At 47.6% G+C, this 138,179-nt stretch overlaps 8 protein-coding genes across 22 annotated transcripts in view; 2 read left to right on the top strand and 6 right to left on the bottom strand.

The window, feature by feature from the left end:
• Positions 1 to 6,793: 6,793 nt before the first annotated feature.
• LOC125410883 (tubulin gamma-1 chain) lies at positions 6,794 to 13,678 on the bottom strand. 2 transcript variants are annotated; one of them, XM_087909973.1, is made up of 11 exons: positions 13,309 to 13,678; positions 11,816 to 11,928; positions 11,453 to 11,620; positions 10,064 to 10,132; positions 9,344 to 9,423; positions 8,817 to 8,943; positions 8,551 to 8,637; positions 8,300 to 8,449; positions 7,759 to 7,911; positions 7,519 to 7,680; positions 6,794 to 7,185 (listed from the first exon to the last, which is right to left on the bottom strand). In XM_087909973.1, exons 1-11 carry the CDS (start codon positions 13,385 to 13,387, stop codon positions 6,988 to 6,990), a joined length of 1,386 nt encoding a protein of 461 aa, XP_087766099.1. In that variant the 5' UTR covers positions 13,388 to 13,678; the 3' UTR covers positions 6,794 to 6,987. The 2 variants fall into 2 exon arrangements, with proteins under 2 accessions (XP_087766099.1, XP_087766100.1); XM_087909974.1 differs by lacking the exon at positions 13,309 to 13,678 and adding an exon at positions 12,235 to 12,392.
• Retreg3 (reticulophagy regulator family member 3) lies at positions 12,588 to 39,971 on the top strand. Its single transcript, XM_048450649.3, has 9 exons — positions 12,588 to 12,906; positions 28,657 to 28,763; positions 31,846 to 31,876; positions 32,776 to 32,902; positions 33,651 to 33,735; positions 34,915 to 35,052; positions 36,188 to 36,270; positions 36,792 to 36,924; positions 37,652 to 39,971. Exons 1-9 carry the CDS (start codon positions 12,668 to 12,670, stop codon positions 38,107 to 38,109), a joined length of 1,401 nt encoding a protein of 466 aa, XP_048306606.1. The 5' UTR covers positions 12,588 to 12,667; the 3' UTR covers positions 38,110 to 39,971.
• A 1,208-nt stretch (positions 39,972 to 41,179) lies between these two features.
• On the top strand, positions 41,180 to 45,352 carry Psmc3ip (PSMC3 interacting protein). Of its 4 annotated transcripts, XM_048450658.3 has the most exons (8): positions 41,186 to 41,342; positions 41,426 to 41,526; positions 41,664 to 41,753; positions 43,602 to 43,713; positions 44,168 to 44,313; positions 44,395 to 44,448; positions 44,592 to 44,651; positions 44,726 to 45,352. In XM_048450658.3, exons 1-8 carry the CDS (start codon positions 41,309 to 41,311, stop codon positions 44,780 to 44,782), a joined length of 654 nt encoding a protein of 217 aa, XP_048306615.1. In that variant the 5' UTR covers positions 41,186 to 41,308; the 3' UTR covers positions 44,783 to 45,352. The 4 variants fall into 4 exon arrangements, with proteins under 4 accessions (XP_085551935.2, XP_085551934.1, XP_048306615.1 ...); XM_085695808.2 differs by having other exon boundaries at positions 41,183 to 41,342; positions 44,168 to 44,448; XM_085695807.2 differs by having other exon boundaries at positions 44,168 to 44,448; positions 44,592 to 45,352.
• On the bottom strand, positions 44,967 to 49,862 carry Mlx (MAX dimerization protein MLX). 4 transcript variants are annotated; one of them, XM_048450651.3, is made up of 8 exons: positions 49,727 to 49,860; positions 49,296 to 49,332; positions 48,773 to 48,862; positions 48,401 to 48,507; positions 48,061 to 48,160; positions 47,779 to 47,878; positions 47,048 to 47,249; positions 44,967 to 46,024 (listed from the first exon to the last, which is right to left on the bottom strand). In XM_048450651.3, exons 1-8 carry the CDS (start codon positions 49,766 to 49,768, stop codon positions 45,968 to 45,970), a joined length of 735 nt encoding a protein of 244 aa, XP_048306608.1. In that variant the 5' UTR covers positions 49,769 to 49,860; the 3' UTR covers positions 44,967 to 45,967. The 4 variants fall into 4 exon arrangements, with proteins under 4 accessions (XP_048306608.1, XP_048306607.1, XP_048306609.1 ...); XM_048450650.3 differs by having other exon boundaries at positions 49,565 to 49,783; XM_048450652.3 differs by lacking the exon at positions 48,773 to 48,862 and having other exon boundaries at positions 49,727 to 49,862.
• Positions 49,863 to 50,702: 840 nt separating this feature from the next.
• Positions 50,703 to 54,718, bottom strand: Coasy (Coenzyme A synthase). 3 transcript variants are annotated; one of them, XM_048450661.3, is made up of 10 exons: positions 54,576 to 54,718; positions 53,559 to 54,269; positions 52,705 to 52,919; positions 52,386 to 52,517; positions 52,066 to 52,252; positions 51,917 to 51,981; positions 51,679 to 51,763; positions 51,436 to 51,533; positions 51,180 to 51,326; positions 50,703 to 51,087 (listed from the first exon to the last, which is right to left on the bottom strand). In XM_048450661.3, the coding sequence occupies exons 2-10, from the start codon at positions 54,256 to 54,258 to the stop codon at positions 51,025 to 51,027; spliced, it is 1,692 nt and encodes a 563-aa protein (XP_048306618.1). In that variant the 5' UTR covers positions 54,259 to 54,269; positions 54,576 to 54,718; the 3' UTR covers positions 50,703 to 51,024. The 3 variants fall into 3 exon arrangements, with proteins under 3 accessions (XP_048306618.1, XP_048306616.1, XP_085551931.1); XM_048450659.3 differs by having other exon boundaries at positions 52,066 to 52,255; XM_085695805.2 differs by lacking the exon at positions 53,559 to 54,269 and having other exon boundaries at positions 52,066 to 52,255; positions 54,576 to 54,663.
• A 2,876-nt stretch (positions 54,719 to 57,594) lies between these two features.
• On the bottom strand, positions 57,595 to 60,579 carry Hsd17b1 (hydroxysteroid 17-beta dehydrogenase 1). Its single transcript, XM_048450663.2, has 7 exons — positions 60,436 to 60,579; positions 59,531 to 59,787; positions 59,277 to 59,444; positions 58,946 to 59,125; positions 58,764 to 58,857; positions 58,267 to 58,444; positions 57,595 to 58,157 (listed from the first exon to the last, which is right to left on the bottom strand). Exons 2-7 carry the CDS (start codon positions 59,625 to 59,627, stop codon positions 57,837 to 57,839), a joined length of 1,038 nt encoding a protein of 345 aa, XP_048306620.1. The 5' UTR covers positions 59,628 to 59,787; positions 60,436 to 60,579; the 3' UTR covers positions 57,595 to 57,836.
• Positions 60,390 to 70,226, bottom strand: Naglu (N-acetyl-alpha-glucosaminidase). Of its 3 annotated transcripts, XM_048450662.3 has the most exons (6): positions 69,800 to 70,226; positions 68,853 to 69,000; positions 66,569 to 66,715; positions 66,317 to 66,402; positions 63,917 to 64,173; positions 60,390 to 61,983 (listed from the first exon to the last, which is right to left on the bottom strand). In XM_048450662.3, the coding sequence occupies exons 1-6, from the start codon at positions 70,198 to 70,200 to the stop codon at positions 60,779 to 60,781; spliced, it is 2,244 nt and encodes a 747-aa protein (XP_048306619.2). In that variant the 5' UTR covers positions 70,201 to 70,226; the 3' UTR covers positions 60,390 to 60,778. The 3 variants fall into 3 exon arrangements, with proteins under 3 accessions (XP_048306619.2, XP_085551929.1, XP_085551930.1); XM_085695803.2 differs by lacking the exon at positions 68,853 to 69,000 and having other exon boundaries at positions 69,800 to 69,922; XM_085695804.2 differs by lacking the exons at positions 68,853 to 69,000; positions 69,800 to 70,226 and adding an exon at positions 68,743 to 68,763.
• Positions 70,227 to 81,398: 11,172 nt separating this feature from the next.
• Positions 81,399 to 138,179, bottom strand: part of Atp6v0a1 (ATPase H+ transporting V0 subunit a1) — a 57,198-nt gene continuing 417 nt past the window's right edge. The window contains exons 2-22 of one of the 4 annotated variants that reach the window (XM_048450668.3): positions 135,826 to 135,985; positions 128,597 to 128,675; positions 126,417 to 126,514; positions 125,777 to 125,905; positions 119,261 to 119,343; positions 118,622 to 118,748; positions 116,779 to 116,861; positions 115,497 to 115,590; positions 113,851 to 114,063; positions 109,354 to 109,504; positions 108,003 to 108,142; positions 107,459 to 107,616; positions 106,690 to 106,780; positions 102,881 to 102,999; positions 101,855 to 102,071; positions 101,214 to 101,321; positions 96,883 to 96,990; positions 95,948 to 95,965; positions 90,302 to 90,419; positions 89,667 to 89,838; positions 81,399 to 82,890 (exon numbers count right to left, since the gene is read on the bottom strand). In XM_048450668.3, the coding sequence (XP_048306625.1) occupies positions 82,797 to 82,890; positions 89,667 to 89,838; positions 90,302 to 90,419; positions 95,948 to 95,965; positions 96,883 to 96,990; positions 101,214 to 101,321; positions 101,855 to 102,071; positions 102,881 to 102,999; positions 106,690 to 106,780; positions 107,459 to 107,616; positions 108,003 to 108,142; positions 109,354 to 109,504; positions 113,851 to 114,063; positions 115,497 to 115,590; positions 116,779 to 116,861; positions 118,622 to 118,748; positions 119,261 to 119,343; positions 125,777 to 125,905; positions 126,417 to 126,514; positions 128,597 to 128,675; positions 135,826 to 135,942 (2,517 nt within the window). In that variant the 5' untranslated portion in view covers positions 135,943 to 135,985 and the 3' untranslated portion in view covers positions 81,399 to 82,796. Of the gene's footprint in view, positions 82,891 to 89,666; positions 89,839 to 90,301; positions 90,420 to 95,947; positions 95,966 to 96,882; positions 96,991 to 101,213; positions 101,322 to 101,854; positions 102,072 to 102,880; positions 103,000 to 106,689; positions 106,781 to 107,458; positions 107,617 to 108,002; positions 108,143 to 109,353; positions 109,505 to 113,850; positions 114,064 to 115,496; positions 115,591 to 116,778; positions 116,862 to 118,621; positions 118,749 to 119,260; positions 119,365 to 125,776; positions 125,906 to 126,416; positions 126,515 to 128,596; positions 128,676 to 135,825; positions 135,986 to 138,179 lie in introns of all 4 variants that reach the window. The other 3 variants (XM_048450666.3, XM_048450669.3, XM_087909975.1) reach the window with 3 other exon arrangements.

The raw sequence follows: 138,179 nt of genomic DNA on the forward strand, positions 1-138,179 counted from the left end.
ATCAATGTGACAAGGCTAGAGATGTGCAAAATCTAGCTCTTGCCTGGACTGCTTAATTATGCTGCATGAACTGGACATGCAGGACCCACAGAAAAGTAACTGCTAATCTTAACAAAAGACAGGATGGTCCTTCAGGGTTTCTGCTTCACAAAAGAGCAACAACAAAAACAACAACAAAAAGAAAAAGTTACAAAAAAGCTTTAGATATCTGTCCAGACAGAAAGATGTCTCTGTGAAGTCTAAAACTTTGGAGGTTGATCACAATGCGCTTCCTGTTTACTTAGGTAATATTATATCCTCTGGTGTCTTTAAAGAATTAAAGACAAGGAGCTGGAGAGGTGACTCAGAGGTTAGGCGCACTGGCTGCTCTTCCAGAGGTCCTGAGTTCAATTCCCAGCAATCACATGGTAGCTCACAACCATCTATAATGAGATCTAGTGCCCTCTTCTGGCCTGTAGGTATACATGCAGGCAGAACATTGTATACATAATAAATAAATCTTTAAAAAGAAAAGAATTAAAGACAAGTAGTTATAGTTTTCCTTTGTTATGAAAAGGAAATTAAATATAAAACTTTAGACTCATAAAAATCGGGTAGATAATAGTATATTTTCCTTAATTTTCCAAAGTAAATGGACTAAATATTGTTACAATAATTCTTGCTTAATAACTGTTCTGTATATGTAATTTTACTATGGTAAAGTTAAAACCTTCCTTTCTATTTAGACAGAAAAGGGAAGATGATGTGGGATGTCCTTCTGTATATGTGTTGCTTTTATTTGTTAATGAATAAAGCAGTTTTGGTTAATGGCTTAGTAAAGTAAAGTCAGGCAGGAAATCCAAACAGAGACATAGTAGGCAAAGTCAGGGAGATGCCAAGTAGCTGCTGAAGAAGGACTGAGAAAACTTTTCTGTAAACCACAGCCTTGTGGCGATACACAGATTAATAAAAATGGATTAATTTAAGATGTAACAGATAGTTAAGAATAAGCCTAAGCCATTGGCTAAGCAATGTTGCAATTAATGTAGTTTCTGTGTGATTCTTCAGGGCTGGGTGGCTGGGAAATAAAGCACAGGCTCCACCTACAACTGACCTCATGTACATGCAGAAGCAGGCATTCACATAAAATATAATAAGTCCTAAATATGTTTTTAATACTTACATTTTGACATATTATAAGTATGTGTGCACCCATGTGTGTTTTGTATGTGTATGTGTGAGAGAGAGAGAGAGAAGAAGAACTCATCTCATGGTATATATGGAAGTTAGATGGCAACCTTGGTAGTTGGTTTTCTCCTTCCACTATGGGTTGCATAATTTAATTTAGGTTATCAGACTTCCACAGCAAGAAAAATAGGATGTTTTAAGAAAAGAAAATACAAAAAAAAGAAAGAAAGAAAAAGAAAACGGCTGTGGAGATGGCTCAGCTGTTAAGAGTACTTCGTAGAAGGCCAGAGAACCTGAGTTCAGTTCCAAGCATTGATGTCTGGTTGCTCACAACCACCTGTAACTCTAGTTCCAAGGGATCCCATTCCCTCTTCTGGACTCTATGGGTACCTGCACTCACATGATCAGAGGGAAAGAGACTGGCATGAGGGAAGATCACAGGGAGACACACATGAAGAGCCCAGAAAGCTGGCATGCTGATAAAAGTGTTTATCTGCTGGGCAGGAGAGATGGCTCAGAGGTTAAGAGCATGGACTTTTCTTCCAGAGATCCTGAGTTCAGTTCCCAGCAACCACATGGTGGCTCATAACCATCTGTAATGAGATCTGATGCCCTCTTCTAACCTGCCCGCATACATGCAGACAGAACACTGTATACATAATAAATAAATCTTAAAAAATTAAAATTATTTTTTAAAAAAGTATTTATCTGTTAAGTTCTTTGTCCAGCGCTTTACTTTGTTTTTGTTGTTTGTTTTGTTCTGATGTCCTGGAGACAGGGTTTCTGTGTAGTCCTGCCCATCCTGGAACTCACTCTGTACAGCAGGCTGATCACAAACCCACGGAGACCTGCCTGCCTCTGTCTTCTGAGTGCTGGGATTAAAGGTGTGCGCCACCGCTGCCCGGCCCTTTCTTTTTTAAGGAGTTATTTATGTGTGTGAGTGTTGTGCCTGGGTACATATGTGTGCACCGCGTGCATGCCTGGTGCATGAGGAGCTCAGAAGAAGAGGTCAGAGGGCATCAGATCCTCTGGAATTCGAGTTTCAGATGGTTGTGAACTGTCATGTGGGGGCTGGAAACCGAACCCAGGTTCTCTGTAAGAACAAGTGTTCTTAGCCCCTGAGCCATCTCTCCAGCTCCTGGAACACCAATCTTAAAAGCTTTTGTTACTTATTTGAAAAACTTTCTTGTTTAACCTACTGCAGAGGGAATATGAAGGGGCGGAGGATTGGAGGTGGCCATTACTAGAGGGTTTGTTGTCTTTTGGAATTTGACTGACTCTCCATGGAGGAGAAGTGCCGCTTTCCAGGGAGAATGAGAATGTTTGTGGCTGGTGGAGACCCTGGATGAGGCCCAATGAACTAACTAACCCATGACCTCCTTGTCCAGTGGCTATGCTCACCCTTACCACCATTTCTGCTTGTCACCTCTTGACCTCACCTCAACACATTCTCCAGAGTTACTGTCCCTGTGTTCCAGATTCGTGTCTGCAGGTCTATTTTTGGATATGGGCTTCCTGCCCCACTGCTCTGTCTCACCCACGGTCCAGGGCCCTGGAGTTATATCACCCCAGCCCCCCCAGGGAGTCTTCTGAGAACATCACCTTTCCATGGCTAACGTTCTCCTGTCATTTGGTTAAAGACATCCCTGGTCTAAGCTTGGGCAGTCTGCTCTGTCTCTCTCTGTCTCTGTCTCTGTCTCCCTCCCTCTCCCCCTCCAGCCTTTTCACAGCAACCCTTGTCCTTCAGCCAGGACTCTCAGATCTGTGCCTTGCAGTATCGCTGACCACAAGGGCTTCTCACTACCAGTACCACCTGCTGCCTGATTCCCAGAGGCCTCTCTCTTTCCACCTGGCCTCTGCATTGCCCTCTGGTTGACACAGTTTGGGGTTTGCTGCTGGCCAAGAACTGGGAGGGGCTGCCCTGTCTGGGGTGTTGGGTGATCTGGAAATAGCCTTGGGGGAGGGGCCTGGCTGAGGCTGGTGTTCAAGTGTCTGTCCATGCTCCTAACACCTGGTACTCAGCAGTCAGGGAAGGTGGCATCTTTGCAGAGTCACTTGTCCCTGCTAAGGACACTAGTCACTAGACACTAGACGTGACTAAATCACGTCTGCGGGCTGGGAACACACTGCTGTGCAACCCAACTTTCTTTCCTTTTCTTATTTATTTATTTATTTTTGAGACAGGTTTTCTTTGTGATGTCCTGGCTGTACTGGAACTCCCTTTGTAGACCAGGCTGATCTCAGACTCAGAGATTCACTTGCTGCTGCCTTCTGAGTGCTGGGCTTAAAGACATGTGTCACCATACCTAGCACAAGCCTGGGACTCTATACTTGCTTTAACTGGATCTGGCAAAGGCGGGCTTAGGGACTGTTTGTGGCCTGGATGTGGGCCTGTAGACCACTTACCTTCAGTAGCCTCAGTATACTGGGCAGTTGAATCCAAAGCCAATGAAAGCTGGTATTCTCAAGACAGAGATCAAATGTGCTTTCTTGCCTAAGTATTCAAGGTCCCCACATCTTTGCAAACCATGGACTTATCTCGTAGCTCCAGAAAGCCCCAAGGATGTGAGCAGATTTTATAGTAGCCTGGAAGATACAAAGTAGGCACAGAGCCAATGGGTAGAGATGGACATGGGAATAGGAGCACAGCTCAGCAGCACAGCACTGCTCGCTCACACAGGCCCTGAGCTTGCTCCCCAGCATCACACAAATGTGATGTGTGTGTATGTGCTCCAGCAAGGATGGTAGCACTGCAGAGGCAGAGACAGAGGCAAAGGCAGAGGCAGATCCAGCAGAGCAAGTCTGAGGTCAGCTTGGGGTAGTGTCACATAATCTAAAAAAAAAAAAGGCAAGAGGGTCTGGTGGCTAAAACTTCTTGTTGCTCCTGCAGAGGACCTGGGTTTAGTTCCCAGCACCCACATAGTGGCATGTAGCCATATGGGACTCAGTCCCACAGGATCCAGTGCCTTCTTCTGACTTCTGTGGGTAACCAGGCACACACACAGTATACACATACACATGCAGAAATATAATAAACGCGTCTTAGAAAATGGCTGCTTGCCTGTCTTAGTGTTCTGTTGCTGTGCAGATACAGCATGACCATGAAAACTCCTGTAAAGAAAAATGTTTAATTGGAGTTGACTTACAGTTCAGAAGTTTAATCTGTTCTCATGATGGTGAGAAGCACGGTGGCACACAGGCAGGCACGGTGCTGGGGAGGTAGCTGCGAGTTCTACATCTGGATCAGCATGCAGCATGAAGAGGCAAGGAGCCAGGAGACCTGGCTTGAGCTTCTGAAACCTCAAAACCCACCCCTCTCTGACACTTCTTCCAAGGTCACACCTATTACAAGTCTCCACTGCTGTAAATCCACTCCCTATGAGTCTAGGGGGCCATTTTCGGTCAAAGCACTGCATTTCCTATTACTTAAAATCATGATTAAAGGAAACACTCCTCCATTGTTGGTGGGAGTGCAAACTTCTACAGCTGCTGTGGAAATCAGTCGGGGGATTTCTCAGAAAATGAGGAAACAACTTACCCCAAGACCCAATAATACCACCTTTGAGCATATACCCAAAGGAGGCACACTCATACCAAGGACATGTGCTCAACTATGTTCATAGCAGCATTATTTGCAATAGGCAGAACCTGGAAGCACCCTAGATGCCCCTCAACCAAAGGATGGTTAAAGAAAATGTGGTACATTTACACAATGGAGTGTTATTCAGCACTAAAAAACGACATCTTGAAAATTGCAGGCAAACTGACAGAAGAAAAAACCATTCTGAGTGAGGTAACTCACACCCAGAAAGACAGATAAAGTATGTAGTCACTCATAAGCAAAGGGGTCATGACCATGATGGGGAAACCCATAGAATCTGCTGACCCAAGCTAGTGGGAGCTCACTGACTCTAGACTGACAACTGGGGAACCTACATAGGACCAAACCAGGCCTCCTGAATGTAGGTGACAATGGTGTGGCTTGGGCAGTATGTAGAGCCACTGGCAGTGGGACCAGGATCTAACCTAATGCACGAACTGACTTTGTGGAGCCCATTCTCTATGGAGAGATGCCTTGCTCAGCCTAGGCATGGGGGTGGAAGGTAAGGGGATGGATGGGGGCTGGGCTTGGTCCTGTCTCAAGGAGGTGATGTGACAGACTTAGTTGACTTCTCAGGGGAGTCCTTGCCCTCTCAGAGGAGCAGATAGGGGAGCAGATAGCAGGATGGGAGGAAGATGGAGTGAGTGGAAGAGGGAGGGGAAACAGGGATTGATATGTAAAAAATAAATGAAGATTCCTAACAGTAGCAAAATTAAAAACAAAACCAAACACATGTCAATCACATCAGAGCTTGTTATCAGTTGGCCACCTATGGGTGCTTAGCTGGGTGACTTGGGAATCTACTTTGCTGTTTCTTCGTTTATAAAATGAGACTGGCAATGAGATCCACCACTGAATGGGTTTGTAATGAGGATGAAACAAAGCCATGTGCTTGACGCATAATGGTCACGGTCACGGCAGCTCTTACCTGTGGCTATAGGGATGGGCGGTCCCAACAGTCCCGCACAATCTAGAGAACCACTTTGCCCTTTGGACCCCAAGGATTTAGAGCCATAAATCCACTATAGTGAATCTTCCCTCACTGGCCTTTTAAAAACCGAAGGGTTCTAGAGAGACAGCTTAGCAGTTAAAGCACGCTGGGCACTCTTCCAGGGGACCTGGGTTCAATGCCCAGCACTAACACAACCCATAGCTGTCTGTAATGCTAGTTCCAAGAGACCTGACACCTTCTTCTGGCTTCTACAGCCCATTAAGCAAGTGGTGCACACACATACATGCAGGTAAAACACCCTAACATCTAAAGTAAAAATAAATACATTAAAAAGAAAAGAGTGGGGTGGTGAGATGGCTTGGCAGGCGAAGTCGCTTGTCCCCGGAGCCTGACAACCTGAGTTCTATTCCCTGGCAACCACACGGCAGGAGAGAATCTATTCTCCCAAGCTGTCTGACTTCCACACTTACCCCGAGGCTCACACATACCCATAATCACATACAGAGGATTAAAATGTAATAAAAACTTTACATAAAGGAAGACAAATTGGGAACAGGATTACAGATCTTAGCTCTGGAACCACATTATGGTCTGCTAAGTCCAGGCCTTGGCCATGGTCTCCTGCTGTTCCCTACACTCTAGTCTGGGCTCTCTGGGACCAGCTCTCCAGCGCTGCCCTGCTGGCCAGAAGGGGAAAGGCACTTAGGCTGTCTGTCTGGTTAGGACCTAGGGGTAGGCAGTGGTGGCCTCAGGCATGCTGTTGTCACAAGCAGGACACTGAGTGTGAAAATGTGGAAGTACAGGAATGGTCACCTGCTACAGGGAGCGGGAACTGGGGCCAGAGGGCGACAGAAAAGATCCTATCTGTGCTTCCTTTCACTGTGGGAAGGAATCAAGCAGGGTCAAGGGCCACCAGTGTCCTCCACAATTAGGCTAAAGGCAAAGCTAGAGGCGGCTTCTGCCCAGAGTTGAAGATGTCGGAAGTGTGCAGTGTGGGAGAAAACAGTCAGAGATGAAGGAAAAATAGGCACGTCTGTCCCCAGCTCTGAAGCCTGAATTCAGAGATCGGTGACTTGATTTCCATCCAGTGCTTTATTAAAGATAAATACTCTCAGAGAAGAAGTAACCCATCCCCAGGCCAACAGACAGTGCACGCATGTGTGTGTATGAGTATTTGTGAGGTCCCTGATCTGTGCTCTGAGGCGTGGTCAGCTAGGCAGGGCCTGGGCCAACCGGTAAGGCAGATGAGGGTCCCTGTCCTGGGGACTCATTGCTCCTGGGTGCCCCAGGAGATGTAGTCTGGCCGTGTGGCCGCATGGTACTCATCAATCAGCTGCTGCACAATCTCCCTAGATGTGTCCATCTCGTCGAAATTGTCCTTGAAGATGTCCTCCTTACGGAACTGCTCCATGAAAGCCTCCCTTTTCCGCAGCTTGTCAAACTGGCGGCAGGTCCGTTCAAAGAGCTGAGGGTGTGATTTCAGCACAGGAAATCAAGGGACAGAACAGCCATAGAGCCAGGGAACCAGGACTGGGTTCTCCCCTCAAACAGATGCCAGGGCCGGGGAGGCAGGGACGCAAATAGGCAAAGTATAGGCAGTTTATACAGCTGGAGAGGGGAGAGCTTCAGAATGGCACCCAGTTCAGGACACAAACTAGGGACAGACTGGGAGAGCTGATGACAGTGGAACAGAGCCACCAGGAGCCAGGGGTGTGGCTCCCAGGTGGCAGCCTTGCCTACCATCCCTGAAGCCCTGGGATGAAGCCTTGCCAACACAAAGACAAAGGAGACTGCTCACCGAGGAGATACTGGTATGGTTGGCCATCATGAGCCCGCTGACCCGGTGAGCTGATGGCAGGTAGGGGGACTTCCTTGACAGGGCCACCTGGATGCTGGCTGGGCCCCAGGGGATGAAGTTGGCCAACTTCCTTTCCCTGATCCTCTGCAGACTCTTGTGAACCTAGGGTGGGCAGAGAGGCAGTAGCTGCTTTTCCTCCAGTCTGTGGACCAGAGGGTAGGGTAATAGGGCCTCCCTTACCTGGGTGGGGTCCACCTCTCCCTGGATGATGTTGAGGATGGCGATGTAGCAGTGGTTGGTCTGGCGATCCCGGCCTGTGGACACCATCACGTTCTTGGGCTGTAGCAGCCGCCTCATGACATCCAGGACTGTTGTCTTCCTCACACTGGCCACCTGAGGGAAGGGGGGGTCATTCACAGGGACAATGTGAGCAGTCAGGGAGCAACCCAGAGACGCATGGATGGATAGAGAAGAGTCTACTATGTTCCATCAGTTTAGAGGTGGCTTGGTCTCTGGGGAATGTCTTTAGATCAGGGGTTAGGGTCTCGGCTCTCGGCTCAGCAAACCCATGCCCTTGTGCATGAGCAGAAGCAGATCCCACCAGCACTGCTCCTGCAGGAGCCAGGGGATGCACAAAGCGGAGACCGCAGCAAGCAAGCGGCACAGTGTCAGTCCCTGAGAACAGAACCTGGGGAAGTGGGGTGCAGAAGAGCTCAAAGGGCAGCTCATGGCACAGCAGGAGGAAAAGGCCACAGTCCTGGGACACTGCGGGGGCTCTTACTGACTGGTCCGTGGTGAGAGGTGTATAGCCAGTCATGAGGAAGTGGAGCCGAGGGGTGGGAATGAGTGAGGCGATGAGGCCGATGAGGTCATTGTTCATGTAGCCAGGGTAGCGCAGGGTGGTGGTGCTGGCTGACATGATGGTGGACACCTGGGAACAGGAGATACGATATTATGGGATGGGATGGGGTGGAACATCCCTTCTCTGAGGATCCTCTGGTAGAGGGCTTCCATTTCAGGAGTGGGACTCACCAGCTGGTTGATCTGGGAGAAGGATGGATTCTGGATGTGCAGGCGGTCTGTGGCGATCAGGTTCAAGGCTGTGTTGTCCAGCACCACCTGGGAGGGATAGCAAACGGTTGGAAATTTATGGAGACAGGGCCCGAGTACAGTCTTGAGCCTAGGAGCCAGAAACACTCATTTACAGGGGACTCTCATATGCTTGGGCCATAAGAGGGCTCAAATGAAAACAGATACAGACAGGAAGATGGCAGTAGGAAGGAGAATCCAGAACTCACCACACAGTCTGCATTCTGGGTCAGCCGCTTTAGGGTGAGGAGGGAGTTGTAGGGCTGCACCACCACATCGCTCATCTCGTCCTGGTTGGGAAACACCGAGTATGTCTGCACTAGTTTCTTGGGGTACCTGGTGGTGTTGGGAGAAGTTTAAAGATTAGGTGAACATCAACCTTCACAACATGTCTAAAAGTGAAATTAGGATGGGACCACAAGCCATAGAAATGCTGGGTTTAAGCTTTGAAAAGATAAAACTCCAAAATGGAAAGGGAAAAGACACTATAAAATCCTAGGTTCCCAACCTGGAAAGATTCCTCACACATTCAAAGTAGGGCCTACATCCCGGGCTCTGACCTCTGGGAGTATCATTGGGTTTCTCCAGGGTAACTTCGCTTTCCTCACAGTAAGAGGGAATGGAAGGGCTCTTTACTGCTCCAGCCAATAGGGAGCTATGCCTGCTGAACCCCAAGCTCCTTAGGAAACAAAATAAAAGCCCTATCTTCACCTAATTCCCCCAAACACAGGCTTACCTGTCATTCAGTCTCTCTAAGAGGTAGGAGCCCAGACCAGAGCCTGTACCCCCAGCAATGGAATGGCACAGCACGAAGCCCTGCAAAGGAAAGAGTCTGTCAGTGCCCAGGTGTTTAGTGACAGAATTTAATGTGCCTGCCTGCACATATGTACATACATGTGCTCACATGTGTGAGCCCGAAGAGGGCATCAGGTCGCCTAGAACTGGAAGATGAGTGTGAGCCACACGTGGGTGCTAGGAACCAAATCCAGGTCTCTTACAAGAGCAGCAAGTACTCTTAACCACGGAACCATCTTCCTAGCTAGCCTTCTGTGGCAGGGTTTCAACCCAGACATATCCCACAAAGTCCAAGACTCTCGTCTTCCCAAGGCCCCTCACTGCCTAGGAGATTCTGCCCGTCTTCAATAAGGCCCATTGGCTTCTGTTTATTGCAGAGTATAAATGAATGGGTCTCATACCTAACTGGCAGCTTTAATAAAAATTAATGTAATTATCGTGCATGAGTGTGCCACCATGTTTGTGTAGAGACCAGAGGACAACTTTTTAGAGTCCATCACCTCCTTCTGTTATGTATTTTAGGGATCAAATTCAGTTTGTCTAGCTTGAACACAAGCACTGCTACCTGCTCAACCATCTCAATGGCCCCTAACAGGTTGATTTCTAACGGTGTGGCCAAGCCTCCGCATAGCCAGCTCCACCGACATCCCGGGATACTCACCTCTAGGCTGTCACTGCCATCCGCCTCCCGATCTATGATGTCAAAAATGTCTTCGTGGATTTTTTCTCCCTGGACAGACATGGAGAAGGGTGAGATGGGACAGAGCACGGGACAAGGACTGACCCCATGATAGCCACCCTTGATTCTTATTTGGACAACTGCTACCATGCTTTATAACCAAGTACTTTGCCTCCCAATCCACGTGATCTGTTCACATACAGCTCTTCATTCCTGGAGAGTGAGTCCAGGACCTTGCTTGAGCTAGGAAAGGCTCGACAATTTGGACAGGATTTCATGTAGCCCAGGCTGGCAGCAGACTCTGTATTTAGCTGAGGATAACCTTGACATCCTGATCCCCTTGCCTCCACCTCTACTATACACGTGGCTGCCCAGTTTTATGCAGCTGCTAAGGACTGAACCCCGGGCTTCATAAATACAGTCAGTGATCTACTAAATGAGCGCTATGCCCCATCCACGTCTGCTACTGGATCGCATTTCTACCTAGTTATGTGACTTTGGGAAGATTTACCTCAGTTTCCTCATTTGTAGAAAGAAGGTAAAAGACACTCCATAGTCCACTATTTAAAATTTGAAAGGCCAGGTATTTTTAGAAATCAAAATATTTTAGGTTTTTGAAAGGTAGTTTTATGTATACATATACAAAACACTTATTACCCAGGTAGTGGCACATGCCTTTAATCCCAGTACTTGGGAGACAGAGGCAGGTGAATTTGAGTTCAAGGGCTGCCTAATGTACAAATAGAGTTCCAGGGCAGCAATGGCTACACAGAGAAACCCTGTCTCAAAAAAACAAAACAAACGGTAAATAAGTTAACACTAAGCAAAAAGACCACGTCAAAGCTAGGGATTTATAGCTCAGTGGTGTAAGTCTGTCTAGTATATGTAAGGCCTTAGGTTCTGACCTGGAACCACCAAGAGAAACAATGCAAATACAACCATGGAGGTCTGAGGTGTATTATCAAATAGGCTAATGAGTGCAGGGAAAGGTACAAGTAATGACAATAAGCTGATTGGAAACATCAACATAGCCTATCTCCTTTGAGCATTGATTGTGCTAAGCAAAGTTTGAGATATCTTTTGGTCTCAGAGCTATTTGAGTATGAAAAAGGAGATAAAAGACCATAGACCCATAGTACTCAATTCTAGGATTATTCAGAGATTTATGAAGCTAACAAATAAAGTACTTAGAACGGCTGGCGACACAGCATTAGCTAGAATAGGTTCTTAGTGCTCCAGTTAGCTCCTAAAGCCGTGTCTGTTTTGCTCCAGGACTCTTAGTCTCTGATCTGACCCAATTTCATCTGGAGAAAATCACTGGGCCTGTGCCCACCTAGTGAGTTGAGAGCCCTTGGGGGAACAGCAAATGACCTGGGAGAATCCACTAGCCCAGTTGTTGCCAGCTCCTCCTCCGTGCTCAGACAGGTAGATGTTCTCTGGGTTGTAGAGCTTGGCATAGGAGGAGTTGAGGATGGAATGGATCACCCGGGGCTCCAGGTCCAGCAGCACAGCCCGGGGGATGTAATGTTCATCGTCTGCCTGCCAAAGGGAAGCCAGGATGGGCCAGTGAGCCTGGCTGGATCAGGTCCTGCATCCTCCCAACTCTGGCTCCTGCAGGCCCTCCCTTCTTAAGACAGCCATTCTGGTCCCATCCTGCCCAGTGAGTTTCCAGCACCAGGTCACTGCCCTTCCCTTCATGTCCCTAGGGTCCTGATCAAGTCATGTGGTGGGCACCTGGTAGAAAAAGACGTCCTTGCGATCAGTGCCTTCGGTGGCGAACTCCTCTACGATGCCCTCGGGGCTGATGCCATGCTCAGCACACAGCTGTTTCCAGAACTCGAACCCAACTAAGAGACGGAGGCCGGCGGGAAAGAAAAAGAATACGGGGGTCTGGTAGGTTCCAAGTAGCCCGTGGCAGACAGAACACATGGGTCTAAGGATCAGAAATTTAGCCTTACGACTCCCTAGTGTCTAGCCCAGCGACTGGACAGGTGAAGGCCCTTTGGCTTTGGGTACAGGATCGGGATCGCCTTTCTGGGGGAGGAGGGAGTACGATTCTGGGAAGGACAGATGAGAACAGACAGAATCTAGGATCTCGTTGCGAGGGCCCATTGGACCTAAGGGACCCACGGGGGGTCTGGAGGTTCGCTCACTCTGATTGCCGCACTGGCCCAACTGTAGGGTGATGATTTCCCTCGGCATCGCTCCTCAGACATAGGCGTTGCAGCCTCTCCCGCCAGCAGCGCCGCCGACCGCTAGCGCGCTCGCCGCAAGACGCAGGCGCCAAACAACCCGCTCCACCCCTGAACTTTCTCCGCTCCAATGAGAACTACGCTCTGCTTAGGGAATTTCCTCATTCATTGGGCTTCAGTCATGCAGGTTGCGCATGCGCGACCGTCTATCCCGCTCAACGCCGGGAACTTATTTCGACGCAGCCCTGCGCGCTGGCGTTTGTACGCATGCGCGCTCACGGGTCGATTCGGCCTTAGGCCCCCGCCCCTCCGCAGCCAAATCGCGCTTCTGCGCAGTCGGTGTTATTGTGACTGCCGGGCCGTGGCCCCGGATGTTGTGGCTGCTGGAGGGGAGATGGAGGAGGCCGAAGGGGTGGCTGCCGCCCCGGGTGCAGCTTCGGGGGTGGCTTTCAGGAGCCGCCGAGCTATGTCCGGCTCCTGGGAGCGCGACCAGCAGGTTGAGGCGGCGCAGCGGGCCCTGGTGGAGGTGCTGGGGCCCTACGAGCCCCTGCTGAGCCGGGTGCAGGCAGCCCTGGTGTGGGAGCGGCCCGCCAGGAGCGCCCTGTGCTGCCTGGGGCTGAACGCGGCGTTCTGGTGAGAGACCCGGACGGGACCCAGGCTAACCCCTACAAGGCGCGGATTCGTCAGTTTGCTCTCGGGGTCTAACTCTCGCCTGCCCTGCCCTGTTTCCTTTCGCCGCCCTGACTGCTTCTCGTTCTCGCCTAATGATGCTTCACTTGCCCCTCTCCCGCTCGTCCGCCCGCCTCCAGGCTTTGGCACCCCGGATCCTCACAGGGCTTGCTTTCCCGTCTTCCCTACTTTCCCCGCGCCGGCACCCTCGCCCCGCACACTCTCCAGGAGCTTCTGGTCACATCTTGAGTCTCTCTCAGTGAGCCAGGGTCCTTCTTGTCGGCTAGGGAAAGCTAGTTCACTTTGAGACTATCTCCTACTTTTTTTTTGCCTGCCCCAGTGTGGTTTCCAGAGATTTTAACTTACCGTGGGAGGAGAGGCAGAAGGTCTTGTAGAAAGGTATCCATAGGTGTGAGGAGAAAAACGAGCTTGAACCGGTTAGCATGAATTAGCATGTTAGATACGGTCTCACCCAGTCAGGTTGGTGAAGTCGATATGGAGCTTCAGCCTGAAGAGAATTAGAAGTCTTAAGAAAAGAAGGAGTAGGAAACAATGCTGAGATGTCAGCCTTCTCGGAGCCACTTAGGATTTCTCTTCCAAAGAGTTAGGAAGGCATCCTTCGCCGTGGATTACAACCAAGGGGGTTGAAGATGTATGTCTGTGAGCTGGGAGTTCTCTCTAGTCGCACAAGAGGCACTGCGTTTAAGTATCTGTTTGTTTCATTCTCTGGGACAGTGAAACCTTCTAGGTGGATTTCGGGCTTCATAGAGTCTACCAAGCAAGGTTTGGGTTTATTAATAACCAAAGTACTGATCAAATTCCAAGGGAATTAACTGACGCATTACTGAGGCCTCTAGAGCTACATGAGATGAGACTATCCTGAGTGAGTAAGTCTGAGAAAACAAAGTGGGGTGTGTGAGTGTGTTAGGGGCTGGGGCTCGAACCCAGGACCTTGTGCATGCTGAGCAAGTGCTCTAGCAGTGGAGCTACACTTCAGGCCCATGTCATCTGTTTCTGTTATTGTTTCTTTCTTGGCTTCAGATATCAGCCCCCTCTCCCATTGTTAGTGTTTATCAGGCAGAACTCCTAGAAAAAAGAAATCGGGGTACATTAAACCGGTTTGTAAGAATGTGAGGCTGGGGTATACATCAGGGACAGCACAAAAAAGCCCTTTTTAAAAAAGGAGTCAGGGCCTCCCTATATTGCCCTAGTTAGCTAGCCTGGACCACTCTCTGTAGACCAGGCTGACCTCAAACTCGAGATCTGCCTTCCTTTGCCTCTCAACTGCCGGAATTAAAGAATGCACCGCTGTGCCTGACTCATGGAACGTGTTTTTAAGGATTTATATTTGTTATTTTAATTATCTGTGTGTGTGTGTGTGTGTGAGATGAGGGAGTATAGACAGCATGTACAGGTGCCTGTGAAAGTCAAAGGCATTGGATCCCCCTGGAGCTGGAGTTACAGGTGGTTGTGGGTGCTGGGACACCGAACTTCTGGCAGAGCAGTGTGTGCTGTAAGCCACCGCGCCATCTCTCCAGCACTGCAACATTTTTTAAACTGCTTCCGTATTTGCTGGTCTCCAACAGTGTATTCTGTATTCTTTTTTGGTCCTGCATACACTAGGCCGACCTTGAACTCCTGATCTTCCTGCTTTCACCTCCTGAAGGTTGAGCTATAGACATTGGCCACCATGCTGTGCCCGGACCCTGGCAGTGTTTACTTAAGCTAAGTCTGTGTTTAGAAACTTTCTTAGAACTCCTCTTGTGTGCTGTATCTCTTAAAACCTTGTGGCTGGTGTTTATCTCTGGCGTTTCCTGGTATTTTGCCTGCTGTGTAGCCACAATCCAGATACTCTCGCTACATTCCCATCTCGCACTAGAATTCTGCTGGGGGAGAGACTGGTGGTTTAGGACTTAGTAAATTGAGCATGGCTTGTATGGAAGGGAGTCACACCTTGTGAAGGGGATAAATAGTTGAGAGTAGCTGGGCAATGGTGGTCGTAGAATGGTTTGGGGAAGAAATGAGCTTCCTTTGAGGTTTGAGGTTTAAACAGATTGCACTCGTGTTTGTGGGCTGCCATTTCACTTAGGAAAGTAAAAAAAAATGATTGTTTAGATTTTAGACTTTTTGAGGAAGGGTCATTACTTTAGGTCAGAAAAACCAAATTGAAAAACTTTCACTATTTGTCGGAACTAATGACAAAAAAGCTGAGGTGTTTTATGCATTCTGGGGTGTCAGAAGATTGGGCACTAGCACAAAAGAGTTACCTGAGGGCCAGAAAGATGGCTCAGTGGGAACTAGAACCTACCTTCAAGCCTGGTGACCTACCTCCTGCAAGTTGTCCGCATGTGCACGCGCGCACACACAAGTCATCCAAACTCAGAGAACAAAGTTCTTTCAGTGTTCCGTAGGTTCAGGTTGTTTTTGAGTATGACCTCTTAACTCCTAAACGTAATGGGTTCATAAAAGAAATCATGTACATAGTGTGCCATCATAGTATTTACAGCCCCCTCCCCAGGTTCCAGAGAAATTATGGTGGCCCTATCAGAAGTCTTACTGCACACCTCACCCCTGGTCCTGGCCTGTTCCTGTCTTTGGGATAGAAGCTGCTATCCCTCTATTTTCTTTAGTCTCATCTTTGTTGGCAGGTGAGTGATTTCACGGAGACCATAAAAGTCAGCAAGAGTGCATCCTGACAGGGTCTGAAAGGAACAGGCTAAGGAGTCCGGGAAATTTGTGGGTGCTGCAGGCTCCTTCCCACTTCACTAGCAGCTCTGGGCTCACAGAGTTATGGACCTCGGGGCTCCTTTCCGACTTTGTCTGATTCTGGGTGGTTGTTGGAGACAAGGGCATAACCCACAGTTGATTCCCTGTCGATCTCTCATGAGAATTGCTTTTACGGTCACCGTTCTTACCAGGGTTGTCCATTCTTTACCTGCGTGTGAGGGTGTGTGTGATTGTGAACTATGGCAGTGTTAACCATTCTTTACGAGGAGGTGTGAGGGGGATGTGTGATTATAGGCTGTGTTGTTTGCATGATTTAAAAAGTTATCCTTCCCTAAAACACAAGATTGAAAGTGATCTGCAAAGTGACTAAGGGCGTACAAGAGTTCTGATTTACAGAGTTAGATGCAGCTAGAAAATGGTAGGGCTAGGAAATGAGGGGACCCCCCCCATCCCTTTGGGAACCCCACCCTCTTCTTGAATGAGTTCTGGAATTGTTTTATTTAGAAAAATGAACATTACTGGTTTTAAAACTTTAATATTTCCTTAAATGGAAAGAAAAACCCCTTTTGATAGAGACATCTTTCTTTGGGGCACAAATGGATGGACCAGAGTGGTGCAGGCTGTTAGCCCGAGCACTCAGCAGGGAGATCTGTGAGACAGAGACTAGCTTGTTCTGTGTAGTGAGTTCCTGGCTGGGACGTGGACTCTCTGGGGGGAAGCAAATTTTAGACGAAACCCATTGTCGAATGTTTCTGCTGATCAGTTCTTTTTCTTTCTTTTTTCCTACTGTTTTTGCTTAAAGACAGGGTCCAGGTAGTCAAAACTGGTCCTCTCTGCTCTTGGGAGTCTGTTGCCTTGGTCGGGCTCCTTTGTCTCATTGGTGGCCTAGAATGCTCCCGATAATGTCCTCCTCAGCTATGTCCCTTTGCAGGCGAGGTAGATTAGTCACTTGTTTGTTTTCGAGCTGTGGTTAACTAGGGCTTCATGAAGGCTAGGCTCTACCTATGAGCCGCCAGCCTTGCCTTCAGTTTTTGTCTGTAAGGTTGGTACTTTCTCTGTTTCAGGGTCGGGTGGTTTCACTTCTGGTTTTTTGTGCAAGCAACAGCTATCATTATGTGATATAGGTTGGGTTAATTTTTCTTTTCATTTACCGGTGGCAGGGCTCATTAACTCGTTAGGCAGTCACAAGTGCTGCACAATAATGGGCTCCCTGTCCCTCCAGAATGGGATGCTTTGTTCTGAAGTGCCGCAGAGACAGGCATGCTCTATAACAACAAAGGAACCTAGAAATAACAAATTTGAAAATATGTGACATCATCGTTTATGGTTGTATATGTTACTGTGGACTGAATGTACTGAACCTAGACCCTTCAATATGCCAGGCAACATTATTTATAACAAATTCTAACTTCTGTTAGTACTGGAGATCTATGCTTTAGTTAACTCCCGGAAAACTGGTGGTGGTTGTTGTTGTTTTTAATTGCAGATTTTTAAAAGTTTATTTATTTTTATTTTATGAATATCAGTGTTAGCTATGGTGTCAGGTTCCCTGGAACTGGAATTAGTTATGAATTGCTGGGTGCTGGGAATTGAACCCAGGTCCTCTGGAAGAGCAACCAGTGCTCTTAACCACAAGTCATCTCTCCAACCCCCCAGAAAACTGTTTATTTCTAGAATTTCTCATGGTCTTTTTTGGACACTAGATTGCTATTCCAAGGAGCACATTTTATTTGAACTAGCAGTTTTAATCAAATTTTAGCCACCAGCAAATAAGGGACAATTTACCAAAGGAAAACAATCCATGTGTGGTAGTATAGGCCTGTAATCCAAACATCTGGATGTATGTGTTGAGGTAAGAGAATCAGGAGTTACAGGTCATCCTCAGCTATCTAGTGAGTTCTAGGTCAGCCTGGGCTATACAACACCTTCATTCCAAAAGAAGAAACTAGTGGCTATATAAAACTTTACTCTCAGCTGGGTGGTGGTGGCACACGCCTTTAATCCCAGCACTCAAGAGGCAGAGGCAGGCGGATAGCTATGAGTTCTTGGCCTGGTCTACAGAGTGAGTTCCAGGACAGCCAAGGCTACAAAGAGAAACCCTGTTTTAAAAAGAAACACACACACACACATGAAACCTTTGCTCTCACTGATATTTTAAAAATGAAAGTGTAGGGACTGGAGAGATGGCTCAGTAGTTAAGAACACTTTTAGCTTTGTGAAGGAACTGGATTTGATTCCCAGGATTCACGTGGTGACTCACAGCATCTCTAGTTCTAGGGATCCAACAAACAGTCATGTGGTGCATGTTTATGCATGCAGGTGAACATTCATATGCATAGAATAAATTAATTTAAAAGTACATAGAAATGAAATTGTGTTACCATTTTCTGCATAACTTTATTTTGTTTTATTTTATTTAATTTTGAGACAGTGTCTCAGTATGTACCCTTGGCTATCCTGGAACTCACTATGTACAACAAGCTGGCCTTGAAGACCCAGAGTTCTGCCTTCTCCTGCTTCCTGAGTGCTTAGATTAAAGTTGTGCACCACTATGCCTGACTGCTTACTAAGTTTTAAGAACTGATAATGTTTAATTCTTGGGACTGTGTGGGAAAACAGACATGTGACTGATAGAAGCCTAAGTAGTTTGGCAACATTTGCTAAGCTAATTGGTTAACACCTTTGCTGGGAATAGAAGAGATATGAAGTGGCTAATAATGGTATGTGTTTTTTGAGGATGATGAAAATCCTCTAAAATTAGATGATGGTGATAGATGCACAACTCTGAATATATGCCAAACCATTGAGTTAGATAATTTAGAAGGGTGATTTTATGGTAATGTTATAAAAAATTGATCTAATGTTCTACTTAATTATAGATAAGATCATAGGTTTGTGTTTAATGTTGTATAGTGCAACTTTATTTTCCTTTTTAATTTATTATTCATGTGTGTGTGTGTGTGTATGTGTGTACTTATGATGTATGCACGTGAATATAGGAAGGCGACTGCCATGTTGTCTATGTGCAGGGCAGAGGACAACTTTTGGGAGTAGATTCTCTCCTCACTGTGGGTTTCAAGGGTCTGGGGTCCTCAGGTTTGCTTGGCAATTGCTTTTACCCAAAGCTATTTCACTGGCTCTGGTTTGGTTTATTTTGTGTGTGTTTGTTTTGTTTTGAGACAGGGTCTCAAGTAGCCCAACTTGGTTTAGGTAGCTGAGGAGTACCTTGAATTCCTGATCCTTCTACCTCTACCTCCCCAGTGCTGGAATTACTTTGTGTGCATTAGTACATCTGGTTTATAGTGCTCAGACTCAAACCCAGGACCTTGTGTATGGTAGGTTGTAAGCTACATCCCCAGCCCCAGGTGTTTTTTTAACATCAAAAATTGGTAATATCTTAGTTATAAAACTTTTTTAAAGACCGATGTGTGTGTGTGTGTGTGTGTGTGTGTATAAATGCAATCATTTCTAAAGGTATTGGTGCTTTCCTGGTGACATGGAAAAGCATGTTTATGTATTAAGTAAAAAAAGTTTAAAAATTAAGTATATTGTGTGTCTTAGTTATTGTTCTATTGCTGTGAAGAAACACTGTGACCAAGACAACTCTATAAAAGAAATGTTTAATTGGGAACCTGCTTACAGTTTTAGAGTGTTGGTCCATGATCATCATGCTGGGAAGCAGGCAGGCATGTTGTTGGAGCAGTATCTGAGAGTTTTATATCCCGATCCACGGCCAGCAGGTAGAGAAAGAGATACTGGGACTGGCATGGACTTTTGAAACAAACACACCTCCATTGACACACGTCCTCCAACAGGCCACACCCTCCTAATCCTTCCCAAACAGTTCCAATAATTTAACTAGGAACTAAGCATTCAGGCATTCTCATTCAAATCACTAAATTTTACTTCCCAGTGATTTGTGTGTTTGTTTGTTTATATTTGTTTATTTTAGACTTGCTAATCTTATGTTCATGATTGTTTTGCCTACATGTATAATGTATGTTACGTGCATGGGCCCTTCGGAGGCCCAAAGAGGGTGTTGGATTTCCTGGGACTGAAGTTACAGATAGTTGTGAACCTCCATGTAGGTTCTGGAAGTTGAACCCAGATCCTATGCATGAACAAGTGCTCTTAACTGCCCAGCCGTCTTTCCAGCTTCTGTTGTGTGTGTGTGTGTGTGTGTGTGTGTGTGTGTGTGTGTGTGTGTATGTACAGATGCAGGGACACAAGTGTGGAGGTCAGAAAAGAATGTGTGGGAGTTGTCTGTCTCCTCCTACCATGTGTGCTCCAGGGATTGAACTCAAGTTGCTAGGCTTGGTAGCCAGTACCTTTATCCTGGGCCATCTTTCTGGCCTCCCAATGTTTTTATATGTTAATGTTTTTTTGTCTTTTTTTTATATTTATTTATTATGTATACAATATTCAGTCTGCATGTATGCCTGAATGCCAGAAGAGGGCACCAGACCTCACTACAGATGGTTGTGAGCCACCATGTGGTTGCTGGGAATTGAACTCAGGACCTTTGGAAGAGCAGGCAATGCTCTTAACCTCTGAACCATCTCTCCAGCCCTATGTTAATGTTTTTAAAATAAGGTAGTAATCTTGCAGAACATATATGTGGGTGGCGGACCATTTTCAAAACTTTAATTTCACATATGCCTCTGTAAAAATGGATGTTTAAGATGCTGTTATTTTTATCATATGGAAAAAATGATTTTCTGCGGTGTTGAGATGTCTGCTTTTCCCCTCAAAAAGGATGCTTTGGCATTAAAAACAAGTGAACAAAAATCTCCTTTTTCTTGGGTTTATAGTTAAAGTGAAGTGTGTGTGTTATGTCTGCTTGCTCCCAGCAGATCCCTTGTCCAGAGGTTGCTCTTGAGACTTTGCCACTGGGTCCCTGTGGCTTAGCACACTTCTGTCTCATGTTTTCTGTAAATTAGGTTGACTTCAGAAGCATGATCAGATTCAAGTTTATAGTTCTCTTTGATATAGATATGAATAATTTACCTTGGTATAAGTTTTACTCTACTGATATAAATTTAAGGTCAATTTTGTTATGTGTATATGTATTTCTGATCTTGATTAAGGTAATTGTGTAGTTCATTTAAAAATGTAATGTATAATTAGGAAATATAGGTTGTTAATGGATAGTCATTGATAATAGTCTAGCTTGTAGTCATGTTAGTTGGATTTTCTGGATATATAGAGATATATTTCAGTTAGATAGGTATTCTTCATATCTTTCAAAGACTACAGAATATGGCATTTAATGTTTTAGTAACTTAGGGCTTTTCGTGCCAATGAGACACGTCTGCTTCTGGCAGCACCAATCTACTTCAAGAGGAAGATGGGCATTGAAGAGACTCCTTTTGGAGTTTGATAGCCATTTGGGCAACAAACTGCTCTTTGCCTGGACTGTTGCATAAACTGGACATAAAGAACCAGCAGAGAGAGGACTGCTGAACTTGCCTAAAGGTGAGATGATCCTTCGGGGTTCTTGATTCATGAAAGAGTCTGCAAGACATTCTGCAGAACACAGCAGATAGTGACTGAACTGCCTTTGAAATTTCCTGCTTCATGGAAATGTCTGTTGGAAACTATGGGCCTGAAGGCTGAAGATGGATGCCCCAACGGTACAAAAGAATTTTGGGTGACTGTCCAGGCAGCGAGATGTCTCTGTCATTTCTAGAGTTTGGAAGTTGTTTATTTCTTGTTTACTTAGGTAGTATTATATCCTTCTTGAGTCTTTGATGGAGTTGAAGAATGGATAGATAGTTATAGTTTTCCTTATTTATGATAAAAGATAAAATAGATATAGATATTGTAACTGTAATTCTTGCTTGATAACTGTTTTGTTATATGTAATTTTATTATGTTAAAGTTAAAGCCTTCCTTTTTGTTTAAACAGAAAAAGGGGAAATGATATAGGAGGATCATCTGTCTATGTGTTACTTTCATTGGTAAATAAAGAGACTGCCTTGGCTTTTGATAGGACAGCAGCTTAGATAGGCGTAGTAGACAGAACAGAATGCTGGGAGAAAGAAGCAGAGTCAGTCAGACACCATGGAGCCAGCCGCCAGGTCAGACATGCTGAATCTTTCCCAGTAAGCCACGACCTCGTGGTGGCATACAGCTTATTAGATATGGGTTAGTCAAGATGTGAGAGTTAGCCAATAAGAGGCTAGAACTAATGGACCAGGCAGTGTTTAAATGAATACAGTTTCCAAGTAATTATTTCGGGCAAAGCTAGCCAGGTGGCCAGGAGCCAGGTGGGACGAAAATCTGCCCATTGCTCCTTCTACATCTCTTTCTCTCTTCCTTTCCTTTCCTCACCTTTCTGCCCCTTCTCTTTCTTTTCTTTCTCTCCCTTCCCTCCCTCCCACTTTCCCCTCACCATTTCTCTCTTCCTTTTTCCTTTCTCACTAGGTAGCTAGCTAGCCCAGGCTGGAAACTTAGGATTTTTTTCCTAAGGTAAAAAACTCTTACCTCAGTTTTCCCTTATGCTTGGCTGTGTGTGTGTGTGTGTGTGTGTGTGTGTGTGTGTGTGTGTGTGGCAGGGGAGGTAGGGGGAGTGGTATGTGTGTTGGTGTGTTGGTACTGGGAGTGAACAATAAAGTGGGGTGCAAACCAGGTTGTTTCATAGTGATGTGCTCATTTTTATTATTTCCTTTTGTTGTTTGTTTTTCACGACAGGGTTTCTCTGTGTAGCCTTGGCTGTCCTGAAACTCACTTTGTAGAGACCAGGCTGGCCTCGAACTCAAATAGATCTGCCTGCCTCTGCCTCTGCCTCTGTCTCCCCAGTGCCATCACACTCGGCATTTTATTATTTCTTACATTTTCTAAACCTTCAACAAATATGCTTGCCCTTAGAAATAAGGAAAGTCAATAAGGAAAAATATGGATGAGCCTGTAGTAAGCAGAAAGACTAAAAGACAAAGCCCCCAGTGAAATAATTCATAATTCGAGTTGGCTGGATTTGCAGTTGTTTTTTGCTTAGTTGGAAAGTTTTTATGCTGATTGTAATTGGTGGAAAATGTTTTGTATGCTATTTTAACAAACTTTATAGATTTGGGGTTTGAGTTGTGTGTGTTTTCTGGAAAGGTCTCATTATATAGTTCAGGCTAGCCTCAAACTGTTTATCCCCTGCTTCAGTTTTCTGAGTACTAGGATTATAGGTGTGCAGCCCTGCTCCTAGTTTGGATGTCTTTTTCCTTATTCTTTCTTGTTCAGATTCCTTACCACTTGTCTGTCTCTCTTTCTTTGTTTTCTCACCATTTGTCTTTCAAACCCTTTTTACATGTCCTCCTCCCTTATTACTACTTTGGCATGTCATATTGTAAACTTGGGTAGGGCACATGCCACTCTACTCTATTATTTCTGTTTATTTTGTGACAGGGTCTGACGAAGTGTGCCTGGCTCCTCACAGAGATCTGTGACGCTCCTCTTCCTTTTGCCTCCTAAGTCCTGGGACTAGGACTACCACACCTTGCCTTTATTACTCTGTACTTGGGTTGCTGGCCCATGGCTAAGTAGGTCCTCAGGTTTGTTCAGGTGACGTATAGGCAGTGAGAATGGGAAGGTAGGATTGTGACAGTCTAGGTTTGGAGGAAATAGTTTTTGTTTTGGTACAAGGTCTCATGTAAGCCAGATCTTGATCCTGTTGCCTTTACCTCTGAAGTACGGGGTTCTCAGGCATGTCCTGCCGTGCCTGGCTGGAAAACAGTATTTGTATTGCTGTTGTCTTGGGAAAACCACCCTCTAAAGGAGAGCTAAACATCCTCTCCCTGCCTGAGTTTCTGCTCAGCAGCCAGTGCTCTGGGAAGGGGTGATTGTAGCCTGGCTTTCCCCTTAGAGAGGCTGTCGTGTGCTGGGAAGGGAGCAGTTGCAGCACTGGGGAGTGGCGACCAAGCCCTTGGAGTGGCCTGGTTGAGTTTGCTTAGTTGTTGGGAAGATGTGCTGGCTTTGAGATTAGTGACCTGGGGCATCTCTCGAGTTTATTCCTGCTAAGCTGTCTTCATTCTTTAATTCCGTGAATAATTATGCCCTTTAATTGTGCCTTTAAGTGGTGGACTAGGAAAATTGGAATAGAGTTGTCACTGGTGGCTGGGTTTCTGAGTCTTATTTCCTTTCATCCTTCGGTTTATTGTATTGTATTTTAAAGTGTACAGGTAGCACGCATTGCTGTTTGTTGTACAGAAATGTCTGCAGACAGAATCTGAAGTTCCTTTGCCAATTCTGTGTGTGTGTTTGCCTTCATGTGTATGCCCAGGTAAGGCTTCTTGATTTTCAATGCTAGGAATTAAACTGTCTTGTACAAACTTTTACTTTTTTAAAAATTTTATTTTTATTTTATTTTATTGGTGTTTTGAGACATGGTCTCTCTGGCTGTCCTGGAACACACTGTGTAGACCAGTCTGGCTGCTACCTCTGTCGTCCAAGGGATGAAAGGCATGTGCCACCATGTCCAGCTTTGGAGACTGTCTGATGTGGCCTAGCGTGGTATTAACTCCCTGTGAAGTCCTTTGACTCTTCCTGCTTCTACTTCCTAAATACTAAGGATCAAAGCTGGGCCTAGTGCATGCAGAGAACCCTGCCAGTTGAGCTCTGTCCCTAGCCTTTTAGTTTTTTATAATATAGGAATACTATCCTTAAGGCTCGTTCTGTGATTATATAATGTCATTAGGCAAGTTTTGATCTGAAGGTGTTCCAAGGTGATGACTCTTGGTGACCTTCACCTGTTTGATCAGGTGAATGAATACCTCATGCCACTGTGACAGGAAGCAGCAGAGCAGAACTGTGTTGGGCGAGTGTTGGCACCTTGCATTTTCTTCTTGTTTTTTTTTGGGGGGGGGCAGGATCAAATGTGATATTTCATAAGTTATTAAGTCTGTTGTTTCTCTTTAAAAAGAAGGAACAAAAGAAAGAAAAAAAAGAAGAGGTCTTATAAGACAACCCAGGTTGTCCTCTAACTTACTAGTAGCTTGAACTTCTGATCCTCTTACCTCTCCCTCACAAGTGTAGGGATTGTAGGTGGGTTGTTTTTTTGTTTTTGTTTTTCCTGGTTTTGGTTTTTTGAGACAGGGTTTCTCTGTAGCTTTGAAGCCTGTCCTAGAACTCACTCTTATAGACCAGGCTGGTCTTGAACTCACAAAGATCCGCCTGTGGCTGCCTCCCGAGTGCAGGGATTAAAGGCATGTGTCACCACCGCCCAGCTTGTAGGTGGTTTTATTTGGTGCTGAGGATCAGACTAAGGCTTCAGGCATGCTAGGCAAGCAGTTTTCCAACTCCGCTAACCCTCCAGCTCAAGATGGGTTGACATCGCGTTGTCCATGAGGAAATGAATGAAGTTCACATAATGCTTCTGTTTAGGGAATCAAACTCAAGGTCATCTAACTTTATTTTTTATTTAAATTTTATTTTTGTAGTTATTATTATTATTGAGACAGGTTTCTCACTCTGTAGACCCAGCTGGCCTGGGATTTGCTATAGAGACCAGGCTGGCAGCCTCAAACTCAAAGATTCGCCTTATGCCTTCAAAGTGCATGAATTAAAGGTATGTGCCACTGTGTCTGGCCTAATTTTTGTTTTGTTTATTATTAGTATATAAGTGTATGCTTTTTTTGTTTGTTTTTTGATTTCCAAAAACAGGTTTTCTCTGTGTGGCTCCTGGTTGTCCTGGAAACTTGCTCTGTAGACCAGGGTGGCCTTGAACTCAGAGATCATTTGCCTCTTCCTTCCAAGTGCTGGAATTAAAGGCATCCACCACAGTCGCCTGGCTAAGTGTATGCTTTTTGTTTGTGTGTCTGTCAGTGCGGGTGTGCACATGTGGAAGTCAGAATCATTCTCTCCTTCCACTGTGGATTCTAGGGATCCAACACAGGTTGTTGGGCTTGTGCTACAAGTCATCTTCCCCGCCAAGCCATCTCTCTGTTCCTCTTCTAACCTTAAAAGCTGTGTCTTGCTGGGCAGTGGTGGCGCACGCCTTTAATCCCAGCACTTGGGAGGCAGAGGCAGGCGGATCTCTGCGAGTTTGAGGCCAGCGTGGTCTACAGAGTGAGTTCCAGGCCTGTCTTGCAAACAACAAATGAACAAACAAAAAGCCGTGTTTTGCTGGATGCAGTGGTACTTGCTTGTAGTCTCAGAATTTGAAGGCTGAAACAAGATTACTTCAGCTCTTGACTATGGAGACATGGGGCTAGAGAAATGGCTCAGTGGTTAAGAGCACTCAACTGCACTTTCAGAGTTCCTGAGTTCAATTCCCAGCAACCACATGGTGACTCACAATCATCTGTGACGGGATCAGATTTCAGATTCCCTCTTGTGGTGTGCATGAACAGAGCACTCATACATAAAATACATAAATAAGTAAATCTTAAAAAATAAAAAGTAGGCCAACCAAGGCAACCTAACAAGATCGTAACTCTTACGAACAGTTCCTTCTGTCCTTAATTCCAGAACCATGTGACTGAAGCTGCCAAGTTCTGCTGCTTAATAGAACTGGAACATGAACCCCCTAATCAATTACATCTTCACCAACTGTATTATTTGCCTGTACTATGCCTGTAGTGTGGCGCTTGCACTACAGGATGGTTCACAAGCCGGGAAAGGGGCCTGGAGATTTAAACACACAGAGACAGAGACACAGGTCTTCCTTGAATTTCCCAAGAGTGCCCCTTTTATTGTGTTTCAGGGCAGCTTATATAGGAATCCTTAACTGATAGCTATGCTCCAGCCAAACTCACCAGAAACCACTCCCCTGCCATCAGGAACTCCTGAGGGTCTCATGCTCAGAGTAGCTGCAAACACAAGTTGTTTACAAGAAAGTGAGGATCTGGAGGTGCACAGCTCCCCTCTTTTCTATATAATTAGACCAAGTTTCTAGACTGGCATGGGCGTAGCTCTGTTTCTCTTCCTGTTGCTCCTTTTTCTCTTCACATATTTTTCTTGCTCATTTTGCTCATTTTTATTATGTATCTTCATTGGCGTTAACACTAGTAACCCCACAACAAAGTCTATACTAGGCTGCTTTGAGATTTTCTCTGCCAAGGGAATTAATCCAAAACTCTTTACTTTAGCCTCGGGCAAACTTTTCTGACGGGCGAAAAGCAGCAACATTCTTCACCAAAATATCACAAGAACAATGTGTAGGTAACATACAAAATTCTCTGAAACCTCGTGAGCCAGCTCCTACAGCTCGAATCACTCTTAGCATCACTGCCTTCGGTGCTCCTACTGGTATGACCCATTAAACATCGCTTAAAGCATTTCCACTGCTTTCCTAACCCAAACTCCCAAATCCATATTCCTTCAAACAAAAGCATGATCAGGCCTTTTACAGCAATTTCCCAGTCTCTGGTACCAAGTTCTGTCTTAGGGTTTCTATTGCTGTGAAGAGACACCATGACCATGACAACTCCTTTTTTTTTTTTTAAGATTTATTATGTATACGGTGTTCTGCCTGCATGTATATATGCACACCAGAATAGGGCACCAGATCTTATTCTAGGTGGTTGTGAGTCACCATGCTGGGAATTGAACTCAGGACCTTTGGAAAAATAGCCAGTGCTCTTAACCTCTGAGCCATTTCTCCAACCCCAAAGGCAACTCTTATAAAGGAGTTATATTTAATTGGAGTAGTGGCTTACATTTTCAGAGGTTTAGTCCATTATCACCATGGTGTAATATGGTGTCATACAGGCATCAGGAAGTGATCTGAGACACTATGTTTGATTTGAGCATGTATGAGACCTCAAAGCCTGCCTCCACAGTGACACACTTCTTCTAACAAGGCCACACCTCCTAACAGTGCCACTCTCTTTGGAGGCCATTTGCTCTCAGACCACCTCAAAAATAAACAAGTAAATAAATAAAGGGCACACTTGAAAGATGGATATAGGCATGCCCTACCATGCCTGGTTTAGGCAGTACTGGGGATTAAGCCCAAGGTCTCATACATACTAGACAAGCACTCTACCAACTGAACTATTTTCCCAGGGCCCCTCATTTTATTGATGTGATGTGCTACACGTATCTCTGTATGTTGAACTACCATCCTTGCTGTCATAAGATAAACCCCACTTGGGGATGGGGAGCTGCATATGTAAACTTCCTGACATGCAAGCAGGAGGACCTGAACATAGATTTCCAGCACCCATGTAAAAGCTTGGTTTGATTGTACATCTATAACCATAGTGCTAAGAAGTCAGGGACAGACAAATCCCTGAAAGTCACTGCTAGAAATCTATCCAGTTGATGTGGTGAGGTCGGATTCATTGAGAAACCTGATAAAGTGGAATGCCATGTATTGTTGAAGCACATCTTTCATTCCAGGACTCGGGGCAGGTAGTCTCAGTGAGTTCAAGCCCAGCCTGGACTACATAGTGAGATCCAGGATAACCAGGGCTCTATTGGAAGACATCTGGAATGATGGAGACTTACACACACCCACTCGATACAGCTGGGGATAACCATATTAAACAAGCCAGTCTCAGAAAGAGAAGTAACATACACTTTCTCTCTTCTGTGCTTCCTAGATTGTATGTTGCTATATCAAGTCATGTATGTATGACTTGACAGTGGAAGTGGAGGAACAGAGAACTGATGGTGGGGAGACAGTGAGAGATGCAGGGGCCAGTGGGCATAGGGGACGGGATAGGCTGCATTGACTTGTATCAGCACTTCCCTTTAGTAAGTACATACTTGCTGTTGCCCTAGCTTGTCTCTGAACTGGATAGACTGGGCGGTTGAAAGGATCTCCAGGAGGTTATTTGATTTAGTTCTTTTCCTTTACAGAAGCAAATTACTGTCTCCATAGGAAAATAGATGAGGTCTGGAAAGTCAGTGTGATTTAACCAAGGTGTCTGACTGGTTAACATCTGAGCAGCCACCAAAAGCTAGGGTCTCTTTACTGCAGCCCGTAGTGCACATGTGATCTCCTTTAACTGGCTTCAGTGCTTAGTGACCCTCTTCTGTTTTCTTTCTCTGTAGGTTTTTTGCACTGACATCCCTTCGTTTTGTGTTTTTACTTGCATTCAGCTTGATGATCATTGTCTGTATTGATCAATGGAAGAACAAAATTTGGCCTGAGATAACAGGTAAGATTTGTAGTATTTAGAACAATTTGAACTGGCAACAACTTTTTATGTGATTTTTGCCTTTAGTTTTTTTATTTGTTTGTTTTTGAGGGATATGTGTTGTTGGGGACTTACTTGAAGTCTGAATTACTTGTTTTAGGAGACATTTGAAAAGCACAATTCTTAGGCCTTACACCTTTAGTCCAGCACTCAGAAGGCAGAGAGAAGCACTCTCTGAGTTCAAGGACAGCCTGGTCTATATTGTGATTTCCAGGACAGCCAGGGCTATGTAGAGTATGTAGAGAGACCCTGTCTCAAAAAAAAAAAAAAAGAAAAGAAAAGAAAAGCTTATGCCTCATGTGTGGGTCCATGGAGCTGGGTTATGCCTCCCTGTTGTTACATTAATGTCAGCAGATCTGTGTCCACCACCTGAGGTGGTGATATCAGTATAACTGGCCTGAGGAATATAGTCTTTACAGTTTTTTTGTTTTGTTTTGTCTTTTAGACATTAATGATCTTACTGGATACTGTTATCTACTGAGATAGCATCAATTCATTCTTATTTTATGTGAGTGGATGTTTTGCCTGAATATATGTCTGTGTATCACTTGTGTGCCTAATACACACAGAGGCCAAAACAGAGCATTGGATCCACTGGAATTGGAGTTACAGAGAGTTGCTAGCTGCCACATGAGTGTTAATAATCAAACCCCAGTCCTAGAAGAGTTGTCAGTGCTCCTAATTGCCAAACCATCTTCTCTCCATCCCTTTTTTTGAGACAGGGTCTAACTGTGTTGCTTTGGCTGGCCTCAAACTCACAAGGTTCATCTACCTCTCCTTTTTGAGCACCACCATGCTTGGTCATCAATTAAAACAAAAGCAATACCCAGTGTCTCATGTAGCCTAAGCTAGCTCCCAGTTTACTGTGTAGCTGAGGATGGCCTTGACCTCCTCATCCTCCTGCCTTTCCTCCCAGATGTAGGGATTACAGGTACGTACTACCATGTGTAGCTCCAGGCAGCATTAATTTACCTCTCAAGAATTTCTTTTAAATTATATAATAACCTCAAATAAATATGGTTTCTTGCCGTGTGTAGTGGTGCATGCCTTTAATCCCAGCACTCAGGAAGCAGAGGCAGGTGGATCTCTGAATTCGAGGCCAGCCTGGTCTATGAGAAGAGTTCCAATACAGCTGGGGCTGTTACACAGAGAAAACCCTGTCTCGAACCCCCCACTCCCCAAAATAAAAGAAATATGAGCTGGGTGGTGGTGGCACATGCCTTTAATCCCAGCACTCAGGAGGCAGATGCAGACGGATCTCTGTGAGCTCAAGGCCAGCCTGCCTACAAGAGCTAGTTCCAGGACAGGCTCCAAAGCACAGAGAAAGCCTGTCTCAAAAAACAAAAACAAAAAAATGATATGGTTATTCTTTTCAAAAACTTATATGCAAGAAAAATTAACATACTTACTGAAAGAAAAATTAATGGCAACTCAAGGGACAGTATCAGAGATATAGTGTGGTGCGTGACTGATATATTCATTTATTTTATCCCCATTCCAATTGTTGCCCATTTCAATCATTGAATGAAGCGAAATATATGGAAGATAAAGAAAGAATACATTTCTAGGCAGACCAGTAGCTTGATTAAAGCACTGCAGAGTAATGCAGCGTGGTGTCATACCCTTGTTATGCCAGCCCGTGCAGCAGGACTTCAGAGTCAGCTTCGGCTGTGCAGTGAATTGGAGGCTAGCTTGAGTAAACAAAAGAAACACAATTTGCAAAGGGTCTCCTGAGAACAGAATTGAACACTCTGGTAGGAATGAGAAGTCTGTTTTTAAGAGAGAACTTAGGTTTTTAAGTTCTTGAAAGTTAGGCTTACATGTTTGGGTAGTGAATGATCATTTAAAAACTTTTAAGATTATGTCGGCAGTGGTGGCGCACGCCTTTAATCCCAGCACTTGGGAGGCAGAGGCAGGCGGATCTCTGAGTTCTGAGTCCAGCCTGGTCTACAGAGCAAGTTCCAGGACAGGCTCCAAAACTACAGAGAAACCTTGTCTCGAAAAACAAACAAAAAGAGCTACATACATACTGAGTTGAGAGTAAAGATTGATTTGATGGCATTTTATAACGTGGGTGGAGTAAACCAAAGGGGAAGGCAGAAGCTGTTGGGAAACTGCAGCTGTATCTCTGTGGGATCCATGAAACTCAGTGATGGGTGTTTGGAGAGCATGAAGAAGAGAGATAGATAGCTCAGTATTGATCCTTAGTGGATAGGGTCAGAATAGGAAGAGTGGAGGCATGGCATGCACAGGTGGGCAGAGGCAATGGAGATTGGGTCAGGTAGGACCCTGACAGGGAAACTGACGTGGATTCTGGACATCAGGGTTGAAGTGTTGGCAGGACGTTCAGACCACAGCATAGAGCTTTATGTACATCGCTGCTTTATAGAGTCTTCAAGTAGTCAGCCTGTCTCGTGTCTCTATGTCAAAAGACTACATTATTCAGATCACAGGCAAATCTCTAGAGGTGGAGTAGTTACAACATGCATGCCTTAGAAGTTTGGCAGGTGATGTGTTTGAGCAGTCCACCATACTCAGGGATGGAGGGACTGTGTTCTCATACCCCTTTGTTGTAAGCTGAAGTAGTTAGTACAGCTCTAATGGTACATATGTGCCCTTTCTCTCTTTCCCCATGGAAAATCCTTTATTTTCTCATTTTAAGGCACATAAACCATTATTCCATTGTCTGTAGCTTCCTAACTCTGGTAGTATAACATGGGGTTTCTTTTTTATTGACTATTAATATAATTTACCCTTTTTTTTTTTTTTTTTGGTTTTTCGAGACAGGGTTGCTCTGGAGCTCTGGAACCTGTCCTGGAACTCATTCTGTAGACCAGGCTGGACTCGGAACTCACAGAAATCTGCCTGCCTCTGCCTCCCGAGTGCTGGGATTAAAAGCGCGTGCCACCACCGCCCGGCAATTTACTTTTTCTTAAATGTTAAAACTTGAACAGTCAGATCAGACCAAGAGACAACCTAATATTTTCATGTTTAGTTTTGTCTACCAACTAATACTGGTGTTTGTTTTGTTTTATTGTTGCAGTGCCAAGACCTGACGCATTAGACAACGAGAGGTATGGAATACCAATTACTTCTTTTTGTTGTTTTGATGGATTCTGTTGTATTGTTCTGGTTACATGTCCCTAGCCCCACGTTCTGGACACAGCATTAGGCGCCTAGTTCATTCTGAAATAATCACAAGTCCCAAAGTTCAGGTTGAGAATATTCAGTGTCTTCTCACCCTTATTGTATGAGAACTCTCTGGAGAAGGAGCAGTAGTGACTTACAACCTGACATGCCAGGGAAGTAGCTGTGCTAGTAAGCTGCAGCGTGAAAACACAGAGGGAACTAATTTAATTTGTTTCCTGGCTTTTATACTGCATCATTTGGTGTTTTCTGTGACCTGTGGCTATTTTTAAGTTCTGGGTCAGAAAACATTGGTTCCTGGCACCAGCAAAGCAGTGCTAAAGATTCCTCCCTGTGTGTCTTAGAGCTCTGCTTTCATTCCTTAATCCATCCACCCCACGTTTGACAGAAGGAATTTCCTCTGCTGTGATTGTTTCTGGTTTTGCTTTACCCCCTCGCATTGCCTCCCTCTCGGCTGCAGTGGAGTCCGTTAGACCGTGCTTTTTCTGTGTCCCTGGATTGCAGTCACATGGAGTTGCAATGGTCCAAGTGTGATGAAGAAGGTGTTCTAAGCACAAAGGGCTTTGGAGCTAGTGACAGGTTTATACATGTGGATTGAACCACTTGCTCATAGGGTGGAGTTGTCAGAACAAGTTTGTCTTCCTAGTCCCCAAATTCAAGTTTCAGCCTGGTAAGCCAAGAAGAAAGACACCTTTCACATCCAAAGCACCTGGGACGGGACTAGCCGTTCCCAGCCCGTTTAAACCGGGAAGCGTTGGCTTCCTGCACAGCAGGTAGGGAACCCTAAACAGCCTCCTTTCACAGCTCCCCCTTCTCTCTCCCGTAGTTGGGGCTTTGTGCACCCTCGTTTGCTCAGCGTCCCCGAGCTCTGCCACCATGTAGCTGAAGTCTGGGTTAGTGGGACCATTTTCATAAGGAATCTTTTGCTTTTCAAAAAGCAAAACCCAGGCAAGGTAAGACCTCCCTTTTAACTTTCAGCTCTGACCATCGGTTCAGCTCATGTTAAGTTGAAACCTATTTCATGATGTGTCCTCATTCAAGAAGAGACTTCAGGTTCCGTAGAAACAAAGGGAAGTTATAGGAAGGGGTTCCTTCTGGCCATTACAATAAAGGCAAGAGCAGGACTCCATGTTTGGTGTGCTTGTCATTTGGAGTAGCCATTTTCTTTTCTTTCTTCTTTTTTTTTTTTCTTTTTAAATTTCTTTCTGTGCTGGGGATTGAATCTATGGCATTCTGCATGCTAGACAAGCTCTATGACTGAGCTACATCTCCAGCCCCACAGAGCAGGCCATTTTCTTGTCTCAAGAAGGGAAGGAAAGCTTGCTTGTGGGCATTCTCTGTCATATTAAATATGATAAATTGTAGGGTTTTATATTTTTGCTTTCTTACTTTAAAAAAACCCACCACCAATATGCGGTTTCTGAGAGAATTTTTGGCTCAAACTTACTCAAAGCAATTTCCTGGCATGAAAGGTCAGCTGTATGGAGTTAGCCATGTAAAAGAAGCTTGAGTAGAAGGGAATGTTCTCTTGACTGCCCAAGGAGAGTCCCCACTGGACTTGAGTAACCATAGCTGTCGTTTAGACATGTCCATGCTTGATTCAGAGCATAAAGAACCTTTAGTCACATCTCTATTAATCCCCACCCCACCCCAGTCCTTTGCTGGGTGGCAGAAACTTACTACTGCTTCTTGCTTCTCCAGTTCTGCTTGCTGAGCTGTGGGATACTGACCTTTTTGGCCATGTTGGGCCGCTACATCCCTGGGCTCCTGCTGTCCTACTTGATGCGTAAGTGTAAATGTACTTCCCCCTACAAGTTGTACGCTGCTCAGCTTTCCAGTCACAGTCAACCTTGGGCCTAGGGTGTTGGTTCTTATCTTCCTAATGCTGCAACCCTTTAATACAATTCTTCATGTTGTAGTGACCCCCAACCATAAAGTTATTTTCATAACTGTTGTGACTCCTAATGTAAATATCTGATATGCAGGATATCTAATATGTAACTCCTGAGAGAGGATCATTTGACCCCAAGGGATTGCAACGCAGAGATTGAGGACCACTGGTCTTGGAAGAGTGCTATTAATAGTTTAGTTCTTCAACAATGACTTTTTCATATCCTCAGGACACGATTAGTGTCTTTAAATGTCTTTTCACATGGAACTGGTACTCCACATAAAGAAAACTCCATTTTCCTTTTGGGGAGCTTGCAGTACTGGGGATCCAGCCCAACATGTCAGACAAGTGTTGTGCCACTCACGTATATCTCCAGCCCGTCTTACCTAGGTGTAGACATTGATGAGGGTTCACTAATGCACATGGCGTACCACCCTGAAGGACTGGCTCTGTATGGAGTTTTCCAGACAGTTCTGAGTTCCTTCTCTGTGTTCTCGCTCTGGAGGACTTTTCCAACTCCTCTGAAGTACATTTCTATAATGTAGTTACTTTTTGTTGACATGTACTGTTTGAGGCTGGAAGAAATTTTGGGTATTTTATTTTGTTTATATTTTTGTGGGTTTGTTTGTTTGTTTAGAGACAGGGACTCTCTGCATAGCCCTGGGTGTCTTGGAACTCACCATGTAGAGCAGGTTAGCCTTGAACTCACAGAGATCCACCTGCCTCTGCCTCCCAAGTGCTAGAATTAAAGGCCGTATGCCATCACGATGGGCATCTAGATGTACTATTTATCTCAGAATCACTGGTTGTCACCATTTTGTTTTATATGTCCACACTTCCTGGTTCTGTCCCTGTGCTGTCTGTGGCATATTATATTGTTTATAGCCATGACCTGTACCCTGTGGAGGCTACAGACTTCCCGTTCTCAAAAACTGTATATAACAGGCATTGTTAGTGGAGGGGATGAGCAGAAAGAAGCAGAATTGCTCTGCCCCTCTGAGTTAGAACACAGTAGCAGAGGGTAGGCAGGATTGCTTTGTGCGGTCTCCATTCTCCTACTGTTTCCACCCTTAGTTGTCACTGTCATGATGTGGCCTCTGGCTGTCTATCACCGGCTGTGGGATCGCGCCTATGTGCGGCTGAAGCCAGCTCTGCAGCGGCTGGACTTCAGTGTCCGTGGCTACATGATGTCCAAGCAGAGAGAAAGACAATGTAAGTGTCATGGGGTGGCTTTCTTCTACGTGACAGTTTGAGAAAGAGGGGAAGCCAGGCCTCACATACTGGATAAGTGTTTAGAAGCGAAAGAAATAGGGTTCATGAGATGGCTCAGCAGCTTGCCACCAAGCCTGATGACTTCAGTCTAATCCCTAAGACCTTCATGATGGAAGGAGGACACACACACACACATAATGTGTTGTGCTCTGACTTCTACAGGTATACTATTTCACATGTGTACAGAAACAATAACTAGATAAAAGTAATTTTAAAAATTTCAAGTACAAGTAGGGGGTGGTTGGTAGGAATACAAGGTGGTAAGGAAGTGTAATATTTTCTTTATGAGAAACCTAGACAGGCTTGCCAATTCTGACTTAGAATCCTTAGGCCTCCATTTTAAACCAGTTTGAGAAAAGCTCCAAGTTGAATGAAAGACATTGAAAATGTCCATAGTCCATCTGCTATTATGAAACACCTTCCAAGAGTCTGAGCGCCATATTGATTGCTTGCGTACACAGTTTTAAATAATCTTTGCATCAAACTTGAGATTCAAGTGGTTTTGAACTGAGTAAATGTTAATGTAGGATTTTTGCACTTTAAAGCTAGCCTCTTTCCATTACTGAAAGCTGTCTTCCAAAGTGGACTGAAACCAGCCACCATAGATGCCTGACACAAAAGGTAGCACCAGTGTGCCCTTTCTCTGCTGTTATCAGTTTGGGTGTTTCATTAAACCTTGGCCTCAAAGAATCCCATATGTGGTCACCAGCTTCATCTGGGCCAACTAGTTGAAAAATCTCAGTCCTTAGCCTCATTTGACCAAGGTGAGCACCTCCCTTCTCTTCCCTATGACTGTGCCCACTTATCCCTGGCAAATCCTCAGAGTTGCTGGGTGGTTTGGTAGTTTATCATCTAGCTAGAATCTCTAGAGATGTGTAGGGCTTGAACGAAGGAGGGATGTTGGAGGAGAGATGTAATGTCATGTTACTACTTAGCCTCAGCATTCTTACCTTCAGACATTGCTGTGTAGACTTAGAGCCTTATTTAGAGGATCTCTTCTTGTGTAGTCGTGTTTTTGGAGTTCAAAGGGAGTTTTTCCTTTGAAGGCATCAGGTCTTCTGCTCTTTCCACATAGTCCGCCGCAGAGCTCTACACCCAGAACGTGCCCTGGACAACCACAGTGACAGCGAAGAGGAACTTGCTGCTTTCTGTCCTCAGGTATCTTGTGTGGAAGCTGCTCCACTGGGCCCATTTTCTTAATTCCTCTTTATCTGTCTGGCAGCTCACATTAAGATGGTAACCAGGTTTTAAGTCTATCAAGGACCCTTAAAGACCCTAGATTCCCCTTATTCTCAATAGCAGTGCTGAGGAGAGAACCTGGCATTGTATGGGGCCTTAGAACTCAGTTTGAGCCTGGTGAATAGCATGTTCACTTGGGTTTATACTTTTCCATCAGGGGAAAACCTGGAGCTGACAGAAACGTTTCAGCAGCCAGTCCTCCTAGAGGTTTGGTTAATAAGTATATTTTTCTGGTTACCCAGGATTGCCTGAGCTCAAAAGGTTGATGAGAAAAAATGTTTCCTTTAGGGAAGCACCGTAACAGGCATCAAGATGGTGGGTGCAGTTCCCATCTCTCTTTGATTTCACTGGTGGACTTGGGTCTCTTCTAGGGCTTGCATTAGTAAAGCAGATTGCTGGCGGCATCATCTCTGACTTGTTGCTGCTTTTCTTTTTGTAAGCTGGATGATTCTGCTGTGGCCAGAGAATTGGCTATCACAGATTCGGAGCACTCTGATGCTGAGGTCTCCTGTACAGACAACGGCACATTTAACCTGTCAAGGGGCCAGACACCTCTCACAGAAGGCTCGGAAGGTGAGAACCTTTGACTTGAGTTGATAGTAACTCTTACTTTTGTGTTATAACTTCCTTGGACGGGGGCTTACTGTTGCCCCTCCTCTCCTGGGTTGTGGCTCAAGTAGCAGAGTCACCCAAGGGTGTGGCATAGCACCGCTGATACTGCTGCTTTTCTTGAAGCCCCCAGTCCATTATTAGTCTTTGCCTCTGGCCTCATGGGCACAGTAGAGGAAGACACGCAGGTCTGTGGCAGTTAGTCATCTAATTGGCAAATGGTCATCTGAGTGATGATGAAAAGCTAACCAGTCCCACAGGTTTTGCTGTATCTTAAGAACAGGGAAGCCGGATGGATGGTGGTGACGCGCACCTTTAATCCCAGCACTTGGGAGGCAGAGGCAGGCAGATCTCTGTGAGTTCGAGGCCAGCGTGGTCTACAAAATGACTGGCTCCATAGTTACTGAGAAACCCTGTCTTGAAAAACCAAAAAAAAAAAAAAAAAAGAAGAAGAAGAGGAAAGCTGGGTGGTGCTGGCAAGTCTTTAATCCCAGCACCTGGAAGGCAGAGCTCTGAGTTCAGGGCTAGCCTGGTCTATAGAGTGAGTTTCAGGACAGCTAGGGCTACACAGAGAAACCCTGTCTCGAAAAACAAAACAAAAAGGTACAGGGTAGGGGAAAACCTGGTTTTTTGGGGTCTGGAGCACAAGGGGCCAAGTAACCACCATTTTCATATACCTGTGTTCTCTCAGACCTAGATGGTCACAGTGATCCTGAGGAATCATTTGCCAGAGATCTTCCAGACTTCCCTTCCATTAATGTGGATCCTGCTGGTCTGGATGATGAAGACGACACCAGCATTGGGATGCCCAGCGTGATGTACCGCCCCCCACCAGGGGCTGGGGATACCCAGGTCCTGCCTGCTAGTCGGGATGAGGCTGCACTGCCAGAGCTCCTGCTTGGGTCCCTTCCTGGAGGATCTAACCTTACCAGCAACCTTGCCAGCCTGGTCTCCCAGGGCATGATCCAGCTGGCCTTGTCAGGGGCCTCCCAGACAGACCCTTCTGGCCCACCTCCCCGAAGAGCAACAAGAGGCCTCCTCCAGGCTCCTAGTTCAGACCTAGACACTGATGCTGAGGGAGATGATTTTGAACTTCTGGACCAATCAGAGCTGAATCAGCTAGACCCTGCCAGTTCCAGGAGCCACTGAGGAGAGACTCCTTTGAGGGGGTCACTGTGATGTAGGGTTTTTTTCTCCCCACCCCACTTACTGTGACGGGGCAAGGGAAGAACCCAGTCTTGTCCCCTGAATTTTATCTGTGTGCTGGGTGGCCTGGCTGGTGCAGAGGCCTGCTGAGAGAACATACTCATTACCTTGCTGCCAGCTAGACACCATTTCTGTGCTTAGTCACTGAAGTGAGCACATGCTGCCCCAAGGGAGACTTCTCTCCATTAGGGCAGTACTGCAGACAAGAAAGGAGGGGTAGTGATTCCCCTTGGGAATCAATATTGAGGTGGTAGTGCTGTTTGCTTTTAGGTCTGGGTGCTCAGGGGCCTTCACTGATGTAAGAGCCCATGTCTTCTTCTCACCTCACAGAAGCCACACAAGTCAGGCAGCAGCTACAAGAGTTTCCATTTTTGTCTTTTATCATGATTTGATTTGTGTTTTCAAAGCAAGTTTGTCCTTTGGCTCTGCAGAGCAGGCCCACTTCCTGTCCCTGAGCCCATCTTCATTTCTTGATGACTTTGACCCTCAACACTGCAGAGTGCTTGCAGAATTTAAGAAATGTGAATGTGACGTGGCGCTGAGCCTTTCTGTGTCACCTTGAACTATAGGATCAGCTGGTGATAGGGTTGGTGAGTGCCTCTCTGTCATGAGGTCTCATGGAATCTTTTGGAGCTGTGTGGTTGTCTTTGGTGCTGTTAACCCCTGGCTCCATTTGACCATCCATCTGAGCAGCGAGCAAAGCAATATCATACCCATTTTTATGTCCCAGTTCCTTCCCCTGCTCCTCCTCTGGAGAAGCAATAATTCCGCAAGGGGTAGGTGGCAAAGTAGCACTTTACAATGGCTGTGGCATTCATCCGAGGAGCCACCAGCTCTTCTTCCCATACTGCTTCCTAACTCCTTTGAGGGTGAGCCCAGATAGTAAGGATGTGTTGGTAACCAGCAGAGACTGCTCTGAAGGGTGTGTGTTAGCAGTCCCTGGTCAAATCATGTGAAACAAAGCCCTGTAAATGATCATTGGTTCTAAACCTTTGCCAGCCTACTGCCTCTCTCTGTCTCCCAAATCAGAGCTCAAGCCAAATTCTCTATCCTCTTTCCCTCTTGCATTAACCCTTTGCTGATCCTCAGGGACCACTCCCCCAGCACCCCCATATTTGGGTGAGGGACGTTGGACAGAGCCCATTTTCATGTGCTGCAGGTTGGGGGTTGTGCTAACACGTTTGCTCTTGGTTGATGGACAAGGTAGAGAGGCCAGGGAGTGAAAATACTTAACAGTGAGAAGGGCAATGGCTAGGTGCCTGTTTCATAGTCATTGAGTGTGAAAGTTAGGGAGGGGTAATGGCATTCCCCACTTTGAAGGTTCTCAGATGCTCTGGACATCTCTTTCCTTAGAGCCAGCTGTCTTACAGGTGAGCTCTCTGGAGAAAATGGGAGGTGACGGAAAGGAGTGGAATATTGCGTGTTTGCATGAATGTGTGTAACTTCATGCTTTGGGAGTTGGCAAGAGGAAGAGAGAGGGAAGGAGAGCAAAATCCAGAAGGTCTTTATTGTACCAGTGGGATCCTGCTCTGAATCTCCCGAATCTTCCACTGTGAATTGGGGTGGGGGGTGGGTTCTGGGGAATAAATCTTGTATGAGAACAATCTTTAAGAGACTGCCATTGCGTGGTGTACTCCTTTGATAGGTCTTCTCTTACTAATCTGGTAATAGCTCATTTGGGCCGTGACCACCTCAGAAGGGGACGCCCAGGTAGGCCTCGGGCTCACCTGCCCCTTCCTGTTTCTCCCTCATGAAAGCATTTCCCCTCCTACAACCAAGACATCAATACAACACCCTTGCTGGCACTTGTCCCGTTGGTTTTTGTTTTGTTTTCTAGATTTATTTATTTATGTACATGAGCATTTGCCTGCCTGCATGTACTCACACCACTACTTGCCTGGTGCCTGGGGGGTTTGAGTAGGGTCAGATCTCTTGGAAATGGAGTTACAATTAGCAGTTACTTGAGTGCTAGGAACCAAACCAGGTTGTCTCCAAGAAAACCAAATGTGCCAGATGGTGGCACACACCTTTAATCCCAGCACTTGGGAGGCAGAGGCCAGCCTGGACTACAGAGTGGGTTCCAGGACAAGCTCCAGAGCTACAGAGAAACCTTGTCTCGAAAAAACAAAAAAAGTGTTCTTAACTGCTGAGCCATCTCTCCAGCCTCATTATTTCCATCATTTTTAATACTTTTTTTTCTTTCCTTTCGCAAGACAGGGTTTTTCTGTTTAACAGCCCTGGCTATCCTGTCCACTTTGTAGACCAGGCTGGGCTCAAACTTCCAGAGATAAACCTGCCTCTGCCTCTCTTGTGCTGGAATTAAAGGCGTGCATCACCATTGCCCGGTTTCATTCTTAACACTGCCCCTTATATAAGAGGAGACAAAAAAAAAATGTTCTGAACAAAGGCTAATTGAGTTTTACATAGCAGAAGGCTTGAAAAGTTAATACTGTGCCTTTTCACGGGACTCTGAGCTGCAAGGACAGCTGCTCTTTGACCTTCAGCAGACCTCAGAAACTAGAAATACTTATTTCAGGCTCCACCGGACTGACCACCGTTGTCAGGAATGGAAAGCACCTGTCAGGTGTTGCTGCAGGGGCTAACTGGCGACTTGTGGCTTGAGTTGTAGCCTCTACTCCCTACCGTCTTTTTGGGCGTTCAAACCACCGCTGGTGTCGAGCGCCCCCTACACGCGACACACGGAAACGGGCGCTGTTAGTGCTCCTTTTCCTAGCCACCCTCTGGCAGGCGCCCACGCTCCCGGGGGGTATACCTTGTAACTCTGAGCGGCGCGGGAGCTGGGACCCTGAAGTTTCTTCCCCTTCCCACCACCTGGGCCAAGTTCAGGCTCACGAGTGAGCTGCTCACGTACGGCAGCTTAAATGGAAAGGGCCACTCAGTCCAGCCAGCGCGGAGGCCCAGGACGACCACTGACCTGTCGCAAAGGCCTAGGTTCAGTTTCTAGACCGCGCCTGGGGCCTGGTGGGGGGGCCGGCTACGGGTACCGGAAGATTGGGGCGCGTTTCCGGAAGACTTCTCCTGCAGCCAATCAGCGTTAAGACCTTCCTCCTTCACCGGAAGGCGCTGTCTCCCGGAGCAACCAACCAGATTGCTGTCTTCAGTTTGGTGGCGGGAAAAGGCCATGAGTAAAAACCGGGCCGAGGCTGCGGCCGGAGGTAACGGCGGCGCCCGCGGGACCCGGGAGGGGAGCGGGCGAGGGGGTCAGAGGTGACTCGGTCTCCCACCTCGTCTCCCGCAGCCCCCGGGATCATCCTGAGGTACCTGCAGGAACAAAATCGGCCCTACAGCGCGCAGGACGTGTTCGGAAACCTGCAGAAGGAACATGGACTGGGCAAGGCGGTGAGACCCCCACCCCCTTTGAGGGGTTCCCTCCCCGCTGAACTCGCTTTTCAGGCGTGGGTCCCCTTTTCCCTGTCACCAGCAGGAATCTCCCGAGCCCATGCTCCCTCTCATTGCTCCACCCTTCCCTCGGCCAGGCGGTGGTGAAGGCTCTGGATCAGCTGGCCCAGCAAAGCAAGATCAAAGAGAAGACGTACGGCAAGCAGAAAATTTATTTTGCCGATCAGGTGAGAACTCCCGCAGATTAGCCCCCACCCGAAAACCTGGCTGAGCGAATCAACTCCCAGCGTTAACTAGTTAGTGTTGAGGCGCCTCATAAAATTAGCCTAACCTGTGCCATAAAAGGCTTCAGGCGTTCGTTTTTTTAAAAACTTATTTATTTTGGTTTTTCGAGACAGGGTTTCTCTGTAACAGTCCTGGCTGTCCTGGAACTCACTTTGCAGACCAGGCTGGCCTCGAACTCACAGAGATTCGACTTCCTCTGCCTCCCAAGTGCAGGGATTAAAGACGTGCGCCACCACCTCCCGGCTGGCCTCAGGCATTCTTAAATCATGGGTACACTGCCTGTGATCGCCAGTGTTCATTTGAGGTATCGACAAAACACAGAAGACGCTGGCTTGTTACTACTCCCAGCCTTCTTTCCGCTTGGAAACTCTTATTGTTTAGTCTAGCCCACCCTCTACCAAGTGCTTTTTATTCTTCTCTGCCCACTACCACAAACATCAAATTTGTATTCTCCCACCTATACTTCTCTCTGGATGCCTCTCAAATATTAAGCATCAGTATCAATATGACGGAAGTAGAATGCTTAATCTCTGCCCCTCACCAAACTGGCTTTTTAGCATTCTTTTGTAAGAGAAACACTTTTCCCCAATTCTTTGTTTCTTTTATTTACCTCGCATATTTGACATGTGTGGTCATTTATGAATTATATCTGATTCTCCCAACCTATCCATTTTTTTGGAGGGCAAAGGGTTGAGACTGAGTCTCACTATGTAGCCCAGGCTGGCCTCAGACTTGCTTTCTTGCCTCGGCCTCCTGAGTGCTGAGTTTGTAAGTGTTTGTTTATTTACCAGGGTGGCTCAAGGTTTTCTTTTTTTTTTTTTTAAGATTTATTTATTTATTATGTATACAACATTCCTTCCATGTATGCTTGCATGCCAGAAGAGGGCGCCAGATCTCATTATAGATGACTGAGCCACCATGTGGTTGCTGGGAATTGAACCCGGGTCCTCTGAAAGAGCAGTCAGTGCTCTTAACCTCTGAGCCATCTCTCCAGCCCTCAAGGTTTTCTTTATTGAATCTAACCACGGCTCTCTATCAGATCCTCTGGATATTGTAGCCAGAATGATCTATCTAAACACAAATTTGGCTGGTAAAATGGCTGAGGGGCGTGGATGTAGTTTTAGACTTTCTGAGGCATTTGTTCTCACTACTCAACCCTGCCACTGTAAAACAGAAGTAGCCATAGATGATGCAAACAGACATGGCTGCACAATTTTATTTTACATGTGAGGTTTGAGCAATGGCTCCTGTTCTTCAGACTCACCTTGCCAGAGTATACCATCCACACTACTTGGTCTGGCACGCCCAGCCTTTTCTGGCTACTCCCCGCATCAGCTGAGGAGGCTCTTGCTGATCCCCAGCGGCCCTCTTCTCGCAATACCTCCTAGGGAAGGAGCCCGTCCTTACACAGGACCCACTTAGCCTCTTCCACTGGAAATCTGTTCCTCCACTTCAGAAGGCATGCTGCTTCATTCTTTTAGATGATGAGAGGTTTTATTGCTAAATGAAAATATATTTCTCATGTTGTTTTTCTTTTGAGACATGGTCTCTCTACGACGTAGCCTTGGCTGTCCTGGAACTCCAGGCTGGCCTCAAACTCAGATTCACCTTCGGTGACTCCCTAGTACTGGGATTAAAGGTGTGGGCCAACACACCCGCCAGTACATTTCTGTCTTCATTACTCTTTAAGATCCAACCTCAAGGCTCCTGAGGACAGGCATTGCATTTCACCTTTTGTTTATCTTTGTGCCTCACATGAACTCACTTGTATTTCTCCTCTTGGCTGGCAGGACCAGTTTGACACAGTGAGTGATGCTGACCTCCACAGCCTGGATGCCAAAATTGCGGCCCTCACTGCCAAGGTGCAGAGCTTACTGCAAAGCTGCCGCCACATGGAGGCTGGTAAGACCGGAACCCCTTCCAGGATACCACGGTTTGGGTGTCACAAATTGCTAACAATGGTTTCTTATCTGCAGCATCTTATTGCAGCTAGGACCCCTTTACCAGGTGCCTACGCTATTACTTAAGGCTTTTGTGTACAAAAGGGCAAGACAAGCCACTTGGTTTCCCTGCCGCAGTATGAGCATGCCGCATTTTATTCCCACTTCTTTAATTACCTGTGCATCAGTCTGCTCAACTTTATATGCCACTGTTACTTTTAGATGGAGAAGGAAAGAGAAATAGAAAACTATGCTGTAAGCTTTTTTCTTGAGCTTTTCCAGAATGTGGGGTCCTATTCTGGAGAGGTCCCAGAGCAAGATGGAAGCTGACCTCCCACCTCTGGGAAGCACCTGCTGAGCAAGACAGAATCCATTCCTCGCACGTCCCTGGTAACACTGGGGGTATGTGGTTTCAGAGCTGAAGGAATTAACAAATGCGCTGACCACTCCTGAGATGCAGAAAGAGATCCAGGAGTTAAAGAATGAATGTGCTCATTATACAGAGAGGCTGAAGAACATCAAAGCAGCCACCAACCATATCACTCCAGAAGAGAAAGAGCAGGTGAGCGGGGAGGCTGGAGGCTGCCTGTGCCGGTCTGGAGTGAACATGAGGTGCACAGACGCCCTTGGTTCTTCCTTGCAGGTGTACAAAGACAGACAGAAGTATTGTAAAGAGTGGAGGAAGCGGAAGAGAATGGTGAGTGAGAACACCAAGGGTGGCTTCGGAGGTGCTGGGAAGTGACGATCACCAGGGACGTTTCTGTGCAAAATGATCCAGCAGCAGCAGGCAGCGCCTTGTACTGCTTCTGCCCACCTGAAAGGGGCTTTCTTCCTTGTCAGACCACCGAGCTGTGTGATGCAATCCTTGAAGGATACCCCAAGAGCAAGAAACAGTTTTTTGTAAGTGACGCTTGCTTTTGCTCCCCTGGGATCTTTACCCAGAGGACTCCTTCACTCCTTTCCTTACCCCACAGGAGGAAGTCGGGATAGAGACAGATGAAGATCATAATGTCACGCTCCCAGACCCCTGAGGGGCCCTTGGTGGAGTCTGGGAGTGGATGTCCCAGGCTGGCTGCCTTGTTTGGGGTGGCCTTATTTTTGCTGCGCTCCACCTTCGAGTGGTAGGGAGGGAAGTACACAGCTGATAATCAGGAAGAGATGCTTGTGTCCATTTTGTTGTCGTATTACAGAGGCCTCAGCAAGGAAGAACAATCCTAAGGGAAATTATCTAGAATATTTATTGTAATATAATTTGATATAAAAATACTTAATTTCCTCTGGATTATCAAACCTCCCAGATATCAAACCTGGGGAAGGCAACAGGGAACACTGGGGAGAAAGGTACAGAAAGGGTTCTCAAATGTTGGATGTATGAAAACCTAAGGCATTAGCCAGGCCTACCCCCCGACGACCCGAGTGTCTTCTGTAGCTATCCCCCAAGTCCTAGGAGGAATGGAGGCAACACACTGGTGCTGGTGGCTACGCAGACACAGTACACAGAGATGGCTGGGGTGCTCTGGAGGGCCACTGGAAATTTGGGGAAACTATAACAAACGCACACTGTTGGTATTTAGAAAATAAATTCAAATGTTATGCTGTGAGATGTCTGCCTTTGGGAAGACAGGGCGAGAGCTGTTAGGACATTGCTTTCTCTAGCACCCACAGGTGGCTGAACATGAGGGGACAGCAGGGCCCTAGGAGCCCTACCCTGAGCTGGCTAGAAAGCCCTGGCTTTGCTCAGTGCTAACCACACAGCACTAGCCTAGGCACAAGGTGGCCTTTCACCCTTCGTGGCCACGAGACTCTTCTTTTTTCCAAGTCAAAAACTGCCAAAATACTCCAACTTGAGCCAAGTGTTGCCCAAGAGACCAAGCAGAGGCAAACAATTTCCAAATTCTATATAGAGATTGTGAGCATAAACCCAACGGCTAGAAAAAGGGCTAAGGGGCCAGGGCTTCTGTAAGGGTCCCTGAACAGACTCTTGTCCTAGACACTTTTCCTGGGAAGGGGAAAGTTGGGTGGGTCCAACACTGGGCAATATAATAAATTAATGAGAGGCCTTCACAGAACAGCCTCACTGAAGTGGGGCTGGGCAAACCAAACACCAAGTAGAAACCAGCTGACCGGTGTGAGGTGTTGCAGTCCAGTCTCATAGGCCCAGCAGTTCCACAGCCAAACAGACCAAAGACCTCTGCCCTGCAGGTTTCCAGGAGCCATCAGTAGAGTTGGTTCTTCAACTGATGTAGGACACCAATCACAATTTCTCGTAGAGTCTAGGAAAGAACGGTCAGGTGACAGTGCAGACCTGTAAGATGCCTGCCTAGACCAAGTGTGCTCTTGAACGGGGCATTTCAACTAGTCACCTAAGGGCCGGACATACAGCTTGGTGGAGTATGGAAGCAAAGGAGGGCTGGGGAGATGGCTCAAGTCAGTAAAGCCTCTAGCCATGCAAGCCTGGTGAACCGAGTTCCATCTCCCTGGGACCCACATAAAAGTGAAAGGAAAGATCTGACTAAAAAGTTGTCCTCCACCCTCTCCATATGTGCTATGGGGAGGGGAAGATGTCTCACTGGTTAAGAGTGCTTGCTGCTCTTGTAGAAGACCCAGGCCTTGTTCCCAGCACCCAAATGGTGACTCACAACCACCTGCAACTCCAATTGCAGGGGATCCAGTGCCCTCTTTTGGCCTCTGGCACACACATATGATGCACACATACATGCAAACAAAACACACATGTACATAAAATGTGTTTTGTCTTTTCCCTGAAATGGAATGTTGTCTACTTTTAATTTTCAAATACTCCTGAAACAAACATGGAGACAGATGAGTATGCCATCAGTATAACTGATGTGGCATATGTGGGTATTCACTGGTACAGTCTTTAAAGTACTTCACAATCAAAGTGTTGAGAAACGTAAAAGGGAGAAATCTGAGAAGAAAAACAGGCCTTGACAGAAGATGGCACAATAAAAGTCCTGAGACTATAGGGGGGTGAGGGCGTCCCATAATCTGTGTTTCATGGTTCTAGAAACCTCCAGTAACTGCTGCTGGCTTCCATACAGGACAGCCAAGGAGTAGAGTGGCTAATAAGTCACCAATGACGTGGGCCAAAGCTGGACCTGGCACTGAGTGCTCACATTATGGTTGCCAGATGAGACCTTCACTGGGTTAGGTAGCAAGGAGAAACAGAATACTAAACTTTGTAGACAACCACACTGCTTTTCTAGTGGTTTGGATCCCTTTGCCTTGGAGGTAATAAGAGAGCCTCAGACCCCATGACCCCTGCTGCCACATACCTGTGGCTCACAGTGTTCCTCAATCCAGCTGAAGACACAAGCTGACAGCTCCTGGAAGCTGGCCACAGAGATAGAGGCATTGAAAGACTGGAATAGGGAGTCCATGATGCCTTGGAACACGTTGAACTTGACCTGGTCAGAGACCTGGTCCTCCCCCTCGTGAGGGTTGTCTTGATGTGCCTTCACAATCTGCTCATAGTTCCTGGAAGCAGGCAAGCAAGCAGAGCTGAGGTGCTACAGCAGCTCCACCAACCTGAGAAGCACGGTGAGATAGCCCAGTGGTCGCCCCAGAAGAGGATTCATGGAGCCCTTCGGGGATGCATTCAACAGCTAAACACTACTAAGTCAGAAATGTGACTCCCTGCAACCTACAAGTGTTTTTCTTTTTTGTTTTTTTGAGACAGGGTTTCTCTGTATAGCTCTGGTTGTCCTAAAGCTTACTGTGTAGACCAGGTTGGCCTTGAACTCAGATCCATCCACGCGTGCCCCACTGCTACCGGGCCCCTGACCGGTGTTTATTTCCTGTACGTCTGCTCTATGTAAAAGGCTGATGGGGACAGACAGCCCTGCCTTACAGCGACTACCTTGAATCAGCATTGCCTACATGCATTCTCCGATACAGCCTTTAAACGAGAGAAAGTGCACTGGGGTTGACTTGCACGCCCCTCACTTCCACACCCTTCTTACACTGGGGTTGACTTGCACGCCCCTCACTTCCACACCCTTCTTACACTTTCATTATCTTCAGGGCTGTGACATCCTTGCGCAGTGTGGATACTTCCTCCTCCTGCTTTTTCTTCTCCTTGTGTAAAAACTGGATGTAGTCGATGGCTGGAGTGGGGGTCAAGAGAGGGTTGGGAACAGAGAGGAAGTCTGATCAGGAAGATGGTTCATTTTGTTTCCCCTTCCCCTAGAAGTCAGCTTGCCCAGTGCAGCCACCACACCTGGGTCAGACCAGGTACCAGCCACTCCCGGTCACTACTACTACCCCTGCCCTGTCACCCTGGTCATACTCTTCTGTAGAACGATGGCTTTGCTGAGTTTCTGGGAGCCAATGGAGAAGTCCTGCTGCTGGCAAGTAGGGACGATGGTCTGAAGATCATCGTAGCCTCTCTGTGGAAACGGCAGTGAGATGGGTTTCTTAACTCAGGAACAAGACAGACTAGCACACACTTGATACCAGTTCCATGTTCAGAAACTCAAAGCATAGAGGGCCAGAAGGAGGGGGTAGGGGCACCGGACTAGCCCTGCAGACTGCTGGGACTAAGCTTAGGGCAGGGTGAATTAAGAACCATGCAGAGCCCTCCCTTGCTTCCTGGAATACAGGAAGGGGCTTCCCTTGCCCCTAGTCACCTTGATAGCATCCCTCCTCTTCTGCTCTGCTTGAGTGTGTGCACGCCGCCTCCGGTCTTTGTAGGACTCCTTGTAGGACTCTTGCTGATAGTCACTGTCCTCATCATCTACGCTCAGATGGAGGCAGGGAAAGGTCACTCACGGTTCACTGAGTCCAGTAAGCCCACCTACCCCTAGTTTAAGAACCTGGTGCCCAGCGATGGAAAATGGAAAGAACCTAGTATCTTAGATGAGGTGAACGACAGTGAAGCTCGGCTCGGCACAGATCCAGCCGCCCCACGTGGACCATGGCGCTCCCTATTAGGAAGAATACTAAGACGGTGGCATAGCTGCGGTTCCCCGGGTGTGTGTGCGGAGTGTGTTGCTGCCTACCTGTGTTGGGGACGGAAGAGGCACTGGTGGAACCGATGCTATTAGCTCTGGACACTACACTCCCCTTGTGGGCGTTTTCTACAAAAAGCCCTGGAAAAAAGAGGCCTCAATCACTAAGAAGTGGGAAACATGACTAGGCCCTCAGTCACCTATGGGCACAATGGCTTCAAATGCTGACTTCTCCCCACCAACTCCAAAGTCGGCCACCCATTTCATGCTGCAATGCTCCTGTCTCTAGTGTCAACACTGCCCATAGAACTAATTTCTGGCTCACAAAGGGCATCTGGATGCAGTGAACATGCCCAGCTGTCACTGTTTCCATCATTTCCCGATCTAGAGCAGAGAAACCAGGTGTGACCCATGGTTGCTTCCTGCTTATCCTCCAGCTCCTCCCTCACTTCTCAATCCAGGGCCTTGGCGCAGTGACAGTGGACTGTGCTCAGGTGTGGCTGGCAAGACCACAAAGATCTACAGAGTTGAAACAGGTCATTCCTGCCGCGAAGACGGTGGAGAAGACACTCACCAGGGTCCAGGCTGTTGTCACTGTAGGCATACTCGACCTGCAGCATCAAGCAACGGAGAAGCCCGTCAGACCTTTGCCTCTAGGAAAAGGCACGCGCAATCCGCGGATGCACGTACCACGGATGCGGGGACCGCTGAATGGTTCTCCCAAAGGCAAGCCTGGCTAGGCCGCAGGGGCGCCGCCCCCTCTGTATGACCCCTGCCGTCCCCGCCCCACCTCCCAGGCATGTTCCCCTTGTTCCCGCACACACGCCTCATTTGTCTCCCCACCTTGGCATACGCCGGGTGAGAGCTGTCTTCTCTGCAGCCCCGGGGCCCGGACAGCAGGGGAGACTCTGGGGATAGCTGGGGAGCCCCGCGTCTTCCGGACCCCCTACGTGCACGAGCCCGACCCGCCCTCCCCTCGCCGGCGTGCGCGTCCGCGGAGCTTGCCTTGACCCAGGGGTCCTCCGGAGAGGCGCCCGGCTCCGTCATCGTGGACCTACCGAACCGGAAACGAGCCTGCGGACTGGCCCCCAGCCTCCAGGAAGAGGCGAGGCTCGATCACGTGATTCAGCCCACCAATCTGCTACTGTGGGCATGGGCAGGACGAAAGCGCAGCGCTTGCGCGGCTCTAGTAATTAAACGCCTGCTGACGGTGGCTACACCTGACCAAATTCGCGTTATTAATGCAGGCAGTGTCAGCCCTCGTGGGTCCTGCTTGCTCCAAAGGAGAATCTAGAATGGAGGCAATTCTCTGTTCAATGAAGCTCTTCTCAAAAAGATTGTTAAAAGAGCTAGAAGTGGGGGGCTGGAGAGATGACTCAGTGGTTAAGAGCATTGCCTGCTCTTCCAAAGGTCCTGAGTTCAATTCCCAGCAACCATATGGTGGCTCACAACCATCTGCAATGAGATCTGGTGCCCTCTCTGGCCTGCAGGCACACATGTAGGCAGATATTGTATGCATAATAAATGAATAAATATTTTAAAAAAAAAGAGCTAGAAGTGTACTAGTTTGGGGGTGGAACCCGTGAGAGCCCCAGCACTGCTCACAAAAAAAGCGTCTAAACAGTGAGACATCACGTACGCACGCGCACAGCTGATCAGGCTGGCAACCACAGCTGGGGTCAAGAACTTCCCCTATGTCACATGATCTGATCCAATGGGAGCACAAAGCCACCCAACACCCGGCTGGTGTCTGATGCAGCGCTTGTGCAATTAAACCTTGTAAAGAGCCTTTGAAGTTAGGCTTATTGGCAGAGCAGTAGAAAAGTCTAACATACTCAAAAGCACATCGCTAGTCACTGATAGGCTGCACTTAACCACAGCAATCCCTGGCTTCCAGCTCAGGCCTTGCCCCTGAATTTGGAGCTTAAAGATCCAAAGATACCTAGAGGCACTGCAGCAGGAAGGAGAAATCACACAGGCAGCACTGGAAACATCTTTAATTCGGTGACTGGGTCCAGTGTTTCAGCGTGACCCATCAACAGTGGGCAGACATCACACATCCGCCACTGGAAAGGGAGCAGAACCCTAGAGGGGTCTATTCCTCCATTTAGCTGTCCTGCCGGCCAAATTCCAGCATCTAGGCAGATTTCCGGGCTTCTCTCTGTGTCCTGCACAGCTCAGCTAGAAGCCTCTTAGGCCTGCCATAGGGGGAACATGGAGGCCCCCACTCCTCCTCACCACTGGATTTGTTAGCTGGGGGAGGGGGGGGAGCGGGGCAGTTTGACGCCACAGAACATTCGCTGTCAGTTCTTGGTCTGATGGGTCTTAAGGAGGCGCTTCTGTAGAAGAGTCCAGGCTTTTTCCACCTTTGGTACCAGAATGGTAGAAGAAAAGACGGGGTCAGGGGGGGACGACCACTGGACCTTCCCTCCTCCCCACTACTTCCCTTTGTACCAACCTGTTGCTGTGTAACACGTGGGTCCCACAAGGTGCTCAGAACCACATGGCTTTGCTCCACCAGCTGCTGCCCACTCATCTGGCTCTGTAGCCGGCTTTGAGCAGCTGCTTCGCTCAGTCCATCCCTCTCTACAATGCGTCGTACAGCCTGGGCACGGAGGACACACCGATCAGGAAGTACCCCAGCTCAGTCTACTGGATCACAGCAGGAGACTACCTGCAGAGAGCTCAGACGGGGTAGAGTGGGGTCCAAATACCTCAGTCTCGGGGATGACAATGGTCCACACCTCGTGTACCATATTCTGCCAGCCGGCTTCCAGCAGCATAGCAGCATCAATCACACACACTGTCTTTCCTGTGGGGAAGCCCTAGTCACTGCGAGCAGCACCTTGTCACGTGCTACCTGTCAGCAATCCTCAGTAGCTTTGGTCCACCTGGGGCCAAGAAAGATGCCACCTAACTTCCCCACTCTGGCCGCTACCGTCATCCCACCCACTCACCCTTAGCCACAGCCAAATCCATCTCCTCTCGAGCCAGCTTCGCGATAACTGGCCACACAATATCTGTGAGGATCTTCATCTGCTTCTGGGGAGGGGGACAGAGAGCGGGCAGAGGTTAGCATCCCTGAGGAGGTGGGGGCTGGGAGCAGAAACAGATTTCCTGTACCCGACTTGGGGGTCCAGGGGTTCCGCCCGTTGGCAGAAGCTGAAGAGCTCTTGAAGAGGGGTGCGCGTTTACCTTGTTGCCAAACACCCGGCTGCCCAGGACCTTCCTATTGATGGTGCCATCTTTATGGAGAATATCTGGGTGACAGAGAAAGAAGGCTAAGTACAGAGGCCAGCCCGTCTTCTCACCTTCGTCTACCTCCACCCCTCCACAGCTAGTACCTGTTCCAAAGGCCTCCACCACAGGTTGGTAGGCAGGGCCCCCAGGAGCATAGGCCCGATGGCCCAGATGGTCACTGTCAATGATATATGCACCCAGGTTCTTCAACCGCTGGGCTACTGAGCTTTTCCCAGCACCGCTGATGCCCGTCAGCCCGAGCACATAGAGCCCTGACGGGATCTCGGGCCTCTGCTGCAGACAGGTAAGCGGAAACCTCAGTTATCAGGGAGTTCAGGCTCCCACTTCCCGTGGACGGCCTGTTTCTACGCTCCAGCCTTTCCAACATGCATATTCGGTGAGGAGGAAGGGAAGGCAGACTTACATTTGGAGCCCGAAGCAGGTTTCCTAGAATCCGCTGCCGGAAGCTGGAAGAGCTGACCTTATCCTCTTCATTTTCACTATGACTTTGGTCCTTCAGCAGCTGGATCTGGTATAAGGCAAGTTCCTCCTTGCCCTGAGGGGGGGAGTAAGAGAAAAGAGGGTGACTCTGGAAGCCCCGGCTGCCCTCTCCTCCTCCACCTCCACAGGCAAGATCCTTCAGCTTCCTCCACCCCGAACCCTCCCTTCCCGGCCCTGGGGCCACAGTACTTCCAACAGGCCTTCCCGTCCCATTCCCTCTGCCAGTCTCCTTCAGGGGTTACATTCTCAAGGCGGAAGCGGTTGACGGCCATCCCCCCACGGTAGGTCTCCTCGCTGACCACCAGGAACTCCAAGGTGGGGTCAGACCCAGCAGGCCCATAGGGGTCCAGCAGGGGGACGATATCAAAAGTCAGGGAGGGCTTGACGTCCACCAGGAACTCACTCAGATGGTCCACACGCTCTGCATAAGGCTGCAGCAGCTCAGGGAGCAACTTGCCTGGAGAAGGAGCCAAGAGCAACAGTGAGATCGTCCCACTGAGGCAGACAGATACACAGGCACACTTGGGGAAGAATGCCCCTAGGCACTGAACTCTCCCCAAGCGGTGGCAGCAAGAAAGGGTGAAACTGGAAGTTTTGGGGGGAGGGGGACAAAGGGGAGGAAACAAACAAGCAGCACAGACACTGCAAGGGCTGGCGTGTACCCAGAAAACGGGCCACCAAGAAATGACTACTGAGAAGCAGTACCAGTAGGCATCAGCTAAGTGGGGAATTCCAAGAGCTACCCATTCCTGGCGTCCCCCTCGCTGTCCGTGGCACTGCTAGATCGCCTAAACTCATCTCCCAAACATGTATTTTCAGTGTTTCAGAGCTGATCACTAGGAGTACCATAAGGGGCAAATTCCTTGGTTCTCATTTGGGAAGTTCTGACTTCAGTAAAGATGACTGAACCACACACTAAGGATGCCACATGTATTCATCAAAAGTCCCATAGCAATAACAGTGTCAGGCATTGTGGCATTTTGGAAAGGTGAGAGGTGGCCCTTCCCCTCCCTGATCTTGGCATGGGGGGAGCCAAGAAAATTTAACGGGTGTCCTCCATTGCCCTATTCCGGGGTCCCTCGTCCCTCTCACTCACTCTTCAGCAGATCTTTGTCTGCTACTCCCACCACAAGCCGCTCCTGGGCCAGTACACATGCAACACTGAGCAACACTTTGTGGGCATTGTGCAAGCGGTCAAAAGTGCCACCCACGGCCCCACGGCGGTAGCCACGCACAGGCTGCTTTGGCGATCTGGCAACCGGGGAAGCTGGCCTTATGGTGGAGGAGGGTAAGGGGGCATTCAGGGACTCCACAGGCAGCTCTCCAGTTCCATAATCCGGGTACAGCAAGACAGAAGACAACTGCGAACAACAGCTGTAACAGCTGGTGGCATAGCGCTCTAGCTGTTGTTTAACAGGGTTGTACTGGCTCCCATCCAAGGTCTGGAAGTCTGTAAGTACTACTTCTGGAGGGTGGGCCAGATTCTGGACTGAGGGCAGAACAGGGAGGAAAGTGCTCTTGGTCTGGATATTGGTCAGTAGAATTCTGACGTCCAGGTGCCTGAGCAGGTCGGCGCCGCTGTAGAGATGCGTGATGAAATCCAGAACTTCAAAAGTGGCCTGCACAGGGCTGGCCTGGGGCTGGGCGGGGCCCCCCAGGTCCATGCCCGGTTGCAGGTGCACATAGAGAGTGTGATTGACCAGGCGGGCCGCCGAGGTTAGAATGGGAGGCAGGCGTGGGGCCAGGGTGGCCAGCGGCGTTGTCAGCACCAGGAGGCCAGAGCGGAATACGGCCATGCTGCCCCGGCCTGCAGACAGTCAGGGAGACAAGCGAGAGTGACTAGCTAGGCTGAGGACGAGGGCTGCAGGAGAACTCAGATGCAGGAGGGACCGGGAGCAGGGCAGGGGACCGTTCGCTGATAGAAACTGGAATCCTGGCAGGGGGAACCGGCCGGGAACCCCTGAGTCATGGGGGCTGGGGCTTTAGGAATCCTAGCCCCTCTGGTTAAATTGAACCGGCATCTGCAAAGACTCGAAGACGGGAACCAGAGGGGACGCTGTGGCTCGGGCCGCTTCCCTACTCACTGAGTTCTTGGTATTCTGCATCTACTTACACCGCCGCGGAGGCGTCCTAGGCTGCGGCCCGGAAGCACTACCCTCAGACCTCAGAGAGCGTAGCTACGGGAACTCGAAGCAGTCAAATGGTGCAACTCCGAGGTTGTGGCAGAATTCTCGAGAAGACCTCTGGGGAGGGGCGCGTCGGGGCGGGGCTGGGCGCAGAGGCTTGGGGTTGCGCGAAACGCTGGCACCGGATTCTCTTGGACTGGCAGAAAGCGGGCAGGCGAGCTGCAAAGCCTGTTTTGCGGATTCCTATTGACCTTTGCTTCCCTTAGCTTGCTAGGAGACCGTGACAAAGCCAGGACCCCTCCCGGCGTCCCTTCTCAATGCTAGAGTCGGGGAAGAGTGGGATCGCGTTGCTGTGCTTGCTCCGGGCCAGGGTTCCCAGAGAAGCTGCTAGTCAGTTCTACCACATCCCATTCCACACAAGGGAAATTGGGCTTCAGAGTGTTTTGGAACACTTGGGGGCGGGTCTCGTGGCTTCCTAGGACTCTCGGGTTTGCAGGGAGAGGCAAGAGAGCGATCTCAGCGTGTTAGATCAGTAACGCTGCGGTAGGCAATCTCTGACCAGGGAAAAGGGAGACCTAGGGGTGAGGATACCCGGCGAAGTTAATGAGGGCTGGAAAATCATGAGGGCTAGAAAGTCGAGCTGGTAGTCGAGAGTGTGGAAGTGAAGCCAGATAGTCAACAGAAAACATCTCAGGTAAATCATCCACGGAGATCGCAAAACGGAGAGCAACCCAGCCTCAAGATTCTTAAAGAGTCGAGCGTTGATCTGCGATCCCAGCTTTGATCCAGATGGATCGCTGCAAGTTCGAAATCAGCCTGAGTTACAAAGCAAGGCCCTGAACGAGGCAGGAGCTGACAGACAGGAGAAGAGGAGACCGGAAGACCTGTATTGTGCTGTGGTCCAGAAATCTGGCCTTATAAAGTAACGAATCTGTTAAGGAATCGAGCTTCTTGTAGGAGGAGTTCACACTGGATTTCAGAGATGGGAGTCTAAAGGAGTCTAAGGTTGGGGAAGTGTCACTCTTACATTTGGCACTGTTACATTTTTTGTTTGTTTTGAGACAGCATCTCGCTGTGTCGGTTACACAGCATTGCTTTCATTAGGTAAGTATCTATTTGGTGCCCTGTCCTAGGCATAAAGACAGAACAGAAAACAAAAGCCGCTGAAGTGGATTCGTGTGTGTCCTGGGATGGGATGGCTAAACAATAAATCCAGAACACACCAGTGTTGCTGAGACAATAAAGGGAACTAAAACAGAGGGAAGGAACTATTCTGGAGGGGAAGGAATACTTTTTTGGCAGGGTGTCTCCGGGAAATAGCAAAGATCTGACAAAGGAAATACAATCAGAGATCAGGGAAAAGTAGACCAGCTAAAAGATGTCAAGTTGTCGCTGGGTGGTGGTGGCGCACGCCTTTAATCCCAGCACTCTGGAGGCAGAGGCACACAGATAGATCTCTGAGTTTGAAGCCAAACTGGTCTACAGAGTAATTTCCAGGATAGCCAGGGCTACACAGAGAGACCCTATCTCAGGGTAGGGTATTAGGTATTGGGGGGCCAGGAGAGCAGAAGTGTCCACAGATGAAGGTGGCATATGAGATCACAAAGGATACAGGGGCTGGGAAGATGATTCATGGATAAAGCCCAAAGAACCTGAGTTCAGATCCCCAGATGCACATAAAAGTGTTGCCTTGATGTCCTCCTGTAATGCCAGCACTAGGGACTCAGAGATCTAGGTCCCTTGGGGACAAACTGCTAGTCTAGACAAGCTGGAACCAGTGAGACCCTGCACCAATAAATAGACTCCTGACTTCGGCTGTGGACATACACACATATATCTGTATACACATCTGCCCACATACATGGGAACACACGTAGACACACGCACAAGCCAAAAGATAAAGGAACGTCATAGAAAGTTTTCTTGAGGACTTAGGGTAAAACATTAGATTTTACTCAGATGGAGGTGGCACAAAGTATCTTCTACCCTCAAACTCTGAGGGATCAAACCCTGCCTTCTGAAGCAAGCTCCTTCCACTGAGCTAGACTCCCAGCCCTGCCAAGGGTGTTTTTAGCAGATACAATTCCACCCCCACCCCCACACCCTTTTTGTTGTTACTGTTGCTGAGACAGGGTTTTACTTTGTAGCACTGGCTTGTCTGGAAATTACTATATAAATCAGGCTGACCTCCCTCTGCCTCCCAGAATGCCTTGGCTTGCTCTTTTTGAGACAGGGTCCCTTGTATCCCAGGTTGATCTTCCACTTACTATGTAGTGGACAGATGATCTTGAGTTTTGGACACTCTTGCCTTTACCTCTCGGATTCTGAAACTACAGGAGTGCCACTTACTAGGTATTTTTCAGTAGTTGTAGTATTTTATGTATATGAGTGTTTTGCCTGTATATATGTCTGTGTACCACATGCATGGCTGGTGCCAGCTGGAGCCAGAAGAGGGACTAGGATTCCCTAGAATTGGAGTTACAGACAGTTGTGAGCCTCCATGTGGGTTCCAAGAACTGAACCCAGGCTATGCCAACTTGAACAGCAGTCAGTGCTCTTAATCCCTGAGCTACCTCTGCACCTCCCTCCCCTTGGGGTCTCTAGCAGCCTAGATTGGTTGAATCCTCTTGATATACACAGCTCTCAGGATGCATTTAAAGAAATCACACTAGGAAGTCAAGCCTGGCCGCTCAGGCCTGTACACCCAACACTTGTGAGGATCAGAAATGTCAAAGTCATCTTCAGCTACATTGCTGGTTCAAGGCCAGCCTGGGCGACATGAGACAATAGTTCAATAAGACAATGATTCAACAATAATTGGGCTGATCCCAATCATCGCTGACAAGTAAAACCTCCCCCAACTTGCTGACTTGTGAGTTAAATGCATCTATGGTTCAAACCTGAAGACCTGCGTTCAATCCCTGAAATTCATGGTAGGAGAGAGAACAAAGTCCCCTGACCTCTGCACTCTGTGTCATGGTGGAATGTGTCCCCCTTCACATCATACACAATAATAATAAATAAATTTATTGGAAGAAAAAACCTATACTTATTATCCCTCAATCTTGACCCATGAGGAAGTTGGCACTGTTTAAAATGATTTTGAGAAGGGCATGATTGCGCAGACCTTTGATTCCAACCCTCGGGAGACAAAGGCAGGCGGATCTCTATGAGAGTCCAGTCAGGGCTGCGTAGTGAGACCCTGTCAAAAACAAACACATTCTAAAATAAGAAAAGGAGACTCTGGCTTAGCTCTTTTGCTGGTAGCATGGTTTGTTCTGACCCTGCTTGTCCGATGCAGGCCAGCACAATTCAGATGCTACCGAAGGGGTCGCGCACCCGGAGAGGCAAATGAGGGCGCTGGAGGCTGCGTCCAGGTCCCCCGGGACTCTGGCCCCTGCCTCGGAGCCTTCCTGCGCCTGCAGGTCAGCGAAGGTCTCGCGGTGCATGGCAGCGACGTAGCTGCTGCCACTGGGATCCTCTGTGCGCAGCCGGATCAGCGGCAGGAAGCGGTGGGTGGAGAAGTAGCGCAGGGCTGGCCGCGGGGCTCGCAGCGCGGTCAGAAAGAGCTGCGGCGGGAAGAGCAGCACCGGTCTGTGGGGGAACCGGGAACCACTGGGGGGTGCACCGCCACGCCCCACCCGGAGACTGTGCCAGGAGTCCCCCGTTTGCACCCACCTCTGTCACCTCCTCTGGGTCCTGTGCCTCGTTCAGAGCTTGCTCATAGCTACTACGCTGGTAGTGCGTGAAGAGGTGGCGGGTCTGGGCATCTGCACGCTCCAGAGCCCCGCCCGGACCACCCTCTAGCTTCTCAAAGAAGGCTGTGTGCACTGGCCCGCACTCGATGAGGCTCACGCTGCGGGGGCAACAGCAGTGACTGGTTAGTGGCTGTGACCACAAGCCTAACCTTAGCTCCACATAGGGAGGGCACTGAGAGGGACTGGGCCCATTGCCAGAGCGCTCTGGAGTCTAGTCACCAACTCGCTCTGTTTATCCATCCCAATGTGCCTTAAAGCTAGGGAGGCTTGTGAAGTGAGATAACCTGTGCCAAGCTCCCTGCATAGCACCTAGCACACAATGTAAACTGGAAAAGGAGGGCAAGAGGCATTGCTCAAGAGTGTCTTCAAGTTTGGAGTTCCCAAACTTCAGAGGATTGTGGAAGACTGGTGACTCACTGGACTCCAAAGAGCGGCAGCAGGATCGCTAGACTCTCGCACAAACCCTCGAGCGCAAACTTGCTGGCGCAGTAAACTTCGTGGAACGGCAGCCCTAGGAGGGGAGTCAAGGTTGCAGAGGCCCTGGCGCTCCTCGCCCTGCTCAGCACCCCTTACTTACTCACTCGGTCCCTTTTGCTCACCCATCAAGCCTCCTACACTCGCAGTCACTAGCACACGCCCGGAGTGGCGCCTCTTCATGTCTGGCAGAAAGGCCTGCAGCATCCGAATTGTTCCAACCACATTCACGTCCAGCACAGCACCCACCGCGTCCAGCTCATGCGCCTCCAGCGGTCCGAACAGGCCCCGGCCGGCATTACACACTGCAGGGAGAGAGGACAGACACCACCGTTGCTCATGCATGGCTCTGTCCTATCTCCAGCTTGCCCTCCCATGTTCCCTGAACTCGGGACTTCCCGGTCTGGTTGGACACTGGGTAGTAAAGCCTATTACATGTATTTCAGGTAGGCTCACCCAGCACGTCCACACGACCCTCAGTCACACGAGCCTGGGCAGCGGCCACAGATTCTGCATCCCTGACATCCAATTCCAGCGTCTCCAGGGAGCCAGGAGGGCATCCTCGAGCCCGGGCTGCCTCCAACAGTGGTCCCTGAGTCTTCAGGTCTCTCAGTGTGGCATATACTAAAATTTGGGAGGTGATAAATGACTCATCACCCTGTTACCTGTGGGGGCTCTTCCCTGGCCTCCATGCCTGTCCCCTCCTATACCTTTGAAGCTCTGGGACGGGTCAGAAGCCAAACGAACAGCCAAGTGCAGGCCGATTCCAGAGGAGCAGCCAGTAATCAGCACTACTGTGCGGTCCATGGCCAAGGGCACTGATGTTCGGAGCAGGAAGGGTCCTAGTGGCAGGCTGGGCTGGGTATCTGCTTGGCTCCTTTCCTGCCCCCAGTGCCCCCGCCCCTTGTTGTGTCTGCCAGCAATCTCAAGGCCGGAGCCAGGTCCCTGGCAGGCTCTCCCCGCCCTGCTATAGGTCAAAGCAGAGGAAAGGTGGTTATGACACCAAGCTGGCTTAGTTGGTCAGGGTAAGGAGGGGCTAAGTACCAACTGGGTGCTCGGGTGTAAACTGAGCAGTGCCAGGGAGATCTGCCAACAGGGACAAAACTTCTGCCCAAGGAACTTCTTGCTTTTGAGACAAGGGTCTTGCCAGGTAGACCAGGCTGGCCTCAAACTTAGATCCACCTGCCTCTTGCCTCAAGAGTGGCAGGATTAAAAGCAAGCACCACACACAATGCTCAACTTTTTTTTTTTTTTTTTTTGAGACAGGCTATCTTGTATCCAAGGCCACCTTCAAATTCATAACATAGCTAAGGTTGCCCTTGAACTTCCGACCCCTCCTGCCTCTACCTTTTCAGGATTGTGATTCCAGGTGTGTACCATCATCCTCTCAAGAAGATTACCAGCTTGCTGCTGTACAGCTTCTAAGGGGACCAGTGTTAAAACGGGGATGCTGAAGTGAGGCTTGGGAAGAAATGCCCCCACACCAGGCTCCACATGGACACCCACGCCCTTCCAGACGTACCAGCATGAAGGCGTATCCGACCGGTACGCTAAAATAACTAGACCAGCTCAAAACAACAGATATAATTTAATAATTGAAAACAGGGAAACTCACGCGACCAGAGTAAAAGTTCCAATGTCCAAACGGGTCAGACGAACACACGTGCAGAGACCGAGCGCATGTGGGTCTCCAGGTTTATCTACCTGGCTCCAGGCGGCCACACCCTAGCCAGGTGTGACCGGCTGAGCTTCCCCATCACCAGCAGTAGACGGCACCTCGGTTAATAGAGACAGGCTGATTCAGCGGTTTATTGTTAACAGAAAACAGTACTTTAATCCCCAGAGTAGCTCATTTCCCTCCAAGCCATGGCTGACCCTGCTCCTTCTCCCAGGCTCAGGGTCACGCTGTGCTTTTTCGGGTTTGAAGGCCTGTTCCAGCAGGTCCCTGGATCTGTCTGTCACAAAGAGCCTGCCTGGGGGTGAAATTTGAGGAAGATCTTCTTGGCTAGGTCCACGGTGTCCCCTTGGGGCTGACTGGGATATCTCTTCTTGTTGGTAACGAAGGCCTGCTCCAGCGGGAAGACATTCTTCTCAAACTCGTGCTGTTGGAAGGGGACTCCTTTGGCTAGGCTCTGAGCCAGCGTTTCCACGAAGAGACCCCAGCGTGGCTGGTAGTAGTCAGCCACCAGTCCCGCCAGCTGCTTATTAGCGTAGTCTAGAATGTTACCCTCAGGCCCCCACAGGGTCAGCTGGTAGCGGCTGTTCTGGTCATAAAACTGGGCCTCGGCTTCACTCACAGCCACTGCCCGGGCCTGATCCAACCAGCTGCCCAGCAGGAAGCGGCTGTCACTGGCCAGCAGCTCATCTAAGGCAGGCAGAAGCTTATAGGCCAGAAGGCCTCCAGCCCTGAGCAGGAGATCGAGCTCCTGCTTCTGGTAGGCGGTCCTGGCCTCCTCATAGCACAGACTGACCAGCTCTTGCACTGCTTGCCGGGTGACATCCAGCAGGTCATAGCGGAAGGCTGGGCTGGCAGTCAGGTTGGGTGCCGCGGCTAACAGCAGTCGCCAAGCCTCAAATACATCTGATCGGTTGTACCAGACAGTGGTACTCATCCGTAGGGATGGCCGCTTGACCAGCGGGCTCCGATTGTGCCCACTGCAGGTTTCCCCAGAGCAGTTGTAGACACTCCTGAGAAGGAGTCTCCAGGCTGCCCCCGCATCCGGTTGGGAGATCCCATATCGCCGACTGGCAAAGTCGCTCACCCAGACCACCAAATCTGGCACAGGGTCCTTGCGCCAGCCCAGTTCGGCCATGAGGGCATAGACCACTTCATTCTGGCCAATGCCCTCAGGGACTATGCCAGTGCCAACCATGGTGGAGTTGGGGAAGAGGCGGGCTGCCCTGGGGCCTTGGTTCACAGCCTCTAGGGTTCCAAACAGGCCATGGTTGCCCCCAAAGTTGTGGAGCATGCACCAGATGAAGGGCTGGCCGTGGAAGGAGGCGGTGTGGATATAAACTGGCTGGCTCTCGGCAAACAGGTCCAGAACCAGGAGACGACCACGGGGCACAGCCTCCAGCACAGCCTTGACCTGAGCAGGGCCCCAGAACTGGGGCTGATGCTGGAAAAGCCAACCTTGGAGCAGCCACACAGCATCAGGGTCCACTGCGGGGGGAGGGGGAAGGCAAAGAGAGAGATGATGAGGCTGATGTGGACCCTATTCTGCCTAGGAGGAAAGAAGGCGATTATTACAGGGCACTCATCACCTATATCTGATCTACCTGCTGTTCTGCCATCCCCGGACCCCTCCCCCAACCCGCCTCCTCTAGGATAGTACTTAGCCAGCTCCTTGGATATCAGAGCTACCCAGAAAGTTTAAGACATGGATGCTTGGGCCCTAAATTCTGGACCTGCTCAATCAGGAAACCCAGGGGTTGGGTCTGAGAATCCTCATATCTGAAAGTATTTGGGTTGAGATAGTGTTGGAGTATGTTTCTCAAGGGTTCATAATTAAAAGATTAAAATTTCATGCCTAATCTCCACTGTGAGATGAAAAGGTGGAGACTCAAGTCTGCAAGACGGCCCTGCTAGGGAAGGTTCTTAGTGCTAAACCTGACACCCAGAGTTCCATCCACAAGCCCATACGACAGAAGGAAAGAACAGGCTCCTGCAAGCTGTCCTGTGACTTCCACATGCCCCTTATTTTTTCCTTAGTTGAAAAGCTACAGCCAGTGCCGTGGTGGTGCACACTTTTAATCCTAGTACTTTGGAGGCAGAGGCAGGTCGATCTCTGTGAGTTCAAGGCCAGCCTGGTCTACACAAGGCTAGCCTGATCTACAAAGCAAGTTCCAGGACAGTCAGGGCTGTTGTACAGAGAAACCCTGTCTCGAAACCATTCCCCTCCCCCCACAAAAAAAAAAGAAAGAAAAAAGAAAAAAAAATGAGACTTGGGCCTCTGGCTCCAGACCATGCCTGGAGAAGCATAAGCCAACATGTGCCTTTCAGGATGACCCATCAGGAGAGGGCTGTCTATCACTTGGGCCCCTCCTCTTCTTTAAGTGGTAGAGAGAAGTCTTGGCCTCATATCTGTCGGACAGGATGGATGTAGAACCTCTAGGCTTTACAACTGATTCCAACAATGAGGTGGAGACCAAATAAATTATTGTTGCTGTTGCTTGGTTTTGAGACAGGGTCTTTCCACATCAGCCTGGTTGTCCCGGAACTCACTGTGTAGTTCTGGTTGGCCTCAACTCAGAGATCCACCTGCCTTTGCTTCCCGAATACTAAAATAAAAGTGTGTGCCACCATGACCAGCTCCAAATAAAAGCTCTGTTATTGCTGCTGTTCATGTATATGGTGTGTATGTGTGTGCATACATGGGGAAGTTGCAGAACAACTTTGTGGAGCTGGCTCTCTTCTTCCATCTTGGTGTGGGTTTCATGGATCAACTTCAGGTTGTCAGGTTTGCATGCCTTTACTCACCAAAGCACCTCGCTGCTACTACCACCCCCTTCTGAAGTAGCCCAGGCTGGCCTTGAACTCCCGATCTTCCTGCCTCTGCCTCCCAAGCACTAGGGTTACAGGCCTGTACCACCATGCCTGGCTTAAAATATTTTTATTTTTATTTTTATTCACTTGTTTGTTTGCTCGTTCATGACAGGGTTTCTCTGTGTAGCCCTGGCTGTCCTAGAACTTTGCTCTATAGACCAGGCTGGCCTCAAACTCAGAGATCCACCAGCTTCTGCCTTCCAAGTGCTGGGATTAAAGGTATGCACCACCACTACACAGCTTAAAAATCTTGTTCATAAATTGTGCTCAATGGCTTTTTTCTTTTTTAAAAAAAAAACAAAAAACAAAAAAACTAGGCACCCTGCTCTTTGAGATGAAGCAGCAAATACTGGGAGGGAAAGAATATACCCTTGGGGTCATAGGTCACTTGCCAATATCAGCCAGACCTCAGCACCCAGAGTGGGTAAGTAGAATGGCACATGTGCACAAAAGCCTGTTGAGCGGGAAAGTGTGGTATCCCCAGGGTACAGGTCCTCCTCCCACCCACCCCCTCTCCCTGATGTCCCAGGGGGGTTCCAATCCACCATACCCGCAATCATGGCCTCATAGACAGCTGCAGTGGCTGCGGTGAGGTAGGAAGGCTCCGAAGAGGGGGGTTGCATCTCGTTGAAGGTGTCAGCCCCATAGATATGATCTGTGCCAAACTCTTTGGTCAGCTCCCGCAGGAAGAGGCTCCCAATGAGGGGGAATACGGGGTCTCCTGGAGCCAGAAGGAAGGAGCAGGAGTAGGAGCAATTGAAGTGTCCCCAGCTGCCTAGCTGGGTGACATTGACCTGTGGGAACACCCTATGGGGAAAAAAGAGGCTCGGGGTTGGCAGAGGCTGACGCAGTGTTTGACTTGGTCTTATACCCCTCATCGGCCTCACATCTGTGGCTTTCGGGAATGTGTCTGAGTTTCTCACACCGCTATGTCTTTGCATACGCTACATCCCTTGCCTGGTACATTTCCTCTACCTCTCAGGCTTATTCGCCTGGTTCTTCCTCACTGTCCCCAAGAGTCACCTGTCTAAATAGGCTCTGCTATCTTCCTCTGCCAATCATTTCTCTGTAGGGACAGAGCCATGGGTGCCTTTGTCACTGCAACCCCAGGACCCAGCACGGGACTGGGTCTGACATCTGTAGACACCTGGGAAGATGTTCACTGAATGAGAAGAAGGAGGTCCCCACTGCTTGGTGAGTAAGAGGGAGGGGTAGCCCATACACAGTGTCTGTGAGGGGAGCCAGGTGCTCCCAGGCATGATGGGGGTACCAGGAGGTGTTGGCAAGACGAAGGAGGAGACTCATCTGGACCTTGAAGGTCTGTCCAGCCCAGAAGAGAAGACAGGGTACAAAACACGGGCAGAGACCAACACACTCCCTGGGCCACTGTCAAGACCAGCTGCTTACTGACATTCTGTGCTTGCATATACAGACCCAAGGTTTGCAGGAACTACCTTTTACTTAGTAATTTTTCATTCCTTTTCTTTAAATAGTCTTCTATTAAATAATAAATTTTTACACACACACACACACACACACACACACACACACTAAATTAAACTTAGGGACTGAAGTGATATCTCAGTAGTTAAGAACACTGGCTGTGCCAGGTGGTGGTGGCAGATACCTTTAATCCCAGTGCTGTGGGACAATGGTTTTACCCTGTAAAGATTTGTTTCTTGTACTTGTTTAATAAAATGCTGATTGGCCAGTAGCCAGGCAGAAAGTATAGGTGGGGCAACCAGGCAGGAAGTAGAGGCAGGACAAGGAGAACAGGGTAATTCTGAGAAGAGGAAAAGTCAGTCTACAGTCATGACCCAGAGACAGAGGAAGCCAGACACAGAGCAAGCAAGATGTAACTGTTTTGCCAAAAAAGGTCCCAAGCTATAAGGTTAATACAGACAAGTATTATGGGTTAATATAAATTATAAGAGTTAATAAAAAGTCTGAGCTACTAGGCCAATCAGTTTATAATTAATGTAGACCTCTGTGTGTTTTCTATGGGACTGAACGACCGAAGGACCGGGTGGGACAGAAATCCCTGTCAACATCCCAGCACTTGGGAGGCAGAGACAGGCAGATCTCTGTGAGTTCGAGACCACCCTGATCTACAGAGTAAGTTCCAGGACAAGCTCCAAAGCTACACAGAGAAACCCTATCTCAAAAGACAAAAAAACAAACACAAAACCCCCAAAAAAAACCCAAAAAGCAAAAAACCAAAAACCAAAATAAAACACTGGCTGCTCTTCCAGAGGAACAGGTTTGATTCCCAGCACTTACATGGAAGGTCACAGCCCTCTGTCACTCCAGCCTTAGGGGATCTGATACCCTCTGCTGTTCTCCACCAGCAGCAGGCATGAATGTGGTACACAGACACACACACAGGCAAAGCACCCATACACATAAAATAAACTAAACCTTTTTAAACTTGGTGAGCTTTCTAAGCTTGATGCTAATACTTTGGGAATACTTTACGATGCACTTTTATGTGCAGGAGTATGTGTCTGCACTTATGCAGGTGTATGCAGCGCCTGACGTCATCGGATCCTCTGGAACAGGAGAGACAGACGGCCGTGAACTACCACGTGGGTGCTGGCAACTGAACCATGGTCCTCGGCAAGAGCAGTGGGCCCTGACCCCGTGGGTATAAATTTACATATAGAAAGACTGGGTTTCTCTATGTAGTTCGGGCTGGCCTGGAACTGGCGGTGTCCCCACCTCAATCCCCTGAACACAAAGATCAGAAGAGTGAGTGTGTCCCATCCTACCCAGCAATGAACCCATTTTGCAAGCAAGAAAACTGAGTCACGGAGACGTCAAATCATCTGTCCAGGCAGTGGCCAATGGCAGAACCAGGAGTCAAGAGACACCAACGTCCAGAGCTTCCGTGTTTACATAATGCTTTTCAGGGCAAACCTTTTCCCTTGGAGTTGAATAAGGAGGGCCTCACCTGGTAATGGCCTTAGGGACGTGTCCTGCGAAGGCAGGCAGCACTGGGATCATGCCAAAGGAGCGCATCCGGTCCAGGATCCGATGCTGAGAGGGACAGAGGTCAATGTGCCAGGACCTCGCTGGGGGAGGCCCTTACTTATTCAGGGAGGAAAGTTCCCTGTGGACCACTTAAGACCCTGAGGGCTAAGCACCGCCATCCCTGGGTCTGAGACCACCCAACACCCATTCTGCCTTCTTCTCCACTCCTTACCTGCAGGTAGACTTGCTTGAGATGCCAGGAGCGGGGCAGGGGGCCGCCCCAGGTGTGCAGGTTACCCATGCGTTCCCAGGCCAGGAAGGCCGGACCGGTGAAGTAGTCGTCGATCTCTGACTGGGTCAGGCCCAAGGCCAGGTATACCTGCAGAAGGAAGAGCCCCCACACCTGTAAACACGTGACTCGCCTCCGCTCATCACGCCTACGCTGGGTACTGCTGCTATAATACAGAGCTGGAGTCCAGGAGAAATGGACTGGGTAGGAGAATCCATAAAAAATAATGCCTTTGTTTGTGAACTTTACTTAAGCTAGGGTTGTCTGGGAAGAAGAAACCTCTACTGAGAAAATATCCCCATCAGATTGGCCTGTAGGCCATCCTGTGCGGGATTTCCTTTTTTGTTGTTTGTTTTTTTTTTCTTAAATATTTATTTATTATGTATACAATATTCTGTCTGTATGTATGTCTGCAGGCCAGAAGAGGGCACCAGACCTCGTTACAGATGGTTGTGAGCCACCATATGGTTGCTGGGAATTGAACTCAGGACCTTTGGAAGAGCAGGCAATGCTCTTAACCACTGAGCCATCTCTCCAGCCCTGTTGTTTGTTTTTGAGACAGGGTTTCTCTGTAGCTTTGGAGCCTGTCCTAGAACTCACTGTGTAGACCAGGCTGGCCTTGAACTCACAGGGATCCATCTGCCTCTCTCTCTGTCTCTCTTCTGTCTCTCCCTCCCTCCCTCCCTCCCTCCCTCCCTCCCTCCCTCCCTCCCTCCCTCCATCCCTCCCTCCCTCGTGCTGGAATTAAAGGTGTGCACCACCACTGTCCAGCAGGGCATTTTCTTGACTGATGGTTGATAAGGAAAGACCCAGTCTCTTGTGCGCAGTGCCATCCACAGGCAGTGATTCTGGGTGTAGAAGAAAGCAAACTGGGCCGGGCGGTGGTGGAGTACACCTTTAATCCCAGCACTCGGGAGGCAGAAGCAGGCGGATCTCTGTGAGTTCGAGGCCAGCCTGGTCTACAAGAGCTAGCTCCAGGACAGTCAGAACTGTTACACAGAGAAACCCTGTCTCCAAAAACAAACAAACAAACAAACAAAAAGACAAAAAAAGAGAGACAGAGAGAGCAAATTGGGGGCTGCAGAAATGGCTTGGCAGTTAAGAGCACTGGCTGTTCTTCCAGAAGTCCAGAGTTCAATTCCCAGCAACCACATGGTGGCTCGCAAACATCTGTAATGAGAATTGGTGCCCTCTTCTGGTGTACCTGAAGACAGGTCACTCATATACATAAAATAAATAGATAAATATTAAAAAAGAAATGTTGTGATGTGGTCTGGCAGTATGGAGACACACCCAGGCAACTTGCCTCACAATCTTTTTGTTTGTTTGCTCATTTTTTGAGACAGGGTTTCTCTGTAGCTTTAGAGCCTGTCCTGGAACTAGCTCTTGTAGACCAGGCTGGCCTCAAACTCACAGAGATCCACCTGCCTCTGCCTCCCGCGTGCTGGGATTAAAGGCGTGTGCTACCATCGCCCGGTGTCTCACAGTCTTGAACATAGGGAAGATCTTCCTTTAAAAAATAAAAAAGAAGAAAGCAAACTGAGAAAATCAGGAGGAACAAGTCAATATAAGCAGTATTCCTCCATGGCTTCTGCCTTCATGGTTCTTGCCTTCTACCTGCCTTGAGTTCTACCTTGGTTTCCTTCAATGATGAACTATGGTTGGGATGTATAAACCAAATGAGCTCCTTCCTTCCCTAGTTGATTTTGGCCATGGTGTTTTAGTGTAGCAACAGAAAGCAAATTAAGAAGGTTGGCTAAAGGGAAGGGAATTAGCCAAGACTAATGAAGTAGAGGAGCCTTGCCCCTCCCTCACCAGAGTCTTCGAGAACTCACTACCTAGCTGAAGATGACCTTGAACTCCCCCCACCTTTTTTTTTTTTTCTCTTGTTTTTTGGAGACAGTTTCTCTGTGTAGCCCTGGCTGTCCTGGAACTTGCTCTGTAGACCAGGCTGGTATTGAGCTCACAGAAATCCATCTGCCTCTGCCTCCCATTAAAGGACTGCGCCACCACCACCCCGATCTTGAATTTCTCATCCTCCCACTTCTACCTGAGTGCTGGGATTACAGGCATGTACCGCCATTTCCAATTGTTTCAATGGATTGCTGGAGTCTCACCTACAGTAAGCACCCAGATGGTTTGTCCCACCCAGGGAAGCCTTGGTCCCCCAGGGCCAGTGGGTGTGTAAGTTGGACAGGAGAGTGTGAGGGGCCAGGTTGGCACAAACCCGCTGCCAGATGGCCTCCTGGCCACTCCAAGCCAGTGCCAGGTTGATGCCATTCAGCGCCATCCAGTCAATCTCTTGCTCCCAACGGGCCCAGTCCCACCACACGAAGGAGTAGCTGTGTGTGCACACATTCTGGTAATAGCGGTACCTGCAGGTAGGGGGCACATTATTGGCAACGTATGGGATGCCCCACTCACCCATCACCCTGGAACACCTCAGAGGCAGCCTGGCTCTGGAATACTACCCCAACACAATACACACACAGGACAATGGGCACAGGTTTCCAAGTGGCCCCTCTACTGCTCATTCCAGATCCACCCAGGTAAAAGCCAACACCTAGTGCTAGACCTTCTCTTGGGGCTCTGTAACCTTTAGCGATTGTGGATACATTAACTTCATTTTCATTGAAAATGTCCAGACCCTCTACTGTGCATCATGGGAGGAGGGTGTCCTAGGATGTAAGGGCCGTAAGGCAAAATTGGTCTCTGTCCTGAAGTGGATTCCCAGTCCTACAGTTTTATGGTTGAGACGGATGCGCGAACACATCATGCCCATACAGTGTGCCAAGTGCTAGAATAAGGACCTGGGGCTTCGGGAACGGTCACTCCACAGCATCGTCAGAGAGGCCAAAGGAGGGGCATGGAATGCATGGACCACGAGAACGTTTTTGAAATTCTACCATCGCACGCAGACTCTCAATCAACAGCGTGGCGGGCGTCATTACCTGCAGCAGGGGCTCTAAGAAGCTAAGGGACTTTGCTTAAGAACACGCATCTATTTAGAGAGGAGCTAAGATTTGAAGCCACCGTGGTGGGACCCGAGTCAGCACTCTCTTCTCCGTCTTCCAGGTGTCTGTAGCTGCGGCTATCCCCACCCTAGCGTGGTGGGCCTCAACAACGGTGGGTGCCCCGAGGCTACAGGCCAGTAGGGACCTACAGCGTTGATACCTGTTGGGCGTGGCCTCGGTCAGCTCGTCGTGCACAGCGGGCAGCGGCCGGGGCAGGTGCAGCTGAGAGCCGGACCAGGCCACCTGGCAGCCGCAGAAGTCGCGCAGGTAGCGGTGCAGCCCCGCGGCGGCCGCCACTCCCGTGGAGCCGCGCACATGCACCGGCGACCCGCCGCCGCCGCTCAGGCTGTAGGTGTCCAGACCCGACTCGGCCGCCAGTGCGCGCTCTACCGACACTAAGAAATCGGCTGCCGGCCCGGGTCCCAGCAACCGGGCCACCAGCTTCCGTACAGCCTCTGTCTCCCGAACCTCGTCTCCCACTGAGCCCCCGCCCAGGAGTAGGAACCCCAGAGCCACCGCCAGCACCGCAGCTTCCATGATGCCAACCTTGCGGCGGACCATTCACAACCAATACTTATTTCACAACCAAGCTCAGGGCCAGGGGCGGGGCTGCCCGCATCCAATCGTCTGCGGACCTCGGGCCACGTGGCCTGAAGGTTGGGCTCCAGCTACCCGCCTGGAAACTTGGTTTCCGGACCTAGACCCTTAGGGTCTGCTGACCGTGCATGTGGCTGGAGGGCGCGTGACCCCATTAAATATCCGCGGCCACGTAGGACGCTGCACGTGTCCCAGCCCTTTCTGGTGCAGCCTGCTTCCTTCTGCAAGTCGCTTCCCTTTCATCCAGCCAGACACCCTTTTAAGTGATGAGAACTGAAACCAGCCAAGGGCTCCACCACTAAGCCATATCTCCAACCCCCTCCTCTAGTAACTATGCATTTTATTTCGTATCAGACACTACCACTGCTACTGTTGGACGGGTGGAGGATGGTCCCAGCTGCTATTGTGGCCAGAGACCTGAAAACAAATAAGGATTTCCCTTGATGAGGAGAGAGATAGTTGAGTAGGTAAGGCCTTTGCACCCGAGAACCCGCGTTCGAGTCCTCAGGACCCAGTAGTGGCCCAGTAGCGGGAGTCTGCAGTCCCAGTGTTGGGTGAGGTGAGAGATGGAGACAGCTGGCCCGGTGTACAAAGTTACAAAAAGGAAGAGACCCTGTCTCAAGGTAGAAGGTAGCACTGGAGACTGTTGTCCATTGACAGGAAAACACAGCTCTCACTTCAAAAGGACCGAGATAGTTTGTTCTGGAGCCAAATATGAGTGACCATGGTCTGGGAACAGTTTTAGGTCAGCCCAGTTCCATGTTCCAATGTGGAAATGATTTGGTGAAATTTTTACAGTAACAGAGCAAAGAAAGTCATAAATCAAGGCACTTTTCTTAAGATTTATTATATGTACATTGATGTGACGATGTCAGATCCCCTGGCACTGGAGTTACAGACCGTTGTGAGCTGCCGTGTGGATGCTGGGAATTGAACCTGGGTCCTCTGGAAGAGCAGCCAGTGCTCTTAACTGCTGTGAGGTGGGGTAGAGTGAATCTGGGAAGCCTGTTGCAGGCTTCTGATGACATCCTGGGTTCTGGGATGATGGGAACCAGGGGTCTGATGCATTCCAAAGCAACACTAGTGTTCTCTACATCCCAAAGTTCATTCCAGTGTTTTGTACATTCCAGCGCTATGACATCTATTTGTCATAAAGCCATTCGGTCAAGTACAGAGGTAGGTAGGTAACAATGGCTATTGAGAGAGGCTGAAGATGGCCCAAGATAATTTGGTTCTGAATCCGCAACATTTCAGATTCTGCAGCTGCTCAGCACGGCAGAAGTTTCAGGAGAAACCGCTTTTCTGGAGTTCTGATTCAAACCTCTGACCACCGTGTGTGTGTGTGTGTGTGTGTGTGTGTGTGTGTGTGTGTGTGTGAGACACCTACACTCCCTCGCATACATGTGCGAGCACACACACTCGATCCACACAGAAATAACAGAATTTCACCCAGGCTGTGAGGCTGTGAAGGATTCCAAGGTCTTCAAACAGGCAGAGACATTTTATCTGACACCCAAGGATAACTAGGAATTTCCAAGAAGGAGGGGAAAAAAGAGCCTTCTAGGCAGAGGGCGCATAGATAGAAGAGAGTGGGGAGAGGGATTTGAGGAACTTGGGGGACTTGAGGAACTAAAATGTGGCCACGTGTGCCCAGCTTGGCTAGCAGCTGCAGGAGCAGAGCGGGGACAGTCACTTGTCCCAACGGCCTGGGAGGTGAGGAGGTGACCCCCCAGCAGCAGGGAGCAGCCGGAGGAGAAAGAATGGAAACTCTTCGGAGAATGGAAACTCTCGGTATGGGCCCACGAAGATGTTCCAAGCCTTGCAAAGGCTCAGGCTGCCTGTCTCAGAGGGTAAGGTGAGGGTGCCTGGAGCTGGGTGGGGGCAGGGAGCAGTGGGCTCCTGAGAAAGATTTCATTTTCCAAGAAGATTCTGGAGCCAGGTGTTCTGGCACATGCCTGAGATCCCATTTAGGAGACTGAAGAAGCAGGACCTAAGGTTCAAGACCTGGTTGAGTTTCTGACCAGCCCTGCTGGAATGGCGGTGGGGGTTAGAGAAACAAGGCTGTTCCTGGCTCTCCAAGTCGTTCCTGTGGAAAGAGAGGTCCCTGCTTCCTCTCAGTTCCCTTTATCTGGAGATTCTCATTTTTTCCAAGAAAGCACCCCAGTCCAAGACTGGAATAGGAAGATTTGCCTGGGACCTCGGCCCACCCCCTCCTCAGGTAATGTGCTGTATGCAGATGTGTGGAGGCCAGAGGCTGTGTCTTCATCTCACCCTCCACGTTTTTTGCTTTTTGTCCCCCTCCACCAGACAGGGTTCCTCTGTATAACAGTCCTGGAACTCACTTTGTAGACCAGACTGGCCTTGAACTCAATGAGATCCGCCTGCCTCTGCCTCCCGAGTGCTGGGATTAAAGACTTGCGCCACCACTGCCCGTTTTGGTCAATGTTTTATTACAGGAACAGAGAAGCAAATTAAGACAGACATCAGTGTATAATATAACAGTATTCATGGTGGTCTGCAGTTGCTTTCCTTGAGACATCGGTGTCAAGCACTCTCTGCTTGCTTTCCTTAAGACCTTTCACTGAACCTGGAGCTAAGCACTGTCCTTGCTGTGCTCCGAGACACGGCTTCTCTAGCCTCTATGTTGATCCCCATTGGTAAGAGGACTTGGGACGCCAGTGACCATTAAACTTGAGGCACTGTTGCTAGGCCCACACACAGTCCCACCTAACAGTACTAGCCATTGGCCTACACTCACAGGGACCTCCTGAGCCTCCATCAATGCCAACCTCCAACTTGCTACAGCGGAAGGACTTGGCGGAGGTGGGTAGAACCTGCAAGCTTCCGAAGGAAGCACCCTTGCGGGAGATTCCCCAGTGTTTCTACCCAAATAAGTGGTCCTCATTTGGTGAGACGTCTGCTTATCTTTTATAGTAGCATGATAATGTAAGGGATGTTTGTGTGAATAAACTGAGCACGTTCAAAGGACAAATCTTGTGCGGACCTCCTAATTGCAGAGTGAACACCCTGTAGCCCAGAGGCTGTGGAGACACAGCTGGGCGTGGCAACACCTGCCTTTAATCCCGGCACTTGGGAGGCAGAGACAGAGCAGACCTTTGTGAGTTCAAGAACAGCATGGTCTTAAACTAGCCAGGGTTATATATCAGACCTTATCTCCAAACAAACAAACAAAAAAACAAAACAAAGAAACAAAAAGCAAAAACAAACAAACAGAAAAACCCAATGAAACAAGTCTTACCACATAGCCTCTACGCCTCTTGTCTTGAAAGAGGATGAGACAGGTTCATTACTCAAAGAGCGATTAACAGGGAGCAAAAGCAGCTGACCCAAAGTATAGGGGTCAACACGAATAAAGTTGGGGGGACAACGCCAGGCTTTCAACCTGCTTTGAGTTACCTTCTGGACCAAAGTGCCTTTTAGAGAAAGCAGTTTCAAAGGACTATTTCAGCAGCTTGGGGACACCATCCGGGGTTCATTAACCAGTTAACTTCCTGCTAGTCACAATAGTGCCTTTTTCATCACCTCCCCTCCTCCCCCACCCAGGGCAGCACTGCTGAAGGGCAGAGACATGAGGATCACTGGGGATGACTGGCTGTCTGCTCAGCTCTAGGTTCTGTGAGAGGTCTCAAGGAAAGCAAGCAGAGAGTGCTGGACACTGATGTCTTCTGGCTTGTATACATACAGTGAAAGACTCCAAATGCATTTGTAAGCCCCCTCAACCCTAAGACATTTTTCTAAAACCTTACACTCACTCTCTCTTGGAAACGGGACAGTCGCCCCCACCCCCCATGCTGGACTGCTCATCCTCCTGTGTCCTTGTGACTAATCTTCAAACATAACTCTGTTCTGGGAATTAAGGTAAAGACAACCCACAGATGTTGACTCAGTTCCTGGTGTTTGATTTAGTCACTAGAACAAGGTCAGGAAGGCCACAGATGCTCCCCTTATCTCACCTGACCACGCAGCTATTCTGCCCTGAAATAGACCAATTACTGCTAGTGATCTTTTAAATAAGCCAATCCAATAAGTTGGAAAACAATTTTACAGGTTCCCCCCTTGTGTCTGTGGCTTTTTGCTTTAAAAGATGGACTGTAACAGCTATCGGATGTCCTTGATATCCCGAACCTGAAGGGCCCTGTTATGACAGAATAAAAATCCTCTTGCTTTTGCATCAATTGTGGTTATGAGAGTGGTGTCTGGAGCAACTCCTTCCTGATGTTTGGACTTCTAGTCCAACAACAGATGGGTGGCCACAGATGCAAACACATACAGCACAAACATTCACACATATGCATCAAAATAAATAAATTTGGGCTGGAGAGATGGCTCAGGGGTTAAGAGCACTGGTTGCTCTTCCAGAGGTCCTGAATTCAATTCCTGGCTACCACATGGTGGCTCACAACCATCTATAATGAGACCTGGTGCCCTCTTCTGGAGTGCAGACAGACATACAGGCAGATTGCTGTATACATAATAAATTAAAAAAAAAAAACTTTAAAAAAAGGAAAAGAAATAAATTTAAACTGCTATTGTAAACATTCTGGACATTCTTAATCAGTGAGTGGTTCTCAACCTTCCTAATGCTGTGACCCTTTAAGACAGTTCCTCCTCGGGGACCTTGGGAGAGGGTTGAAGAGAAGGGGAGATGTTACATTAGGAGGGTTTCTTTGTTTGTCCCGGCCACCTGGCTAGCTTACACCTGAAATAATCACACAGAAACTGTATTAATTAAAACACTGCTTGGCCATTAGCTCTAGCTTCTTATTGGCTAACTCTTACATATTAGTTTAACCCATTTTTATCAATCTGTGTATCACCACGAGGTCATGACTACCAGAAAAGTTTCAGCACATCTACCTCTGGCTGTGGATCCATGACATTTCCCTGACTCTGCTTTCTTCCTCCCAGCATTCAGTTCTGTCTTCTCCGCCTACCTAAGTTCTGCCTTATCAACTAGGCCAAGGCAGTTTCTTGATTCATTAACCAATGAAAGCAACACATAGACAGAAGGACTTCCTACACCAGGGAGAGGCAGGGAGGGGAGCAGAGAAAAATGTAGAACTCAATAAAATCAATTTTTAAAAAAAGTTAGCTAGAAATATGCATAAGCTAATAGGCTAAACAGTATTGCCAAAAAAAAAAGACAGTTCCTCATGCTGTGGTGACCCCCAGCCATAAAATTATTTCATTGCTTCTTCCTAACTGTTGCTGGGCGGTGGTGCACGCCTTTAATCCCAGCACTCAGGAGACAGAGGCAGGCAGATCTCTGTGAGTTTGAGTTCAGCCTGGTCTATAGAGCAAGTTTCAGGACAGGCTCCAAAGCTTCACAGAGAAACCCTGTCTTGAAAAACCAATAAAATAAAATAGCAAAAAACTTCATAGCTGTAATTTTGCTACTGTTATGAATTGTAATGTAAATATCTGATATGTAGGATATCTGATATGTAACCCCATGTGAAAGGGGTCACGACCCAGAGGTTGAGAACCACTATTCTGTCCCTCTGTTTGTCTATTAGACGTCTGAGACAATGAACCTGAAGAAATTTGAATTTTCCCAAGGATCTCATGCCAGGAGCTGCAGAGGCTAAGGCCACCTGGGCAGACAGGAGGAAGAGTTAAAACTTGCTAGGAGTTACTGCAGGACAGACTGACTGACACCGAGGACAGGGTTTGTTATGGAGACGCTGGCTAAGGCTTGGTTGGCCTCCCGCCCAGTCTGACCAAACTACAGCGAATTCACTTCCCTTCATCAATTTCTTCTCTTTCTTCATTTCCCCTCCCCCAGACAGGATTTCTCTGGGTAGCAGCCCTATCCTGGAACTCACTCTGTAGACTCAGAGATCTGCCTGCCTCTGCCTCCCGAATGCTGGGATTAAAGTTGTGTGCCACCACACTTGGCTCAACGTGCTTTCCAATTTCTTCTCGTTTTGAGACAAAGTCTCATTCTATCGGCCAAGTCGGCCTTGAAGTCAAGGCAATACTTCTGTCTCTCACATTCCTGTGATTATAGGCATGCCTGATTTCTTTTTAAATACATGGAGATTGTGGTGCGTTTATGGACCACACACTGATAGCAGTCTGATCTCCAGAGCTCAAGACCAGTCTGAACAACACCACCTCAAGAAAAAAGGGGGACGGCAGGGAGGGGACGGTAATGCGACTCCCCGGGCAAAGGCACCTGTCACAAAGCCTGACAACTGGAGTTCAATCCCTGGGACCCACACGGTGGAAGAGGAAGAAGAAAAGTGATTCTGGCAAGTTGTCCTCTGACCTCCACACACACACCCATCACGGCATGTGCACAGCTGTACCACAGTGGGGCGCTGGGGATGGGAGGCTCACTTGTAATTAATTTATTAATTAGGCAAGTAATCAAGCATGTGTGGGTGTTTTGCCTGCACATATGTCTATGCGTCGCACGCCTGCCTGGTACCTGCAGGGCCAGAGAAGGGCATCAGATCCCTTGGGACTTGAGTTACAGAGGCTTGTGAGCCTCCATGAGGAGGGTGCTGGGAACAGAACCCAGGTCCCTTGAAGAGCAACCGGAGTGCTTTTATACACTGAGCACGGAACTAACTCTTCTTCAGTTCTCTCTCTCTCTCTCTCTCTCTCTCTCTCTCTTCTTTCTTTTTTGAGGTGAAGTCTCACCATGAAGCTCTGGATGGCCTGGAACTCACTGTGCACAGGTTGCCTTGATCTCACAGCAATCTGCTTCTCAAGGTTTAAAAGTGTGGGCCACCATACTTGGCCTCTGTTTTTCTTCTTTTTGGACAGGGCTTCTCTGTGTAGCCCTGGCCGTGCTGGAACTCACTCTGTGGACCAGGCTGGCTTTGAACTCAGAGATCTGCTTGCCTCTGCCTCTTGAGTATTGGGATTAAAGGCGTGCGCTGCCACCACCCAGCTTTCTTTTATATTCTCTCCCCTCCTCTCCTCTCCTCTCCTCTCCTCTCCTCTCCTCTCCTCTCCTCTCCCCTCCCCTCCCCTCCCCTCCCCTCCCCTCCCCTCCCCTCCCCTCCTCTACTCTCCTCCTCCCTCCTTTCCTCTCTCTCTCTCTTTCTTTCTTGAGACAATCTCATCAAATAGCCCGGGCTGGCTGGCCTGGAACTTTCTATGTAGATGAGGTTGGTCTCAAATTTGCTGTCTTTCTCCCGCTGCCGTCTCCTCTGTCAAATGTCTAGGCTGCACCACCAGGGCTGCCATAGAACTCACTTTTATAGTAGAACCATGAGTACGTTTTGTTCCTGTCAGTGTGCGACAGGCTTTATTACTCTTTCCACTAATGTGTGAAGCAAGCTGCCTGGGGCTCTCGGCTTGCTCTCCATCTCTGTTTTCTTTTGTCTCTAACCATCCCTCTGCTAATGCATTCTGGAATAACCCAGGATTCTTCCTACCCTGCCAATCCACTTGCTTGCTTGAAAGGCCAGCTACTATCCTAACCCCTTGCTGTGCGCAATGAGACTTTCCCTGTGTAGCCACCAGGGAGCAGCCTACACCCAGCACATGGGTTGAAGGGTAGGTTGGGAGCAGCCCCTTCAGGTGGGTCATTGTTTAGATTCCCTGGGCAGCGGCTGCCAGCGAGCTCTGCCCCACAGTAACTTCCACCACATCTCTCCGCGGATCAGGTAAAGCTGCCGGATTCCAATGATGAAGGCAGTGATGCGATTGTCCCCACTCCTGTGAAGCTTGGTCCTGCCAGCTGCCCCGCGGTCGTCCTCTCTGATGAGGTTGATTCTAGCACCTCAGGATGAGGGTATTCCTTGGACAGGGGCACAGGCTCTCAGCAGATGAATCGGAAAGAAGAAAGGGCATGCATGTCCCTTAGAAGCAGGAACAATGGAGCCTGTTCCTCACCCATAACTCCCCACATATTCCAGCCCAGGGCCGGGTCAGTCCATCTTCTGCTGGCTGGAGGAAACTGGAAGCTTCTAAACTCAGCCAAGCTAAGGATTCCTGGGTCCTGCTTTCCCCCAGCTCCCACCAGCCAGACCTGGAGAGTCTTATCCTGCCCTCCTCCTACTTTATTGAGATTAAAATAATCTCAATCTCAGTGGTTTGAGGGAGAAATGTTAGCCATAGACTTACATATTTCAACATTTGGTCCCTGGTTAATGGTTAGTGTCAGCGTTTGGGGATGGTATAGTCTTCAGGGCAATGTTTCTCAACCTGGAGGTCAAAGGGCCCTTTCACAGGAGCCGCCTAAGGCCATCAAAAAACCGTATGTATTTACATAACATATATATTTACATAACAGTAGCAAAATTACAGTTACGGAGTAGCAATGAAAACAATTTTATGATGGGGGGGGTCAACATAACATGAGGAACTGCATTAAAGGGTCGCGGCATGGCATTACAAAGGTTGAGGACCACTGCCTTAGGAGGTGGGTGAGACTTCAGCCCACCTCTCCTCCAGTTTGCCCTCTTCACTTCCTGGTTGTGGTTAAAGATGTGATCTCTCAGCTTCCTGCTCCGGCTGCCTGCTGCCATGCCTAATACCATTGTGTAGCCAAGACAAACTTCTGAGAGTCGATTTTAGCCACGGTGTTTGATCTCAGCAACAGAAATGTAACTACTACACACACCAATAAATTTACCAGGTGGACAGATTAGTCCGGCGTGGTGGGGCACACCTATAAATCTTGGCCCTTGAGAGGCAGAGGGCGGGGCAAGTTCCGAGCCAGGATGATCTACATAGTGAGTTCAGGGCCGCCAGGGATCAGAGCAAAACACGGTCTCAAAAGTGCCAAAAAGGGAGGCTGAAATAAGGTGGAGACCACAGAGAAAGAGTATTGACCTCTGGCCTTGGTGTATACCCGTGCTCATATGTAAACATGAACCCCTGTCCCCAGAGAAGAGGGGCAGGTGGGATTGAATTAAGGTGCTCCACCTGTCATCAGTGCCTAAAACTGTTGCCTTCTTAAAAGAGTGTATTCCCCACCCCCACCCCCGGTGCCCAGAGAGAGCTCTAACATTTAAGGGTTTGTTTGGTTTTTTGAGACAGGGTTTCTCTGTGTGTAGTCTTGGCTATCCTGGAACTCTGTAGAAGGCTGGCCTTCAACTCACAGAAATCCCCGTGCCGCTGCCTTCAGAGTGCTGGGATTAAAGGTGTGAGCCGGCTTAAGTTTCATTCTAAATTTTAAACTATTTTTACTATCATTGTGTGTATGACGGGGTGTAGGGGGTGGATGGTGGAGGTCAGAACTTTATGTGGAGTCTGGGGATCTAACTCGGGCCATCAGGCTATTGCGGCAAGCGTTTTTTGCTGGCTGAGTCATCTCGGCAGATTTTTACATATTTTTGACGCTGTCTCATACTCACCGTGTAGCCAAGGGTGAGGATGGCCTTCAACCTCTGCTCCAATCCAAGTACGAAGACTACAGGCATGTGGGGCACCCACCCCCCCTTTTTTTTTTTTAAAGAAAGGCAAGGAAAGCAAGCCTCCATCTGTACAGTCGGGCAGCGGTGTGCAGCACTGGGGAGCGGTGTGCAGGCTGGACAGTGAACAGCATCCCCTCAGCCCCGCACAGTCCTTAGAAACAGTTATCTCTAAGCCTTTGCCTTCTCTCGACAGTGTCGGGGCATTTGCCCCTTTCCTTGGACGGCACAGCTCAGACCGGGTATTTGGCTGTGACCTTTCTTCTATCTTTCTCCGTCTCCGGGCGCTTTGATTTTGACACACAAAAGCATACCAAGAGTTTGAAAGCTAATATCTGTATTTTTATCTTGTTACTCGTGTGGGAGAATCATTGGCTCAACTGAAGGTCCCTGGAGTTTTATAGTGTTAACTCTCTTATCTAGGTCTACGATCCAGTTTTAATTCATTTTTTTTATGTGGTTGTTAAGATATCATTTAGCTACACGGCATGTGCTGGCTTCAAAGTCAAGAGCCTTTTATCCCAGGCTCTCAAGTGCTGGGCTCACAGGCCCCGGCCCCATGTCTGAGTTCATTTTTGTTACGGTGATGGAGCAATCCAAACGTGTTACTTTGCAGGGGGACACTCAGCTGTCTTAACACTAGTTAATGAAAACAAGGGCTTGTGTTGTGTTGTTTTGGAAACTGGGCCTCATGTAGTTCAGGCTGGTCTTGAACTTCCAAACCTGCATCCACCCCAAGAGTGCTGGAACTACAGGCATAGTGTCATGCCCAGTTCTCTCCTCACAGAACCATCTCGGCCTCTTTGTCTGAAATCCACTGGCTTAGGATTAAATTAGGATTTAATCCTGAGTTCTCAACTCTGTTATTCTAGTTAGGCCTCGGTTTTGAGCGGGTAACAGCAAGAGGTTGAGAGTTCCCTCGGGGCCTTTTATTTGAAAAGTCTTCTGGAGTAGGGGAGTACTGCTAGGGTGGGTGCCCTGTTGGTTGGGAGAGGGGTTTAGGCTAAAATGGGATAAGAAAATGGAATGAAGCCGGGCGGATCTCAGTGAGTCCGAGGCCAGCCTGGTCTACAGAGTGAGTTCCAGGACAGCCAGAACCACTTGTTACACAAAGAGAAACCCTGTCTCGAACCCTCCACCCCCCAAAAGAGACGGAATGAACAGGATGTCCCAACCTCTCCCCACCCCTCAGGAGAAGCAGGTGTCACATTCCTGTGCCACAAACCCTGTGTGTGTGTGGGGGGGGGCAGAGGAAGAATGTGTATGTCTCAGAAAAGGGAGGTCCCCTCCCCACCCAGCCATCTCTCTGCAGCCTGCTGCTTCTTTGGCTCATGGCTTGCCTACGTCAGCACCTCACATTCTCCAGATACCCTAAGAGTCTGCCAAGCCTCTACTTACACCAAGGCCAAAGGCACCAGGGCTTAAAATAGCCCGTCCAAGGAGCCCTGGAGCGCACACATGGAGAAGGTGGGGGCAGACACCCGGCCCCCTTCTCCCGTTGGGCCGCACAGCGAAGGGAAGGGAGATAAAGTAAGCCAGAGTCCTGCAAGGCTAGCTTGGCTCCCAGGAGTGGGAAGGCGCCTGGGAAACTCGAGATAAGGCGCTAATTTCACAAACTAACTGCCCAGCCAGGGCCATGGCAACTGTGGCCTCAGATCAGGAAGAGAAGCAGAAAGGCTGGCAGGAGGAAGAGGGTGTGGGTACCAGATGGGCTCAAGAGGGGGGGGGGCTGGAGAGGCAAGGGCTGTGTACTCAGAGGCAGGCGGCTTTGGTGAGAGTCAAACACACTTTATTCAGTACAGGAATGTCTGACAGAAGGCCTTGAGGGTCCCTGACAAAGAACTCTGCCTCAGGCCTCACTGTGAACAGAACAAAGGTCTTCGTGTAAACTGGACACAAAAGGAGAGGGGGTTCCGGACAAGGTTCCAGTTGGGCCAGCCCCCGCCTGGGCGAGTGTCTGAGCAGCTCTTGTGGGTGCCAGAGTGGGGGAGGAGAGGGGCCTTGCAGATTTAGTGTCACCTCCCAAAGGCAGTGAGTGAATGGGTGAGAGCAGCCGGGGCTGCTGGGTCAGCACATGATTAGAAGGGTCTGAGATCCACAGCCAGGAGGACAGGAGGTGGGGATGAGGGCTTGGTAGGTCTGTACAGCGCTTGTGCACCACACCTGCACCGCCAGCCTACCAGTCACCCCCAGTTAACTAACTGAAAAGGAGACTGACCTTCCCTGCCCAGGACATCACTCCTGAAAGCGGGGTCAGTGTGGGAGCGGGGAAGGGACTACCAGTGGGCAGATAAGGCAGGTCTGCCGGCAGAACCAACCTTACTGACCACAGCCTCGGGACATCATGATCAGGATGGAGGAAGGGCTCAGGGATGCACCAGAAGAGCGCCAATTTTAACCTCTGCCCTGGGATGGAGCGTTGGGCGAGGCCCCTTCGTGCAGACTGGGTAGAAGGTAATCTCAGGTCGGGGAAGCCCTATGCAAGTCGGTGAGACCATCCCCTTCCCAGGGATGCTATGCTGGGCCAACAGGGCTGGGAGAGGAAGCTCTTTAGGAGGCTGGTGCTGGTCATCCTGGGATCTTTGGGGTGATAAGGAGAAGCTACTCATCACGGCCCATATGGGGCTAGCTGAATTCCCTATCGATACTAACCGGAGAGCGGTGGGCAAAGGCTGACAAGAGCATCTTCCTGACTGTCCCTGCTACCTGGGACATATGCTCCATAAACCATGTCCCCTACTAGGAGCAAACCTGTTTTGATCCTCCTCCATGGTGTGACCAAGCACTCCGGCCTGAAGAGGGACCCCTTCCATCCTGAGGGCCCTGTGCCCCCATGTGGCTATCAGGTCGGCTCACCAGTAGGGAGTAGACTAGGGCTGTCTGTCTGGAGGCCAGGAGGCCAAGATTGGTGCCGAGGGTGGATGGGCATCAGGCAAAGCCATCCGACTCTCACTAGGAAATCTGTATGTCACATACAAGGCTTGGGGTAGAGAGACCCGGGGAAGGCCAGCACCTATCTAAAGGACTCACAGCTGGGGCAGGGGTCGCAGGGGTAACACAAATGCCCTGGTTTCCAGGGATCACAACCAACAGGCAAAAGGAACACAGACAATCCCTGTGGAGGCAAGGGGGAGAACTGTTCTGGGCATGCGCCCTGCCGGGGACTCACTCATCAAACTTCCCCTCTCGGATATGCTCAAAGGAGAAGGGGAGGAACTTGAAACCAGCCCCGGAGTAGAATTTATTCTGGAATTCCACCCTGGAAAGAAGAAGAGTAAAGTTACCATTTCGCCGAGAAAATAAGATAGGGCTAAGTGTAGTGGTGCATGCTTCATCCCAGCACCGTGAGACAAGACAGGCCGATCACAGTGAGACCCCGTCCAAAGAGTAAATCAAATAAGGTGGTTAAATGGCTCAGTGGTTAAGAGCACTTGGTGTTCTTGCAGAGGACCTGAATTCGGTCCCCAGCATACGCATGGCTGCTCACAACTGCCTGGAACTCCAGCTCCTGGAGACACCTCTTCTAGCCTCCACGCCCTCATTCAGACACATAGATAAAAATATTTAAAAAAATAATAAAGATGAGCGCTTCACCATACTGCCCGGGCTGGCCCTGAACTCCTGGGCTCAAGCCATGCTCTCGTTCCGGTTTCCACAATAGCTGGGACTACCGGGACCGCCATGGCGCCTGGGCCAGGGCGACCCTTTTCAGATGTCTATGCTACTTTCCCTCCAGAGGACAACTCTGGAGATGATTCTCTCACTCCACCTCCTCTTGTGCTGGACAGCTTTGTGTCAGCTCGACACAGGCTAGATTCTCACTTGACTGATGAGAATCTCAAATGAGAAAATGCGCCCATAAGATTGGGCTACAGCAAGCCTATAGGGCATTTTCTTAATGATCGATGCCCAGTTCGTTGTGGGTAGTGCCATCCCTGGGCCGGTGGTCTTGTGTTCTATGCGAGAGCAGGCTGAGCAGCCATGGGGAGCAAGCCAGCAAGCAGTACCCCTCCATGGCCTCCTCATCAGCTCCTGCCTTCAGGTTTCTGCTTTGCTTGAGTTCCTGTCCTGACTTCCTTCAGTGATGAATGGTGATGCACAGGGTGAGCCACATAAACCCTTTCCTCCGCAAGCTGCTTTGGTCATGGTGTTTTATCACAGCGACAGAAACCCTAACTAAGACACCCCTTGTGTGGGTTCTGGGAATTGAACTCAGGTGGGTCACGGACTTTTGAGGTAAGCCCTGTTACCCACTGAGCCACCTCACTGACCTCTGCTATTTTTTAAATTAAAAATAACATTGAAAATGTATTATGGGGGAGATCAGAGGTCTACTTTGTGGAATCGGTCTTCCTCTTCCACTTTTCCGTGGGTTCCCAGGCTTGCGTGGCAGCACCTTCACCACCGGGCCACCTTGCCAGCTCCTCAGGAGAGGCTTTCAGAGCCCAGGGCCGTCCTCAGCAGAGCACTGCACAGGATGCCCGGAGAAGTCTCTGTCTTCACATCATTCTCACTTGGTCCTACTGGGTGCGTCTGTGCTAAACGTGTAACAGCACAGACAGCACAGTGTGGCAGCAGCAAGTTAAGGAAGAAGAAAGCCCTGAACCCCTTCAGCCACCCCTAAGGGAAGCCCCCTGGAGTACTTCTCCTTCTGGGTAAACATGACTGCCCCGCCCCAAGAAGGGAGACTTGGGAGTGAATGCTGAAAACGGTCAGCTCAGAAGAGGAAACTCTCAGGAAAGAGGGGGAGGCTTGGGATGGGGGGCGTTCTTCTGGAAGCAAAAACATCTGAGAAAGAATTCTTCTCTGGAGGCTAAAAGGAAAAACAGGGCCTTAACTCCCTTCCCAGGCAGATCGGCGGCTATCCCTGCTGGTCTCTTTGGGGCCCTTTTCCAGCTCAGAGGGGGCAGGAAGAAGTCGGGAGCAGGGCTGCCTGACTGTTTCCTCCCGCACACTCCCCTGGCCGGCAGCCCAGCAACCAAACCACCACCAAATATGGGCAGGAACACGCAGGCTTGATTCAGAGGAAGCCAAGCTGCCCTGCAGCATAGTTTCCAGGAGGTACCCTGTGACCCTTGTAAGAACGGGCGGGATGGGACTGTGGTGGGCTCCAGGGGACAGGTGACAGAATCTTCGAGGCCTGGAGAGGAATCTGGCTCCACAGTTCACCCTTCAGCTACACGCAGGGCTTCTATCACTCAATTAGAGAACCATGGGTGGGGGCGGCTAGTGGTACCGAGTCCCAGAGGCTCCTTCAGTTCTGGGTGTCGGCTTGAGGACACAGTGGCAGAGCTATGGGCTGTACCTGTTAGAAGTGGGAAGAACTTGCCGCACATAAGAAGTGATCATATGGCACTTTCTCTGCCACCCTCACAGTCTGCAGGGGCAGGGCCCAGACCCCTAGGCCTCCCAGGGAAAATGGAACTCACATTAGCTGCAGGATTCCAGGGCCCAGATTCACCCTCCACCCAGTGCCAGCTTCTAAGAAGTCTCTCTGCAAGTTCCAGGCACAGAGCTGGGGGGTGGGGGGGAGCAGGGAGGGTGGTTAGGCTCCTGCTCTAGCTCCCTTCCCTTGGGTTTGGGAGGGTTCATGTTGGTTAGGATTTATTCACGTATATCAAGGGTATTCCTGAACAACCAAACAAAAGACGTACAGCTCTGCCCTTTATTCTATACCATGTAGCCCAAGACTGCCATCACAGGGTTCCAGCTCACATCTCCAGTTCTAAGGATGCAATCCAAAGGACTCCCTGGCTGGCCAATCACACAGACAGACTAATTTCCAACAGGACGGATGGAGCCTAAGTTTTGCTTAGATGGTTATAGTCACCAATCTGCTTGTCTCACATCTGCAGTTCCGGTGCGCAGGCTGATAGACAAGGTCCTTCTGATGCCACCTGATGCTACCTAATGCAACCCTTCTCACCAGCTAGAGTGCAGGGCAGTTCTAACCAGGAACATCTTGGATCTTCTAAAATTTCTGTTGTTTTCACAGTGCTTAGAATGGAAGCCAGGGTCTTATACATGAAGACACCATCTTGGGTTTATCCTGAGGTCAGTCCTACTTGACCTCTCACCCCTAGAGTTCTCACCTCAAGCTCCCAGTACAGAGATGGAAAACAATCCCCCCTGGCCGCCCCACCCAGGGAAATGTGTGCTTCCTGAGAGAGTACAGACCAAAGCCGCCTTGTGGGGTGAGAGGTGCTGACTCCTGTGGGCTCTTCAGCTGTTTGCTCAGCCTCTGAAGGGCACCGAGCACCCAGAGTCTCAGGAGTGCAGACGGGCTTGGACTTGTCACCCCTTCCAGCTCCAGTTCCTGCCAAAGGCCACCCAGTAAGCCAGGGAGGCTGCCAGAGCGAATGTGAGTGCTCCCGCCATGTTCCAGGGCTGGCTGAAGGAGGAAGGGGTTGTGGGGCCTTTTCTACTCTTTGGGGATGAAGACATCTCTCTGAGGGCTCGGGTATCAGGCAATGCTGTCAGCCTGGGACTATCGTCCCCGGACTTTTATTCCAGTATCAATGCATTCCTCCCGCCTGCTCCCAGATCTGTCTCCTCAGCCATCGACCCACGTGGGGGCACACAGGTGTGAGCACGGACACACACAGGACTCTAGATAAGGGATCCCCATCCCAGGCTGCAGCCTTTACGCCTCATTCTGATGGCCAGTTACAGCAAGATCCCTGCTTTGTGTCTAATTATGGTGGGCATTAACACCAAGCCCACTTTGCAGGGTAGGTGGGAAGACACACAACCCAGGAGACAGAAATTATGTTCTCAAATGTCACTGGCCTTATGACCTGCACAACTCCCAGACTAGTGGTTTAGTTATCAAATAAAATCAAAATCAAATTAAATGCTTTTCTTTTCAATCCCAAAGAAACTCAGAACTGACATATCAGGGAAACACCAGGGATGAAGCGAGAGGCATGAAGATGCTTGTGTCTGGTGCCAGAAACAGCAGCACTATCCCTGGGCCACTGTAGCAAGGACAGTCCCCACCCCTCACCAGAGTCACAACACCGAGCTACCTGCAGCCCTTGGCGCATTTCTGCATTTGGCCAGTAGAGGGCGCACAAGCACCAATTAAACTTTCAAGGGGTAGTGCCAGCCTCAACCTTGTCAAGGACCACTCAGCCCTCCAAAGCCAGGATTCCGAAAGTTGCATGAGGCTTCCTCTGTTTTCCTCTTGTACTCAGTATGTACACTACCACACAGACAAATAAGAGCGAGATCTCTGTCTTAAGCCTGTTCCTTGCAGACTATACCTAGGGGGCATTCAGGTGGCAGCACACACCTCCTTTATGTCTCCCATTCTCCATCCAGCCTGAAAAGTCTGTTCACAGGGCCTGCCACACAGGGCCTCTCTACAGGGGCCCTACCTTCAGCCATTGCCTATTACGGTGTGTCAGGGCTGCGTAACAGACACCTGGTGTGTACGCTATTTCCCATGTTCTCACAGGAACTCTGCCTTCTGTCTCCACAGGAGAGAGCTCAGGATTGCCTGCCAGTGAGTCAGTCTGTCTCAGAAGCCTGCCTCACATCCTCTCCACTTCCCCATGTTGCTTTAGGAGAACAGAGGGAGACACTGTCACCTGAAGGCCGCAGGGGAGCCTGAGGATGAAGGCATCCACCTGGCAATAAAACATGGCCTCCCAAACTGCTTCAGCTCCTGATGGGAGTGAGACCCAAGGAGGGCCCCATACCATGCACTCCTGCCTTGCTGACCTGCCTGATGGTTCTGGCCCAACCTCCACTGCTCCTCATCGGCCCAGAACGGGAGGCAAGCCGCCTCAACACGGGCTGGAATCAAGGAGGGGCACTCACTCTTCCCTCCAGTCCTGAGCTCGGGAGACACAGAGGAGAACAGGAAAGCATGGAGGCCAAGAGGGCAAGAAAAAGTGAGTCACCAGCGGGGCCTGGTTACGCAGATATTCCCTCACTGGAGTGGCTGCGGAAGTGTGCTGGCGAGAGCTGGCTGATAACCTGAGGGAGGATGCCAAGCCGAGCTGAAAGCACGCAGCACTCCCAACCTCCCAGCTCAAGTAAACAAACCACTGGGCACAGAGGAGCCAGAGGAGAGCCAGCTCAGAGAAAGCAGTGGCTATTGACTCTGAGGAAACACAGGCCTCCTAGGCAGCTCTGGAGGGAGGGTCACAGACACAGCCTACCCCTACCACCTCGAGCCTCCCCCATAACTTGGCACAACCAACAGGAGACTCTTAAACTTGTGATTGGGCCAGGAGAGAAAGATGAGGGACACAGACAAGAGGCTCCTCAGGGTCAGGGCTGTACAAAGCCCCTGAGGAGCCCAGAGACCGACCACCTATCACCTCATCCAGGGGTTTCTGAGGCAGGGCCAGTGAGTGTGTGCGGTGGGAGTGTTCGTGTAGGGCCAACTAGAGCTTCCCGAGATGGCAGGAGTGACCTACATTGAAGAGAATGGCAACAGAAAGGAGTAAATGGAGCCCTAAGGGGAGGAGTCTGAGGCAAGGCTGCCAGTGAAAGACAGGCTTCTGCTTGCACTGTGGTTGTGTTTCAGGCACGTTTGAGAAATATCCATACAAAATTATTCACAGTTTATCTGAAACTCTACCTAACTGAGCATCTTGTGCTTTAAAGAACTTGTAAACTATAGTTGCTTATCTTTTTCCCCCTAGACAGGGTTTCTCCGTAGCTTTGGAGTCTGTCCTGGAACTAGCTCTGTAGACCAGGCTGGCCTCGAACTCACAGAGATCCACCTGCCTCTGCCTCCCGAGTGCTGGGATTAAAGGCATGCGCCACCAGCCGCCTGGCCACAGTTGCTTATCTTGAGTGTGTGTACCTGTGCGTACAAGTGTGGACATCAGAGGACAACTTGCAAAAGTGGGTTCCCCCTCCACCACGTGGTTTCAAGGAACTGAACTCAGGTCATCAGGCTTGGTGGCAAACACCTTAGCCCCCTGAGCATGTCTCTAGACTTCTCTTATAATCTTATTTGCTAAATCTGGCAGCCCTCATTTGTGGTCACAGTCACAGCCCAGCCTCTAGCTCTCCTATCTCTGAGCCATTTTTTCATATAGAGCCATGAAGGGTCACATAGCACATTAAGGAGAGCAAACATGGCACACCTCCACACCCCAGACCACCTTTGGAAAAGCTGCTTTGATGTCCTTAGCATCCTACCAAAGCAGCATTGGCACAGGGACACAGTAAAGGGACAAAGTAGGGATAGAGTGTGCTCTAGCAATTCCTGGTCGGGGCCAGCCCAGGGCTCTAGCCACGCACAAAACACAAGCTCCTAGCTGTACATGGGTGTCCTAACACTTGAGAAGGTGAAGCACGGGAATTGTGAGCTTGAGCCCAGCTTAGGATATAGAGTGAGACCCTATTTAAAAAAAGAAAACAAGCCAGGTAGTGGTGCTCACCCCTTTAATCCCAACATTTGGGAAGCAGAGGCAGGCAGATCTCTGTGAGTTCAAGGCCAGCCTGGTCTATAGAGCGAGTTCCAGGACTGCCAGAGCTACACAGAGAAACTCTGTCTCGAAAAATAAAAACAAATGAAAAAAGAAAGAAAACAAGCTACAACAAAACAAGACCGATCCCAGAACCCCCTTCAGCTTTACCAGCACAGTCAGAAGCACCTGGGGACACAAAGCAAGGAGCGGGAGCCTTTCCTGGAGCCCACAAGAAGATGAGCAGGGCTGCCTGGGCCTTTTCCAGGGCTCCGCGCCAGGAAAGGAGGGGAGTGTGCAGGAGCTGACTCCCCAGAGCCCACGCCAGGGCAGGCGACTACACTTCTCATAGCTGGCATCTCACCTGTAGAGGGGCTGGGTAGCGGTGTCGGCTTTGAAAAGTGATTTCAGCACCGACTTCCTCAAAAATCCTTGCTGTCCTGGCTCCTAACTGGGGCAACCCATTACCCCTCAACTGAGCTGGAGAAGGGCCAGCTTCCATTCCCTAGAGGACAGACTTCTGGTGCTAAAGCGAGAAGACTGCCCACTCCCTGAGACCACTCCCTGCTCCACCCAGCTCCACCCATGACCCATTGCCACTCACCAGTGTAACCGCAGGGCGTGGAGGAAGGCCGAGAGGCCCTCCATGATCAGCAGAATGGCCACAGTCAGGGTGGCAAAGGCGGTGAAGATGAAGAACAGCAGAAACCCCCCAGCCAGACTCCGGACATGCAGGCCTATGTGGATCACCATGGTCCACAGTACTTCGGAGAGCTCTGCAGAAGGGGAGACACGAGGCGCAGTTGAACTGAGCAAAGGGGAGGGATGAGACCTTTGCTCTTCGCTCTGCCACCGCTAACCTGGAGAGTTCCTTGAAAACTGTATTCCTTTTTCTTTCTTTTTTTTTTTTTTCTGATTTTTAAAGACAGGGTTTCTCTGTATAGCCCTGGTTGTCCTAGAGACAGGCTGGGTTCAAACTCACAGATCTGCCTGCCCCTGCCTCCCAAGTGCTGGGATTAAAGGCGTGCGCCACCACCGCCCATTGAAAACCGCGTCCCTGCATTGGGGCAGCATCATTGCAAACAGCTAGCAGGCACAAGAGCGGATACACCTTATCTGTGCTCATTCTTGGACTGGGGAGCTGGACTGATCCCAGAAGTTTCATGAGTTCCCATGCTGGGGAAGCCCCCACTGATCTAAGGAGTTCCTGGGGTGGGGGACTGGAGAGGACACACTCACGTGCATGTGCAAGGCTGAGGGCCCAGAGCCGCAGGTAGGAGGCCGTATTGGAGATGCAGCCCAGGCAGTACTCGATGGTGTGGATGGCCTGGTGGACCATGGTGTCCGCAAAGTCAAACTGGCACGGGAGGAAACCAGAGGGGAGATCAGGCTAGGAGGGGAGTGTGCAGGAGCTGACTCCCCTGGAGCCCATGTCGGGGCAGGCGACTACACTTCTCATAGCTGACATCTCACCTGTAGCTGGGTAGTAGTGTCGACTCCCCCAAATCGTTCCTGGTCTGGTTTCTAACTAGGGCACCCTAATAACCCCTCAATATGCTACACTGTATCTTCCTTTTTATACAGAGCATCACTATATAGTTTCAGGCTGATCTTGAACTTGGAACCCCACCTCCTTAGCCTCCTTGTGCAGGCTTTGCAGTGCGTGCTACTGCATCAGGAAAGCTTTTTCTTTTCTTTTTTTAATTTTATGTGTTCTCTTTAAAAGACTTATTTATTTATTTATAGACAGGGGATTCCTCTGTGTATTCATAGCTGTCCTGGAACTCACTCTTGTAGACCATGCTGGCCTTGAACTTAGAAGGTCCTCTTGCCTCTGCCTTCCTAGTGCTGGGATAAAAGGTGTGCACCACCACTGATCGGCCAGACTTATTTATTTTTATTTTATGTGTATTAAGTGTCTTCCCTGCATGCAGATGTGTGTACCAGGTGTGTGCAATGCCCACAAAGGTCAGCAGAGGGCATTAGATCCTCTGGAACAGGAGTTAAGAGTCTTTGAGCCTCCATGTGGGTGCTGGGAATCGAACTCAGGTCCTCTGGGAGAGCAGCCAGTCTCTTAACCACTGAACTATCTCTCCATCCCCTACAGCGTGTATCTTAATGAGACTCTTTTCAATAAACTTTTCTCTCCCTGGCGGGATCTGATCTCCACAGTGGCATGCTGCGTCAAGAACCATGCCTTATTACTATTTTTGAGTCCTGCTGCTGTGATTAAATACCCCGACAAAAGCAACTGAGGGAAGAAAGGTTTATCTGGCTCCCAGTTCTGGGTGCAGTCACTGTGTCGGGGAAGCCAAGGCCGCAGAGAGCAATGGATGCATGAGCTGTCTGCCTTTCACTCGGTCCAGGGCCCCATGCAGGGAATGGGGCACCTTCTTTTGAGCTGTGTCTTCCCACTTCAGTCAGCCCAGCAGTGACATGGCCAGAGGCTTGTCTCACAGGTGACTCAGATTTTGCCAAGTTGACATGCCTTACAGTGGAGCGCCTCTGCTTAGAACATGGCACAGGCAGGCACGAAGTTACTTGCACACTGGGTCCCACAGCCTCCTTATTTACTCTTTTCAGCATTTTGAGACCGAGATATCTTCCTTCTTCCGTGACTTCTGAAAACATCACCTAGGGAAACTTTGTCAAAAGTCCACTGATTCCTACATGAAGAGCTAATCGGAAATTAATGTAGGCGTGGCTGGCATGGTAGCTCACTGGCATGGTGGCTCACACTGAGAAGGCTGAGGTGGGGGGGATCATAAGCTCGAGGGCAGCCTGAACATCACAGTGAGACCCTGCCTCTAAAAACCTGAAACCAAACAGGTGTGCCTGGGAGCCAGGGATGCAGCTCAGAGAGCACTTGCTGAGCGTGCCCGGGGTTCAGTCTTCAGTACTGCATGGAAGGGGACTGGGTAGAACTCGGGGTCTGGAAGAAGTTTTCAGAGTCCCCTTTAGGAGCAGTTTTCTGAACTTGGTATATTCTAGAAGGCTCAGGAGGAGAAACAGAATGTCCACCACAGACCAGGTCACAGTTTTCTTTCTGATATTACTCCTCCGAGCCCCACATAGGATCAATCGCCAGCTCCAGCTCCTGAGGCTCTGCCAGCTCCCCCATCCTCATGTCTGGGCCTGTCTTATGCTATAGTCTCTACACTGTGTGAAGGGGCTGGGCTGGAAAGTCATGAGAGTACGGTCAGTAGGAAGAGGGGACACTTCCAGCAAGTCACCCTGGGGAAACGCCTCACTTCCAGTCACCTCTGCCTAATCCTGTGAATTTCTGGACTTTTCTATAAGCTTCTTACTCTGAAAACGAGGAGCCCTTGTTATATTATCCAGAGCTCCCTGGTCCAGCAGCGCTGAAGAAGCCTTCCCGCCCCGGCTGCAGGAACTGCCGGGAAGACAGCCCAGGGCTCAAGGAGACCCGGTCTTTATCCCCGAGCTCAGGGAAAGCAAAGCACTTTCAGTGTTTTCACATTCAACCCAATTTTCTCTCATTAAAAAAAGGAGAACCACGGAGCTGGAGAGGTGGCTCAGCGGTTAAGAGCACTGACTGCTCTTCCAGAGGACCCAGGTTCAGTTCCCAGCACCCACATGGCAGCTCACAACTGTCTGTAACTCCAGGATCCAACACCCTCGCACAGACATACATGCAGAAAAAACATCAATGTGTACAAAATAAAAATAAATTATAATTTTAAAAAAGGAGAGGGGCTGGAGAGATGGCTCAGTGATTAAGAGCATTGCCTGCTCTTCCAGAGGTCCTGAGTTCAATTCCCAGCAACCACATGGTGGCTCACAACCATCTGTAATGAAGTCTGGTGCCCTCTTCTGGCCTGCAGACATCACACAGACAGAATATTGTATACATAATAAAGAAATAAATATTAAAAAAATAAAAATAAAAAAGGAGAACCATCATCAGGACAGACTACATGAGAAAAAGGGTATTTTCAATAAAAGAAAAAAAAAAAGAAATAAAAAAGGGGAACCAGGTGTAGTTGTGGAGACCTGTGGTCCCAGCACTGAGAGGCAGAGGCAGGATGGCGAAGAGCTCAAGGCCATTCTTAACTACATAGTGAGTTCTAGGCTAGCCTGGGCAATAGGGACACCGTATGCCCATCACAGTAGAAAGGAGAGGAGGGGGAACCTTCACTTCCAGGCAATACCCCTGGCTTTCTCTTTTCCTTCCTTCGCATCTCCCTAGGAATGTTTCCTCAGGGGAGATGAGAATTAAGGGAGAAATCCACGCAAGCACTTGGAAGGGGCCCGTCCATCACCACAGGCTGAACACAGGTATCTCTGATGTGATGGCAGGGTCACTCTCCAGCCCTCACCTGTGTTCTCCCCCAGCTTCTGTCTGGCTCTCACCCTTCCTCCTCCAGAATGGCTTCTCTATAATGGTCACATCATCTCCCGGTGGCTGTACTTTGTGGTGTCTGTCACTGCGGCTGCTCCCTTCCTGCCTGAGATTCTGTCTCTTGGTCTTCCTCCTCCTGACATTCCAAAATGTCCCAGTGTCACAGCCTCACCCCTAAGTCTGTTCTGTATGGCTGGCACAGGCTCGCTGGGCACCTTGGGGGTGACTCTCATACAAACACTTCGCCTCTCTGCTGCCCATCCTTGGTTAGCTATGCTGTGTCTCTCCTGGTGTACCACAGGCCTCCAGACTCACTGTATGAAATGCACTCTGTCCCCTGGTCACTGTCCCACATCCATCCAGGCCTTCCCTTCCAATCCCTGTAACTGAGTTCTCTTTAAGCTACGCAGTCCCTTCCTGAATCATATCACACTACAGGATGTCCCCAGGCCACGCCCTGTAATCTACAGCTCCACTCAGGGCCCCCAGCAGTGCCTATGCACCTCAGCCTCACTACTCTGATGATTCCTTGCTACCCAAATGGGGCAACAACTACTGTCATCCTCTGCCAACACCTCTTCTCATGAGCTCCCCAACTCCCACATCAGCTCCAGCAAAGTTGAACCACAGCTGAGGACGGGCTTGGCTTACAGGTAGGCCTTCATCTTTTAATGCTGCAGATGGTGGTGGGTCTGCCCCTCCTCCTCTCTCCCTGCCTCCAGACACCCCTGCTTGGCCAGCCTCAGCCCAGGAGGAGGAACCTAAGGGAACCCTTTCCCACACTTCTTCCTGTTTCACCCCAGCACCTGTCAGGTGCCCTTCTGTGCCCCCACAGCACCCTGGGCACACATCCACCATGTTGTCTATCTCCAGACTGTCTCCCTACCTTGTCTGCAACATCCTTAAAGACAAGAGCTAGCTTTCTTCTCTCCATTTTTATAGCACTAAACACAGTGACTGCGCAGATGAAGGGTGGGTGGGAATGAGGTGATGAGAGCAGCTGGCGAGAGGACGCAGCAGGGAGAGGGGCCGCTGACCCTTGCTGAACCATTACAGCCTTCAAAGATTTCCTAGATAGCAATCGCCTGGGTCTGGTTTGGATCTGGACTAAGTGTCTCCTAGGGCGAGGGCACAATTGCCCTGCCTGGAATCAACATGCGTTTACACTCAAGCAACGTGGGGAGTTACAGAAGCAGGCCACGCTGCTTTCTAAGAAACTGCTTTGTGTGAAATCATTACATGAATGTCAGTTACCTAAATTTGGCTGTGGAGAAACAATGCTGGGCAAAGACAAAAGTTATGACTGGCAGAGGCCAGGGAGAGGTAATTTCCCGAGTGTGATCAGCGAGCGGCAGGGAGGGGAAGAATACACCACAGCCTATATTCGTGAATGTCCACCTCCCAGGGACATGGCTATAAACGAGGACTAAACAGCCATACGAATGGCCCTAGACTGCGGGCTAGAACATTCTGCTGGAAAGCAGTATTGTTGGAGGTGGTGATACTGGGAGAGGGCCAGGCCCCTCAGCAACATGGAATCCCACTCATCCCCTCAACCATGCCAGGCAGCTCAGCCAGCAACTATGCACAGACACCTGGTTCAGGAGTGATGGTTGTCGATGCAGGCAAGGGAGCCTCTCCAGCCATCAGGGAGAACAAACACTGCCTGCTTTGACACAGAACAGCAAGGTTTTCCCACGGCCATGCACTGCCCCTTGGAGAGACCAGGAGAGGGAAGAGAACGGTTTTAGGTACAGGCATGTTAGAGAGAAGTCTGGGGGAAAGATGTAAACAGTGAGGGAAGGCCTTTAAAAGCCTATCTGAAAATCTGTGTGCTGGTACATGAATTATTCTAGATGTGGCCTGAACACTTAGCTTTCTTTCCATTCTACTTTTCATATTAACTTATGACGGCCTTTCATGGAGATGGATTAGTTTTTCCTGAATGTACCTTAGAAACAATGCTCATTTTGAAGGTGGTTCATTTTTCAACAAGGTCATGTGAAGCTAAAACTGACTCCAAGCAAGGGTCTTGTGGCCCTAAGTTGAAGCATCACCAAGCTGATGGGGGAGCAGCAAGAAGAGGCTGGTTGCACCTCAGACAGGGAGGAATGGTAAGCTTTGCTTGCGAGCACTCAGAGGAGCAGGGTGGGGACCACTACCCCTGGTGGCAGAGCAACCAACACATCACAGGAGAGGAAGTGGAGACCCGTGAGACTTAATCCCACGGGCTGTGACTTCAAGAATGCCAATACAGACATTACTTGCAGCTTCTTCAAAGCCAGTTCCAGAGGTATTAGATCAGCAGCCAACAACACAAGGACAGAGGTGACCGACATGAGATGCAGTTAATGGAGATGAACTGTTTCAGAATGCGGGCTCACAAACTGGTTAGACATGGCCAATGAGATACAGGATGCATGGCGTCATGTGTGTGGCCCCAGGGTGTAATAGGGTTGGCAGAGTGAGCACAAGGATGGGAAAAGAGAAGCCCCAGATAGACACAAAGGCTTTGGTCTTACCACTTCGTCCTCGGTAGGCTTGAAAACACAAATTCACACTTAGTGGGAAGCTGTAGCGCACACAAGGTCACAAGCTACGAGCACGCACTACTGCCTGTTTTGGGGGAGGGCGGCTAAGGGCTAAGGTGCTGCAGGCACTCCTCCTTAGCATGCACGCCAAGGGAATCACAGAATTAAGATACATGTTTTTAAAGGCACCCTGACATTTGCAATGAAAAATAAAAACTCATAGTCAAAGTGGCTAGACTGAAAAATGCAGCCTGGGTCCCTCATTGCTACTTTATTTGCTTTAAAAATAATAGAATGACTAGGTGAGAGCTACTAGTTCAGCTTGGAGGCGCTGCGCCACAAGTGCTCCGGCAAGGAGAGTGGATTTGAAACAGCTAAAATCGGAAGCAGAGTCAAAGAAAGGCTAGGCTGGCCTGACTCCTTTCCACTCTCACTCTAAAAAGAATTCAGATAACAAATTTTAAAAGCTCTTTTAAAAACAAACAAAAACCCCTGGATCAAGAACACATCGATGGGGTAGGCCTCAAAAAGAAACCCTGAGTACAGCTGGGAAGCAGTGTGACCAAGGATTCTTGGGAGGATCGGAGGATGAAGAAGCTACTCTGAAGGCTCCCCTATCTCTGCTAGTAAGAGGTGGGATGCTGGGTGCTGTCTGGGCAGAGGAGAGCAGTTAGTAGTTGAGGTCACATGCAACGCCCCACAGACTGGCGGAATTCAAGAAGAGCAGAGCAAAGCTGCATGGGTCTGTGGCTGCACCTGGAGATTAGAGCAGGCCCCACCGGGCAGGCTGCGATAGCCTAAGCAGGCCAGACAGCGGCCAATCATTAGTAGTTTTATTTCTCAAGGAGATGATTGAGTAAGTCTCTTAGAAAACAAGACTAGCGCTGTCCAGGTTAGGAGAGGAAGCCCGCACCACTGGATCTTACCTCGTCTGCGTCCTCTGAATGGGTGGAGAGCTGGTCATGCTGAATAATCTCAGCATCCTCCTCTGTCGGTCCGTTGCCCACCCTGATCCCACCAAAGTTGAGAGTTCCCTACACAGATGAACAGAAAGAGTAGTATTCGCCTGGGCTTTAGTGTGGCACTCTGTGAGGTGGGGAAGGGTGATGGTTAGTACATACAATCCTCAGAAAGGCATACATCCTAACAACAAAAGCCACACCCGCCGATTGAACAAGCTAAGTGAAAATGAGCAACTGCCCCACCCCAACCACCTGCTCTGGCCCCCACGAATGACAGCCTGAGTTTACCACCTCATCCGGCAACACGGAGATGAAGCACCCTTGCCCTGGTCAACGCTAGCAGAGCTCTGCGTGAATGGGAAGCTGAACATGAACACACTCTCATCACAAGAGTGGCTGGACCTGGAAGGTCTGCGAGGGCCCAACGGCTGGTGGGACTGAAGATTAAACTGTGCAAGTGGGGTGTGGGGGGACAGATGACAGCAAATGACAGGATGAGTACACGCTGATCTGACATGCTTTCAACAGGAGCCCAAGGGTTCCGGTGACATCGACCAGAAATGCACCAGGTCTGTCTAGGAAATAAAGGACTCCCTACGTCAGGGAAGAAAAAAACAAAACAAAACAACATCCTAACAGACACTCATTTGTGGCTAAAGAATACCAAGTTTTAAAAACATAAAATAAACAAGAGGGTTCTGGGTGGAGCAAAGGGGAATTAGGAAGCAGCCCCTGAACTACTTCCTATGGGTTCTGTCAACCCAAAGCTCAGCACTGCTTGCCTGCAATGTGAATTGTCCCCAGTAAGCTCAAACAATATGTACTCGGGTTGTTCTCTGCGGTCTCCCTCCTTAGTTTCACCTTTGGGAACACCTCTTCCACTACGCTCACTGACTAGTTCAGCCCCCAGTGTTTATGTAGGCAGGCGCCTCTTTTCTTATAGCAGCTGTCCTACAAGGTTGGTTGTAGGAAGAGCACTTGGAAACTACATTTTCTTTCCTTTTCTTTTTTGGTTTTTTGAGAAAAGTGCTTCTTTGTGTATCTCTGGCTGTCCTGAAACTCACTCTGTAGAACAGGTTATCCTCAAACTCAGAGATCCACCTGCCTCTGCATCTTGAGTGCTGGGACTAAAGGCAGGTTGCTGTCATTTCCAGCTGGAAGTAACATTTTTAATAGATCCTCATATGCTATCCCCAGAAAGTATATACTTAGTAGGCCTGGGGTGGGGTACAGGATTGCATTGCTGAAAAAAACGGTATAATTATTATGAAGGGTACACCAAAATAGGAAATACATTGCACCCATGGAGATCAACAGTTCCACTGCTAAGCCTATATTTACATAAGATACATATGAATCAGGATATTCTCTACATTATTATTTATAATAGCAAAAATTGGAATAAGTACCATATCCATCATTGGCAGTGAGGACATAATTTCAGCATATCCAGCGGATTCTAGGACATGCTGGGTACCATAAAAAGACCGGGGACTACTATGAGAACAACCTCTGAGATACAGCAAGTACCACATCCATCACCAGCAATGATGACATAGTGTTAGCATATCCAGTGGATTCTAGGGCATCCTGGGAACCATAAAAAGATTAGGGACCACTATGATAACAGCCTCTAAGATACACCAAGAGGTAGAAAAGTGATTCGGTTTAAAGCATCTCTCTCTTTCTAGGCATATATACACTCTACACATGTACCGACAGACATGTGCTGAAGGCAAAGCCCCTACCTGATGGCAATGCCCTGGAGGAGGACCGTAGTGGGGACTGAGGTCTCTTCTTAGTGGTACAGGTGTTCTCCAGCCAAAGTGTACCCCATTGCTTGCCTTCCTCCCTTTCTTAGTTCATGGAATTATGGGCCACTTAATTTTTTTTTCTTCAATTCATCTGTTTTACCCAGATTCAAAGTTCACCAGGTAGTTCTGATATACAGTCAGGTTTGGGAACCACTGAAGCCTAAGCACCCCTAGGCCGGGTACAGAAGACACCTTGCTACCTCCAAAGGGAGGACTCTAAGCATCAGAGAGGGTGCAGGGGAGACTCCATTGTATCTTGGCCCAGATTCTACAGGGTGGAGGAGGAAGGGCTTCAGAATTTGGGATTCCCCAAACAGAGGCCATTTCTAAAGGTTTTTCTAGCCAACAGAAGTAAGAACAGGCAGGTTGGACCTCCCAGACAGACGCTAATGAGTACCCTGTAGAGCACAGGGAACAAGAGCTCCAGGAAAGAGATGAGACACACACCGGCAAGGATTAGAAAGGAAAGGCTGAACTGTGATAATGCCACTCACAGAGACAACCAAGGAGACAAGAAGCAGAACAGAAGTAGATCTATGCTCTTAGCCCCGGAGGACAATGGTCCAGAGTCCTTCTTGGAGGGTGGTCATCCTGATGCTGTCGGGATGCTCTCGAGAGAGATTCAGTTACAAAATCAGTGGCTAAGATGACCCCACAGTATGAAAGCTCCCAGATGAACAGGGCTCTACTGTGGAGTTTATCATGGAAGATGGCACCAGACTTAAAGGCGTCAAGAACTTCCCAGATGCACCTTGTGATGCTGAGATAGAAGACTATGTGGAAAGAAAAATCAATGATGGGTAGTACTTGAAAATCATTTCAAAAAGCAGGATTAAAGTTTCATTTGGCACAGACATGCATTTTCCTTAAAGAAGTATATTGCTAAATAGGGCAATTCCAACCAGGGAAATCGAAAATCTGGAATGCTGGACTACACAGATCCTAGTGCATTCTAAGATGCTGGTGAAGAGATGGTTTTTGAGGACAAATGCTCAAATGCCTAACGGTCAAAGTGTGGTCACTGGAATGAAAGTTAGTATCAGAGGAGGGGAACGCCAGACAGATGGATTTGGTTGCTCTGACAGGTGTGCAGCATGCAGGAGACACACGCGAGAGGGGAGGGCTCAGTACACAAGGGCTTTGGCATCCCAGCCAGGGAAAGAGATACAGACCTTCTCTAAGGAAGGCAAGTTATGGTCATGAGCCCTTTTTGCCTCCACACTGAAAACTTACCCCACACGGTCACAAAATATAGACTTAAAAGTGGGTGAGTCCAAAAGCTGCTGTCTTCGAGTAAGATGATGGGACGTGAGGAGAGACAGAAGCCATTTTGCTCCCGAGGGCAGGACTGTACTTACACATCTGAACGGAAACTTAGTAGGCCAATGGTAAAGATGATACCTGAATCTATTCCTAAGTGGTGGAAGGCTCCTCTGTCATCGTCTCAGTGAGCAACAAGGACACACTTCTTGAGAGCGCAGGTCCCACGCTCTCAACAGCATTAAAAAAGAACTTGGGTGCACTGTTTGCCACCTCTTTAGACAAACATTGGCTTTGTTGGAGTTAATTGACTCACTGTTGCAGCCGGTGCTGCCTCTAGTCCCTGTTGGCTCGGGGTTGGGCTGACTGGGGCCTCCACGGGCTGCCCTTCCTGATAGTGAACGGGAGAAAAGAAGGGAGAAGAGAACGAAGAGGGAGGGGGGAGGGGAAGGAGAGACGGATGGAGGCACATGAAGGGATGAAGATGGTTGGAGAAGGGAGAAGGAGGGTCTTGTGACTCAGCTGCTCTCCAACGGGAGGGACCACCTCACAGCCACAGGAGTCATGCAACAAAGTCCCTTAGGTTTTCCCAGGCAGTGCAGTACAGAAGCATTATTGGATAGCCAGAAATTACACGCAGTATTGAACATTTGGCAAGCTCAACTTTTTGTGTATGTGTGTAGAGCTGGTATACACACATACATCAAGTAAACACCTGTCTGGGCAAAGGCTGCATTTTGAAAGAAGAAAAAGACCAGTGTGCTTTAAATCAGACCCTTTCCCAGATGTTCTGGTCCATGAAAGCATCATGGTCTCATTTTTAAAAAAGTGTCTTGGTGTCAGCCCTGTGGCTGGCCAGGCAAACCACATGAGTGGGTTTGCTATCTGCAGCTTGTCTAACCCTGTTTTGGCTGATGCTGCATCCAGACAGGCCCAGGCCTGGACTCTGCTGGGGAGAGCATGAGTAAATCATGACCAGGAAAGGTAAAAACATATGACTTATTCACTCCAATCCAGTCATCTGAAGCTGGAATTCAGGTGTCTGAGCAACAAATACATAGTTCTCTGACATTGGCAGGCCCGGTGTTCATGCTCGTATGTAACACAATGCATTTTAAGAATGCATGCACGTGTGCGCCATTAATTATGTCCTCTGAGGAACTGCCTTGATCTTAAACAAGGAGAAAGTCTAGTAACCTCCAGCTATAGAAATATACTCACCAAATGCTTCTTCCGCAAATACTGGTGGCGCAGGATCAGGGGCTTAAAGAGCAGCATCCAAGGGACACAAAGCATGGCAACCACTATGAGGAAACACTGGATTCCTTTCTGCAAAATGAAAGACAAGGAACTTCATACAGTCCATTAGTCATACCGTTTCCAACTACAGCCCAAATTTCCCCTCAAACAATATTTTCTCATTGGTCTATGACTATTACCTGGTTCTCTAAATAATGAGCAGGTGCCATGACAAACCCAGTAATTGTCCCACAAAGTGGTAGTTCTAAATTCTGCCCCCTTTTACTCATCTAATTGTTTGAGACGGCTCCTCTTTATGTAGCTCAGCCTGGTCTGGAATTCACTAGTTAGCCCAGGCTTGCCTAGACCTCTGGCCCCTCCCACCTCAGCCTGCTGAGTGCTGGGATTACAGGCCTATGGCACTCAGCCCTACAAATTCTATCCTTTACAGCACAGGATTGGCGTGAGCCCTCCCAGGCTAAGAGGGATGGGGGAGTGGTTTGACTTTATATGTGGTGGTATGAGCTGAAAGCCACATACTACAGAACATGTTTCTAGACTTTTTTCAGGTCTTTGTGACCTGGGTAGCCACCTAAAACACCCCTCCTCTGGGGCTGACGTACCTGTCCCGAGTACAGCATCGCATTACCAGACTCTGGGTAGGAGAAGAGGAACATGTTGATGAAGTGGATCAGGAGGCTTGGTGCATTCTTAGATGAGTGGACATCGTAGGCTGTCCACTTATAGAAGATAAGGATGACCAGGTAGCCAAACAAGGAGGTCATGAAGATTATTTCAGGAATGAAGCCAAAGTAGATATTCAGGGGCTTCTTGAAATAGCTAAGAAGGAAAAGAGGAAATGGTATGAAGGGCTAGCAGGCCCCTGGCACGCCTCCACTGACACGAGTGCTCAATAGATTTTTTTTCTACGCGCCGCTTGCTCCCTCAGCTCTGCCTGTGTAATTTAAGTAGCAGCCAGAAGCATTGGAGACAACAGAGGCAACATCTCCAAACTTGTGGGCCTCGAAAGGCTCCAGAACCACCTCCACCACTCTGAGAAAGTGCCTGGAAAATCTAATATATGGATTTTGTATGAATTACACATTAAGGAAGAAGCAATGGGGTTGGAGAGAGGGCTTATTAGTTAAGAGCACTTACTCCTCTTGCAGAGGACCCAAGTACAAATTCCCAGCACCCACATCAGACAGCTCTCAATCTCAGGGGACTCCAGCTCCAGGGAACTGATGCCTCTGGCTTAGTGGACCGCAACACACATGTTCATATCCCCCCACACAATTCAAAATAAAATTAATATATATTCTTAAAAAAGAATTCACTTAAGCCTGGGGTCTAGATCCATCGTCCAGTGTCTACCTGGTAGATAAAAGGCCTGGATCAATCATCGTCATCAAAAGAATTCACTAAATCAAATGAAAATTGCTGCATCTTTTTTAAAGATCTTTTCCGCACCTATGAATGTTTAAGGAATTGATACTAAGTCCACAACATTTATATAATATAGGCTGCTTCTACAATATAGGATGGGGCTCTGAGTTACTGATTCCTTCCTTGTAAAGGTGTGATGACCTCTTTAGGCAAAAGTATTATCTGAATAACACAGGCTTCTGATGACAGGGACAGGGACTCACATGTGGTTGAAAAGGCTCAGGCTGACTCCAAAGAGCATGTGGATGATCCCAAGAATAACAGACATCTTCATCTTGAAGGAGTTAAGGAAGGTCAGTTTATTGGTTGCGATGTTCCAAATCTGTTACAATGTAAGAAAACCAGAAAGTACTGTACAAAGAATTCTTAAGTGGAAAAATACTATCCATCTTCCTGAAATAATACCCTTTTTTGCTATGGAAAATTCTAAACAATGTATCCAGACAAAGATGAGACTAAAACAAACTTTAAAGTGCCCATCAGCCAGCTTTGCTCATGTGCACCAATATCTTGCCTCACTGTGCCGTCTCCCCATTTCCATATCACTCTGGGGCAAGGCTGAAACAGTAGTCTAGTGTTTTACTTATATTTCAGTATGGATCTCTAAAATAAGGACTTCTTTGAAAAACATGGCCACAATACAGTCATCATATCATAAAAGTATCAACAATGATGTTTTGTATGTGAGTGCCAGAGTCTGAAGCCAGGGTTTATACATTTTTTAGGGGGGGGGGGATTCTTTGAGACAGGGTCTTTGTATAGCCCTGGCTGTCCTGAAACTCTCTCTGTAGACCAGGCTGGCCTCAAACTAAGAGATCCACCTGCCTCTGCCTCCCGAGTGCTGGGATTAAAGGTGTATGCACCACCATCCAGCTGCTTTATACATTTTGTATGTACCAGGCAAGTGCTATGCCATTGAGCTAAGGCCCCAGTACTACCAATGCTCCATCTCCTCAGTGTGCATGGATTATAGATGTGTGCCACCATGACTAGACCACCTATTTTTTTTAAGTATCAACTCAGGCTGGAAAGAGGGCTCAGTGGTTTAGAATACTTGTTGCTCCTGGGTTCAACTCCCAACATCTACATGGTGACTCACAGCCTTCTGTAACTCCAGGCCTAGGTGATCCAATACCACACACATGTGATGGATAGACATACACAGGCAAAACTCCATACACAGAAAGTAGAAACATGTAAGAATTCTTGCTACGTTGTCCGGGTTCTTCTTTTCTGCTCTTATGGCGCCATCAAGGCACATCAAGACACAAGGCTTCATAAACTGTTTCTACTTGCAACCCCTTTCTGTCTGAGAACTATGAAGCTACCCTGGGTAGACAGGTATATAAAACAGGGAGGCACACAAGTCAAACACTCAGTAAAAATGAATCATAAATTTAATTTTAAAAGAAATTTGGAAGCTGGGCAGTGGTAGCGCACACCTTTAATACCAGCTCTTGGGAGGCAGAGGCAGGCGGATCTCTATGAGTTTGGGATCTCTATGAGTTTGAGGACAGCCTGGTTTACAGAGTAAGTTCAAGGACAGACTTCAAAGCTACACAGAGAAACCCTATCTTGAAAAAAAACATCAAAATATATTTGGTACAATTTAATCATTTATTTTAAAAAAGTAAATTAATACAATAATGAGTTGAATCTGCTTATTTTTACATAAAGAATGAAATCTTAATCTAGGAATGGTGTCACATCCCTGTAATTCCAACACTTAGGAGGTGGGGGCCTGAGAATCAGGAGTTCAAGGCTACATTCCATTCATATTGAATTTGAGGCCAGTCTAGGCTATGTGAGACCCTGTCTCAAAAACATACAAAAGAATTAAATCCTGGCTGAATATTTGCTACTGTGTGATGTAAAAGGCATCTTTAGCATTTTTCAGACTTGATCAACATTCTAACTTTGTAATTATCAGCACTAGGATTCTGCTCTGAAGAAATACACAGTGCAAACTTGCAGAAGTGTATTAAGGGTCATTGCAAAAATTATTGGAAATTCTGTCCTAATTCTACGCAAGAGTAATCTAATGTCTTTCTCTCCCTCTCAACTGAACTCAAGGCAAGCAATTCAAACATTCTGTGCTGGGGACATAACTTAGTAGTTAGAGTGCTCGCCTATCATGCTGAGACCCTGGGTTTCATCCAAACAAATACAGAAAATGAAAAGAAAAAATTCTCATATAACACAACCCAAAGTGGCACTAGTTTGATACTTATATGTTGAGAAATGATGATAGAAAAACATTATTTGTATCCATAATTATACCACTGTATTTCTATAAAAAAAAAACTTGTATGCACATTTTTTTATTATGTATACAATATTCTGTCTCTCTGTATATCTGTAGGCCAGAAGAGGGCACCAGACCTCATTACAGATGGTTGTGAGCCACCACATGGTTGCTGGGAATTGGACTCAGGACCTTTGGAAGAGCAGGCAATGCTCTTAACCACTGAGCCATCTCTCCAGCCCCTGCACATTTTTTTGTTTGGTTTGTTTTTTTTAAAAAATATATTATTGGGCTGGAGAGATGGCTCAGTGGTTAAGAGCATTGCCTGCTCTTCCAAAGGTCCCGAGTTCAATTCCCAGCAAGCACATGGTGGCTCACAACCATCTGTAGTGAGGTCTGGTGCCCTCTTCTGGCCTTCAGGCATACATACAGAAAGAATATTGTATACACAATAAATAAATATTTAAAAAAATGTATATTATTTTATTTTATATGTATGACTTTTGATCTGTTTGTATGTCTGTGAACCATATGCTTGCTTGGTGCCCATGGAGGCTTGAAGTGGGCATTGAACCCCTGAAACTTGAGTTACAGACAGTTGAGAGCTACTATGTGGGTGCTGGGCATCAAACCCAGATCCTGTGGAAGAGCATCCAGTACTTTTTTTTTTTAATATTTGTTTATTATGTATACAATATTCTGTCTGCGTGTATGTCTGTAGGCCAGAAAAGGGCACCAGACCTCATTACAAATGGTTGTGAGCCATCATGTGGTTGCTGGGAATTGAACTCGGGACCTTAGGAAGAGCAGGCAATGCTCTTAACCTCTGAGCCATCTCTCCAGTCCCATGGTTTGGTTTTTTTTGAGATAGGGTTCTCTGTACTTTTAGAGCCTGCCCTGGAACTCACTCTGTAGATCAGGCTGGCCTCGAACTCACAAAGATCCACCTGCCTCTGCCTCCCAAGTGCTGGGATTAAAGGCTTGAGTCACCACTGCCCGGCTGTATGTACATTTTTCTTATATTAAAAATATTTAAAAATACTTTGAGTGTGTCTATGTGTATGAGTGCACATGGAGCTAGAGGCCGATGCTGAGCGTCTTCCTTAGTTGCTCCTCACATGACTTTTTGAGGCAGGGTCTCCACTGATCCCAGCATTCACTGCTTCGGTTAGCGGCTGGTCAGTGATGCCCCAGGCTCGACCTGTCTCTGTTCCATAGCGCTGGGGCTACAGGTGCGTGCCAACACACCTTAGCTGCCACGTGGGTGCTGAGACCTGAACTCAGGTCCTCAGCACACGCACTTCAGTGACCCCAGCTCCTGCTTTAATTTTTAATATTTAGTTCGTTTTTAGGGTTTTTGTTTTGTTGTTTTGTTTCTTTTGAATAGAGTTTCACTACATAGCCTGAGCTGGCCTCACACTTGGGGTGATCTGACTACTGCAGTCCCCCCAAGTGCTGGGATTATAAGTGTGTACTTTAGTTATCCCACCTTAAACCTCTTATTTCAAGATCAGTTAAAAACTTCAAAGCCGAGGCAAGAAGATTAAAAAGTTCAAGTCCCGTGTGAGCTAGAGAGATTTCAAAGACAGCCTGGTGAGTATGTATCTCAAAATGAAAAAGAAAAAAAGTAAACCGAGGCTGGCATACAGCTTAGGAGGTAGAGCATTTGTCTAGCATGCACGAGGCCTTCAGTTCAGTTCTTAGCACTCAAAGCAAACAAGCACCAACCTTTGGGGAAAGCCACATGTAGGAAAGAGGCACACTTACTGGATCAATGCCAAATGGGTACGGTCCACCAAAAACTCCAGGGATAGCTGGGTTCAACTGGAGAACAGAGCTTCCCAGAAGCGTCTCTTCCCTGTCGGGTTAAAGAAAATCATTTTTATTTTGGATCGAGGAAAGGAAACTACCAGGCCTAAACACCGAGCACAAAAGGAACTACTATAGTTATCTCCCTGCTGAGATGGCCCAGCAGGGAGAGTGCTCACCTGCAAGCTTGAGGACTTTGCATCCCTAGAACCTGCATGAAAGCGGCCCTTATGGGGGTGGGGAGGTGGAGACAAATAAGGCCTAGCTGGGTGGCAGCTCTAGGCTCAGGAGGAGACCAGAAGTCACTCTGTGAGATGAGTCAGGAAGGGCCAACCATGGGCCTCCACAAACACACATGCATCTCCACACAACTGAACTCACTCACATACGTAAGTGCAAGAAGAAAGGAGAAATTCGAATCCAAGAACAAGAGGAAATCAAACACAAAGAAAAGGTAAGCACTAATACATAACTAAGGAGGGAATTTAGGTAACTTGCTTTTAAGTTACAAACAAATAAATAGATTTCACATTAATTTACAGGCTCTTGACACCTGCTGGACAAATCATACAGCCCTCCACTGACTGGAGCATAAGTGAGAAGAGACAACGCTCCCTCCGAAACACATTCTCAAGCTCTCCTAAAGGGAGTTAGTTTACTGCTCACTCGACAAGCCAGAGATGGACATACAAGGAACTAGCTTTGATTTTTGGTTTCTGCAACTTACGTCCAGTTCCCTAGAGTGAACATTGGCCGTACACTCCATGATGACCCAAAGATATTCAGAGACTTGGAAAAACAGTCATTGTAGATGAGACCAGTGTAGATGGAGAATATTCCCATCAGAAGAATAATGTATCGACCGCTGAACACGGTGCTAAACATCTGGAGCCAGAGAGAAGAAGTTATTAGATCCAGTGTCGCAGCGTCCGTTGCGATACGACTACTTATACTATACCAATATGCACCAGCGCACCCCATCCCGGCTCTGAAAGTTTCAGCTAAGGATCAAAATATAGGACTAAGATGGCTGGGGGAGTAGCTCAATGGCTGAGCACTTGCCTGTGAGGCCCAACGGTCAACCCCCACAACTACAAATGAAATAAGAATGCTAAAACAAATTCGCATATATAGCACATGGCCTCTTCAATATTCAAACAACTTTCATTCCCTTTTTGTAAATTCACGGACTTTTAGACCACTATTTAGTCATCACGAATGCTCAAGATAGTACAGAGTTCGGTCCAGCGCAGGAGCCACCGAAACAGCACCTCATTCTCGTTCTTCTGGGAGAGAATCCGGCTCTCCCTCAGCACCATCCATACAGCAAAAAGAGTCATCAAAATGCCGTGCCCGAAATCTCCAAACATCACAGCAAACAGGAAAGGGAAAGTGATGATGGTGTATGGAGCTAGGAAGAAAACAGAAAGCGAACCATGAGCTACAGAAAAGCATGGGTCCCCACATGCCCCACTCTTGTCTGGACTCTGAGATGCACGTGAGCGGCTTCTTCCTCCATGTTGGATGAATGGACTCTCTCAGGGGGAGAGAGCGGTCACAGTGAGAGCCACACCCTCACTGAGCAGCTGATGGGTTGCACAGCAACAACACTAGCTGGTTGTTGCACTCCCTCCAGCCTCAGGATTCTACCCTGGGCTAGGCCAGCTGTCGCCTCCCCAGGCAGCAACCCTTTCTGAGCTGCTAAAGCCCTCAAGCAATAAGGGAAAGCCTGGAACCACAGCAAAGCAGGTTCAATAATGAATATCAGATTCTTGAGTAAGTAACTGAATATGGAAGAGACTGACCTGTGCCAAAAACAGTTATCATTATTCTACTTTCTGTCTAGCCTCAGGACAAGGAAACCAAGAGGTCATTCTAGAATGAATATAAGACATCTTAAACAAACAAAGAAACCATTTTGTTTAAGGAGCTCCTCCAAAGCCAAGTGATATTTTGTTGCTATTTTGAGAGGTCAGGTGTTTTGTAGCTTGGAGGACAGATACAAGAATCCAATAAGAAGCTCTTAGAGAAGCATTATTCCACAATGGATCTGCTTATATCTAGTGGGCACGTTTTACAGCAATTGCACACCAGCTGAGATCTGGACATCTCTAAAGCCGTTGTCCAACAGGATTATTAGCAAGACACAGACCTTTAATCCCAGCACTTGGGAGGCAGAGGCAGGTGGATCTCTGTGAGTTCTAGGCCATCCTGATCTACAGAGTGAGTTCAAGGACAGCCAGGGCTACACAAAGAAATGCTGTCTTGAAAAACAAAAAGAAAGAAAAGAATGAAATATTAGCCAAGTGTGGTGGTGCACCACCTTTAATTCTAGCACTAAGAGGCAGACACAAGCAAATCTTTGTGAGTTGAAAGCCAACCTGGTCTACAAAGCAAGTTCCAGGTCACCCAGAGATATATGATGAGACCGTGTTTCATGACCCCCCCAAAAAAAAAGAAAGAAAAAGAAAAGAAAAAAAAAGAATTTAAATTATTAAAAAAAAAAACCCAAAACATTAATTAAGTTTGCGATTTTGTGCTGCTGCGTTCATAGCTATCCTAGGGCACATGAAGCCTGTAGGCTGAGGACACCTGCTAGGGGGAAAGATCAAACATTCTCACCTGGGTTTATCTCTCGGTAAGTCCCAATCCCATAAGCATCTACTATGTTCTGGAAGCCGTGTGTGAACTTGTTGGTTTTGTTGTACGTTGGGGGGGTCTGGTTTGTCTGCATCCTGTTCAGGATGGAGGGGACAGTAGAACCGCTGTGTTCCTAGGAAACATCAGTAATGTCAACATTAGGTTCCTCCTGGCTCTGCAGACACATACGCATCACAATTCAAACTGCACCTAAAACTTGTATCTTCTTTTATACAGTTACATTTCAATTAAATGAACAAGAAAGTCAAGATTATTTTATATCTTTCTCAGTCTTTCGAAGAACTGGGACTAGATCTAAAATGACAACAGAAGATTTCAGTTAAGTCTTGGAGCCAGGCGTAGCAGCACCTGGTGCTCCAGGAGGCCAAGATAAGAGGACTGGGAGTCAAGGCCAGCCTGAACTACAGAGTGAGGAACAGTTTCAACATTTGAAAACAGCAGAAAACAAAGCAAACAGACTGGATATTTATAGGCAAAAATAAATAAATAAATACATAAATAAAAAGTGAGCTTCAATTAAGACTTAGAAAGTATATTATTATCATGAAAAAAAATTTAAGCCAGGCAGTGGCATGCTTCAGGAGGCTGAGGAGGAAGGATCACTTAATTCAAGAGTTCAAGACCAGGGCTGGGCAGTGGTGGTGCACATCTTTGTTGTTGTTATTGTTTTTGTTTTTATTTTTCGAGACAGGGTTTCTCTGTAGCTTTGGAACCTGTACTGGAACTCACTCTTATAGACCAGGCTGGAAGTATGATGTTTACATTATGTGTGTGTGTGTGTGTGTGTGTGTGTGCACGTGTATGCATGCTATAGCATGCACATGGAGGACAACTTTATGAAGTCACTTCTCTCCTTCCTCCTCTATGTTGGTTCCAGGGAACAGACTCAGGTTACAAGCCTGAGTGACAAGCGCCTTTATACGATGAGTCATCTTGCTGGTCTCATGAACTGATTTCTTCCCCCTTCCCCACAAGACACACTGAGCCTGGGAGACCCAGGTTCAAGTCTCTGGGAAAGTTACTTTACCTCCATGGCTTTCTGATCTTGGGCTAAAAGATGTCTAAAGTCTCATCCGACCATGATGTTGACTCCATATACTTACATTTCTTGGGAGTTAGGGGTAATCTAATGAGTTCTGATAACTGTGTGAGTCAAAAGAATGGAACCAGAAATCTGTCTTTTGGATTGTCCTGTTTATAAACTGAGTCCTTTTTAAAAGATAATTTATTTTTATTTTATGTGCATTGGTGTTTTGCCTGCATGTATGTCTGTGTGAGGGTGTCAGATCTTAGAGCCGCAGACAGTTGTGAACCACAATATGGGTGTCGGGAATTCAACCAGTGTTAACTGCTGAGTCATCCCTCCAGGCCTTATAAAACAGTTAATCATCATTTGCTGGAGAAAGGAAAACAAAGAACACATGGATGTGAATGTGTGCGTGTGTGTGTGTCTGGTGTAACTGAAGTGGGACTCAGAGTGATGTTGCCATGGAGTTTTTAAGAATTAGGGGTTTGGTATCCCAGGACTCCCAGGCCTGGCTGGCCTCACCTACACTGTTTCCACACCCCAGGCCCACGAGCGGCTGGAGGAGATGAAATTGGAGGCCGTTCGGGATAACACCAGCAGCTCCGCTGCAGAGCATTCGCCTGGTATATACAAGATGGATAGAGCAGTGGAAGCGGTGGTGCACGCCTTTAATCTGCCTGATCTCTGTGAGTTCGAGGCCAGCCTGGTCTATAAGAGCTAGTTCCAGGATAGGCTCCAAAACTACAGAGAAACTCTGTTTCGAAAAATCAAAAAAAGATGTATGCCACCACAGTTCAGCCCTGGTCTTGAACTCTTGAATTAAGTGATCCTTCTTCCTCAGCCTCCTAAAGCGTGCTACTGCCTGGCTTAATTTTTTTTCACCATAAAGATATACTTCCTAAGTCTTAATTGGGGGTCAGAGATTTGGCAGGAGTTGAAAATACTCTACACAGAGAGTGTGGTGCTGGCTGCGCACCAGCAAACGCTAAAGCTACTGAACTGTCGACGGTAAGAGGCTATTTTGCGGCACGTGAAATGCACCCAAATAAACACAGATAGACTGACAAGCGAGCTGCTCTCTGACCTTGTTCCCTCACTCATAAGGTTTGCTGTTTCCTGGAAAATATTTCTCAGAAAAACCCCAATTCTGCCCGGAATGGTGACGCACGCCTTCATCCCAGCACCTGGGAGGTAGAGGCAGGAGGATCTCTGTGAGTTCGAGGCTAGTCTGGGTACAAAGCGAGTTCCAGGACAGCCAGGACTGTTGCACAGAGAAACCCTGTCTCAAAAAAAAAAAAAAAAAAAAAAAAGAAAGAAAGAAAGAAAGGAAAGTGTTCAAGACTGAGAAAGTAAAACACACTGTCTGCTCTCTTCCCCCGCCCACTCCTCATTCCCTAAGGCCTGCGGTTCAGCTGAGATGCTCATGACATGACTGGCCAGACACCAGCTCTGCCTCTGCCCACCCAGTGACACCGCAGGGCTCCCTCCGAGGGACTCCTTTTCCTCTCTAGGGTCTCCTCTGAGGTCTCCGTGCCCCCACTCTTATTAACACTCTAATATCTGTAGCCCCAATGGCTATTTGCTATTTCCTCATAGATTTCTGTTCAGGGCCTCCGTGTGGCTGCAGCTCAACCTGACAGCCTTCCCGTTAAGAAGTTCCTCCTGCTGGGCTCTGATATCCATGAGTTCTAATCCTTAGGTGCACACAGCCTGCTGTCTCAGAAATGTTCTTAATTCTTGTTCCTGTGCTTTACTAAAAAACGAGGCTATGTACTCATTTTCCCCTTCAGAGTGTCTCACAGATTTCCCATGTTTTTAAAGTCCTGCCTGCAGCCCTCATCAACGACAACTCTATGCTCACAGTAGCCTCATGACTGGCCACCCACTCTCAGGATTTCTCTGCTTCTCATGGTCCATTGACCACGTTTTCAAACCTGCCTTAATCACAGCTACACAGCACACTGCCTCTCTAACCTCCTGGAATAAGTTTTAAACCCTGGAGCCTTTGAAAAGTCACTCATAACTGGGCTTCAACCTATTTGATGAACTGTTAGCTGCTATTCTTGTCAGTTAAACCATTATAAACCCCGTTTGCTTAACACCATGCGTGCACTCCTGCACAGTACTTCCAGCCTTTATCTGTAGCCTTTTCCTTTCATTTTGTGGGGTTTTGTTTGTTGAGATAAGGGTCTCATGTAGCCCAGTCTGATCTCAAACTTACTATATAGCCAAACTTACTACATAACCTTGAACTCAAACTTACTTTGAGTAACCTTGAACCTCAAACTTACTATATAACCTTGAACTCCAGATCCCCTTGCTATTAATTTCCAAGTGCTGGAATAACAAGGATATGCCACCATATCTGGCTTATGTAGATCTGGAAATTAAACCAGCGCTTCATAGCTAAGAGTAATAGCACACATCTTTAATCCCAGCACTCAAACAGCAGAGGCAGGCGTATCCATGAGTTCAAGGCCAGCCTGGTCTAGAGTTCCAAGACAGCAAGGGCTACACAAAGAAACCTTGTCTCAAAAACAAAACATACAAACAAAATTACCAGGGCTTCATGCATGGAAGGCAAACTGTCTCCCAGCTTGGCTGCTTCCCTAGTCTTGTTCACACAGCTTTCTGCTTTGCTAACCATTGTACCCGTTCAAGTCCCTGGTCAGAAGTCAGGGACTTTTCCATTGTTGGCTTATGTTTTTGCAGCTCTGGGGACTGAACCCAGGGTTTCACACATGCCAAGCAAATGCTCTGCTATAGAGTGACACCCCTTGTTCCACCAAACTCTACTTTTTCTTGGAGCTTTTTCTGATCACATTAGTTAGAAAAGTTCCACTCTCCCTCCACACACATCTCCACTCAGCCCAGGCTGTTTAGTAGGTCTGCCTATCCTAATGAATTGCAAGGTGCTTCAGGTACAGCTTGTATACCTCTGTATATATGTATATATGTGCGTATATATACACACACATATACATACACACTCCCTGGCTTAGGTCAGTGTCTTAGAAAGCGGCTGCTCTAACGATCAAGCAGAAGCTGTCAATCAGATAGTGAGTCAGGAAGCTAATACTCCAGCATGGTCTGTCCTGAGGAGACATGACCATGACCAAATGCCTTTGCAACAGTCAGAGTGCGCTCTCAGGGTATAAAAAACACTAGGAACTCTGAATGCACCGGTGGTGGTGGTACATGCCTTTGATTCCAGCATTTGTGAATCTCAATGAGTTTGAGGCCAGCCTGATCTATAAAGTGAGTTCCAGGACAGCCAGGACCAGAGAAATCCTGTCTTGAAAAACCAAAGCAAATCAAACCAAACAAACCAAACACAACTCTGAAAGCAAAAATGTCATAAATACAAAGCTGATTAATAGGAAGCTCAGCTCTTCACCTGCCCACCAGATTCATTTCAGCTGGAGACTCACCGTGCCTCTTCTAAGTGCAAACTGGATGGAGTCAAGGTCAGTGACAGGGCACCAGACTTCTGCAATCAGGCACTTCTGGGTCACATCTATGTTGCACAGGTTCAGGGTATGGTAGATGGCCTTCATCTTCCGTACCTTGATGAACCAGACCCGAATGTTCTTAGCAGCTGCCTGCAGAACCCTCTGGCGGTGATCCTCTGTTTGATTGAGAACCTTTTGGGAGGAGAGGAAATAGGGGAGGTCTCTTTCTAATACAAGCCTTCCGTCATAGGACAGGGTAGCCAAGTGGCATTGCTTGCTTTTTCTTCCTTCCTTCCTTCCTTCCTTCCTTCCTTCCTTCCTTCTTTTCCAAAACAGGGTTTCTCTGTGTAACAGTCCTAGCTGTCTTAGCTATCCTAGAACTCACTCTGTAGACCAGGATGGCCTTAAAGTCACAAAGATCTCCCTTCCTCTGCCTCCAGGATTAAAGGCCTGCACCACCACGCTCTGCTGTGGCATTGCTTTCTAAAAAGGGTTACCAGAGAACAGTCTTATTCTTCCCCTAGCAAAATGTATTATTTGGGGATTTGTGGGTTTAGGGTGATGGGGATTGATCAAATTATAAGAAATGTGAGCTCTTACAGTGGTAGTGATGGGACTCAGAGCTTGCACACACTCTCCGAGCACGCCACCACTGAAATATGTCTCTAGCTCAAGGAATTTGAGTTTTGGAGCTGAGAACACAGCTCAGAAGTAGAGGAATCTGTTCAGCATGCAGGCCCTAGCTTCTAGTCCTAGCAGCACTACCCCACCACCCCACACACGCATGCACACACACAAAGGAAGGAAAATGATTATCTTAAAGGAGCAACAGTTCAAGCTGGTGGGTCATCCTCATCAGGAGATAAAGGGAAAAATGAGAAAGGAATTGAAATTGGAGCCACCACATCACGTATGTGATAATATCACTGCCATAAAGAACGGCCTCGGGATATGCTATGCTCTAACATTTTAAGGACAGCAAACAACTACTGTACTCTTTCTTTCAAAAACTAAGACGGTCCCCTGGCTGCCTTCTCCTTCCAAATACTATGAATCATGACTCTTTCCTTAGAACCCTGCTAGGACCACGGTGTGCATGACTTTTGCTCTGTAAATTGATAAAAATCGAACAGTCTCTCTCTGGGTTCAAGAGTCAACTCTGGGCTCTTTGGCTGGCCCATGTGGTTAAGATCAAAGATAACCGGAAGCTGTATCATGTTGTTAAAAGGGGCCACCAGAAGGAGAGTGTGTGTGGGCAAAATGGACTCTACATGTACTTCTGGACCATTTGAGTTTTCTTTTTCTTAGCATACTTAACAAAAACATATCATTGGAAAAAAAAATCTCAGAGTCATGCAGCAGAGGGGAATGGACTGCTCTCAGGCAGTAAGGGTTCCAGACACACAGCATTCCTTTCTTGCTGGAGGATGACTAACGCTATTTTTAAGAGTCCTACCCTGAGACTTTTGCCAGTTCCCAGGGGGACTTACTACCCACACACATTTCTGTTTTTGGTATGCTCAACTGCTTTAGGTGCTTTAACAGACTGTCAAGGACTCAAGGGAGCAGAGTGGCTCGCTACTGCCGTACTTCACAGAGTCAGATTCCCAGGCTCCCCCTTGTACCATCTGGAGATCATCGATCCTGGTATTGACTCCGGAAGCCATTTCTTTCCTCTCCTGTGGAGTCTCAGGACAGGGATAGAGGGAGGCTCGGAACCTGGAAGAGACGGGAACAGTCAGGAACACCGAAATTTCTTAGTGTAGTCTATCTACATCACTTCAGAAGGCAACGCTAACTTAGTAGGAGTAAGTCAGTAGGACCAAACGCAATCAGGTCAGGCTGCTGTGTCAATCAACACCAATCACGTATGTGAGCGGCCTACAGAGAGCAGCAGCACTGCACAGTCTCGACCTTCCCTGTAGCTACGAAATCGTTTTGAGATTTAAGAAAATTAATAATAATAGTAATAAGGGGCTGAAGAGATTGCTCTGCAGTTTTGAGCACCTGTTTCTCTTTCAGAGGCCCCAGGTTCAGTTCCCAGCACCTGTGTAGAGGGTCACAACTGCCTGTAATTCAGTTCTAGGGGATCCAAAACTCTCTTGTGGTTTCCAAGGGCACCAGGCATGCACGTGTGCATATACATACATACATACAGGCAAAACACTCAAAAACACAAAATAAATAAATCTTTAGCAAAGAATTTTGAAAAAATAATTTTAAAACTATTTTTATTATAAGTTATTAGAAAAATATGACATGGTGAAATTTCTATCCATAACACAGAATCCCATAAAGTTAATACAGTGCCTATGGGCACTAAGCTGGCATGTAAACCCACTGTCCCTGAATAATGAAACTGAGTTTGGCTGATTTCTTTGGGTGAAGGTATGAGTATATATGTGTGGTGTGCATGTGCACATATGTGTGTGTGTGTGCATGTCTTAAGAGATCCAAGGTTGACACCAGGAGTCTTCCTGGATTTCTCTCCACCTTAGTCATTTAAGCAGAGTCTCTCTTGATTCCAGAGTACACCCATGCAGTGAGCCTAAGTAGGCAGAGGGCTCCAGGGATTCTGTCTTGGCTTCCGAATGTTGGGATTGCAGGTGGCTGCCACGCTCACCTGGCACTTATGTGGGTTCTGGGGATCTAAACTCTAGTCCTCAGTGCTTGAGGAGTCAGCATTTTATCCTCTGAACTATTTCCCAACCCCCAAGCTGTGGTTCCGATACGCGGAAAAGAAAGGAAGAAAAACTGGAGCTACTTCTGATGGTTTAAAGCATTCCCAACATCAGTAAGCAGCGCATTTGACGTGCAAAGCAGAACGAGGATCTGCGCGGCACTTTTCTGAGTGTAAGCAGGCAGCAGAGCCACGCCTCTTGGGTGGAGGTAGGTGTGCGTTCTTACCCTTCGCAGATTTTCTTGACCCTATTTTTCAGCTGATCGCCTTGGAAAAAAATGATGAATACAGACTTGTGCACGTGGTCACCCTAGACCCGAGGAGAAAAATCAAGAGTTCAGAACTCTCAATATAGATGAGAACTTCCCTTGAGACAGTCTTACGCTGCAGCCCAGGATAGCCTGGTCTTGACTGTGTGGCCTAGACGGGCCTCCAACTCCTAGCAGTCCTAGCCCCAGGCTCCTGAATGTTGGACTTACAGGTCTAGCTGAAAAGTTCAAGAATAGCTAAACTTGGGTGACATCAGAAGGATTCCTTTAAGGGCAGGGCCTTCTGTACTTTACCCTTGCTCCCTCTCCTAAGCTTCATTGAGAATATCTGCCCTATAACCACAGATCCACAAACACCTTCCTGTTTTCAGACACAACCGGAAGCCTGACAGAGAAGCTGAGGGGCTACTCAGCACAGTGCAGCTTGTTTCTCCGGTTCTACTTGGACTCTTGTATTTCCAGGACGACAGAAGTACAGAGAAGAGGAGACAGAGGAAGCCTGTCTGTTCCTGGGCACAGAGAGAAACAGATAAAGAGTTGGCTGGATACAAGGAACTAAGTCACTGGCAAGAACAGCATGTTGAATCTTGAGACTCACACAAATTTAGACTATATGCAACAAGGAACAATACCAAGCTCACACCTCAAGTACAAGGACAGCAAGAAAAAAAATCAGAAAAAATATGCTTATGAGCTATTAGCCAAGACGCCTTAGGCTGCCTATAATGTCTCACATACAGAGTGTATACTGTTCTCATAGAAGAAAACAACTTTAGAAGGCTACTACAAGACAAAGAGTGAAGAAAGCTGGATTCAAGATAATCCCTAAGTCTCCTGGCTAAATAAACTGGGCCCATTCTTGGTGCAGCTGCTCTGCTGGAGATACCATGTTCTGCTTTCCTGGATTTGTTGATAAAATAATCTTCCTGCTATGGAGAGGAAACTTGACCAGACACACTGGAGAACGGCTCCACGACTACAGGTTACAATGTTTCCACAACCCAAGCAGCCTGAGAAAACGGTACCCTGGGTTAAAGCATTCACAATGCCACCGTGTCTCTACTTGGGGAGGGGTAAAAGCCACAGGGTGCTACCCACCAAAATTGAGAAACATCCAAGTTAAATTTCTTTCAGGACAAAAAAATAGCACATTAAGACATTTATAAGGTAAGCTAACGGCAGGCTTCTAAATACTAAGGCGAGAGTGACGTGCTGTCTCGGTGACACACCCAGCCTTTGCTGAGATCCCTGAGATCAGGACCCTGTGTCATGCAGATGTTGCTATCAACTTTGTCTCGCTGAGTCAAATGCCAAAACATTAGACTAGTCCTACTTTTTCCAAAGAGCTGGGTGGGCAAGATCACCCTCACCTGGCATGTATCTAGGCTAAATTAAGTTTCTGATCTTCCCAATATACAGGCAGACAATAAAATCTTGCCAGAGAAGTTTTCATCTTTTTATCTATCTTTTTATACATGATACTGCCAAATTTGCAACGACATATCTTGATTTTATATTAGTTTCCATAAAAGGCTATTTTTCTTTCAGCCCAGATTAGTAACAAGAAATATGTAAAGCTAAAATTAAGAATAATTGAGGAGGAAAATGTGCCAAAAAAACCCCTTCATGGGTAAAGTTTGAAAATATGTGCAAGTCTGTCTGCAGGGAGGAAGATGTCTACATGGAGGGAGAAGTTAGAGAAAGGGGAGTGAGCCTTGAGTCTCTGACGGCACCACGCTCTGCTCCTGCTGGGGCTCACTTTACAAGACCTACTCCACCAGACACAATTTCCTTGTCTTACAGTCACGGGATCCTCCAGCGGGTTCTCGATTTCAGCCTGTCTCAGGAACACATTCCCGCGGCACACTCGCCAAAGCATGCGTTCAAAGGTAGGGATCCGCTCCCGGTTAATCACACCAGCCACGAAGCTGTGGGGAGAAGAGTCAGGTTGGGAACTCCAGGCTGGGAGACTTAAGACAAAGCAGGAGAGAGGGAGGGAACGTGGAAGATTATACACATGGCGTCAAGAGGGCTGGCGGCCACTCTCTATTGCCTGACCTCATTTCTGGACCCAACAGAGGGTTGAGAGACAAACCAGGAACTGATCCAGACAAATCTAGGAACAGCTCACTGGCTCAGAACAAAGTGGAGACAGCAAATTATTCCCTAGATTCATGATTCCCCCTCGCCCGCCCCTCAATCCAAGATAAAATCCAGGGTCTTGACATGCCAGGCAAGTATTCTACCACTGATCTGTCTCCAGCCCATGGTTTAAGATAGGACCTCACTCTGACCCAGTTTGGCATCAAAGGTATGTTCTTTCTGCTTTTGCCTCTTGAAGGGTAGCTTATATACATGCACCACTATATTTGGGGCCACTCGCTGCTCATTTGAACAGCAAAGAGGAACACAAACCCACCAAGGCTGAAGCGCTACCTACCCAAGTCTTAAAGGAGTGCCTCTTCCCATCTCGTTTGGCTCCAAGAGTGACGAGGATTCTTCCAACAGGTCTGGATCCGCCATCTGCTGATGATGCAATTCAGCCTGAATTCACAAATCAATTAATATCTAATGAAAATAGTTAGTGGCATGCAGGGAACGAGGAACCAGGAGATGGGTTCAGAAAATAAAGACGAGAAGAAAAAAAGAAAAAGAGGTAAAACAAAACAAACCCAAAACACCAAAAGATAGAGCATACATATCCACAAAGAAAAGAGAGAGTAATAAAGAGAGAAAACAAAGGAATACACACGAGCTAAAGAAAGCAAAATATCCCCAGAGAGCATCTGGGGAGATGGTTTCAGAACTAAGGAGCGGAAGGAAAACATGGAGTGCTGGTGACATGTATAAACCTACTACTTGGTGGAAGCCATTTTCCTTTAATGCTTTCCTAAATAAACTTGCACAGGAAGCAGATGAGCTCTCCTTTTTGAGAGAAAAACAAACAAAAACAAAACCCCAAACAGCTCTGCAGATATCGTGACTACTTCATTTCTGGAGAGTCACCAAGAAGAAGACTTCTCTGCAAGCACATGGGAGGTAGGACATTATTTCAAGTAAGTGACCTGGGGCTAGAAAGGGCATCTCCAGCCTTTGGTAAGTCCAAAACAGGAGTGTTGTCAGCATGGCCACACATAAAACACCCCAACATGGGATTTAAAAGAGTTTCTTCATAAGGATAAGAGGTGCAGCAATGGGGGCTGGAGAGATGGCTCAGTGGTTAAGAGCATTGCCTGCTCTTCCAAAGGTCCTGAGTTCAATTCCCAGCAACCACATGGTGGCTCACAGCCATCTGTAGTAAGGCCTAGTGCCATCTTCTGGCCTTCAGGCATACATGCAGAAAGGATATTGTATACATAATAAATAAATATTTAAAACAAAAAAAAAAGAGGTGCAGCAATGTGGTGACTCACACCTTTAACCCCAGCACTCAGGAGGCAGAAGCAGGCAGATCTCTGTGAGTTTGAGGCCAGCCTGGTCTACAGAATTCCAGGACAGCCAGGACTACAGAGAATCCCTGTCCTGGGGGGAAAAAAGAAACAAACAAACAAAAAAATAAAAAGCCAGGTGGTGGCGCACACCTTTAATCCCAGCACTCAGGGAGGCAGAGGCAGGTGGATCTCTGTGAGATTGAGGCCAGTCTGGTCTACAAAGCAAGTTCCAGGACTCCAGGACAGCCAGAGATACACAGAAAAAAAAACCCTGTCTCAGAAAAAAAAAAAAAAAAAAAAGAAGAAGAAAAAGAAGAAGAAGACACACAGAAGCTGGACAGGCCTGGTCCTCTGTTGCATTCATACAGGCAAAAAAAAAAAAAAAAAAAAGGAAAATATCCAATAAACATTATAAACAATTTATAAAGTATTTTCTGACTAGAAATCTAGGAATCCTGATCCTGAAAAGTTCGTGTAGAGTTTATAGCAGAGAAAAAGAATTAAGTAAATAATAGGCCATAGCTAAACAATCTAGAGCTCCTGGCCTTGCTTAATTAAAATGACTTCCACTAGGACAGTTTATACAATGAAATGAAGGCAAAGGATTCCCACAGAGGTCTGGTATTCCCTCACCTCTCTCCCTTTACCACCTAGTCTCACCAGAATGGAGAAACGGCCCTAAAACATGAACTCTGATCAGCCTAATCTACCTAGATGTAACATCCACACACTATGTGTTTGACTAAAGACTAGAACAAGCCAGAACAACTTTCCTGTTCCAAAGCAAAACGAAAACACCAGGAGAAATTCCCTTCCATTTCATTCCAAATTTCAATTTCACCTTAATCCTGTCAATTAAACTATGAGGCGGAACAAAGGCACATGTTTACCTTAATGGTGAAGTCATGGACCATACATGTAACAGAGGGCAAATAGTGTAAACCAGAAAACTGCAGGGCCAAAGGTGACAGTAACCGTTCTGGGAGGTCAGAGCCAGGGCTCTGCAGGGTCAAAGGTGACAGATAGTAACTGTTCTGGGAGGTCAGAGCCAGGGCTCTGCAGGGTCAAAGGTGACAGATAGTAACCGTTCTGGGAGGTCAGAGCCAGGGCTCTGCAGGGTCAAAGGTGACAGATAGTAACTGTTCTGGAAGGTTAGGGCCAGGGCTCTGCAGGGTCAAAGGTGACAGATAGTAACTGTTCTGGGAGGTTAGGGCCAGGGCTGTTTTTCATATTTTGTTTTTAAAAATCACACAGAGCAGAGAAATATTGTCATGTGATTAGAAACATCTAAGATGAGATAACAGGGACGCTGGCTGTTACTTGCTGCCACATGGGTGGAAAAGGATTCTTTTTTTCAACCTAAAAACAAATCAGCCAGCTGAAAGAGATCCGATATTCAAATTACTACATTCCAATGGTTCTTGGGGTATGAAGATGAATAAAATTGATTGTTCCCCACAAAACTCTCCTACTGCCTTATGTGGTTCTCAGAACCTGGCTCGTACTTAAGCCATAAACACGAGTCAGTGCGGGCATGTGTGCTCTTAAAGGGACAGCCGACAAGAACAGTGAACTGTTCTTAGACTGGACTGCTCCAAAGATGAGACCTGGGGCTGTTTAAAGAAAACAGCAGGATTAATTAAAATTAAACAGAAAGATCAAATTCTAAATACTAATTTCACCACTTTATACTTAAGAACACCAAATCTTCAATAGGAAAATCAAGAGATTATAAACAAAATTGTATCTGATGGGAAACTATGGTGACCAGGACTAAGGGATTTTACAAAAACCCGATCACAGAGATCACAGCATTCTCTCTCTCTCTCTCTCTCTCTCTCTCTCTGTTTTCTTAAGATTTATTTATTTTATGTGTGCATTAGTGTCTTGCCTGTATGTGTGTCTGTGCAAGGGTGTCAGATCCCCGGAACTGGAGTTAAAGACAGTTGTGAGCTGCCATGTGGGTGCTGGGAATTGAACCTAGATCCTCTAGAAGAGTAACTAGTGCTCTTAACCACTGAGCCATCCATCTCTCCAGCCCAAGACCACACTTCTCTACTGACAATAACACTGCCAAGCTCTCTAAATCACCTGCTATTTCCTCCGAGTTGCCCCTTTCCCTGTTTAGAACACTGAAAGCCACACCTTACAAAGAGCAAGCTGCTGAATGGAACTTCAGCTGTCGGCAGCATTTCAATATAAGCGGCACATGCAGCCAAGCTACACCAGCTCCTAAGAACACTTTAACTGTCTAGCTACAGCGAGAAAGAAATGACATGTCACTACTGAGTGCTCACCCAGAGGAAATGGCAGATGGAAAAGAAAAAGAAAGAAAGCAGATGGGTGAAAAATGCAGAGGGGAAGGGAGGCGGGATCTGCATGCCATTAACCATTACTTTCCCAGTCTTCTTTACGCTCTCATATGTTAGGATGCTTATGGTAAAAGATGCAGAGAAACCTCTCCAGCTCTTACGCTCTTCATAAGCAAGAAGACTAGAAAAGGATAATCATTAACAAATCATTTTAAATGCTCTGGGTAAGAAATGGCTACGTTGAATTGACAATCATCTTAAATCATAAGAATATTCAATACATGTTTACTCTTCCCTTTCTACACACCCTGCCAATTATTATCACCGATAAAGAAACGGCATTTTCTGATTTAGTCATTTTTTTGGCTGATTACAATGAGTTATTGATTTATTCACCAAATTATCAGGAAAGAGGAGAGGTTTGTGGTTGGCAGTGTTTGGTGCCATTTCAAACATTACAATTTCCAACACGAAGCGAAATCTCCTGATGAGCTGAATATCTGACACCTACGGCCCCAGGTTGGCTCACCTTTCTGTGTTGCTTACATGTGCACCTGCACGCCCAGTGTGATCACTCAGAGAGGCTCTGTCTCTGCTCAGGGCAGCAGCACCTGCAATTGCTACTTGGCAGAGGGCAAGGTCTATGGAAAGGGACCTGGCTGGGACTGTGGCGAGGACGGGCCAGGTGCTGACTGCAGGTGGTGAGGAAAAGCACTGGTTCTGGCCAGGGGACTTTCCGCGCTGCTGTGTCGTGCTTGGGATGCAGGGGACTGATGGAAAGAGCAGTGGAGGAGCTCTCACAGCCAGGCCTATGTCCAAAGCGGCTGGGAGAGAGGGGCTGGGTAGCTCGGCATCAGAAAGAGACAAACCTGCTGTGGATAGGGCATGAAGGTCATAAAGACTCGGAGTCTCCTCTCAAGACCAGCACTTAATGTTTAGATTTAATAAACATAAAACAAAAATAAAATTCCATTTACATTCTTTCCTTTCTGCTTTTTGAGACACGGTCTTACATAGCTCAGTGGAACTCAGTGAACTCAAACCCTCTGTGGACCTGAGACTTGCCCTGAATTCCTGGTCCCCTTGTCTCCATCTCTCAAATGCTGGGATTGTAGGCATGTACCACGCCCAACTCCTAATGTACAATTTTGAAGTAATAAATCATCTTTATAAGTGGTTCATCTTATTTTTACTGGACTGGACTCTTTTTTGGGGGGGGAGGTTAGGCAGGGGAGAGTTTCACTATATAGCTTAGGTTGGCCTTGAGTTGGCAATTAGGAAAATCTCAAGTTCAAGGCTGGCCTAGGCTATCTATTGAGATCCTGTCCCCATGTCGTGGCAGTATAGATGGTAAAAGAAGCTCCAAGTGAATCTAAAAGTAGCTGAGCTTGGACTGTGAGGCCAGGCAGGGTACACTAGGGCACTCGGACACATTCTGTGAGCATGTGCAGGTCTGCAACCAGGGGTTTCCTGATCCAACCAAACGACAAACCCTTTAAATGAGGGGACTCGGACTTTCACAAGCTGTACCTCAGAAGCAGTAAGTGCTCACCACAGACTCAAGGAATTAACAGGTAGAAATGCACTGAGATGCAGCCAGTGGGCACCAGGAATCTCACATTCAGTGGCTTGGCCTGTGGCTAGGATCCTAAGCACTTACAGAGGTGACCTCACTGTCGTCTCACGTCCTCTAAAGCGATCAGGCTCAAAATTCTCCACTTGGGACGCACACAAATATTCACAGGGAATTTCTATTATTTTATAACCAGATTCGTACTCATGGGAAGACTAGGTAGTTAAATTCACATGGGCTTTTCTCATGTCCTTGTCTCCACAGACTCTTTGAATTAGCATGACTTGTCTGAATCAAATCCATAGTTACTGAGAAAGGTATCACTTCCTTAGCAGATTTTTTTCTCTAGACCGTGGCTTTCAAAGAAGATGCCTGAGTTAAAACACATTAAAACAGCTGGCTGGGCCCACCCCCAGGGTTCCCAGCTCAGGCCATCTGCTCTGCAGTGGGGGGGGGGGGGGCTGATCATCTGTTTCTCTCAAGGTTCCAGGTGAGGCTGTTGATGCTAGTTGGGAACCTTGATAAGCATAGAGGACTGGTCTCTTCTTGAGCAATGTAGAGTTAAAGTAAAACTGAGAACATAGCAGATACTAACTGAGATGGGTTCTTTATAGCTAAATATCTCCCCTCCCCGCCGGAGACAGGGTTTCTCTGTGTAACAGTCCCGGCTGTCTTAGAATTTGCTTTGTAGACCAGGCTGACCTTGAACTCACAGAGATCTCTCTGCCTCTGCCTCCTGAGTGCTGGGATTTAAGGCCACCACCGCCCAGCTATATCTAAAATCTCAGTCAAGATTTTTTTGTCAAGCAAAGGAAATCAACTCATGGGCGGAACACAGTAACAGTAACTAGGGTGACGTATGAAGGGTCTAATGTTAAGATGGGAAAGACACCTGTCAAAAACCACTATCAATATTTTAGGCCATCAGGAAAACCACACACAGGCTGGATGTGAATGATCCTCCCCAAGGTTAATTAGGAGAAGGAAGTATTCTACAAATCTGAGCTAACTCCTTTCAAAGGGATCTCCCCGGCACACTGTCATTTGGCAATTCAGTACCTTTATGTTTTTAACCAGGGAAAACTTGGCAACGTTTTTCCTTGTAAGTAATAAGCTGTATCTGTGAGAAAATTCAAACTAGCATCAAACCAATACTTTCATAGGACACAGAGAAAACTCAGGAAAACCAGAGTGACTTGAGATCTAAGGGCTGAGAAGAATCCCCAAGGTGGGCGAACAAAGGAATCTGATGAACAAAGGTCTGGAGATGGAAACGTCACCATAATTTTGCGCACAACCAGACACCTGTTTCCTCAGCTTCATATATATTATACTTACCTTGTAACACATAACTAGAAGTATCACAGAGACATTTCAACTCACTACACTTATGTGTCAACTTTAAGTTTCTTCCCCCTGCTGTGAGATGGAAGTTTGCAGAAGATGTGGAAATACGTGACACCATGGCTGGCTGTGCACTCCATGGAAAATGGAACGCAACCTGACGTTCTTTAACTAAAACGGTGCAAAAGCGGCATTGCTTCCAGACTAGCAAAATAAAACAATTACTGGAATAAAAATATGGCCCACTTGTGCAGGTGTACCAGCTGCTCAAGGACTAGAAGAAACAATAGTCTGACCTCATCGAAAAACTGCTGAGTTTTGCGAAGTATAAATTTTAATTCAGTCAGTTCCAGGAAGTTTCTCTTCAGGGCTTCCTGGTTGGTGTTGATCTCCTTCAGCTCATTCTCAATCTTCTCGAAGTTGGCCTAAGGTTTAAAAAAGAGAGCTGTTAATTCAAACTAAGCTCCCTGTGCTGGCAAAGGACAGTAACAGAATTTGCACCCCAGAACTGTTGCCATGGTAACCTGTCAGCTACAGCTGTCAAGCAAATGCTGTGGTTTTAAGAGCAACTTTAAGCGAGACAACAATTATGTGAGCCTTTGTCTTCAGATTCCACCGTACACTCACTAAGTGAGTTTCTTGAGAGAAGTCAGACACTCAAAAATATCAAAAGCTCACTGGCTATTTATTCATTTGGTGTGTGAGGGTCATCGGCTAACAAGGGACCAGTAAACCAATAAGCATTAATTTGGTGGCATATTATAATATGTTATCTCTGTGTGAGATACTGTTTGAAATTATAGAGGTGAGAATTCACTTCAGTCCTACCTAGAAAACATCTACAATGAAAGACAATACACACAAGGTTGGTAAGAATTCCTCTACACTCACCACTCAGGAAGGCAATCCCTGCATTTATGTGGAGAAACTGTTTACCTCTAAGTCGATCATGTCCCGGGGGAACGGCACCTCTGGGTTTTCACCAGTGTCCATAATTGGGATGTTTGCTTTCCTTATCTCTTTCTCGACGAATCCTAGAACGATGAGTCAGAGTGCTCACATGTAGTGTGCATGCCTGGAATTCTCATTATTTGAGAAAACACACATACAAACACACATGCACGCGCGCGCGCGCACACACACACACACCCCTAATGCCTGGTTAAAAAGAGCTTCATCTGAGGAAGAATTGACACACAAAAGAACCTTTTCTCTCCACACATTACTTCCCTGCACTCTGCATTCTCGAAAGCTATCCCAGGGAGCGTGGTCAGGCCCAGGACTGTTTCCTTTCTCTCTCCTGGCCTTTGCTGTTGTTCTGAGAATGACCTTGAATAACTGACTTCCACCTGTGCTTACAGGCCTGGCAGCCAGGTCTGGCTTTCTCTGAGGTTAAAACTGGCTTGCAGCCACTTCACCGCTTCACCCTATGTGACGTGTTTCCTTCAGATATGACGGTTCTCTCTGTGAGTATTATTGGCTAATCCAAGCTTCAGAAGAATACAGCATTAACAGGGCACTTGACACATATCATGGGTGAGGGAATTCTAAGTCAGGAATAACTGGGCCATTTTTTAAATACCAAAAGTCAAAAATTAAGCATAAAAGGGCCCAAAACTCCAAGAGAGAAGAGTGTTTTCATGACAACTACCAGGTTTGTATTTTTTTTCTTTTTTGGTTCTTTTTTTTTTTTTTAGAATACAATCCAATTTCTCTATGGGCTTGGTAGAGTGGCAAGATCATGGATTTGGAGCCAAACAGAATGACCTAGTTTCAAATGCTGGCTCCATTATGACTGCTTATATTCTCGGGTACGTCAAGGAAGTCACAGGTGTCTTAGTCCCTTAATGAGAGCAACGCCTACCTTTTTATTTATTTAGACGGTGTCTGTGCAGAACAAGCTGGTGTGGAACTCACAGGAACTGTCTGCCTCTAAGTGCTGGCATTAAAGTGCAGCCCCCACTCCTCAAAGGTGTGTTGCAGGGAATGAATACAGGCTTTAATTGCTCATTAGCACCCCAGCCTTTGGTAAATCCTTAGAGAATGTTCCATTTTTTCCATAAACTGCTCAGATGAAAAGGTGGCTCAGCTAACTCTAAATTTGATAGTATTCTAAGCCCTAGCTTTTAAAGTTCTATAACACGATTCTGCTGTTAAAAATCCATGAGAATCTAAGCACAGTGGCTTTATACAGGTAACTATGGTCCTCCAAAAGCCACAGCAGGAGGATCACTACACAGAGTTCTGGGTCGGCCTAAGCTACACAGTGTCAAAGAGCTAAAAAAAAAAAAGAATAAATAAACCTAATAAAAAAAAAATAATGACAGTGTTTTCAGCTTGTCTTTGAAAAAGACTTCCCTTAAGCACTACCTAGCTTAAACCCCATAATATCTATTCATATACAAGAAGTTCATCTTAATGTCATGGTTGCAGATTTTTTCCTTCTTTTTTCAAATCTTTTAACAAGTTTACTTTGTATATGTGCATGTGTGTGTGTAGATGTTCATGTGGAGGTCAGAGGACAACTTTTGGGAGCTGGTTCTCGCCTTCCACCCCACTCCTTGCTTCTGCTGCCCATGTATTCTGGGTAGCTGGCCTCCCACCTCACTGCAGGAATGCTGAGGTTTCAGATGTGCACCACCACATCTGGTTCTGATTATTTATTTACTGTTGCTTATTGAATACACTGAAAGGAGCAACAGGTTGGAGAATACCTAGAATCCTAGGGGCAACCGTGTCTGGCTTTTTTTTTTTTAAAGATTTATTTATTATGTATACAACATTCTGCCTCCATGTATGCCTGCAGGCCAGAAGAGGGCACCAGATCTCATTACAGATGGCTGTGAGCCACCATGTGGTTACTGGGAACTGAACTCAGCACCTCTGGAAGAGCAGCCAGTGCTCTTAACCTCTGAGCCATCTCTCCAGCCCCTGTGTCTGGCTTTTTGCACAGGTTCCAGGACTGCACTCTGATCTTCAGACACTCACGGCAAGTGCTTTCACCTGCTGAGCATCTCCTCGGCCCTCTTCCCTTGTCCTACTGTACAGCTTTATTCCTTAGCCGAGAGAACAATGATTCACTATAGGAATGTCACACAGAACCAAACTGTACATACGAAGCTTTCGATCCATTTCTTCACATCTTCTAACTTCATTCACAAATTTCCTCTGGAAAACATTCACATCTGGATTTAACTGAAAAACAAGAACATAATAGCAGACTTCAAATACCGGGTCTACCTCTTGTTTTATAAGCAACACATCCCAGAAATGGAACCTTAATTTTGTGCCAGTTCATAATGCAACTGTAGTCCAAACTGTCTACCGATCCAGCCACACAAGCTGAAGCTAAAAGCCTCATTGCTGCTGCAACGCACATCTGGGATGGAGAGGAATCAGCCAAAGTGATGAGTGCCCTCCTTCCCACCACCTGGAACTTAGGCAGACAGGTCACAGGTGCTCACCTTCTGGCGATAGTCTGATTTTATTCATCCACTAAAGCCATACCACAAGGAGTATCTCCTCACACCTGTTAGAACGGTTTTTATGAGAAAGATGGAAGCTAGGCTTGGAGATTCACACAGTGATCCCAACTCTACAGAAGCAAGGATTAGAAGGTCAAAGTCAACCTGGAGAGCAAGGCAAGTTATAGGTCAGCCTGGGCTACCTAGCAAGCCCTTGTCTGAAAAGAGGAGAGGTATGAACTAATGAGAATGTCAACAGAAGAGAACTCTGTGTACTGCTGACAGGAATAAAGAGTTATACTGTCATACGGGAAACAAAACCAAAAATTTTTTACCAAAAAACTACCAAGAGATGGGATGTAGCTGACTGGTAAACTACTTTACCCATCATGCACAGACACCTCGGTGCAGTTCCGGCACGGAGCAGGTAGGACTGCCATACAGTCCAGAAATCACTTCTAGGTACAGAGAAGGACTGAAATCAGTATGTAGGGCTACTCCCAGTAACTAATATGTAGAATCAACCTAACAAGAGATGTATGAACAGGGAACACATGGGACGTGACACAAAGTGAATACACCAGGCACACTGCATCTTACCTACATGTACAATTTCATTTTACTATTTATTAACATTTTTTCTTTAAGATTTTTGTGAGAATAGATGGGTGGTCTGTCTACATATATGTCTGTGCACCTCAGAGGCCAAGAGGGTGTCAGATCCTCTGGAACCTGAATTATGGTTGTGAGCTGCCATGTGGATGCTGAGAGTCAGACCTGGGCCCTCTGAAAGAGCCACCAGTGATCTTAACCTCGGAACCATCACTCCAGTCCTCTACATGTAGAATTTTAGACAGTTGAATTCACAGAAGTATTGAGATGGCTACCAAATGGCTACCAGAGAGGGAGACAGAAAGGCGGTGGGGCGAGTAGAAGATATAGGTCAAAGTGCATAGATTTCCAGCTAGAAGGGGGTAGGGAGGAAATGGCCACTTGATGAGACAGTAAAGAGTTTGAGCTACTAGGGATACATCCTTCCACATTCACTTACCTACTCTGTGTGTATATGAGTGTGTATTCACATGGGTGGGTGGGAGAGGATAAGCTGCAGGAGTGGACCTCTCCTTCCACACGTGGGTTCCAGGATCAAACTCATGTTATCAGTCTTGACAAGAACTGCCTCTTTTCCTTCTGAGTCATCTTTCTGACTCCAGAGGAATACGTTCTCTCTCTCTCTCTCTCTCTCTCTCTCTCTCTCTCTCTCTCTGTTCACATGTGTGTAGGTACCCCTTGGACATCACGGAGATATGATGATCTGATTTCATATGACTGGAGCAGTATGAAACTGAGAACCAAACTTGGCTCCTCTGGAAGAACAGCAAGTGTTTTAACTACCGAATCATCTCTCCAGCCCAGGAGTAAAATTTTCAACTATTGCAGGGTAGGCAAGACAGTCCAGCTGTAAGGGTGCATGGCTGGACACAGTGCAAGTCTGGTAACCTGAGTTCATCCTTTGGAATCTACATAGAGTTAGAGGGACAGCATCAACTCCAAAAAGCTATCCACCCTACCAATAATAATAGTAATAATAAAAATAAATAAAACTTAAAAACAAGCCAGGTGATGGTGGTAGCGCATGCCTTTTATCCCAGCACTTGGTAGGCAGAAGCCGATGGATCTCTGTGAGTTCGAGGCCAGCCTGGTGTACAGAGTGAGTTCTCTAGGCTCTAAAGCTAGAGAAACCCTGTCTCAAAAAACCAAAACCAATCAAACAAAAAAACCCAAAACACAAAAACTTAAAAGCAAGCTGGGCAATGGTGGTGCAAACCTCTAATTCTAGTGCTCGGGAGGCAGAGGCAGGTGGATCTCTGTGAGTTCAAGGCCAGTCTGGTCTACAGAGAGTTCCAAGACAGCCAAGGCTACAGAGAAACCCTGTCTCAAAACAATAACAACAACAAACCAATAACAACAACAAAAGAAACCAGCAAAACCAACAAAAAACTTAAAACAAAAACTAATGTACAAGTCAGGTAGTTAACTATAATCCTAGGACTTGGGAAGTAGAGGTGGGAAAATTAGGAGCGTAATGCTATCCTCAGAGCCACTGGAAGCTAGTCATCATCTTGAGCTACAGGAAACTGTCCCAAACAACTAAAAAAGTTGGACTTGGTACAGGCCTCATAATCCCAGCTATTCACGAGCTGAAATAGGATTCTAAGTTCAAAGCCAGCCAGGGATGCAGTGCAAATTTAGGGCCAGCATGGACAATTTAGTAAGACCATGTCTCCAAGGAGAAAGGGCTGGGAATGTAGCTCATAGGCAAAGCACTTGCCTAGTACACATGAGGACCTAGGTTCAATTTCCAGCACCAAGAACAAATCAATACATAAATAAACTCATATATGAGGGAATAAATAGATGAATGGTATGGTAGTACCTTTCTCTAAAGTAGTAATAGAAGCTGGAGATCCACACTGGGATGTGGGTGCTGGAAACTCAGGTCCCCAAAGAGCAGCAAGTATTCTTAACCTCTCTCCAGCCCAGTAGTTGGAATTTTTAAGACAAAGTCTAATATGCAGCCAAGATAGCCTTGAACTTACTGTGTAGCTAAGGATGACCTTGAACTCCTGATCCTCCAGTTTCGGCCTCCAAGTGCTAGGATTATAGGAGTGCACCAGCCTGTCCCACTCAGTCACAGCAGTTAAGAGATTTACAGTACAATTTGCTACATAGCCCAGGATATCCCTGAGTTCAATACCTTTCTGCTTTTGCCTCCAAAGTACTGAAAGTTTAAGAAATGAAGATGCATACCAAAAAAATATAAAACCACACAAGTTATATAGGAAAAAAAATATTTTTACTACACTGTAACCTAGGCTCAGCAGTTAAAAACACTCGCTCTTCCAGAGGACGGAAGTTCCACTCCCAGCACCTCCATACATGGTAGCTTACAACTGTCTGTAACTCCAGCTCCAGAGGGAGTCTGGCCTCCTCAGGCATCTGACTCACATGTGCATACCCACATACAAACACATACAAGAATACATAATCAAAAATGGATTTTAAGCAGGGCAGTGGTGGCACACGCCTTTAATTCCAACACTTGAGAGGCAGAAGCAGGCGGATTTCTGTAAATTTGAGACCAGCCTGGTCTACAGCGAGTTCCAGGACAGCATGGGCTGTTACCCAGAGAAACCCTGTCTTGAAAAGCCAAAATAAATAAGTAAATAAATTTTTAAATGTTTAAAAAATAATAAGTAAACTGGGTATAGTGCCTTTAATCCCAGCACTCAGGAGGTAGAGGCAGTCGAATCTCTTTGAATTCAAGGCAAGCCTGGTCTACATAGGGAGTTCTAGGACAGTCAAAGCTACAGAGACCCTATCTCAAAAAAGTCAATAAATATAATAATAATAAAAAAATATTTTTAAAACTATTGAGTAAAACAGTTCTGGGAAACAGGATAGTCACACAGCTTTCAAAAAGTATCACCCCAGATTACTTATTAATTATAGAGGGGATAAGATACTTTTACATTGGAGAAGTCTGGGAAATAATACCTTAATTGAGTGATCAAATTTATCTTTAATAATAGAGCAAGCCTGAGGACACGACTCAGTCAGTGAAGCGCCTGCCATGGAAACACGAAGACCCGAGCTCAAGCCCTAGAGCCCACATAAGAAAGTAGGACAGGCTCCAGGTTCAGTGAGGAAACCCTGTCTCAAAAACTAAGGTGGAGCTGGGCAGTGGTGGCACATGCCTTTAATCCCAGCACCCAGGAGGCAGAGGCAGGTGAATCTCTGTTAGTTTGCTCCCGGCCTGCTTCAAGACAGCCAGAGTCATTACACAGTGAAACCCTGTCTCAAAAAAACAAAAGCAAACAAACAAAAAAAAAAAAAAGAAAGAAAAAAAAACTAAGGTGGAAACTAACCAAGGAATATCCAATATTGACCTCTGGCCTTTACAGACATGTACACACATGTGCACATGCAAGTGTACACAAGCAATTACACATACGAATGTGCGTGTGCGCACACACAAACAAATAAATATTGAACAAGAACAGAATAGTAGGCACACATGAAATCCCCGAACTGGGGGAAGCTGAGGCAAAAAAAAAAAAAAAATATATCTGTGAGTTCAAGGTCAGTCTGACTAGTGAATTCCAGGACAGTCAAAGCAAGGCCATGTCACAAAAAGAAGTAGGGAGGCGGAGGAGTAAGGGGAGGAAGAGAGAAGAGAAAGAGAAAGAAAAAACAGTAGCACCTAGAATACGTGGGGGAACTTGTTAAACCTCACAAGTCAATAAGCAAAAGTCAAGGAGTTCCACTGACAGATTCAGGCAGATGAAGGAACACACAGTTCACAGACGAGGAAAGCTCCTGTCCACAGACAGATATCAACTGGACATACAGAAAATGTAAGACAGGATCTCTCTAGTGTCAGGTTTCTAGCTAGCCCTGTAATGGCTCCCTCAATCAAGATATCTCTTTCCTTGTTCTCTGTCTCTGTTAGGCCCTCTGAATGTGGGTGACGGGTGTATGGCTGGGGCAGACTGTGGGGCCACTGGCAGTGAGACCAGGATTTATCCCTACTGCTTTTTCTAGCTTTTTGGAACCCATTCTCTCTGGAGGGATACCTTGCTCAACCTAGATACAGTGGGGAGGGCCTTGGTCCTGCCTCAAAGCAATATGCTAGACTTTGACTCTCTATGAACCCTTACCCTCTCTGAGGAGTGGATGGGAGGGTGGGATAAGGTGGGGGGAAGATGGAAGGAATAGAAGTGGAGGGAGTAGGAACTGAATTTGGCATGTAAAATGAGAAAAGATAGATTTTAAAAAATATAAATAAATAAAGATCTCATCTCACATCCATAAGATTGGTCTATTTCTTCACATCTGGACAGGGGCCTATCGATACAATTGTAACAAGGGAGAGTCAAAGGGAGCATAACACATGGGTGCTGCCATTGGATTTCTATGGCAACATCTAAAATACTATGTACGCATACTATGTACATGAGTATGTGATACTTGGTGATACTCTGTGGTGTGTGTGTGTGTGTGTATGTGTGTGTGTGTGTGATTGGTAGAGAGAGAGTACACCCATGCACATGAGTGCCACAACTCAGCCTTGGATGTCATTCCTACCATAGTTTGGTTGGTTGTTGTTTTGATTTTGCTTTTTGATACAGGATCTCTCAGTAGGGCTTACTAATAAGGCTGGATTGTCTTGGCTAGCAAACTCCCGGGATCCACATGGCTCAGTTTCCCTTGTGCTGGAATCGCAAACATATGCCTCCATAGCCCCCTTTTCAGAAGGAAGAACTCAGTGAAGGTTGCTCTGTGGTAAGCATAGCAGCTAAGCTGTTACTACAATAACCTCTTAGTTATAATAACTATGTAGCACTGGCTGGCCTAGAATTCACTGTGTAGATAATGTCGGCTTCAAATTCACGGTTATCCTCCTGCCTACGCCTCCCAAGCACCGAGATGTGAGTTATCATATCAGGCTTTTGTTTTGTTTTGTTTTAAAGGCAAGTTTATTGAATACACAGAGAACACAGTGTGTACAGTATTGCCAGAAGAACCACCTGCCAGAGAACTTCTTGACAGTCCGCCAACTCCAGGACCTTTATTAGTTAATCCTATCCATTTCTGATCACTCTGGTTTAATTCACCCACTCATCTCAACCAATCACGATTTAAAACCTTGTACAGGTACTAAAGACACAATTATGAGCAACAACAGAGACTACAACAGAGAATGTCCTTGTCTTCATGGGGCTTAGAACATTGTGAGGAAGGAGTTTACTCAACTGTTCCCGTTGATGAATGTGAAATCATGACCATTATGAAGGATATGAAAAGTACCTGGAACTCTGAGAATGCAGGAGCTGAGTCAGGGACCCTCCAGACTACCTACACCTTTCATCTGTGTGCACAGTATCTTCTTGTTCAAATTATAAACTCCCAGAGCATATTTTAAAAAATGAAAAAAAGCTGGGTGGTGGTGGCGCCCATCTTTAATCCCAGCACTCGGGAGGCAGAGGTAGGCAGATCTCTGTAAATTCAGGACAGGCTCCAAAGCAACACAGAGAAACCCTATCTCGAAAAACAAACAAACAAACAAGAAAAACCTTAGACTGTCCTTTTTGTTTTGAGATTCTTTCCAAGTATCCAAAACATATACTAGTATATGCTTACTTACGTACCGTGTAAGTTTTGCTAGGTATATAGCTGTCTCTGATTTTGTTTTAATATTTTCTTTTAGATCTTACTGCATGGAAAAACTACAGCTTTTGTTGTCTTACATATCAGGTTGTGATATTAAGGAGACCCAAATAAAGTAAGAGTAATAGATTAGTGTGGTATCCTCTGCCAGCATTCCCTTGAGGGCACTTAAAATTGTTTTCTTTTTTTTCTTTTTTCCCCAGACAAGGTCTCATGTAGCTCAAACTGGCCTCAAACTTATTCTATAGCCAAGGATGACCGTGAATTCCTAATACTCCTAGACCTCCAAAGTACAGGCATCTCAGGCCATTTGCCATCCATCTCCTCCTCCTTCTATACATGGTCTCACTCTGTAGCTCAGGCTCATCACCTCATTGTCTCAACCTCCCATGTGCAGCATTATAGGGATAAACCATGATGCCCAGCTAAGGATGACTGTCCAAGAAAGAATCATCAAACGACCGAAAAAAGTTGGCTGAAACCATTTCCACCTCTAGAAAGACAAAAGACAATTTGAAGCTTACACAGTACTAAGCCAGTGCTATGACGTTACTTTGCACATAAAAGGCAAAACACTCATGACAAAGCAGTTAACCATAACTAACAAAACAGTTTGATGGTGATCAAAAAGCAGTCTGGTTTCCACTTACATCACGAAACTGAACCTTTCCGAGTTCTCCTAATTCACTGACGCAACAATAAGCAGCTTCTGACTGTAGAAACAGCTGGGCCAGCGTCATCTCCTCGCTCCGGAAAAGCTCCCCCATGTTGGCAGAGAGTAGTCGGTAAGTATCTGTGGTTCACTTCAATCTGAGGCAAGGGAGAAAATGACAGGGCTTGAGAATTAACCACTAGGACCAAGGACAAACAACACCAGCTCAGGTCCTTTATTTCTTGCATGCCTTGTGAGAAGTCTGGCTCTCTGGCTTAGAAAGGTGCAAAAACAGCCGGGCGGTGATAGTGCACGCCTTTAATCCCAGTACTTGGAGGCAGAGACAGGTGGATCTCTGTGAGTTCGAGCCAGCCTGGACTATAAGAACTAGTTCTAGGACAGGCTCCAAAGCTACAGAGAAACCCTGACTTGAAAAACCAAATAAATAAATATATAAATAAATAAATAAAAAGAAAGGTGCAAAAGAAAAATTACAAAAAGTCATTACTAAATCCCAGACTACTGAGCCCAACAAAGAGTCACTTCCTTTGTAATTGACATCAGAATTGACTGACAGTACTTTGGGGAACACAATACTAAGAAATAATATGTGCAGATTAAGGACAGGAGCTGGGAACTCCAAAAAGCTCTGTAATATGATACAGTGACATTCACAGCACCTGGAGGTTTGCTTTTATTTTGTTTGTATAACCTATGCTGGTCTCAAACTCAACACAGTGGAGGTTGGCCTTGAACTCCTGATCCTCCTTCCTCCTCCACCTCCTTAGTTCTGGGATTACTGGAATACACCAACAAACCCAGAGCTTTTTGTTGTTACTGTTTGATTTTCACACTGGACAGAATTTTCTTGCTAAAAAGGGTCCTCATCGTTGTTTTACTTTGGGTTTATTTTGTTTGGTGAGCAAGAAACAAGAGACTTGGGCTGGAGAGATGGCTCAGAGGTTAAGAGCATTGCCTGCTCTTCCAAAGGTCCTGAGTTCAATTCCCAGCAACCACATGGTGGCTCACAACCATCTGTAATGGGGTCTGGTGCCCTCTTCTGGCTTGCAGGCATACACATGGACAGAATATTGTATAAATAATAAATAAATAAATAAATATTTTTTTTAAAAAAAAGAAAAGAAACAAGAGACTTTACCCTCTTATGTTAAAGATGTGACTGGCTTTCCTTCCTCAACTGACAATGTCCACTTCCAACATCCAAGATCTCTAGTACTATCCTAAAGCTAAGGTTAAAGGGCTCAAGCTTCCAAACTCCTGAGCAAACAGCATTCCTCTTCTAAGGCATCCCAATATGTAAACAACATTTTAAAAGGACAATGGAGCCCACCACAGTCAGTTCAATTTCAACTCAGGCGTGACAGGAACGCGTAGGTAATGACAAAGCACTTTTAATAAGCCAGAGGAGAAGCCTTCCACCTCGGCAGCTATCTTTTTCTCATCCCCATCCTCAAAATGACTGTCGTTTTCGTCTGTCCTGTCTCCCCTACGAGCCACGGAAGACTTCCGTTCGGGGCAGCCACTGGCGCTATCAGTGGTACTGAAATTCCAATTATTCACTCTCGATAAGCTCACGTTCAGCTCAGGTAGAGCACGGTCTGCAATATCTCATGTCAGCAGATCATACACTACATTATTTTTAACGTCGTAAGGTCGTGCATATTTCATACTGACTGATAAGTGAGACTGACATTTCAGAGAAGATTTGATCTTCGGGAAGGCAGGAAGACATTTTGAGGAACCCGAACAACAAATCCTTTCTGCATTTCGTGTTCTCAGGACAGCAAAACAACACACTCTACTAAGCAAGGGTTTCTCAAGAGATTATGTGGGTTGACTTAAGACTGTGCATATCTGAATCACCCACAGGAGCTATTATTACCAGTCCTCGTCACCTTGAACAAGGATAGATGCCACAACCTCAAAATATATGAAATCATGTCTGATCGGCATTGACCAGAAGCTGCCAGGGATGACAGCCTCTAACGAGTTGCCGCCCTCCTCCTGCTCCTTCATGATTACAGGCCTGTCTAAGGCTATCTCTACCCCCAGTGAAATCAAACACAAAACGAATTTGGAAAAGGGTTTCCAGGGGTCGCGAAATGAAACATGAACAAAGAATAGTTCTGCAAAAGGGATCCAAAACAAACCTTACGTCCTCCCTGGAGGACTCTCTATCTCGCTCGGGTTTTCCAATTTTCCCTTCCTAGCAGGGGGCATCTGTCGGTCACCTGCTTCATTTCTGGGCAGCACAGTGAGAAAGCAGAAATTCTCTGGACCAGGCACAACCTGTCTCCAGGGTAAGGGAGAAATCCCCAAATTCTAAAACCC

This window comes from Myodes glareolus, chromosome 9, assembly GCF_982192425.1.
Source record: "Myodes glareolus chromosome 9, mMyoGla1.1, whole genome shotgun sequence".
NCBI lineage: Eukaryota > Metazoa > Chordata > Mammalia > Rodentia > Cricetidae > Myodes > Myodes glareolus.

Excerpts from the sequence above, each read along its gene's own strand:
- Retreg3 (XM_048450649.3), top strand. The coding sequence starts at position 12,668 with ATGGAGGAGGCCGAAGGGGTGGCTGCCGCCCCGGGTGCAGCTTCGGGG. Across the intron at positions 33,736-34,914 it reads CCTGCTGTCCTACTTGATGC|TTGTCACTGTCATGATGTGG; the intron begins GTAAGTGTAAAT and ends TTCCACCCTTAG. Across the intron at positions 36,271-36,791 it reads TTGCTGCTTTCTGTCCTCAG|CTGGATGATTCTGCTGTGGC; the intron begins GTATCTTGTGTG and ends TCTTTTTGTAAG.
- LOC125410883 (XM_087909973.1), bottom strand. The coding sequence starts at position 13,387 with ATGCTAACCGGTTCAAGCTCGTTTTTCTCCTCACACCTATGGATACCT. Across the intron at positions 7,681-7,758 it reads GAGAGGTGGACCCCACCCAG|GTTCACAAGAGTCTGCAGAG; the intron begins GTAAGGGAGGCC and ends TGCCCACCCTAG. Across the intron at positions 7,186-7,518 it reads ACCATACCAGTATCTCCTCG|CTCTTTGAACGGACCTGCCG; the intron begins GTGAGCAGTCTC and ends TCACACCCTCAG.
- Psmc3ip (XM_085695807.2), top strand. The coding sequence starts at position 41,309 with ATGAGTAAAAACCGGGCCGAGGCTGCGGCCGGAG. Across the intron at positions 41,527-41,663 it reads AACATGGACTGGGCAAGGCG|GCGGTGGTGAAGGCTCTGGA; the intron begins GTGAGACCCCCA and ends TCCCTCGGCCAG. Across the intron at positions 41,754-43,601 it reads AAATTTATTTTGCCGATCAG|GACCAGTTTGACACAGTGAG; the intron begins GTGAGAACTCCC and ends CTTGGCTGGCAG.
- Mlx (XM_048450650.3), bottom strand. The coding sequence starts at position 49,768 with ATGACGGAGCCGGGCGCCTCTCCGGAGGACCCCTGGGTCAAGGCAAGC. Across the intron at positions 48,863-49,295 it reads TGACAACAGCCTGGACCCTG|GGCTTTTTGTAGAAAACGCC; the intron begins GTGAGTGTCTTC and ends TCTTTTTTCCAG. Across the intron at positions 46,025-47,047 it reads AGGAACACTGTGAGCCACAG|ACTCTACGAGAAATTGTGAT; the intron begins GTATGTGGCAGC and ends GTTCTTTCCTAG.
- Coasy (XM_048450659.3), bottom strand. The coding sequence starts at position 54,258 with ATGGCCGTATTCCGCTCTGGCCTCCTGGTGCTGACAACGCCGCTGGCC. Across the intron at positions 52,256-52,385 it reads ACCTGCTTCGGGCTCCAAAT|CAGAGGCCCGAGATCCCGTC; the intron begins GTAAGTCTGCCT and ends ACCTGTCTGCAG. Across the intron at positions 51,534-51,678 it reads GGATTTGGCTGTGGCTAAGG|GAAAGACAGTGTGTGTGATT; the intron begins GTGAGTGGGTGG and ends GCTTCCCCACAG.
- Hsd17b1 (XM_048450663.2), bottom strand. The coding sequence starts at position 59,627 with ATGGACCGCACAGTAGTGCTGATTACTGGCTGCTCCTCTGGAATCGGC. Across the intron at positions 59,445-59,530 it reads CCCGTCCCAGAGCTTCAAAG|TATATGCCACACTGAGAGAC; the intron begins GTATAGGAGGGG and ends CCCAAATTTTAG. Across the intron at positions 59,126-59,276 it reads GGGTCGTGTGGACGTGCTGG|TGTGTAATGCCGGCCGGGGC; the intron begins GTGAGCCTACCT and ends CTCTCCCTGCAG.
- Naglu (XM_048450662.3), bottom strand. The coding sequence starts at position 70,200 with ATGGTCCGCCGCAAGGTTGGCATCATGGAAGCTGCGGTGCTGGCGGTG. Across the intron at positions 66,716-68,852 it reads AGGAGGCCATCTGGCAGCGG|GTATACCTGGCCTTGGGCCT; the intron begins GTTTGTGCCAAC and ends TTCCTTCTGCAG. Across the intron at positions 61,984-63,916 it reads CTATGAGGCCATGATTGCGG|TGGACCCTGATGCTGTGTGG; the intron begins GTATGGTGGATT and ends CTCCCCCCGCAG.